This window comes from Phocoena phocoena, chromosome 16 (genome assembly GCF_963924675.1).
Source record: "Phocoena phocoena chromosome 16, mPhoPho1.1, whole genome shotgun sequence".
Taxonomy (NCBI): domain Eukaryota; kingdom Metazoa; phylum Chordata; class Mammalia; order Artiodactyla; family Phocoenidae; genus Phocoena; species Phocoena phocoena.
The window spans coordinates 77345685-77489863 of NC_089234.1; the positions used below are offsets into that span (position 1 = coordinate 77345685).

The 144179-nt window shown below is 45.9% G+C and overlaps 1 protein-coding gene and 1 pseudogene across 1 annotated transcript; one reads left to right on the forward strand and one right to left on the reverse strand.

The window, feature by feature from the left end:
• Positions 1-3838: 3838 nt before the first annotated feature.
• On the forward strand, positions 3839-97311 carry NID1 (nidogen 1). Its single transcript, XM_065894201.1, has 20 exons — positions 3839-4063; positions 26343-26642; positions 28789-29015; positions 32394-32767; positions 35320-35469; positions 39221-39472; positions 42111-42311; positions 44381-44626; positions 46276-46419; positions 52873-52998; positions 59185-59334; positions 60734-60856; positions 78672-78890; positions 81592-81764; positions 86538-86664; positions 90297-90468; positions 92607-92764; positions 95266-95389; positions 96072-96184; positions 97190-97311. The coding sequence occupies exons 1-20, from the start codon at positions 3839-3841 to the stop codon at positions 97309-97311; spliced, it is 3726 nt and encodes a 1241-aa protein (XP_065750273.1).
• Positions 10299-10857, reverse strand: LOC136136550 (charged multivesicular body protein 1B2-like; annotated as a pseudogene).
• Positions 97312-144179: the final 46868 nt, after the last annotated feature.

Consider the following 144179-nt stretch of genomic DNA (forward strand, 5'->3'; position numbering starts at 1 on the left):
ATCACAGCAGTCAATGAAAGAGTACATGTCTCAAAAGTAGGGTTTAACTTAAAGAAAAAAGCACAAACAACTGGCATAGTTATTTAGTTGTGGGTGCATATTGCTACTGCAGATATCAAATGTTTTTGTTTTTTTTTTTTGCTGCGTCGGGTCTTAGTTGTGGCACTTGGGATCTTCGTTGCTATGTGTTGGCTTCTCTCTAGTTGTGGCGTGCGGGTTTTCTCTTTCCTGGTTGTGGCGCACGAGCTCCAGAGCGTGTGGGCTCTGTAGTTTGCTGCATGCGGGCTCTCTAGTTGAGATGCGCGGGCTCAGTAGTTGTGGCACGCAGGCTTAGTTGCCCTGTGGCATCTTAGTTTCCCAACCAGGGATCTAACCCGCACCCTCTGCATTGGAAGGTGAAGTCTTAACCACTGGACCGCCAGGGAAGTCCCTCAAATGATTCTTAAAAATACTATTGAATTCTCAAACTGTTGACTTTTATTAACGTGCATGCAGCATCGTGGTAAGCTCTGTGAACTTTGGAAAAGAAACAGAATAACTGATCCTCGCCCCAAAGAGCTTATATCTGGGGAAAAAAAACCCCTCAAAAAACAACTAGAGAAAAACATCTAGGTATTAAACACACTTAGAAAATGACCAGAGCAAAATATGAAATTAACTATTCTATGATGAAGATTATGATTACACACTAAATGTTGAAACTATAAATTCTAAAGGAGTGGCTGGCACCTGGCCCACATTGTCCTAACGGGAGGCACAGCATAGATGTCATGTCCCCTGAGCACCAGGCCACGTGTGGTGAGTGCAGGGCTATAAATAGGAAATGACAGATAGTTTACAGTATATACCAAACTAACTTAAGCAAGACTATACTAATGAAATTAGGGAACAGAAGCATACATAAACAGAGCGTGAACATTGTGTATAAACAAGGGAGCAAATATGTTTTGTGGATGGAAATTGAGGGAGAAAGCTCTCCTTCTACAGAAAGGCAGGAGGGTGTGGTAGAAAGAGTATCAACTTTGGTTTCAGATACACTGGGGTTCAAATCCTGGCTCTTCCACTGTGTGAAACTGGGCGCATTAACTTTTGCAGATCTCATTTTCCCTACATCTACTATAAAGCTACTAGCTTGTGCAATTGTTATTAGTATTAAATTCGATGCTCCATAAAGCATCTAGCAGAAGCAGCCATTCAACAAGGAGCATCCGCTGTTGTTCTCTGTGTCTCTGTTAAACATCCCACTGTGTTAATGTTGTGTCTGTCTTTCCCAATAGACTATGAGCTGCTTACAAAAGGGATTATGAGTTAATGGTCTTCGTATTTCGAATTCCTACTACAGTATTTGACACAAAGCGGATTCTTATTAATTGTGGAAATAATAAGAGTCATGAAAAACATACATTTAGATAATAATGATGGCTTAATATTAACTGAGTACTTCCTTTATGCTCCGATTCTGTGCTAGAAGCATTTCATGGATCATCTTATTTCATTTCCATAACAATTCTTTGTTTGTGGGAATGAACATCCCATGCAAATGAGGAGGATATAGAAACCTGCCCAAGTTCATAGGGCTAGTAAATGGCAGAGCCCAGGCCTCAGCCAGACTGGACTCCAAGCTACCCGCTGAGTGGAGAACAGCTCTTGCTCTGTATTAGCCGAGGAAAATTCCACCGACCAATAGGAGTTTCAGAAGCTGTCTGAGTACTAAAAAGGCAGAGAATTCGGGAGAGGGGGTGAGAGCATTCCAGGGACAGGCAGCGGCTTCAGAGCCAGCTCTGATGTGAGACAGAAGGTGGGATGGGGGTTTGGAAGGGGGTGAGTCTGAGGGACGGGCCGGATGGGGCTGGCTGAGCACACACTGGGAAAACTGGGGCCTGTGCAGGTGAGCACAGAGGAAGAAAGAAGAGCCTCTGTATGGAGTTCTCTCCGTTGGAAGGGGCAGAGCTGGGGCCCAGAAGCCCAGAGACGGGCGGTGCAGCAGCTGAGGCTACGGATGGCATGGGGTAGAGCAGGAAGTCCTTCTGGGGCAGGACGGAGGCTTCAGGCTCCGGGCGCTGCAATTCTGGGAGGGAACTGAAAGAAAAGCCGCTGGATCTGGCAGCAGACTGCAGGCAGGCAGCGTTAGGTGCTCTTTAACATCAAGAGAAACAAATGTAGCAATAATGACTCTACTTGGTGTAGTGGTGAAGGGGGAACCAGACCACCCTGGGTCCCGGGCAGGCTTGCAGCTGTGTGACCTTAGCAAAGTGATTTAAACCTCTCTGGGTCCCTGTCTCTCTTCTGTAAAGTGGGGATGGTTTCTGTCTCCTAGGGGTATTGTGATTGCAAAACGATGGTGTATTTCGTTGGCTTTTTCTTCATATTTTCTACTGGACTCATGCTCCTTAAACATTATACAGAACTTGCTGTTTATTGGGAGAATTCTCCCAAACTGGGTGCCAGGTCCTTAATTTTAGTGGGCAACAGGCAATGGGGGATACCCTGTTGACCCCTCCAGGTTAACAGGTCTGACATCAAACACATACCCAACTCCCAACTTCCCAGCTCCCATTTCCTGATTTCAAAAGGCAACACATGTTTTGCAATCCTCCAGGCTCAAAACCTTCCACCCAATTTAAACTCTTCTCCTCTCCCCCCATCCCCCATATCAAATTTATAATCAGGTCTTATTCCTTCTTTCACTGTAATGCCTTTTAGATTCATTTCTTCTCGGTTTCCACTTTTCTTTCCTCATCCCTATGTTTTTTTTCTTTCAGCGATCCTCTGATGACCTCTGTGTCTCTTCTTTCAAACTAGTGCCAAATTAATGACCAACGGATTATTTCGGATACCACTTATGTCGCTTATCTCCCTTTGTCAAGAACTCTCAATAGTTCTCCTGTGAGGGTTAGAGCGAGTTCAAATTCCTAGGTTTAGTATTAAACTTACTTCGAACTGGAATTCGGGAATTCCTTTCCCGAATTCTCCACCGGGGGATGGCACCTTGAATCCACCCACAGCTCAGCCCTCCAGCTTCTAGAAAGTTCCTCCTGCAGCCCCCTGGTGAAATTCTATGCCTTCCGGAAGACCTGGTTTCATTTCCATATCCCCAAAGATGCTGTCCTTGACCAGCTATTCCATTCCCGATGTCCTTTATCACTTGGGGACTCCACCCCGCCTAACACTGTTATACACTCATGACTTTGGGGGTTGGACCCGACTTCTGGCCGAAGTTCCCATTACCAAGCATAGGCTCCCACACTCAATAACGCTGAAAGAATGGAGGGATGAGTAAATGGCCATGCTCCTGGCCCGATCCCTTCTTGCTGATCCTCAGCACCTACTCCTCCCTCTTCCTACCAGTCTGACCATGTCCGACCTCCGGACGCCACCAAGCAGCGTTGGGGTGGACTGTGTCCCCGAATCCAGGGCATTTCCGCGTCGCCCGATCTCCACGACTTAGCCCTGGGCCGAGGATAATGGTGCAGAGCCCGGCCATCTGCTCTTACTCCCGGAGGGGCCGTTCGGTGGGAACTGGGCTGGTTTCGGGAATAGCGGCCACCAGCGCCCATCACCCCGCGGGGAAGGAGGGCTACCCGGGCAGAACGGCTGGGGGATTAGGTGTCGCCCCTCGCCCTCCCCCTCGCGGCCATTGGGCAGCCTCCGCGGCGCGCCCTGTGGACGGGGCGGGGCCCTCCCCATCTTCCCTCGGTTCCCTCCCCTGTTTCCCGGGGTGGGAACCTCGGGAGGCGGGATACGCTGAGGGGCTGCCGAGGGGCGTCCGGTTACATCTCCGCCTTCCTCAGCCTCCGGCCGCAGAGCCCCTCGGTTTGCGGGACGGCAGTCCGGGAACATGTTGGCCGCGGTCCGCCGGAGCGGAGCTGCGTGGACGCGGGCGCTGCTGCTGCAGCTGCTGCTGGCGGGGCCCGGGGGCTGCCTGAGCCGCCAGGAGCTCTTTCCCTTCGGCCCCGGGCAGGGGGACCTGGAGCTGGAGGCCGGGGACGACCGCGTCTCCCCAGCCCTGGAGCTGAGCACTGCGCTCCGCTTCTTCGACAAATCCGACCTCAACTCGGTCTACGTGAGTGCGACCCCGGGCGGGAGATGGGGGCAGTTGTCTGGGAGGGCGCGGGGGGCTGACGCGGCGTCGGAAGGAAGGCCCGGGCGGGCCGGGGGCGCCCGCGGAGCCGGACGGACGTGAGCGTCGTGGGCGGGGACCTAGACCCGCAGGCCACCGGGGCGCGGGGTGCGGCGCTCGGTCTCCAAGCCCAAGGGGGCTCCCGCCTCCGCCCGGCCCGCCGACACCTCCTCGCCGCCTGGTCACTGTCGTCCGAGGTGCACTCGGGTCTGGGGAGCTCGTCCCGTCTGCGCCGCCCTGCGCGCGCTCTGCCCGACTCCGGGACACCGCGACCCCGGACCCCGGGACCCGGGCGGCGTTTCCACCCCGGCGGCTGTGGACCGCATCACCTCCGAGAAGTCGGTCCGCGTCTCGCCATTGTCCCCTGCCTTTTGGGGACAGGACCCGGTGCGGTTGCGACCAGGCGCGGGCGCGGGGCAAAGGCCAGAGCTGGGTTGCAGCCGGCGCGCGGGCCCTGCGACTGCCGTAGGTGCCGGGGCAGGAAAAGACCGCCAAACCGGGCTCGCCGCCCCGGGAATGTAGCCGACAGCCCCTGCATTTGTGTGTGTGGACTCCGGATATGCCTTGGCAATGATTCTGCTCTCAGTCCAGAGTTAAGGGCTGGGAAAGGGCGCCCCGGTGATCCAATTTCCTGTAGCCGAGCACTGTCACCATGGGGGGCGGGGGGAGGGCGGCCAGATGGGGAGCGGGACAGGGACCTTTCGCTCTCTGGATCCTTCTCTGAACTGGCCGGGCTCGGGGACGCTGTCAACTTGGTAAAGTCCTTTCGTGCCGCCGCCTGCCGCCGCCGCGCACCATGTGGATTTCATATAAAGCTGTGTGCATTCCAGAAGTGGAGGGAACAACGCCATCAGCGGCTGGAGCTTGTCCTGCCGGTGAAATGGCTGTGCTCGTCTTCTGGCCGGGGCAGATCTCGCCCGGGACAGCACCCACGTGGAGCTTGTCGGCTTTGCCCAAAAAGAATGAGTCCTCGAAGTCTCCACCGACAGAGGGTGTCCCCTTGTTGGTTGACTGCCCTGACCTCCTTGCACGGTCTGCTGTAGCCTGTAAAACCCTGTCTTAGGTTTTTAAATGCATAAGATGAAATCCACAGGATTTCCAAGGAGATCAATTCTGTTGAAAAATGCGTTTAAATATTTTTTTTAAATTGTATTAAGTAATATATGCGGTTTTTTCCTTCTAAACCGTATTAAATAGCAAGGTGTAACAGTGGATCCAGTGTACGATCAGCTAATGCCGGAACTTTCAAGGTCATGGGGACTGTAAACAATATTCAGAGACACCTACTGTGACTATAATGTGATAGGAGAATATCTGTGACTTCTGTTAGTGGCAAGGTCATTAAGTGCTAACACTACTGTGTTTTGTTGCCTACATTTATAATGGAAGGAAATGCTAAATACCAGTTACGGGTTACTGAAAATTAAAATGAAATTTCTTTTTCTCTCTAGCTTAACAGACCCACTGAATTCTATTCATGAACCCCTATGTTAAATTAGGGCCCTCCGCCCTTCTTTACTCGTGGCATCAGACTAACCACATTACGTTCTAAAGACCTAGAAAATCGATTGCTAAAAAGTGATTCCTGGGGCTTCCCTGGTGGCGCAGTGGTTGAGAGTCCGCCTGCCGATGCAGGGGACACGGGTTCGTGCCCCGGTCCGGGAAGATCCCACATGCCGTGGAGTGGCTGGGCCCGTGAGCCATGGCCGCTGAGCCTGCGCGTCTGGAGCCTGTGCTCCGCAACGGGAGAGGCCACAGCAGTGAGAGGCCCGCGTACCGCAAAAAAAAAAAAAAAAAAGTGATTCCTGTCAGTCCACACCTTCTGAGCCAATCCGGGTTTTTAATCTGCATTTCAGTGAGAAAGACTCCCAGAGCTCTCTTTGCATCTTATTTCTGTGCTTCAGGTTGGGTTCCCAGGAAGGACTCTGAGATGGAGATTAGCAGGTAGGTTATTTCATTAGGGTGAGCTTCGCAGATCCACAATTGTAGAAGGGAGGGCAGTGAAGAAAGATTGAGCGGAGTAGTGGAGCTGCAGTGCATGCAGGCCAGCAAGGGCATCCAGCCAGTCCCCTGGGAGCTCTGGGGGTGGGATGGCCTTTCAGAGCTCTCTCAAGTCTCCTGAGAGGGATGGACCTCCATGTCCTTACAGTGATCAGTGATTCCATAAGGGCTGCCCTGGACCCGGGTGTGACCCTCGGGTGAGGCAGTTTTTTCCACGGAGGCAGTTATCGAAGAGGAGGGCCGAGGACTGCATTCCCAGGAGCTGAATGAGGATCTGGTGCCACATCACAGCACCCACCACTATTTGTAGTTTTGTAGATGCTGTTTTGAGCTGATGGAAACCCTCACATGGCCCTGAGTGAAAGGGTGAATTGACAGGAAGTGTGAGCATGAACTAGATGGTCTGTACTGTTCTGGGCATTAGATTAAGAAAATCAAAGGAAACCCACTGAGAAGGAAAGTGATTATTGGATGAGTATATCTACATGTGTCAGGAACTTGCTAGTTTTATATTATTTAATCCTCAAAACAACGTGCCCCCTTTTCTTCAGATGAAGAAATAATAACAATAATTAGTAATTACCCAAGGCCATCGCATCAGTTAAAAATACCCAAACTAGGGCTTCCCTGGTGGCGCAGTGGTTGAGAGTCCTCCTGCCGATGCAGGGGACACGGGTTCGTACCCCGGTCCGGGAGGATCCCACATGCCACGGAGCGGCTGGGCCCGTGAGCCATGGCCGCTGAGCCTGCGCGTCCGGAGCCTGTGCTCCGCAACGGGAGAGGCCACAACAGTGAGAGGCCCGCGTACCGCAAAAAAAAACCCCCAAAAACCAAAAAAAGACCAAAGTAGGATTTCAGCCCAAATCTGTGTCTGACTCATAATGCTTTCAAGCATCAGACCTAAACATGTGATGGACCCAAGGGAGTGCTGTGAGTTAGAGTAATGAGGAAAGATTTTACAGAGGAGGTTACATTTAAGACTTGAAAGACAGGTCCATTTTCAGTAGGCGGAGGGGGAAATGGAGAGGCCATTCATGGTGGGAGGTACTGCAGGGGTAAATGCATGAGGATGGGAACAAGCTTGGCATATGCTGGGAAAGTGAGGAATATGACCCCACTGGAGCAGAGTGTTTTTGTGGGCATAGGAGGGTTCAGTCTGGGATAGGCAGTGGGGTCAGGGGATAAATGTATCAGTTAGCTCTTGCTGTGTAACAAACAGCCACAAAAACGTCAGTGGCATATAACTATAAGCACTTGTTGCTCATGTATCTGGAATCTGCAGGTGGTGGGCTGATTTAAGGTGGCTTCAGCAGGAGCAACTGGGATGATCTGGTTCTGCTCTGGGAGGTGGTGGGGGAGGGAGGTGTCTCAACCTCCACAGCTGTTTTGCCTAATACGGTTATTAGCCATGTATAGCTATTTTAAATTAATTAAAATGAAATAATATTAAAATTTCAGCTTTTGAGTCACACTAGCCACATTTCAAATGTTCAACACCCTCACTAGTGGCTAGTGGCCACTAGATTGGACAACGCTGCTGTTGAATGTATCCATCACCACTAAAAATTCTATTGGATGGTGCTGCTTCAGAGGGCCAGCTTAAGCATGTCCTTTTTCATGGAGATGTCAGAAGCATAAAAGAGTAAGTGGAAATGCATAGTGCTTTTCCAAGCCTTCCCTTGGGTCATGCCTCCTAACATCTCAGGGACTAAAGCAAGTCTCATGGCTGAGCCCAGGGTCAATGGGTGAGGCAAGGTCATTCCCCCCCCCCCCCCCCCGCGCTGTGGTGGTAACAGGCATGGATACAGGGAGAGCTGAAGATGTGGAGCCAAACGATGCAATACATTACATGGAGGGTCATGAAAGACGGCTCCTGGAAGGTTAGTGGTTGCTGGGTTATACTGTCTGTAGCTGGTCACAAGGCATGCCCGTCTTTAGTAAGATAAGTCTGGCAGTGGTTTGCAAGACAGCATGAACAAATGGACAAGAAGAGTTTGGGAGCAGGAAAACCAGTCCCATAAGTTACTGATTTATCAGATATGCAGGAATTAGAGCGTACAGGAATGGGGCAAGGAGAGGAGCCGGTGAACCTGAGTTGATCTAAGATGGTTGCATCAGCAAGATTTCTGACCAGTCACACATGGAATGCGGAGGAGAAGGCAGGGAGGGAGAGGTTCTTGATCTTGAGGCGGGAGCGAATGATGAGATGGTTGGCAGAGCTGACTTGAGTGAAAAGGCATTAGTCCAGGTTTGACTCGGTGGTGTAGAGACCAACAAGGGGACCAGAACATGGAGATGCCCTGGAGCTTGTAGACCTTCAAAAGAGCAGTTAGGTTGGAAGGTGAATGGAAGCCTTGACACTGGTTTACGAGGGGAAGTAGGAAAGCAGGGAACAAGCTGAGAGCTGGGTTTGGAGCCCTTGGAAAGGGTACGATTAGTGATGACCCAACTCATCAGTTTTAACAGTGCGGTCTGGGGACTCCTGGGCGTCCTGGAGACTTTTTCAAGAAATTCACAAGGTCAAAACTCTTTTCCTGGTAATAGGAAAACGTTGTTTGCTTTTTATACTCCCATGCTCTCATGTGTATATAGTGGAGCTCACTAGAGGCTACAGGATATATGATATCTACGTGTGTTGTGATATTTATCACAACAGATTGAGTGTAGAAGGTAGGAGAATCCAGCTATCTTCCATTAAGCCAGACATCAAATTGATTTGCACAAATGTACAACAACGACACTTCTCTCCCTAGGTACTTTTGGGTTTTATTTTCTTTAAAATTATGTTAACATGTAATGAGTTCATTATTATTTAAGTATTATAAATATTTAAATTTTTCTCAATTTTAATTTCTGGTATGATAAGTATTGATCAATATAACCTATATAAACATGAGATTCTAGGGGTTCTTTAATAATTTTTAAGAATATAAAGGGATCCTGAGACCAAAATGTTCAAGAGCTGCTGATTTGATGGTATCTAGACATCGTATGCCTCTGCCTTAATTTGAGAGCAGAGGGTATTGCTGGGGAATATTCCATGGTGGAACGAGGGGCCATCTTGGTTTCCTAACTTGATCCTGTGGGCCATTGCATGATAAGATCTGATTCTCCACGTGGAGTAATCTCTTTATTTGTAAATCAGCACAGTCCCAGCGATGAAACCAGTCATTCTTTGGACCCCATCCTGAGTAACGAGAGGAGAGTGGGCCAGTGTTTAAATCTAGTACATGATTTGATTACATATGATGTTATTCATGTCTTGATTCATAAACATGGAGAAATGAATTAGTTATTGTTTAATAAGTTCAGTTTGGGAAATAAAATTCTTTATGGCTATGAAAAAATAATAAAAGGATATCCTTGGAAGCAAAAAGATTGTATACTGCTCTCCTGATGCATCTCCTCATCTCCCTTCCTCATGACTGTCTGTCTGTCTGTCTCTCTCTCTCACACACACACACACCACATACATCTTCCACAAACTGATTTTCATTATACCACTTACATATAGGAATCTTTCCTTAAGTAAGGTAAATTTAACTCTTAAGATCTTCTAATGTTCTTCCTATTTTTACCCTACCTTCTCTGCCAATACAGGCCACTGACTTTCTTCAAAACTTGCTTCAGGGACTTCCCTGGTGGTCCAGTGGTTAAGGCTCAACATTTCCATTGCAGGTGGTATAGGTTCAATCCCTGATCGGGAAGGCGCGGCAAAAAAAAGAAAGAAAGAAAGAAAGAAAATGTTGCTTTATTCCACCAACCTTACCAAGGAATTCTTTTTTAAAAAATTATTTATTTATTAAGGCCGCACTACGTGGCATGTGGGATCTTATTTCCCTGACCAGGGATCGAACCTGCACCCCCTGCATTGGAAGGCGAAGTCTTAACCACTAGACCGCCAGGGAAGTCCCTCGTGCTAGATTTTTTTTTTTTTTTTTTTTGTGGTACGCAGGCTTCTCACTGTTGTGGCCTCTCCCGTTGCGGAGCACAGGCTCCGGATGCGCAGGCTCAGCAGCCATGGTTCACGGGCCCAGCCGATCTGCCGCATGTGGGATCTTCCCGGACCGGGGCACGAACCCGCGTCCCCTGCATCGGCAGGCGGACTCTCAATCACTGCGCCACCAGGGAAGCCCTGTAACTTACTCTTTCTTGATCATGCAGACAAGCAGGTCTCTTAGAGTTCATCCTGTTCCATTGAAGCAACACTTGTGCCTATAGAACCTACTGACCCCGTGGTAGTTGCATTTGACATCAAGGCCAGTTTCATCTGCCATTTCTAGAAGCAACATATCCACTTGGTTTTGTGGTATATTGTTAGGGTTGTGGAGTGACTCATCGTGTCTTCCCTTTGTTGCGTTTGAACTATCAGCATTTCCAGTTGGTGTTTACACGTGTCCATCAGGACAAACATCTTTTCATGGAGGTTCATACCCCTCCATGTAGCATCCGCAGAGCCAACCAACGGCCGTGAACTTTGTCACCTTGCCCGTAGTCTGAACTCCTGCTGCCACAGCAGGAGCCCCAGCGCTCACACTCCAGAAATTAATTGCTTGTTTCCTCTGGTGGATTGCATTTTCAATGTGTGTTCTTGCCACTTCTGGATTGCTCTTCTAAACGGCCTTTTTAATCTTGGCCTTTCCAGCCTTTTCTTCTCTCTCATATTTCTTGGCATTGTTGTTAAGTTCTCTGACAGCAAACTACAAGTTAAATAGGTGTTTCTCCATATTCGACATGGTCCCGTGACTTTTTTGGGGAGGCGCAGGTTTGATGGGAGGGTACATGCAGCCCCGTCCTAGTCTTGAGCTGCAGGCCGGCCTGGCTCCCTGAGATTGTGTCGTATTCCTCTTGACATCACTCGTGGACCTGCCACACTTACTGGCACATAGGAAGTTTATCGTTAAGTCCAGGGCCACCACCCATGGTTATGCAGGTGGTTTGCAGCACAAGGCTCTGACTGAGGGGACAAACCGGCTAAAGTCCAGCCCTCAGGCCACTCACCAAGCCCTGAACCTCAGCATGGGCCTGGGGCCATTCAGAGGAAGGGGTACTTGCTTCTAATTTGCCCAAAGGTGCCCTGTGGTCTAACAGTGGCCCTGGCTGAGTCACAGAATACTTGATAGAGTATTAATTTCTAATGGGGGCTAAAGTGAAATTGATGAATCAGGTTGATTAACCAACTTATAATTGAGGTCCAGTCACTTCATATCTCACCCTCTTATTATTCCAGACCTCTCTTATTATAAAACAAAGAGGTTTGATAAGATTATCTCTAAGGTTCGTTTTGTGGTGGATCTTTGGTATTCTCTGATCAAGTGACCAGGTGTTGAATATATACCTTTACTATGTACAGGACACTGGCTGTTATTTCTCATATAATGCAGTGCAATGTTGAGGTACATCATCTAGTCATTCAACAAATATTTAATTTGTTGCCTAACATGCCAGGACCAGTGCTAGGCTTTGGAGATAGAAACCAGAGCAGTGTTGTTTCTGCTCTTTACAGTCTAGTGAGGAAGACAGACATTAAACTAGTAACGACACTGTGATAAGTGCAATGAGGAAGAAGATCATATATTGTGGTGAAACTGAGCTAGACCTTCTCCACCTGGAACTAAAGCATGGGTAGGGGGTTAGCCATGTGAAAAGGGCAGAATGGTGCCTCGTTACTGAGTGTGAGACCAGGAGCTTGTAGAGAGGAGGAGCTTGGCATGTCTTCAGGACAGAATGAAAGCCAGCGTGAGTGAGGGCGGTGGTGCAAGAACTGGAGGAGCTAAGTCAGACCCGGACACTGCAGCTCAGAGCCCTCCAGGTGTTTCCCTTTGCACTTAACGACATCCAGCTTCTCACCACGTGTGGTGACGGTACAGTCACGCTGGCTCTCCACCGTCATCCCTTATTACCCTGGCTGTCCTCACGTGTTGGGCTCCAGCCTCACTAGCCACTTTCTATTCCTCGGCCACAGCCAGCTTGTCCCACCCAGGTGTAGACACTCCTCTCCCCTCTGCACCGTCCCGTCACACAGGTCTCTGCTCACATGCAGACGCCCGTGCGTGTTGTTTTGTTGCATTCTGTCTTGATTTCATCTAGCATGTATAGCCACCTAAAACTAGTTTATTTGTTTACTTGTGTGTTGCTCATCTTTCCCGTTAGAGTCTGAACCCTTTGAGGGCAGCGTCTGACCTGCCTTATTCACCGCTGTGTCCCAGGTACACACCAGGAGTAGGGTCTGGGGCACATGGTGGGTGCTCTGTTATGGTCTGTTGAATGAATGAAGGTATGAATGAACGCTAGGTATTCATTACTTTATTCTGTGAAGCAGTGGGATGCCATTAGAGATTCAAGCTAGATGAGTGACATGATTTTTTTTTAATTTTTATTTTATACTGTAATATAGTTGATTTACAATGTTGCGTTCGTTTCAGGTGTACAGCAAAGTGATTCAGTTATATATATACATGTATCTATTCTTTTTCAAATTCTTTTCCCATTTTAGGTTATTACAGAATATTGAGTAGAGTTCCCTGAGCTATACAATAGGTCCTTGTGGGTTATCTATTCTAAATACAGTAGTGTGTATATGTCAATCCCAAACTCCTGATTTATCCCCCCCCCACATGATTTATTTGTAAAAGATTTCCATTTCCTCAAAAAATAAATGGCATGGGAGAAAAAGGAGGGAGAACTGCATAGATTAAAAGAGGCTTAAGAGACAAGCTAACCAAATGTAAGGTAAGGATTTTGTTGGATCCTGATGGAAACATGGAAACAAAGTGGCCGTAAAACACATCTTGGAGACAAACTGCTTTTCTAGGAGAGATACATATGGAAATATGGACAGGTGAAATAATTTGATGCCTGGGATTTCATTTAAAATACTTCAAAAAAGAAAAAATAAATATGCACATGTGTGGAAGGAATAGATAAAGCAAGAACTAGAGTGTGTGGATAATTTTGGTGATTCTTCTGTGTGTGTTTGAAAATTCTCCCTTAAATTCTCCCTTAAAAGTAGTCTAATTAGGGCTTCCGTGGTGGCGCAGTGGTTGAGAGTCCGCCTGCCGATGCAGGGGACACGGGTTCGTGCCCCGGTCCAGGAAGATACCACATGCTGCGGAGCAGCTGGGCCCGTGAGCCATGGCCACTGAGCCTGCGCGTCCGGAGCCTGTGCTCTGCAACGGGAGAGGCCACAGCAGTGAGAGGCCCGCGTACCGGGAAAAAAAAAAAAAAAAGTAGACTAATTATAAAAAGGTTTTAAAAAATGATGCTGCCTGTGGGTAAAGGACTTTTAGGGGAGGTGTGGAGGAGGAAGAGTGAATTCCACAGCTAGAGACCTGTTGCCAGGGTCCAGGGGAGGGTGACGGTGGTGTGTGGACACGGGTTGTGGGTTCTAGAGCTATTTGCAGGTGAGTGCAATGAGGCTTGCTCATGTGTTATCTCATCTGAGACACGCAGCAGCCCTGTGAGGTCGCTCAGGCAGGTGATAGGATGAGCCCCCTATTAGAGAGAACACTGACACATGCAGCTAAGGGCCTTGTCAAAATACACTCAGCTCGGGTCGAGGTAGACCTTGAACTCAGATCTTCCCACCCCTAGTTCTGCGGTCTTTATACTATGCCACCTTGGATACCGACTCCTTCCCCTCCTTCATTCATTTATTCATTTGACAGTCTCTCAGCACTGTAATGTACAGACTTTGGGGCCAGGTGTGTGAGGCTGCGTCACACAATGAGTGATATCACACATGATCCCTGTTCTCACGGGACTCACACTGCATCACATCACTCCCCATTGCATTGCTTGTGAAAAAAGTTGGTTCTTATCCCTTAAGGAGCAGGTTTCTTAAGTGCTTTGTCCTCAGGTAAATTTTTTTCTTAAATTTTTTTTTTTTTGGCCATGCTGCACGTGGGATCTTAATTCCTCAACCAGGGATCACACCCGTGCCCCCTGCAGTGGAAGTGCGGAGTCCTAACCACTGGACAACCAGGGAAGTCCCTTTAATTTTTAATTAGAAATGTTTTCACACACACACACACAAAAGGGGAGAAATTAGTATCATGAACACCCATAGACACATTACATAAAGGTAACTGTTGTTAGCATTTTCCCTATTTGTTTAATTTCTCTTTAGTCATGTATCCAAAGTAACAATAAATTACAGTCATCATGACATTTCATCACTAAATATTTTACTATGCATTCCTAAGACAGTAACAGCATTTCCCTACCTAACCAGCATACTATTATCAAACTAAACAAAATCAATAATAATTTCCTGTTATCAGTTTATGCCCAGTACATATCAAATCTCTCCAATATCCCCAAAGCTGTCCTTTATAGCTAGACTCATTCAGACTGGGGCCCAAAGGATGACAAGCATTACATTTGGCTCTTTAGTCTCTTTTAATTTTTTATTTTATTTATTTATTTGGTTGCACTGGGCCTCCTTAGTTGCGGCTCGTCGGCTCCTTAGTTGTAGCATGTGGGCTCCTTAGTTGCAGCACGCCAACTCTTAGTTGCGCCATGCATGTGGGATCTAGTTTCCTGACCAGGGATCGAACCCAGGCCCCCTGCATTGGGAGCACAGAGTCTTATCCACTGCACCACCAGGGAAGTCGCTAGTCTCTTAATTTTGACCAATACGCTCCCCCTTTTTATTTCTCACTTTATTTAAGAGTCACAGCTTAATGTCCTGTAGAATGTCCCACCTTCTGCATTTGACTGTTTCTTTGTAATGTAGTCTAGCCTGTTATTCCATCTCTGTATTTTCTGAAAACTGGTAATTTTGAAAATATTCAGGTTAAACATTGTTTTCTTTAGAAAACACGTAGAATTTTATTTTTAAATTAATTTGGGGGATAGTAAGACAATGCAAATGGTTAACAAAACTTGTAAAAACAGTGTTAAGGGAAGTTTCCTTCCTACCCTGGCCTCCAGGCCCATCATTGTTCTCTCCCCAGAGACAATCACTATTCATGAATTTTTTATCTCTTTGCAGAGAGAGTCTCAAATGTACAAACATATGTATGTACACATTCCCCTTTGTTTTCTACACCTCCTCGATTTTCTAAATAACAGTGTTATGAGATATAATTTACCTACCCTAAAATTCACCCCTTTAAAGTGTACAGTTCAGTGTTTTTTGTATACCCAGGGACTTGTGCAACCATCACCACTGTCTAACTCCAGAATATTTTGCTCACCCCCTAAACAAACCCAGTATCCTTCAGCAGTCCTTCCCCATCTCCCCCACCTCCCCACTGCCCCGGTCCCTGGAAACCACTAATCTCTACTGTCTGTCTCTATGGACTTGTCTGCTCTGGACGTTTCACGTAAATAGAATCATACAACATGTGACCTTTTGTGACTGGCTTCTTTCACTGAGCATGACATTTTCAAGCCTCCTCCACTTTGCAGTACTTAGCAGTTCCTAGTTCTTCTATGACTGAATAATATTCCATGGTTTTATTTTTCCTTGCATGAGTTCATGGATATTCAGGTTGTTTCTCCTTTCTGGCTATTATGAATAATGCTGCTATGAATGTCCGTGTCCCAGTTTTCATGTGGACATCAGCTTTCAGGTCTCTTGGGTATATACCTAGGAGTGGAATTGCTAGGTCATATGGTAACTCTATGTTTAACATTTTGAGGAACTATCAAATCGTTTTTCAAAGGGACTGCACCATTTTACATTCCCACCAGCAATGTATGAGGGTTTCGATTTCTCCACGTCATCATCAGCACTTGTTATTATCTGACTTTTTGATTTTAGCCATCCTGGTGGGTGTGAAGGGGTATCTCATTGTGGTTTTGATTTGCATTTCCCTGATGATAGTGATGTTGAGCATCTTTTCATGCTTATTGGCTATTTGCATATCTTCTTTGGAGAAATGTATGTTCACATCCTTTGCTTATTTTTAAATTGGGTTATCTGTATTTTTATTGTTGAGTAGGTTAAACATTATTTAACAAGAATACTTCATGAATGAAGCCATATATGTCATAGTGTATAATATCAGGAGGCAAGTGATGTCTGGTTGTTCCTCTGCTAGCTGCTCATGTTAAGGTGATGACAGCTAGATCATGTCTGTCGTGTTACATTTTCCCCCTTGTAAGCAGAGAGCAGGCTATGGGGTGTTACTTTGTTTGGCCTTATGCAGCTGTCCCCTTGCCCACCAACCTTTCACTTAATGTCTATAGCAACCATTGACGATCTTTGCCTGAATCAATTATTAAATTAACGGTTGCCAAATTGTGTCTTATTTTGTCTTGTTGTTTACTTGTTGGTTCCTAGCATTCTTTCTACATTTATTAGCTGGCATACTTCTGTAAAGAAGAGCTTTCCCTCATCAACTGGGGCTTTTGGGTTACACTGACATGGTTTGTTCTGGAAAGGCAGATAAGTGCTTAATTCTTTCCCTATAATTTCTGATGTTCCAGTTAAGGGGCTGGTGTTGAAATTAAGGGATTGGTATAATCCAAATTCAGGGAGTCCTGGTGCCCTAGTCAGCACAGGTGAACTTCTGATATCTCTATCCAAGGTGTTAAGGAGGGGCACACTTCTCCCCAGAGACTGAGGGTTTGGACAAGGCCCTTCTCTTGCCTTTCCTGATCACCTGCTGTTCTGGAATGCTGAAGGACACTTCCACCTCTTCTTTTTTTTTTTTTTTTGCGGTACACGGGCCTCTCACTGTTGTGGCCTCTCCCGTTGCAGAGCACAGGCTCCAGACGCGCAGGCTCAGCGGCCATGGCTCACGGGCCCAGCCGCTCTGTGGCACGTGGGATCCTCCCGGACCAGGGCACGAACCCGTGTCCCCTGCATCGGCAGGCGAACTCTCAACCACTGCACCACCAGGGAAGCCCACTCCCAACCATTTTTAAATGTTGGCAGATAATCTCAGGTAGAAATTTCCTGCAGAAGAGATGGGTAACTTATCCTGAGTCTCTCATTAGACCTTAACTGGATTAAGTTTAAAACACTGACTCATCTTTTAACTATTACTACCAGGTTGCCCCTTGTTTTTATCTGCTAATCCTTTTGCTTCTATTTCTAATTCAAGCCAGAGTCATTTCTCTGGTTCTGTGGAGTTAATAGAAAATATTTGCAATTTAGACTCAAGAGTTTCGTTCTCGCATTTCTGGTGTATGATCTTAGGCAAGTCCTATAAACGGAAACTCATTTTTTTCTCAAATGAAGAAGATGATATTAATGCATGCTTTACTAGGTTCGCTACAATAACTGGAGTAAAAATGCTTTGTAAACTGTCAAGTACCACTCAAGTGGGGCAGGCCCCGGGTCCCCTCTGGGCTCTAGGCTGGAATCAGTTAACCTCCACCTTGATTGTGTCATTAGTTCAGGCTATTTCAGGGACTTCTTTCTCAAGTTTTTCTTTTCTTAGGCCCTTTTCATTTTCTAGGTTTTTCTAGCTGCCCAGTCTCTATCTGTGGAGCCATCCCATGAAGCTTTGCAACTTCCAGGACTTTTGCTCCCTATTTCTCTAAACTAGGTGGCTGAGTATAACAGAAAGAGCACCGGTAATGGGTTCAAATGTTAGTCCCATCACTTGCTGGCCCTGTGACATGAAGCTAAATTAAGTCTCTTGTCATTTCCTTGTCTGTTTCATACACGTGAAAAGAGGGGTGGTTGTATTAAATTAAAAAAAATGCAAACAGCTTTAGTAAAGGGCCTCAAACCTACCAGTAAGTGTTTGCCTCCCTTTCCTTCTTTGGCCTAAATTATTTTACCTTAGGTTCCTGCTTCTTCCCACCCATGGAGTTTGCTTTTGCAACTGCAAGCAATTTCATTGTCTTCCCAGTACTGCTCTTTGCATTTCTAAAAGGAGCCCATTTGTTTCTTATTTGTGCTTACCTCAAGTATTCTTAACCACATCTGTTTTAAAGAAGGCTTTCCCCTCAGGGTTGCAGGGGAAAAGCATTCTGCCCTGGGGCCTGCTACCAGGCTCATTGAAGTCAAAAAAGATGGCTGTTGTTTCACTTCCTCAGCATTTGCTTGAATGTAAGGAATCTAACACATAATTTTAATGTATGGAGTATCTGCATTTAGACTTTCTCCAGGGCTTCATTTGCCTGTGAGTTCACTTTAAAGATGCACAGGAGATTGGAAGTGCTTTTTTTTTAAGTGGGGGCCACTTCCTCATCATGAGTTAGTGCTCTGTCACCTCTTCTTACTGTCAGCTGAGTTGAAACAATTGTAAGTGAGTGGCTCCAACTGTTAGCCCTGTGAGGCTTGCATTTTCACCCAGGGGCGTTTTGTGATGTAATTGATGGTGCAGCTGGTTGAAGAGCCTGTTGTTTGGTGTGTTCCTTGGGGTGAGTGAATAGGTGTGTTCTGTACAGGGCTGTTAAGTTGCGCTAGTAACATGCTGAGCTGAGCATTAACTTTGCTGAAGGAGCTTCTTTTTCCCAGTGTGAACTGTCAGCAAGATTCAGGGCGGTATTTACGTTGGTCAGTGTGCTGGAGGTAGCTGTTTTTCAATAAAGAAGCGATGTATTATTACGCTACCAAAAACCTCAGCGAGGCAATTTTTTGTTAGAGTTACCTTAAGACAATAATATAACATCATCATCATCATCATCATTATTACTTTAGCCCTCAATAATACAGACAGGCTTTCTCAGGAATGCATTCAATTCATAGGAGTTTTGGAACTTCCCTGGCGGTGCAGTTGTTAGGACTCTGGGCTTCCATTGCAGGGGGCGTGGGTTCGCTCTCTGGTTGGGAAACTAAGACCCTGCAAGCCGTGCAGTGTGGCCAAAAAAAAAAAAAAAAATTCACAAGAGTTTTGCCATGTTATAGTTACCAAGTCCAAGCTCATACTGCTCGCTGAATGACAGGCCAATAAATCGAGAGAGGTGTTGGGACAAGGAATAGTGACTTTATTTGGAAAGCCAGCCGACTGAGAAGATGGGGGACTAGCATCCCAAAGAACCATCTTCCCTGAGTTAGGGTTCGGGCTTCTTTTATACCAAAAGGCAAGGGGGTGTGGTTGGTTGGTGCCCACTTCTTGGTGCCAGAATCCTTTGTTCTTGCAGCTGTCCATGTAGGTCTGGTGACAATGTTCCTATAAACGTCCAACAGGACAAATGTTATTCTCTGTTCTGCAACTTTTTATCTCTATATGAATGGAGAAGTGTTATACCTTTAAAGTTCAAAGCCTTGAGAATGGGCTGTCCTGTATATTTCAGGCTACAGGCAACATTCTTTTTTGTTTTGTTTTTATTTATTTATTTATTTTTGAGGTACGCGGGCCTCTCACTGTTGCGGCCTCTCCCGTTGTGGAGCACAGGCTCCGGACGCGCAGGCTCAGCGGCCATGGCTCACGGGCTCAGCTGCTCCGCAGCATGTGGGATCTTCCCGGACCGGGGCACGAACCCGTGTCCCCTGCATTGGCAGGCGGACTCTCAACCACTGCGCCACCAGGGAAGCCCCTTGTTTTGTTTTTTAATAATAGATCTTTATTGGAGTATAATTGCTTCAAGGTTAAAATGAAAGAAACAGATCCAATATAGAGTTAGATTTGTTCTTCCCTATTACATAATTTACAGCAAGGAATGTGCTGGTGCCACTGGGACTCAGGGCTCCTAAGTCAGGACTCCAAGGTGCTAATTGCGAACTGTTAAAAGATAAACTGGGGCGTATTAAAATTTTTAAGCATTTATTTGAGCAAAAATCGATTTGAATTGGGCAGCATCCAATCTAGCAGATAGAAAGGAGCTCCGAGGAGCTATGCAAAATGAAAGACTTTTATAGGCAGGAGGGAGTGGGAACAGGGAAGTTATCTGGCCAAAAAAAGCAGGTCCTAGTATTGCAAAGTTACTTTTCTTTAGGGGAGGGCAGGGGTCTACCCAGCAGATGACCTCACTAGTGCTGATCAGGTGGTTTCTGATTGACTGGTTTAAGATTCCATATAGAGTGGAAACTAATTAAGTCTCAGTTTGGTGATGTGGGGCTTAGCATAAGCGACTCCATTTTGGGCCTGTAAATGGCCCAAAGATAGAGAGAGGTGCAGATGTAAAGGAGCTGGTGCTAAAATAAACCCTGCTTGGGGAGGGCAGGAGGGCTTCACAGGGAGAAATGGGACTTTGCCACAGACAGGAGCTGAGTGAGTGAGGGTCTTCAAGGCCGAGGGGACCCTAAACGCAAAAGCACGCAGTGTTAAGTAGGTGAAACACCATGGTGAGTTTGGAGAAGTGTAAACAATTAAAAAAAAAAACTCCAGCGCATCTATTTCTATTCTAGACTTTTCCTCACCAACATTCATATCAAAACTAAAACCTGGTCCTATAATCCACGTAATTTTTCAGCTGGCACGAGTGGTGAACAGAAAATAATACTGGTGACTGCTGTATAATACTTATGTTTAATAATCGTTTCTTTCTGGACTCCGGGCCCTGCACCTGGTGCCTCAAGCGTCTGCAACTTTGGGTTCCTGTTAATTACTAAACCTGCTTTCACCAGCACCTTCTACTCATTAACACAATCTAGCGTGCCCAGTGCAACTAACATTCCTGAAAATCTCCGGTAGAGGAGAGGCAGGGGTTGTGAGGGAAGGGGTGGACCTGGGGAAGTCTGGGGAAGGAGGAATTCAGACAATGAACAAGGGCCCTCCTTCTCGCGGAGAGCATTCATGTGGGCTTAGCTATAAAAGTTAACTGCCTTTCTTTAGAGACTTTAAACTTTAGATTCATCACTTCATTATCTATTTTTTAAAGTTCATTTTGAAAATTTTAAACATATGCACAAATAGAATATTATGATGCAGTCTCATGAATCACTCAGCTTCAACATGTATCCATTTATGGTGTGTCTAGTTTCACCTATATCCCCACCTATTCTTAATATTCTCCCCTCTTACCTAAACTGAATTGTTTTTAAACAAATCCTAAACATTTTATTTCATTGTAAATATTTCAGAATGTATCTCTAAAAAAGTGACTTTTTAAAAACAAAACGGGGACTTCCCTGGTGGTGCAGTGGTTAAGACTACACCTACCAATGCAGGGGATATGGGTTCGAGCCCTGGTCCGGGAAGATCCCACATTGCCACGGAGCAACGAAGCCCCTGTGCCACAACTACTGAGCCCACGTGCCACAACTACTGAAGCCCGCGTGTCTAGAGCCTGGTGCTCCGCAACAAGAGAAGCTACCGCAATGAGAAGCCCGCGCACCGCAGCGAAGAGGAGACCCCGCTCGCGGCAGCTAGAGAAAGCCCGCGCGCAGCATAAAGACCCAACGCAGCCAAAAATAAAAACAGAAACAAAAAAACCCTGCAAAATCATGATCACACCTAAAAAGTTAACAGTATTTCCTTAATGTCATCCAATATCACATAGGTTCATAAAATATTTTATTTGGCCTCTCAGTTGACTGGTTTAAATCAGGATCCAGGTGAAGACCACACATCACATCTAGTCGATAGGTACCTCACGACTTCTGAAATCTACAGGTTCCCCTCACCTTTTTTCCATGCATTTATTTATTTATTTATTTTTTAAAATTTATTATTTATTTTATTTATTTATTTTTGGCTGCATTGCATTCCCGTTGCTGCGCGCGGGCTTTCTCCAGCTGCGGCTCGTGGGCTGTAGGCACGCAGGCTTCAGTAGTTGTGGCGCACGGGCTTCGTTGCTCCGTGGCATGTGGGATCTTCCCGGACCAGGGCTTGAACCCGTGTCCCCCGCATTAGCAGGCGGATTCCCAACCACTGCGCCACCAGGGAAGCCCTCCATGCATTTATTAAAGAAACTGGGTGTTTGTCCTTCAGGATGTCCCATATTCTGGATGTTGCTGGTCACATCCCTATGCTATCCTCTAAGTGTGCTTCTGTCCCCCGTATTTCCTGTAAAGTGGTAGTTACATCTAGAGACTTGCTCAGACTTGAGTTATCGGTTCACATTTATGCAAAGTGTTTTAGTAAATAGTGTCGCACTCTAGCGGAAGAACCGCGGACACATAATGCTGTGGCCCTTCTCGAAGCTCACGGGGCAGTATTTCTCAAACAGCCTTGGGGGCTTCCCTGGTGGCGCAGTGGTTGAGAGTCCGCCTGCCGATGCAGGGGACACGGGTTCGTGCCCCGGTCCGGGAAGATCCCACATGCCGCGGAGCGGCTGGGCCCGTGAGCCATGGCCGCTGAGCCTGCGCGTCCGGAGCCTGTGCTCCGCAACGGGAGAGGCCACAACAGTGAGAGGTCCGCGTACCGCAAAAACAAAAACACAGTCTTGGTGGGAGGCTTTATCCCTATGGACCTCCCCTGTGCACTTCCTGGAGGTAGTCGGGGAGGGAGGGAGCTCAGTGTGCCAGGCAGGGGATAAGCTCTGTAGCTATGGCACAGACTAAGACGGACCTGGTCCTGGACCGCAAGGGATGTACTGTGGCGGTGGGGAGAGCGTCCAGAGCTGGCAGATGAGTCAGTGAGATCTCTACAATCTGTGGTCTGTGCCCGGAAGGACACAAATAGGAGGCGGAGATATAAATGGGGGCCAGGCGTGAGGGAAGGGAGGAGGAGGGGCCAGCCAGGGGAGCCTACACTGCATGGATGGAGGAGGCTCCCTTAGAAGGTGTTAATTACTTCAGCTGAGCCCTGGAAGAGGCGAGAAAGAGCCCGTTATATGGGTGCAAGAAGTGGGGAAGAGGGATGTTGGTGGTCGCAGGGATGGAGAAAGTGCCGTATACTTTGGAGGCCGGACACACAGGACATGGGATGAGAAGGAGCAAGGAATCAAGGCCGCGTGCCAGGTTTCCTGGCTTAAGCAACTGGGTGAAGAGCTGTTATGGCGACAGCCCTGGGCAGCTGGACAGGCGGCTGCGTGACTTTCTCTGTGGTGCCCAGCCTAGTCCCTTTGGAGATGGTGTTACCGACCTGGGTCCTTCGATTCTTTTTTTTTTTTTGCGGTACGCGGGCCTCTCACTGTTGTGGCCTCTCCCGTTGCGGAGCACAGCCTCCGGACGCGCAGGCTCAGCGGCCATGGCTCACGGGCCCAGCCCCTCCGCGGCATGTGGGATCTTCCCGGACCGGGGCACGAACCCTTGTCCCCAGCATCAACAGGCGGACTCCCAACCACTGCGCCACCAGGGAAGCCCGGTCCTTGGATTCTTTAATCAATAGAAATTGATAAGAAACCAGACAAGAAACTCAGGCAAGGCTTTACTGGGACTTGTGCTGCAGCTTGAGGGGTAAAAACAAGAAACAGGCGCCCTTGCTTGTTCTCCTAGGGGGACGCGGTGAGCTGGTCCCTTAAAGGGGGTGAGGGAGGGAGCGGATTGGTGGGTCGGGCCTGAGGGGTGGCTTAGGTGGCCTACCCACCCCCTTGGTGGTGCTGTGTGCAGGGGGCATGCGCAATAGCCTGCTTTTGCTCCAGGGGCCTCAGAAGTGGCGATTGGTTTGTGGCCTTTTTGTATCGTATTGTTCATAATTTGTCCCAACTGCGCATGCACACAGTTATTTTTAGTCCCCTATAGTGCCTTTGTATTCTCTTGCTGGAGGAGACGTCTGTCCAGGTCCAAGTGCAAGCCCCCCGGTAGAGGGTCCCAGGTCCTAGCCTGTCTCAGTGGTACCCAGGTCTGTCCTCCTGGCCTCCTAAGTGCCTTTTAGACCCCTCCCTTTGTGCGCCTGCCCTTCTATTGAATTGCTCGACTTGAAGAAGACGGAGAAAAGGAACTAGGCCAGTAGGAGTATCAAGAGCTGGACAGATTTGTGAAATAAGCCTGGCACCCGAATGTAAAGGAATATCGTTCATCAAGTTGGCCATTAATTGTTACATTTGGAGAAAAACAAAAACAAAACTGAAAACGTTTACTAAGAAGTTTAGGAATCAAATGAAACTTCCGGGTGTTCTGTATATGACATCTTTCTTCATTATCATAGACAAGTGAGTTGAATGTGCCATAAAACTGCCTGAAAAATAATTTTCCTACTAATACTAAGGAGGGTTATCTGGACTTCGTCCAAAGCATTTGCAGGCAGGGCATCATGCTTCTTGTCTAAAAACTCAATTCCTTAAAGCATTCCTTGTGAAAATAGAAATTCCTGTGCCCAGATTCTCAATAATGTAAGGCACCGGGAACATGTTCAAAATTGTTGGCCTGATTTAAATTTCACTGGAAAACAGCTTTTTAAAACCAAGTTGTCTGTATGTGGCTTCCATGTGATCACTTCCCACTGGCAACTGGTAACTGCCAACTTCTGGTGGCTTGAGAAAGTGAGCCGTTTCCCACGCTCCCACACGGCAGCCCAATCAGGATGTTTGTGCTGGGAGATGTTTGGATGGGGTGGAGGCGAAGAGGGCAGGAGACCAGCTGGACGAGGCTCTTTCCCTGACTCCCTTCTCTGCGGCCTGTCCGTGCATTCTAGAAAATCATTGCTGGTGCCAGGTGATGATGGAAAATACGTCACCTGAACAGTTAACAGACAGTGACACTTGGTAAAAAGGAAGGATCTTGCTAGGTACACACTTAACTCTCAAACCTGTTCCTTTCCCTTCTCGGGGCCCAAATTGGCTCCATCACATCGAAGCTTTTTACCTGGTTCTTGGCATGTTGTAGAGTTTGGTCTTAAGTTCCTTTCCTTCTTGTCGGCCGCTGCCCCCTTCTCTAGGAATGAGGTCTGAAGTGACTGAAGGATAAGGCCGTGGGAAGGATAAGTAAGTGACCTGGAAAACCCACAGGCCTTCTCATGAACTCCTGAACAATTATAACTCCCTTTGCTGCTGTGTTCTTCCAGTCTGTAGCCTCTTGAAGCTCAAACTAGGGCCATAGGCAAAGTCGCTCCCATTGGATTAGGGATTTTTTTGTTTTTAATTCATAGACTCCAGAAGTAAAAAGATCACTGGCGTGGTGTTCTCTGTCACCAGTGAACTGTGCACTAACAAGGATGTGGGAAGGGCTCAAAGCCTCATTCTAAGCATGGCTTTGCAGGAGGCCCAAGCACGCCCACTGCTAGGGAGCTGTAGTCCCTTCCCCATTTTCCTAGGGAATGTGGGTTTTAACTGGATAAGAACAGTGAAATCTTTTCATAGACTATAAACTGGTTTCAAGAAGTGATAACTGGTTTCAAGAAGGCTGTACATGTAGTGATCAAGAGGGCCGACTTTGAAGTCGGGCTCCTTGGGTTCAAATCCCGGTGAGGCCTCTTACTGGTAACTTTGGACAAATTGATTAACTTACCTCATTTTCCACCTCAGAAAAATGTGGATAATAGTAATAGCTAGTTTTATGGGGTTCTTCTGAGGATTAGATGTTAATAAGAGGTCTGGGACATGGTAAACGTTCAATAAATGTTAGCTATTGATCTAATTCATTAATCTGTTCAAAATAACGCCACCATCGTGGCCCATTCACGTTTACTTCTTGACACTTGTTTGCTTATTGTCTTATCATCTGTTTGTGTAAGTCCATCTCCATGTCTTTCTGGATTGTGGGTGCCTTGAAGGCAGAGCCTGGGTTCTACTTATTTGTGGACCCACAGTGCTTAGCACAGCCCTGGTTTGTAATGATTACTCTGTTGAGTAAATGAACACAGTCTTTGATGATGACTTATGTTTGAATGGTCCTTCGTGTGCCACAAACCACACACATGGGAAGCCTGAGATGTGAAGTTTAAGACCCTTGCCCAAGGTCTGCTGACTATGCCAGAGTCAGGTCCTGTGATTCTTGCCCCTGTTCCTTCTACCAGGCCGTCCTCCCTAGGAAAAGAATGCTGAGTTTTACAGTCCTGGATCATGTCTTTCTCCAATTTTTTTGTATTTGACACACTGTCATGTTTGATACACTATGACAGCATTCTGTGAACGGGAGCTCAGTCTCCCTGAAGAAGATGTCGTTTCTGCACATCTTTTTTTTTTTTTTTTCCTTTCCTTTCTTTTTTCAAGGAAAAAAGAGCTGAGATAATTTTATCTTTACGTACTCTACAAGTGCAACTATTGTGTACATTTGAGATTAATTGCAGTTAACGGAACTACACTGTTTTCCTCTTGAATCTCACATAAGTGAAATCATATACTGTGTCTGGATTCTTTTGCTTGGCTTAATATTTGTGAGATTCACTCGTGTTGTTTTGTGTATTTAAAAAAATTACTGTTTAGTATTCTATTGTATGAAATGGCCAGAATTTATTTATCTGTTCTCTTGCTGATGGGTATTTGGGTTGCTCCCAATTTTTGATTGTGAGTTTCTACACTCCTTTTAATGATGTTTGGTTTTGTACAGATTACCACAAACGGCATTATTGCCATGAGTGAGCCCCCAGCCGAAGAATCCCATCCTGGGCTATTCCCACCGACCTTCGGAGCAGTCGCCCCTTTCCTGGCGGACTTGGACACGACAGATGGCCTTGGGAAGGTTTACTATCGGGAAGACTTATCTCCCTCTGTCACTCAGTTGGCAGCCGAGTGTGTCCAGAGAGGGTTCCCGGAAGTCTCTTTCAAGCCCAGTAGCGTGGTGGTTGTCACTTGGGAATCCGTGGCTCCCTACCAAGGGCCCAGCAAGGACCCTGCCCAGGAAGGCAAGGTAAGCACCTACCCAGGCACAAGGGCAAATAGCCTAATATGTTGGCTTTGTACACTTTGGTCTTCTGGTTTGTGCTACTCTGATGTACACCACGCCCATGCGATTGATAAAGATTGGACAGACATCCAAAGCAAAATCTAGTAAGCTGTTTATTGCAGGTCTGAAACTTCCAAAACCTTATCTGCAGGGCTACTTAAATCTATGCTGTAATGACGATTAGATGTAAAGAAAGCCAATTCCTGAGAAGATTGCCACATGGCAAGAACAGGGCTGATAAATTACAGCCCTAGCTGCTCTTACGTTGGGTGGTGGATAGTGGGAGGTGGCTTCTAGATAAATAGAGAATTTATTAATATGAAGTGATAGGTTAAACTAATAAAGCAGTCTCAAGAGATGTGAAGAAATAAAGACCAGACCCAGACTCTAGTTGGGGGGACAAAACCCATTTGTACCATGTGGGTGGTTCAGGAAACAAGTTTCATCATAACCAGGGATGGGAGTCTCTGTGGATGCAGTGGTTGGGAAAGGTGTTAGGGTGTGTAGAGCTTGGACTTGCCCTTGAAGGAAGGGGGGAATATTTGAAGAAGCCATCTCTAGATCTGAGGTGACTCTTTAGGACATGCTTTGATTTCTCCTTGGAAAAATAAATTTGCTCCGCCATTGTTTAATTTTTATAGCATTACAGGGTAGAGAGCAACTTGAAAGGTCCAAAAGCACTCCCTTTAGATGGGGGATATTCCCAGCTGGTGGTTCCCAAAGTGTGTACCACAGAACACTGGTCCCACAGACATTCCTTGAGGAAGAGGACTCCTCAGACCAAATAAGTTTGGGAAGCGCTAAAACTATATCTCCCTCGTGGTGACTCACTCTGGAAAGTCCTATAGTACAGAAACCTGCTTAATTTTGTTTAATTTAGTCATCCCCAAACCTTTTGGCCATACCCTTTTCCCTCCCAAATAAGACACATTGCATCCCATAGAGCACCCTTTGGAGAAGTCTGTCTGACACGTTTTGCTTTGCCACCTGTACCTGCCTGAGTGCTGTACTTGAAAACTGTTTAAAACCTTCAATTTCTGCAGTGTGCATCCTTTTCACTTGAGTGATACCTGCCCAGCCCCTTGTACAGAGCTCTTGCCTGCTTCACGGGCCAAATCTCCCCTCACTCTTACTTCTCTGCACCCTCTTGCAGCAGCTGTATCAGATTATTTGCAATTCCCTGCTGAGGCTTTTTGCTTGTTTGTTTTACCCACAGTCTCTTGCACTAGCTGTGCTCTCTGCTTGCGATGGCCTCTCCCTGACCCTCACTACACGTGTCTAGCTCCTGCTTGTTCTTTCCGCCTCCTCTGCCCCCACTCCTCCCAGCATCGGGCACTTCGCCTGCACACAACTCCATTACAGAATCTATCCTCCAGTTTGGCAATGTTTTGTTCACATGTCAGTTTTCCCACCTAGACTATAAATTCTCAAGTGCGGCGATCACGTACTTTTATTCGTCTTCACAGTGCTCAGGACAATGCCTGGTGTGTAGGAGAGGTACTAACATTAGGAATATGTTCTCTGTGCCTGGCCCTTCCTATGCTAGCTCACGTAGTCCTCCTAACATTTCTGTGCCATAGGTGGCTTTATCTCCATCTTACAGATTCACAGATCAAGGTTCAGAGAGGTTAGGTAACATGCCCAAGGTCACACAGTCAGTGAGGAGTAGAGCAGGATTTGGATCCAGATTTGTTTTCTCTCAAAGCTCATTTTCTTTCTTACTGCATGGTGCTTGGGCTCAGTCAGCTAAATAATGAATGTGGTTGAATATGTTTAATGGCTGTGGAAACAAATTCTGTGGGTAAGAATTTGCTAAGTTGCATGAGATTTAGGCCACTACCTGGAGGTGCCATCTATAGTTTTTCATTAACCTTAGGGTCATGGTTATGCAGAAAGTATTCATTGATTAATTAGAAAATTTCATGTTGACATAGCTTTAGAGATATTTAAGTGGAATTATCCTGGAATACTTGGTCCTACAAAAGTATTTCTTTAGAATAAGGTGTAAATACTGCCATCTCTGTATTTTTTAGATACGATCTGGTGAAGAGCACATCTTAAGATCTGTAGATATTTTCCTGAGTAACTGAATTTTAACTCATCTTCACAGAGAAACACATTCCAAGCTGTTCTGGCCTCCTCTGATTCCAGCACCTACGCCATTTTCCTTTATCCTGAAGATGGTCTGCAGTTCTATACGACATTCTCAAAGAAGGATGAGAACCAAGTTCCCGCAGTGGTTGCTTTCAGCCAAGGTTTAGTAGGATTCATATGGAAGAGTGACGGAGCTTATAATGTATTTGCTAATGACAGAGAATCAATTGGAAACTTGGCCAAGTATGCTTTTTTTGTTGTTCTTCAGTAGATTCTCCCCTTAATAAGACTATCATTAGTCTATAAGTCTATAAGACTATTTAAAACAGTCTATAACTATTTAAAACAGTCTATAAGACTGTTTTATTAAGAATAACGTAATGGGCAATATAGAACATTACCTGAAAATGTTCCCATGGATTTAAATTTTGTATATAATTTTAATATTATGGAGTACTTTGTTTTTCTGATGAACTCAAGGGAATATACTCTTAGAATGAACAGGTATCCAAGTTTTTAGATATCATTCTCATTTGAGATAGTTTTACCATCTCTTCTATACGTATAAAGTTAGAAATACAAGTTATTCAAAACTATGTCCTGCTATGACCCCAAGGCTGAGAAAACCCCTCCCCATTTCATATTGCCAGTTGAGTCTAAAACTCCTCTACACTTTTTTTTTTTTTTTTTTTTTTTGCGGTACGCGGGCCTCTCACTGCTGTGGCCTCTCCCGTTGCGGAGCACAGGCTCCGGACGCGCAGGCTCAGCAGCCATGGCTCACGGGCCCAGATGCTCCGCGGCATGTGGGATCCTCCCAGACCGGGGCACGAACCCATGTTCCCTGCATCGGCAGGCGGACTCTCAACCACTGCGCCACCAGGGAAGCCCTCCTCTACACTTTAATGGTGTGCTGGTAAATGCTTAGCAACTGGCTTTAGGTGGGTTGGGGAAGCCTTCATTTATAGCATTTGCCTATTTCCGTGGTGTAAATACTCCTACCATGGCCCGTTTACAGCTGCTCACATCATGTCGCTCAACCTGGGGTTGAGAAAACGTGAACCATTATATAGTATTCTCACCATAGAGGTGCAGTAGATTCAAATAACTTGAAGAACATAGCTAATATGAGTTTCAAGTATTTATTCCCTCTGCTTTTATTTCTTTTAATTTTTATTGTAGTTGATTTACAATGTTGTGTTAGTTTCTGCTGTACAGCAGAGTGAATCAATTATACATATATATATCCACTCTTTTTTAGATTCTATTCCCATATAGGTCATTACAGAGTATTGAGTAGAGTTCCCTGTGCTATATAGTAGGTTCTTATTAGTTATCTCTTTTATATATAGTAGTGTGTATATGTCAATCCCAATCTCCCAATTTATCCCTGCCCTTCCCCCTTGGTAACCATAAGTTTGTTTTCTACCTCTGTGACTCTATTTCTGTTTTGCAAGTAGGTTTATTTATTACTATTTTTTTTTTAGATTCCACATATAAGCGATATCACATGATATTTGTCTTTCTCTGACTTACTTACTTCACTCAGTATGACAATCTCTAGGTCCATCCATGTCACTGCAAATGGTGGTATTTCGTTCTTTTTTATGACTGAGTAATATTCCATTGTATATATGTAGCACGTCTTCTTTATCCATTCATCTGTCGATGGACATTTAGGTTGCTTCCATGTCCTGGCTATTGTAAACAGTGCTGCAATGAACACTGGGGTATATGTATCTTTTTGATTGCCTCTCATTTTAATATAGATCATTTAATTGTAAGTTTATATACTTTAATTTTTTACCAGCTGGTTCAAGCAAGCTCCTGCATAGCACTGCCTTTATTTGAGTCCCAAGCAGACAGATTGATTAGACGTCCAATTTCTGCAGGACTTTCTTGACTCCTCATTCCCTGTCTAACCCCAGTCTTTTGCTCAGTATTCTCTACTAAGTAGTGTATGTCCCTTCTTTCCATTGTACGAGCTGGTCATTTTACATAATTTCTTATAGGAACACTTCCAATCACACACAGAAGAACAGTAAAAATGGTGGTGCAAGAAGTAGAGATTAGGGTTATTCTATTGTATTTTATAACTATAAAATGCCTTTAGATTCTCAATATCATTTGTATTTCACTACACACTTTTAACATAAAAAGGTAAACTGAGACCTGTCCAAGGTTCCACAGCTAACAGTGTTGGGATTTCTAATAAACCAACTCTGTACTATTTTCACTCATAACTCTTCTGACACCAAATTTGTGGGGTTTTTCCCCCAACCAATTCTCCAACTCTTCAGACACCAGCTAGGTGTCCTGTAATTCGATTCAGTTCTGACACTAACTGCTTGGAGTCAGCACATACCTCACAGGTTAAGGGCTCAGTCCCACAAAACTGCCCCCACTTCAGACATCCCTACAAGTCCTGGGTTGCCACCTGCACTTCTGATCAACCAGCTATAAATCGGGGATCTCCATGAACCCCTGCTCAAGTTCGATAATTTGCTAGAATGGCTCACAGAACGCAGGAAAGCACTTTCCTTACTATGACCAGTGTGTTATAAAGGATACACTCAGGAACAGACAAATAGAAGAGATGCATAGGGCAAGGTATGGGAGGAAGAGTGGGTGAGGGGCTTCCGTGTCTCCTCTGGGCTCACCACCCTCCTAGCCCCTTGATGTGTTCACCAGCCCCAAAGTTCTGTCAATCTCATCACTTAGGAATTTTTATTACATAGGCATGATTGAGTAAACCACTGGCCATTGGTGATTAACCTATTCTCCAACCCCACTCCTCACCCCCATCCCTGGAAGTCAGGGCGTGGGGAAGAAAATTCCAGCCCTGTAATCAAGCCTTATTCTTTTTTTTTTTTTGCGGTATGCGGGCCTCTCACTATCGCGGCCTCTCTTGTTGCGGAGCACAGGCTCCAGACACGCAGGCTCAGTAATTGTGGCTCACGGGCCCAGTTGCTCCGCGGCATGTGGGATCTTCCCAGACCAGGGCATGAACCTGTGTCCCCTGCATCGGCAGGCGGACTCTCAACCACTGCGCCACCAGGGAAGCCCCAAGCCTTATTCTTCCTAGTGACCAGCCCCCATCCTGAAGCTACCCAGGGTCCCCAGCCACCAGCCATCTCATTAGCATACAAAAAGACACTCTTATCACTCCAGAGATAACAGGGATTGTATGCCGGAACCAGAGACAAGGACCAAATACATATTTCTTATCATATCACACCATGCCCTGGAAAGAGAATAACTGAGAAAATGGATGACTCTGGTCAACAGGTTGCTTATATGGTAAAGCACATGACCAGTGATTCCTATAAATTGCATTTTAAGGCCTGAAAATGTCCCTGAAGCGTGCCTCTCGAGTGGCCAAGACTAAGCCTTTGCTAGGGTTGTGCCCATTGGATACAGCCTCACCATATCCCCCTGGATGGTCTCAGCTCAGTGATGACGAGGCAGGACTGCATCTGCTCTCTCATCCTCTACCGAGGCTGTGGGCAGAAGCAGGCGTTGGGTTTCAGATTGACACGGATCCCCAGGGCTCCTTCTGCTTGGTTGCTGGGGGCTGTTTGTGGGTTGCTGGCCTGTTTCCAAGAAGCCTGTCCTTCGCCCTAGGAGCAGCAACTCTGGGCAGCAGGGCATCTGGGTGTTTGAGATTGGGAGTCCGGCCACGGCCAGTGGCGTGGTGCCCTCAGACGTGAACCTGGGATTGGACGATGGAGCAGAGTATGATGAAGAGGATTATGACTCGGTGACACCTCTGAGCCTGGAGGACACGGGCACCACATCCTTCCCCTATGAGGCCCGGAGAAGGGGAGACACTGGCACATACAACGTACCCAGTGACCTGCCCCCCCGCCGCCTGGCTACTGAGAGACCCCCTGGACCTCCCACGGAGAGGACCAGATCTTTCCAGCTGCCAGCAGAGAGGTTTCCCCAGCAGCAACCACAGGTCATAGATGTGGATGAAGTTGAGGAAACCGGAGTTGGTAAGGCCATTTATGTTGCAGGTGGTACCTTCTTGGATACTTGGGTTTCCAGACAGGGGAGCATTGCTGGCAGGGTGTCAGCTGTGCGCATTATTTGGTGGTTTGTAAGGATGAGCGCCTGGGGAAGGAGGGGTGGAACTTACAGCTGCAGAGCATCGGTCGATGGGCCCGAAGGCTTCAGAGACCCCAAGGGATCTGGCCATTAGGGCTGGGGTTATGGAGACTGTAGAACATGTCCTCTTTCAAGTCTTCTATTATTCTTTCTTTTTTTTTTTTTTTTCTGTTTTAAAGAGAAAAGTGCTTTCGAATTATTTTGATAGTCAGATTTCCTTCCTTATTTGTGACTTCTGAGATCAGTAGTATATTCACCCACCTGAAAAAACATTTTAGAAGCTCTTTTGGCTATTGACACGGTTTATCTTTGAAATTTATTTCCTCTTGGTTTTGGAAGGAGGATGGTTGATGATTTTTCCTCCCGGGCCCTCTCAGTATCAGAGTTAGTTTGTGAACGTTTAAAACCACAAAATAAGCAGATCCCCTTTTTGAGGATGGTTTTAAAGTACAATATCCTGTAATCAACTGTATTATATCAGATTTTTGCTACATTCTCAGGGAAAACCACTGGAACCCCAGCATGCTTTGATTTGTCTTATAAAAAACATTTGAACTAGGCTATGTTCATTATTTTTTTGCCCTTCAGGTTGACCTATAATCCATTAAGATTCCTATCAAGGGGACGGTCCAAGCCTTTAAATGATGTTTACTGTGACACACAACTGCTTCAGCTATGAAGTTATCATAAGGCCCTCAAAACATCTACTCAGTTCCACATTATTCACCATTTTTATTTCTCCTTACTTGTGATTTGTCTCGTAGCAATAGTCGGATGTTCTTACCGAGTATCCCAAAGCATGGACAGTATCTGGTGGCCGGGGGTAGTGTGCTTACTTACCTCTGAGGCACAGAAACGGAGAAGCTGCCCTTAGTGACATGATGAGTACGTAGTTCATGTCTCAGGGCTCCCTTTATACACATGGCACCCTGGATTTCCTGGGGTGATGCTGACACCTAGCACGTCGCACTCAGCTCTTATAGCTGGGCCTCAGAGTGGTCGCCCCAAGATGGATTGCATATGTTTACCGGCACATATGTTTACCTTCAGGGCGAGTTCTGAGTCTCATCCTGCTTTCACCCCACATACATGTCTCTGAAATTCTCATTTGTGAAGTCATCACTTGAATGAGAGCATAGCTAGCCCCAGCAACTTATGGTTGTATATTCCTTGGTACTAGTAAAAAGAAAAGCCTGGATTTGAACCCCAACTGTGTTTAAAAGAGATGTTTTTCTGCCCTCGATCCCAGTTATTTCACTGTTTTTATTAGAAAGGTCAGTCTTCTGTAGCCAGCAGTGCATTCCTGGTGTGATTTGAATAGTCACCCAAAGATACGTCGACCATAACAGACCCACTGGGAGCTGGGCTTAAGCAATCAGTATTTTCAGCTCCAAACGCCATCTTTATAAATACAGGAAATTCCCTTCTGGGTATGTAGGACTCATGGAATCTTCCTGGAGTTAAACTTTACTTTTCTCTTCACTCATAACAGTCATTTATAAAGTGGGTCATTATCCCCTATAAAAGTTCATCCCCTTTTGTGTTTTTGAACTTCATCCCAAATTAATTTGCCCTGGATTTTTGAGTTTAATGAGCTAGTTCATCATCCAATAAAATGAACCTGGGAGGGAGACATTTAAAATAGGGAGGAATTCTTCTTGTTTCTTGGGTCAGAGGCTTCTAGACCGGGTATGACTGAGGAATTATTTCTAACTAGCTTTTGACTCAAGAGCTTAGGATTTATCCCCTGGTGAGAAGAAAGGGTCAATTTTTTTTTTTTTTTTTTTTTTTTTTGCGGTACGCGGGCCTCTCACTGCTGTGGCCTCTCCCGTTGCGGAGCACAGGCTCCGGATGCGCAGGCTTAGCGGCCATGGCTCACGGGCGCAGCCGCTCCACGGCACGTGGGATCTTCCCGGACCGGGGCACGAACCCGCGTCCCCTGCATCGGCAGGCGGACTCTCAACCACTGCACCACCAGGGAAGCCCAAGGGTCAAAATTTTTAAAAAATACTTTAAGCTTGTTAAAATGGCACTTTATGTTATAGATATTTTACCACAATAAAAGATAATTTAAAAAAATTTTAAGGTCCCTCCTGCCCAAAATGTGAAGCGGATCTGACGACATTAGATGGATGCCATATTAAGATTGACATTGGGTGGCAGTCACCTAATATTGATTCCATGATACTGAGGACATTGGATTATAGCATTTTTAAAGAATTCACCCTTCTGATTTCTCAAACTCCCTTTAGACCCATTTGCTTTGGTGGTTTGAATAATAGAACCACTATACTGTTTAAGTGGCTACAGGTAGAGAGCCCTGGGTCTGAATTGCCTGAGCAGATGTCAAGTCTTGCACAGCTGAGGGCGTAGGGTCAGAAAGCCTCCTGGTCCAGAGCCTGTGAAGCGCTTACAGGTGTGCTGTGTTCTCTCCAAGCAGTTTTCAGCTACAACACAGATTCCCGCCAGACGTGTGCCAACAACAGACACCAGTGCTCTGTGCATGCAGAGTGCAGGGACTTTGCCACCGGCTTCTGTTGCAGCTGTGTTTCCGGCTACACGGGGAACGGCCGGCAGTGTGTTGCAGAAGGTACTTTGCTTCTGTCTGTTCCCTTTGAAGGGGGAGAAAGGGGGAGGAGTGGAGTTTTTGTTTTGGTGCTTGTTTTTTTGGTTGTTTTTTTTTTGTGGTACTCGGGCTTCTTACTGTCGTGGCCTCTCCCTTATGCGGAGCACAGGCTCTGGACGCGCAGGCTCAGCGGCCATGGCTCACGGGCCCAGCCGCTCCGCGGCATGTGGGATCTTCCCAGACCGGGGCACGAACCCATGTCCCCTGTATCGGCAGGCGGACTCTCAACCACTGCGCCACCAGGGAAGCCCCTTGGTGCTTGTTTTGAAATCTTTCCTTTACCTAGATCTCTAAACGGGGGTGGTATTTTCAGTCGGGAAATTATAGTTGATCTCTCATTCCCCGTTCTTGCCTGTATTTTTCTACTGGGGGTGTGGTCCTGGGGAGTGTCCTTTATTTCTAATAAGGGGAGGTCTCTTTCTTTCCTGTGCTGTTTCTCCATCTCTGAAATGACGGCCATTGGGAGCCCATCTTCACAACTGTCCCTATAGCGTGAGACAAAGGCTGAAGTGTTGAAATTATGCAGCCTGGACCACGAATTGTCAGTGCCCCCCATTTTCCTCCACTTCTTTCAAACCTTTTCTTTTGGCATCACTCAGACCATCCTTATGGTGGTTCAACTCCAGCAAGGCCACAGTGGGCTGGTGGAAACCAAAGTATGTAGCGGGTAAAGACCTGTCCTCATACCCCTGGAATCCCAACGTGGTGATAGAGGAGCATAACAGGTGCATCACAGCTAACTCTGGAGCCCAGACCCATTGTGGGCCCACTCCAAAAGGGACTCAGCTGGCGTCAGTGGGCTGGCATCAGTTCTGAGCTCTGCCCCCGGAAAAGGACCAACCAGTCTTGACATTCTCAGAGGGTCAGAAGAATCTTCTCTGCAAAAGTCTAGAGGGTCCGGATAAGAGTTTACTTCGAGAGGGAGACCTATGGGAACCTGAGGCCATAAACCAGAATTAAAACAAAACCCAAACCGACCATACTGAACATTTGTTCCTTCAGATGCCAAGTCACCTCACTTGTCATCTGTCATTTTCCTCGTGTGTTTAATGAGGAACCTCAACTGCTTCACACAATACAACTGAATAAAACTCAGTTGGAGGAATGCTTTTCTGTTTTTTCAGATCCCCTGCCATAGCTAAAGTGAAATCAGTTATTTTAATTTGCTAAAATAAAAAAGTTCCCTCCTAGGTCACAGTTAGATGGTTAAATGCTATCTGCAGCAACGAAAGAAAATTTTAGATACGTTGCGTATCAATTTGGGGGGATGTTTTTAACGTTTATAAATGTGTTGTCTGTTTGCTTCCAAAGCCCACCGCCCCAGGGATGGTGTACCTTTGCTGCTTTGTTTTAGGCTTGGCTTTTATATTTCTCTCACCCTAGGAGCAGCTTCCACAATCTACAGTGAACCTTTCTTCTCAAAGAGCAAAAATCTTATTAGCTCTTTCTGTGCCGGATATCAGACTGAAAATGCCGATAGGTTGCATTTGGCAGGAAGCTCAGATGTGACAGATTGCTCGGCTACGTTTTTTCACCTTCTGTACACGCCCCGTCATAGTTTTGTGGTTTAAATATTCTTTGGAGTCTTGCTACTTTTGAAATAGTTTTCTAGCTCCAAGTTTGGTGGAAAAAAAATTTGGTTTCCTTCCCCCTGGCTTTCCTGCTTGTTTCTGTAATTGTTTGGGGGAGGCATTTTTTGATATTAGTCTTCTAACTTCACAGCATCCCCCAGTGTAATGACATAGTTTGTTTGCAGAAATACTCTGTGTCAAGTCTGCCTTGGCTTGTCAGTGAACCTGTTTATTTTATATTTTATTTGATTTTATTTTATTTTTGGGGGCCTCACCGCACGGCATGCAGACTCTTAGTTCCCCGGCCAGGGATGGAACCCATGCCCGCTGCAGTGGGAGCGTGGAGTCTTAACTTCTGGACCGCTAGGGAAGTCCCTCAGTGACCCCGTTTAGCAGCTAAGGCATACTGAACACAGCAGAAAGTCTTCAGAACACTGGTGACCATGCTCAGATGAGGGCTCGTTTGTCTCAGGTTATTCTACAAACTTTACTGAGAACTTAACTGTGCACAGAAACCTCTGCTAAGACGGAGCCAGGGAGTTGGGTGGGAAAGTCTTGTCTCTAGACATTTATAATCTAGGAAGAGAAACACGATATGTACAATCAGTAAGTGATAGAATTTCTACATCAAACCTGAACAGTCCAAGGTGACTTACTTACCTCTTGTTTCAGTTTTTTTTTTTTTTTAAAGATGTAAGTAACACAGTCACTTAAAGTATACCATTTGGTTCTTTTTAGTATATTAACTAAGTGGTGCAACTACTGCCTCTAATTTTAGAGCATTTTCATCGCTCCAGAAGGAAACCCTGGATCTCTTAGCAGTCACCCTCAATTTATCCTCATCCCCAGTCTCTGTCAACAACTAATCTACTGTCTGTCAACACGGGTTTTCCTGTTCTGGATATTTCATATAAATGGAATCTTGCAATGTGGGACCTTTGTGTTTGGCTTCTTTCACTTAGCATGATGTTTCCAAGGTGCATCCATGTTTTAGCATGTATCGGGTACCTCATTCCTTTTTTCTAGCGAAATAATATGCATTTCATGGATATACCACATTCTGTTTATCCATTCATCAATTGATGAACATTTGGGTGCTTTCCCTTTTTGGCTGTCGTGAATAATGCTGCTAAGAACATCCGTGTACAAGTTTTTGTGTGGACATATGTTTTCTGTTCTCCTGGTATATACCTAGGAGCTGGAATTGCTGGGCCATGTGGTAACCTTCAATTTTCTTATTCAAATACAAGAACAACTTAATTTCTTGAGAGCTTATCTTTTCCTGATTAAACAGTAATATATGCAAGTTATAAATATTTGAACATTATAGAGATATATAGTATAGAAAATGAAAGTTCACCATATGGCCCTGAGTTAGCCACTGGTAGCAGTTTTGTGTACATCTCTTCAGATATTTGCCCCTAAGTGTATGCTAACTTTTATCATTAATGTGATTTTCAAAAATGGTGTCCTATACATATACTATTTAGCAATTTATGAAGAAAGCTTTTAAATATGCCATAGTAAGTTTCACATTTTTCCCAGTTGGCTAAATGGAGCAATCAACAATAGACACACCCCAGCCCACAAGCTGGTTCTGGGTCAGAGGGCGTGTTTGTGTGGCCTTCGATATTCGCTGTGGCCACTTCTGTCTGGCTTGGCTTGAGTGAAGGTCCAGGACTCAGACTGGCAGTCCTGTGTTTGAGCCGGAGATGCTCTTTAAGATGTGTTACAGATCAGGCAACCAAATGTCCCATCCAGTTTAGCCCTACTGTCCCAGTGAAATGACTAATTCTGTCCCTGATACTCTCAAAAGTGAGACATTTGTGTCACCTAGTTCTAGACCACCCATGATACTGTTATGAGATCGTTTTATTTGCCTCAGACCTTCCTCCATCAAACAATGGGTCTCACTTTTCTGCTGTCCATTATCCATCAGCGTGGAAGAGAGGAAGAAAATTGGAATTTGTAAGGCTCATAGACACAGCCATAGGAACTGCCTTTTTGGGAGGAAGAGCTGCTTTCACTTACCCCAAAGCCCTTTACCCCAGCACTGTTTGGCTCTTTGCTTTTATAGGTACAGAGCCTACCAGACGTACTATTCTATTCTGAAGGGCTGCCTGCTTTCTTTGTTTCTCACTCAGGTACCCCCCAGAGAGTTAACGGCAAGGTGAAAGGGAAGGTCTTTGTGGGGAACAGCCAAGTTCCCATTGTCTTTGAGAACACCGACCTCCACTCCTACGTGGTAATGAACCATGGGCGCTCCTACACAGCCATCAGCACCATTCCTGAGACCATCGGGTACTCTCTGCTTCCTCTGGCCCCTATTGGAGGCATCATTGGATGGATGTTTGCCGTGGAGCAAGATGGATTCAAGAATGGGTTTAGCATCACAGGTAACTGACATCAGACCTTAAAATTAACGGGCTGGGGTGAATGGAAAGGGAACTCCATGTCTGCAAGTAACTTACCGATAAGCATTTTGTGGCTCTGGAAATAAGGTGTTGAGGTAAAATTATCAAGAAGTTTTTCAATTAATATACATTAACTAAGACTGTCTAGAATTGCATTTTGATCAGGGAGCGATTTCAGGGTGGAGATTTAGATTTAGGCAGAGCAAGTGATGTTTGCTCCTATATCCTCACAACCCAAAGTATGGGGGTTCTTGTATTTATCCAGCCTGCCTCCAAATTCCCAACTAATATGAAACTGACATTTGACATTTCCTCAGTATCTGCTTGGAGAAAAGGAACCTGTCATTTCTAGCTGGTAAAGTCAGCCTGATAAGCATAGTCCTCACGAGTCTTAGGAAAGCTGAGTTTCCTTGGAGCTGCTTAGAGACCGTGTCCCGTCGGGGAAAGTTCAGTCTTTAGGGGACATGTGGGCAGATTGTCGGTGGGTGGGAGCGGAGGAGATGCTTCCCTGGAGCAGTGGTGGCCTCTCCCATGCTGTGCTGAGGCTGGTCCCCCTGTGCTGGAGGCCCCTTCCTGAAACTGCTTGGCTGGAGGAGTCTGTATCCTTCATCTCTGGCCGCTCCCAGGACCTGGAGCCTGCTGTTCCTGGGGCACAGGTACATAGCCGCCGCCTCTGACTACCTAGACCTGCCTTCTCCAACACCCCTAGCCTCACTGTAGCTTCAGCCACGGCTTTACCGTGAAAACACAGCTGAGAGCAGCGTCTGTAGGCTTTGCACAGACACCCCTCCCAAAGTTACAGAACATAAATACCTAACTTCCTGAAGTGTGGACGTTTTAAGAAAGGAGAGGATATATATTTGAAAAGGGTATAAGATAGCTTATTTATGGCCCAATGTTTTTTCTCCCTCTCCCACAGGCGTGTGTACCCTGAGTATCATAACGATGTTCAGGCTCTCTTGCAAACACACGCTCTTCCCTTTGCAGACGTCGTCGAGCTTTGTGGCCAGATCCACAGATCCTACTGCTTGGCTGCATGGCATTTCATATTGGTGTTGCCTTGAATATGGGTTGACGTAAATGGATGGTCCTTTGTAACTTACATCAACTTCAGGGAGGCTGAGGGAGTCTTTACAAATTCCCTACAACAGCAAATCTTTGTTACTACAACGGTCCTTCTCAACTGCCCCTGTGTTATCAGCTGGAAATCTGCCTGGGACCTGGGGGCTATAATGCAGGAGTTGTCCAACTTTTTCTGCAAAGGGCCATTTAGTAAATATTTTAAGCTTTGCCTAAATGTTTTAGGCTATTCGGGCTGCGTTGCAGCTACAGTAAGTCCCCTACATACGAACCTTCAAGTTGCGAACTTTCAAAGATGCGAACCTACGTTTGCATGTCCAGTCACGTAAGTTAGTTCACATGTCTGGCGTACATTGTCACGTGAGTGCATCCTCTACAAGGGGTTGTGCTTTTGTGTACTTCACTGTACAGTACTGTATAGAGTACGGTAGTACAGTATCTTCATTTCAAGCCCAGGATGTCTGGAAGCAAGCGTAAAAGCAGCAGCGATGTAGCTGGTACTACTGTACTTTTAAAGGTACGGTACTGTAAGATTAAAAATGTTTTCTTTATTTTTGTGTTTGTTTGTTTTTTATGTATTATTTGTGTGAAAAGTATTGTAAACCTATTACAGCACAGTCCTAGATAGCGGATTGTGTTAGTTGGGTACCTAGGCTAACATTGTTGGACTTAACATATCGGACTTAACGCATGTGCTCTCGGAACAGAACTCATCCGTATGTAGCGGACTGTCTTCAACTTTGTCGTCGTCGAGCGAAAGCACCAAAGATAATATGCAAATGAATGATCATGTCTGTGTTGGAATGAAATTCTTCATGGGCACTGAAATGTAAATTTCACGTACTTTTCACATATCATGAAATAGCTGTCAGCTCTGCTATCAGGAGTCTGCAAAGGTGGCAAAGGGAGGAAGCTGGAAGAAGGGGGGGTATCTTTTCCTGCTTGTCGGGGGCTGCCTCCCTGCCCAGACCAAGGGGAGATCCTGAGCCAGCACCTTAGTATGTGCTCCTAGGATGGTTTCTGGGTCTGGTGATAGTTTGCCCTGAACAAGTGGCCCATCCTGACCAGGGCTTAGCTCTTACAGTAGTCATTCCCACAGCCGACGTCCTGGAGCGCACGATGTTTGGCAGAGAACGTTTTAACGTACTTATCTAATTTCCCCAAGACAGATTGTATCCCTTTTTCATCATCAGGAAATGGAGGCTCCCGTGAGGTTAAGTAACTTGTTCAGGCTCACCCAACCAGTACCCAGCACAGCTGGGAGTCCAACTCCTATCCCCTGCTTTTTCCAGCACAAGCCATGAGCCCACCCATCTCAGATGCTGGTTTGCAGCTGGCAAGCAGCTTCTGTTTCTTGCGCGTGACTCAGTTGGGCCATATGGATGTCCCAGCTCTGTCCTTGGTGTCAGCAGCCCCATTTCTACTAATCAAACTAAAGCATCTGCAGAGGAGGTGTGAGCCTGTCCCCAGCCGTGAGCCCAGGGTGGGCATGAGGGTGGCTTCCCTGACAGCAACGTGACAGACTGACCTTGCCTTGCAGGGGGCGAATTCACCCGCCAGGCTGAGGTGACCTTTGTGGGGCACCCGGACAAGTTGTTCATTAAGCAGCAGTTCAGCGGTATTGACGAGCACGGACACCTGACCATCGACACGGAGCTGGAGGGCCGAGTGCCGCAGATCACCTTCGGCTCCTCGGTGCACATCGAGCCCTACACGGAGCTCTACCACTACTCCCACCAGGGTGAGCCGCAGCGCCGCGTCCCGGGCCAGCGCCGTGTCCTGGGCCAGCGTCACCCACAGGCTCCAGCCCTGAGCTTATGCTATCTCCTGGCCTTCGGAGAGGGAAGTGCAGGGGGTACCTTATACAAATCACCTTTTCTCTAATAGATATCGTGTACACTCATTGGAGAGAATTGAGGGCAGAAAAGAAAATAAGCATAACTTACAGATGTAAAACCAGGATACAATTATTATTAGATTAAGTGTGTTTCCTTTCAGCCTTTTCCTTCCATGTAAAAAATATCCCAACATATGTATATATACCAACACAAATAATACCCCAACATAAAATCTCACCATATTATATAATTTCAAAACAGTATAATTTTATTATAATATACATCTGTATGTACTTTTTAAGTTTCAAATTTACAGAAAAGTTGAAAATAGCAGTTTCCACATATCATTTACCCAGCCTCGCCAGTTGTTAACATTTTGCTACATTTGTTTATCATTCTCTCTCGCATACATACATATATATATATGGGGTTTTTTTGGAGAGTAAGTTGTAGGCACCGTGATCCATCATTCCCTAAATATTTCACGTGTTCTTCCTCAGGACAAGAACATCCTCTCCCACGGTCCCAGTACGCTCATCAAAATCAGGAAATTTAACATTGATGTAATACTACTGTATACTCTACAGTCAAGTATATAGTTTCTATTTACATAATTTCAGTCATACCGCATTATTGTATCTTCACTTTTCCAGTTAGCATCAAATTATGAATACTTGATAGTTTCATTCTAGGCTTTGCAAACACTTTTTAATGAATCTCTACCATTCTGTTGTATGGCTATCAATGTAAACCATTCTCTTTTCTAAAGCTTAGGTTATTTCCAATTTTTCCTTCTCAAAATGAGTTGAAATAATCACCTTCATCATAAATCTTGACCACATTTCTGATTCTTTTCTGACCGAATTCCTAGAAATAGAAGTGCCGAGTCAAACAATGGAGACTCTTTAAAGGCCCTTATTAAATGGCCATCCAGAATGGTCGTACCAATTCCCATGGCTCTGTGGCTTTCTCCGGCTCTCCTGGGGAAAACGAGTGGGTGAGTAGGAGGTGCAAGGAGCCGCAGCACCCCGGTCTGCAAGTCAGGCTACGACCAGATGGTGTTTCTGGCAGCCCAGCACGTGGGAGCTGGACAGGAGGCAGCTTACACTAATCTTTTATGTATCCTCTGGCTTTGATTATGAACTACCACAGAGCACACAGATATAAAGAGTCTTCTATACTTTTTTTTAAAATAGGAAGTTGAGATTTTCATTGTATGGGTGAAAAGCGAGCTGTCTTCTAAGTGGGGAAGACTTTCCCGTCTCTATTGAGATCTGCTCACGGCTCTTTAGTAATTTATAGAAATTGGCTACTGAAACCTATTAGTGTCTCATTTTTATATATCAGAGAACCGTTTAATCTAGGGTTATTTATAGCAGCCTCTATTTATTGAATCCTAAGTGAGATAACCCATAAAAAGCAGTTAGCACTCTGCTAGTCGCGTGGTAAATGCTCCGTAAACGGTGGTGTGTCTTAATAAGGGTATTAGCCTGCTTGATCCCAGAAATTTTACATACATTATCTCATCCTCACCCCAGCCCATGTCGGAAAGGAAACAGAGGGTAAAGAAGTTAGTAACTGGCCTATGATCACACACCTTGTGAGCGAAGGGGCAAGGTGTGAGTTCAGGTGTCTCTCCCTCCAAGCCCGTGCTCTTTCCATCAGAGCCTTAAACTCTGGGTTGGTTCTGGGTGACTTAGGAACTTATAGAGAAGCACTTGATGAGAAAAAGCAGTAACTATTTCTAATGCAAATAACATCAATAATAGTATGGGAAATCTAGGTGGCAGAATGAGTCCCAGTGCTGAAATAAATAGTTTTACGTATCCTGTTCCGTCCAATCTCTCATCTAGTAGCAGTATAGGCAGAGAATACTGCTGATGGTTTTAGAGCCCTTGACTAAGCCTCTTGTATCCTCAAGATCTCTCCTTTGTGTCCCTGCCTTGTCTCCCTGCTTCCCTCCCGCATCCAGTGATCACATCATCCTCCACCCGGGAGTACACAGTGACGGAACCCGAGCGGGATGGCGCTGCCCCTTCTCACGTCCACACTTACCAGTGGCGCCAGACCATCACCTTCCAGGAGTGCGTCCACGACGACTCGCGGCCGGCCCTGCCCAGCACCCAGCAGCTCTCAGTGGACAGCGTGTTTGTCCTGTACAACCAGGAGGAGAGGATCTTGCGCTATGCTCTGAGCAACTCTATTGGTCCTGTGAGGGGTAAGAGGTGGCAGCTCAGACTGGGCGTTGTGTGGGTCTGCCTGCACGGCTCTCTCGGTGCTTTTGACATGTTGTTTTTTGTCTCTTACTCTCAGTAAGAAGAAGAAAGTTATGCTGAAATAGCTCCCGGCAGAAATAAATGTCTTGTCATTTATGATTCTTAGAAAACCTACCTGTCTCTGTTCTGCTAACCTAAGGCCTCCTCATTATTCCATTTGGGGTAGAGAAGAATGATAATCCTTGAGTTACCTTGAAGAGTAGACCATCCAAGGGCTGCAGCTGCCTATGGCCGGGCATTTATTTTATTTTTTATTCTTTTCCATTATGATTTATTGCAGGATATTGACTATAGTTCCCTGTGCTATACAACAGGACCTTGTTCTTTATCCATTCTATATATAACAGTTTGCATCTTCTAACCCCAAACTCCCAATCCATCCCTGTCCTTCCCCCATACCCTTGGCAACCACAAGTCTGTTCTCTATGTCTGTGAGTCTATGTCTGTTTCCTAGATAAGTTCACTTGTTGTTGTTTCCATGTCATAGGTTGTTTCCATGTCTTGGCCATTGTGAATAGTCCTGCTAGGAGTGCATGTATCTTTTTGAATTTTCTGGATATATGCTCAGGAGTGGGATTGCTGGACCATATGGTAGTTCTATTTTTAGTTTTTTGAGGAGCCTCCATACTGTTCTCCATAGTGGCTGTATCAATTTACCTTCCCACCAACAGTGTAAGAGGGTTCCCTTTTCTCCACACTCTCTCCAGCATTTGTTTGTAGATATTTTGATGATGGCCATTCTGACCGGTGTGAGGTGATACCTCACTGTAGTTTTGATTTGCATTTCTCTAATAATTAGCGATGTTGAGCATCTTGTCATGTGCCTATGGATGGCCAGGCATTTAAAACACTCTGATACTCACTGTGTGCTCAGGGCCTGGGGAAATCCTAATCAAATCTGCTGAAAGTCAGGCACGGAGCCTACAACGAGCTTTCTGCCCATTGCGAGAGGCGGGGTCTAGTCTTGGGGTGCTTCTGGCTGCGTGGAAGGAGCTGCAGCTAGTGGGACAGCCCAGTGTCAGGTCTCACATCATCCAAATCTTTAAGCCCTAGGGGTTCTGTATATTTGGGGTCTAGGTGTGAAGGTCTTTCTCTTTTTCAGTTATTTTCGATTCTCCCTCTGTACCCAGGTCACTTCTCCAGCTAGTCGAGTTTGTCCTCAGCTCCATAAAGCAGAAGGAGGGCTTTATGGTGTCTGTCCCCTTCCTTTGAGGGCAGGTGTCTGTCCCCTTCCTTTGACAGCTGTAGCTCCAGGCATCAGGGGTTGGCGTATTTTTTTCTTAAAAGGCCAGACAGTATCAATAAATATTTCAGGCTTTGCCAGCCGTGCAGTCTCTCTCAGTTCTGTGACTGTAGCACAAAAGGACCGTATGCAAGTGAATGGGTGTGGCTGGTTTCCAGTAAAACTTTATTTACAAAAACAGACAAATGTCCAAAGGGATGTAGTTTGCTGAGCCCGCCTCAGGTGACCCCCAGGTGACTCAGGAGTCGGCGGGTTTTCTGGTCATCGGTCCTGCCTTACTTTCTGGGGTTTCTGGAGGAATAAGAGTTTCTGAATCGTCACTGGGTTTCAATGTCTCTGCCTTCACAGACGGCTCCCCTGATGTCCTTCAGAATCCTTGCTACATCGGCACTCATGGGTGTGACAGCAATGCAGCCTGTCGCCCCGGCCCCGGGACCCAGTTCACCTGCGAGTGTTCCATCGGCTTCCGGGGAGACGGACAGACCTGCTACGGTACAGTCGTCCACTCTGACTTGGTGGTGGTGGGCAGTGGGGTGGGGGGCTGCAGAAACAGATCCTGTACAGCAGAGGGGCGAGGAAGAGGCAGCACCGGTGAGATAAACACTGATGGTCACGCTCTGTGTTCCCTCCGTGATGTTAGGGGTCCTGGCCCTTCCTTCATCTGGTCAGATGCCCTGACTCTAAACAGCAGAGTAGAATTTATAAGGCCACACTCCACCTCACGTCGAGAATACATGGGCTTGAAGGAGGGGGAAGTCAGCGCTGTTTATAACACACGTGATATGACTCCAGCTGCGACGTACCCAGGCGTTGTTGTGTTAGGTGCTTCACAAACCCTAACTGATTTAATTCAGCAACGCTAATGAGATAGATTCTTTCATTTCTGTCTTTTAAACATTAGTTTTAATTGTGGTAAAATGCACATAACATAAAACTGATCATTCTGACTATTTTTAAGTGTACAGTTTAGCAGCATTAAGTACATTTACATTGTTGTGTGACCATCACCACCATCCATCTCCACAACTCTTTTCATGTGCAAAACGGAAACTCTATTCCCATTAAATAACAACTTCCCATCCCTCCCCTCCACCGCCAGCCCCTGGCAACCACTACAAATCTGATGATTCTAGGTAACTCGTGTAAGTGGAATCATACAGTATTTGTCCTTTGCTGTATCTGGCTTCTTTCACTTAGCATAGTGGCCCCAAGGTTCATCCATGTTGTAGCCTGGGTCAGAATTTCCCTTCTTTTGAAGGCTGCGAAATATTCCATGGCATACGCATACTCCTTTTTCTTTTCAATCCATTCATTGGTCTATAGGCACTTGGGTTGCTTCAATTCTTTTTTTTTTTTTTGCTTCAATTCTTTTTCTGTCATGAGTTATGCTGCTATGCACATGGGGTACAAATATCTGTTTGAGACCCTGCTTTCAACTCTTTTGGGGATATACCCAGAAGTGGAATTGCTGGGTCACATCAATTCTGTGTGTGATTTTTTTTCGAAGAACCGTCATATGTCTTCCCCAGCAGCTGCACCATTTTATATCCCATCGCCAGTGCACAAGGGCTGCAATTTCTCCGCATTCTTGCCAACACTTGTTTTGTTTTTTTGGATAGCGGCCATCCTAATGGCTGGGAGGTCTATTCCTATTTTTACAGATGAGCCAGGGACACTGGAACGTTGGACCTTGAGTCTCTGACTCCAGTGCGTATATTACACTGTCTTCGTTGTACTTATTTTATTGCTTATAATTTCACTTTAAATACTTTCACGTAGACAGATTGATATTTATGTTTGTTACTAAATTTTAATCCACCGCCAAAAGGCGGTTAGTTGACTCCTGACTCCATGAAGAGTCCATACAGCAGAGGCAACTAGGGTAAGAATGTCAGAGCTTCCTAAACCTGCCACAGGGGCTCACCAGCAAATGCAAGGAGTGCTAGAAGTAAGCTTCCCTAGTGAAATGGGGGGTGTGCACATGTCTCTTTGGCCAGAATGATGAGCAGCCCCCTTGAATGACTGGGGCATAAGAATCTGGGGAGCCCAGCAGCCTTGGGATTTGGGAACGATGCCTTGGGTCCGGAATCCGTTGAATTGAATCCATTGGATGCCTCCAGTGAATGGCAGGTTTAGTGTGCTGATTTCACGTGAAGGTTAGCAGATCCTGCTGCTGGGGTATTGCTGCAGTTACTTCAGAGTGAAATTTATGTGAGGTGCTCATTGGAACGTCTGAAAGGATGGAGAGCAGGGACTGGGCTTCCGGGAACAGCTTGTACCACTGTTTAGCCAGCTCGCTGAGGACTTGGTCCGTGTGGTAGAATTCAATCTGAGACTCGCTTCCCTTGTAACGTACCACTGGGCAGGGGACATAGTTCCTACTCACCTCTGATCATCAGAGTTGCCCCGGTGTTTCCCCAAAGAGCCCAACAGTCTTGAATGGCTAAATTGGCTCAGGCCATTTGAAACTGTGGTACTGTGTGTGTGTGAGCAGAGACCTCCCAGGCCATGGTGGTGGTGATGGTGATGGACACCACGAAGGGATGAGGTGCCCCCATTTCTCCAGCGGAAGCCTATACCTCCTTAGTCTTTATGTACCTGTGCTTCAGCTTCATAAGCCAACTGAATACAGCACGTCCCCTACATACAAGCCTTCAGGTTGCGAACCTTCAAAGCTGCAAATGTGCGTTCGCGTGTCCCGTCATGTAAGTTAGTTCACGTGTCTGGTGTACATTGTCACGTGCGTGCATCCTCTATAAGTGGTTGTGCTTTTGTGTACTTTACTGTACAGTACTGTATAGAGTATGGTAGTACAGTATCTTTATTTCAAGGCCAGATGTCCGGAAGCATGCGTAAAATCAGCGGTATATAGATGCTTTTGGTAGTTGCGTACCTAGGCTAAGTTTGTTGGACTTACGAACAAATTGGACTTACAAACGCACTCTTGGAATGGAACTCATTCGTATGTAGGGGAATTACTGTATTAGTAAAACGTGGAGCTACCCCAACCTGCTGACCCATAACCTCTGGCTAATTCTGCTTTTGGTGCCTGAGCTTGTGGTGGGACTGCTTGCTTCATTTTCCCAAGGCACAAGCAGCCCTGCTTTATGGATGGAATCCGTTGCTATCGTGGAAACCCCTCCGATGTGTTGGCCCAGGAAGACAGGTGTTTGTGCGCACTTCCTTTTGCCCTGGCAGATTTGCACCATGGAATGTGGGTATATTCCTAGTCAGGCTTCTTTCTGTTCTGGGTCACGAGAATAAGCCTCGTAGTGTTAATGCATTGAGACACTGGGCTGTTGATAGGAAATTGCATTAAGCAGATCACTTCACATATTATTTTGACCTGGAAAGTGCCTCTGAAGAGAATGAGGGTGAGCCTTTTTCATTCAGTGTGTGTAGCGTTGATATAATGATAGATGACATTCAAAGTAAGGCTGGGCTTGATTAGACACTGCAGAGTGACCCTGCGAGCTAATTTGGAGATTTCCAGTTGAATCACAAGAGCTCTGGTGCCTGACAGAATGGCTTCCCTATATTTCTCAGTTGGGAGGCTGTAAGAGAGGGTTTTGCACAGTCTCTCATTGAGTGCGCTCAAGGCATTTAACAAATAAATCCCGAGACTCTTCTCCAATGAGAGCCTGGTGTTTATGAAAAGGACACATTTTAGAGAAACTTAAGAGTTGTTGAAAAGTAGCCACTCTGAAAAAAAGTCAAAAAGGAAGCAGCGATTACAAGAATAATCCAGGATTTTCCTGTTGGGTTAGGGAATGATTTATGTGAAAGGAAACCTCTTCCCAGTGAAGACGTTGACCAGATCATGACTAATAAGAACAATAGTCTTCAAGCAGATATTGTGATCTTTTATAAGGAACAGTTATCACTAGTTCACTGTTTCCACTAAAGAACGGATTAGAGTCCTAGCCTCCAATTACAGAAGGGAGGGCTTAAATTAGGCATTAGGAAGAATTTCCAAACGGTAAGGACCGTGAAGTAATAGCAGGGAGATGGCTAGGGTTTTGCTCTAAAAGAAAAGGAGTGGCCTAGCTTGGATTTTATGTGTAGACCTGCGTGGAGGTGGGGGTAGTGCTAGGGGACCATCCCCTCCCTCATCCCACGGGCCCCCAGGTCCTGTTTGCCGTGGTTCTCCAGGTAGGGTGTGCAGAATGAGCGTCCTTCCAATCACCTAAGAAGCTTTCTAGAAACACGCAGTTTCCCTTTCCATAAACCTTCTAAGGGTGGAATGAAGCTTGGAAAATTTCCCCTGGTGATTGCGTTCTGTCCCTTTGATTGAAAACTGCTGCTCTGTGCTCTTGTGCTTTGGTAGTTGAGCCTCAGCCGTGGATCCCTGCAGTTTGCACAGCGTGTCCAGACATCTGGCCTGTAGTGTCCTCTGAGAGCTGTAGTGCAGAACACAGTGAATCAGAATGATCTTTTTCGCCCGTGTTGTTGAAGCAGCAGCTGGTGGATGGAGCTGGAAAGTCCACACTTGCTGAATATCCCTCCACCCCCATCCCAGCTCCAGCTCGTTAAGAGGCTGCCTTGGGAGGGGCTTTGTTCTGTAACCTTCCAGCTGTGCCTGGAGCTGCATTCTGGTCTGAGATCTTTTTTTTTAACTGCAGTATAGTTGATTTACAGTGTTGTGTTAAGTTCTGCTGTACAGCAAAGTGACTCAGTTATACACATATATACGTTCTTTTTTTATATTCTTTTTCATTATGGTTTATCGCAGGATACTGAATATAGTTCCCTGTGCTATACAGTAGGACCTTGTTGTTTATCCATTCTAAACGTAATAGTTTGCATCTACTAACCCCAAACTCCCAGTCCATCCCTCTCCTTCCCCCTCCCCCACTCCCCCTTGGCAACCACAATTCTGTTCTCTATGGCTGTGAGTCTGTTTCTGTTTTGTAGATAGGTTCATTTGTGCCAAATTTTAGATTCCACATATAAGTGATATGAGATCTTGTATCTTTTTAAAAATTAATTAATTATTGGCTGTGTTGGTTCTTCCTTGTTGCGTGTGGGCTTTTTTCTTGTTGCAGCGAGCAGGGGCTACTCTTTGTTGCGGTGCGTGGGCTTCTCACCGCGGTGGCTTCTCTTGTTGCAGAGCACGGACTCTAGGCACACAAGCTTCAGTAGTTGTGGCACATAGGCTCAGTACTTGTGGCTCACGGGCTTTGTTGCTCCGTGGCATGTGGGATCAGGAAGATCCAGGGCTCGAACCCATGTCCCCTGCATTGGCAGGCGGATTCTTAACCACTGCGCCACCAAGGAAGCCCCAAGATCTTGTATCTTAAACACGTCACAGAAACTTATATTGCAGTGTAGTTTCAAAAGCTGAATGCCATTTGGTTTGGGTTTTTTTCTGAGTATAGGTCCAGCTACGGGGCTGAAGTGGCAAAAATGCCTGTCTTGTGCAATGTAGTCCAAAAAGCCAGCAGGGCTTTTGCCTCACCAGTGAAGAGACCGGCTGGACTGGCCATCGGAGGTGGGGCATGAGGAAGATGCACATGATGGAATTGAGGAGGGGCAGCTGAGAGGGGGAGGGGGTTGTGTGGTCTCAGCCACTCTAAAATCTTCCTCACACGCATCTCCAAGAGTTCTAAAAATGCCAGAAGTACCGGTGCACTCTGAGAGTGAGGTTGGCACAGAAGGATCTTGTGTGACCGTATTTATTTCAATCCATCAGTGGACAGGTGACCCAGGTGATGACAGAGTAGCTTGATTTCTTATCTGGGCCAACCAGCCTTCCTGTAGTGGTAGCCACAGACTGGCCTCCAATGCCAGTGGCCATCTGAGGGCTATGTTCCTAGAATCGGAACACCCCTGTGGCTGGTAGTGTAGGATAATAATAATAGGTACATTTCTTTTTTTTTTTTTAATTTCTTCTTATTTTTTGGCCGCACCCCGTGGCATGCAGGAGCTTAGTTTCCCAACCAGGGATCAAACCCGTGCCCCCTGAATTGGGAGCACGGAGTCTTAACCGCCGGATGGCCCGGGAAGTCCCAATAGGTACATTTCTCAAGCAGGCTAGGCTTACATCCATTTTCTGTAATCTTCAGTAGAACCCCTCAAGAGGAATAGTAGCGTGAGTACTCACCAATGGGGAAACTGAGGCAGAGTAGTGAGGCAACTTGACCGGGACCACACAAGCTGCTAAGGAAAGGCGGCAGGATTTGAACCTAGCTGTGTCCAGCTCCGGAGCATACGTTCCTTTGTTCCAGTCACCCCACGCGATGGCCACAGTATTGTCCTGTGGGAGAGCATCGCTCACAATCTTATGAGTTAATGGTTTTCCTGTTAGTGCATTAAGCTCAGGATAACGTTCCAAGAGTCACAATTAGGCTTTAAACGGTCCCACTTTGCTTTGTCAGTATCGTTGGAGAAAGGAAATATTTTTGAACAAGAGCATATTTAATTACGTTTTGTAGTTTAGGAACCTTATTCAGGGTCTGGAGACTTGTCTGCACGTCTTTCTAACACGTATTTGCCCATCTGATGTTAGTGGGCACCAGGCTCAGCAACTAACTCCAAAAGGCAGGGCAGGTTGGGCGGGGAGCGGGGAGTACACATTTATTTAGGAGGCAGGCCTTGGGATCACTCTCAAGTTATGCACAGAAAAAAAGATTTCTTTGACATCATTTTTGGAATATAAAAAGGTGTGTTTTAAAGTGGATCCATTTGCATGCCAAAATGCTTTCTATTTTATTATGTTTAGTGGTGTTTGAAAAGGTGTTTTTTTTTTTTTTTTTAAGAGTCTGCATTCAAACAAAAATTTGGGAGGAATTCCCTGACAGTTCAGTGGTTAAGACTTGGTGCTTACACTGCAGGGGGCCTGGGTTCGATCCCTGGTCGGGGAGCTAAGATCCCCCAAGCTGAGTGGCGAGGCCAAAAATAAATAAATCAGTAAATAAGTCTTAAAAACATGTTTTTTTGCCGTAGATATTGACGAATGTTCAGAGCAGCCCTCGGTGTGTGGGAGCCACGCAATCTGCAATAACCACCCAGGAACTTTCCGATGCGAGTGTGTGGAGGGTTACCGGTTTTCAGAGGAGGGAACGTGTGTGGGTAAGTTCTGTGGGTGACTTTTCAACACGAGTAATTCACATGACGTATGTCAGCACCTGTGTGAATGGTATTGCCCCAGGTAGTTGTCCTGGCTGAGATGGAAGATTCCCTGTACTGTTGGGGAGGACAGTTTACAAAGGTGAATCAGACTTCATTCCTTCCCTCCGACTGCCTGGAGAGTCACAGGTACAAGGAATAAGCAGTGTTGCCTGTCTACGCTGGTAATACCTTTCCCTTCTTATAAAATTCCTTTTAATTCTTTCCATTATTCTTTTAATAGCTATTCAAACAATTAGACATGTTTCTCCTTATAATTAGTGGCCTTGGGATTCACGTGGAGGGAACACCTTATAGGCATTTGTGTCATTACTTGCCTTAGATTGAATTCCTGATTTACATCTAAAACTCCACTTGGAGCCTTTCTATTTACGTATTTCCATTTTACAAGCCATGGGTACTAGCATAACTTCATAGCCTATCAAAGTTAGAAGTTAAGCCTATTAATTAGGCTAATTATACTTTAGGTTGCTGATGATTTTGGTGATGATGGTGATGGGCCAACTCCAAAGAGCCAGATTGTTTAACTTTCCCCACTTTTTCCGACTGCTGCACTTTGACCTGTTGTTTCCAAGAATTTCAAGTTCAAAGATTCTTGGAGATTTCCAGGTCTGGAGGGCAGCATGCTAAAGGGGCCATCTGAACTCAACATTTCTTCCCAATTTAAAACAGATTCCTCTTTTACTGCATCAGTGAACCATCTCCTTTTCCTTTCCTTGCTGTTTACTAAACCCTAGCATGCTTTCTGTTTGCTCTGTCTTGAAATTCAGATGAGGCCGCCAAGGTCCTAGGGTGAGATGGTGTCTTGAGGGCGGAGGGAACAGGCCGTTCTCATATTTTGAGTATGACCCAAACATCTGTGAACTGAGAGACAGCCAGTCCCCTTTGCACAGAGCTGAGATTTCAGCTCTGCTAAAGTTACTTCTTTTTTTTTCCATAAAGAACAACAATTTCTGTGAATTTGGCCTGACTTCCTTCTCTGCTTTTTGAAATGAAGGAGATTCAAAGATCTATTTTTTGTGGCAGCACCATTTGCATTATATTTCGGCTCAAGCTTTGGTGGTGGATCCTTTACCCCTTGGGTGGTGACGTGGACAGTCCTGGGGCAGACGTGTGTGAGGCATGTTGTGTCCTCAGTTTCTGTCTCCAGCCATTCCTGGGATCCACCCTCACGGAAGGGCTAGGGTGGGGTGCAGGACAGGTGGTGGGCAAACGTCTACTCCTAGGCATTTGATTTTGAGGAAGACAACCTCTCTGGGCCTCAGTTCCTCACCTGTAAAATGAGGTGATTAGACTGCATCATGGGCTTCCTGTGTCCCGTGGAGCCCTTGGAGATGCCCCCGGATCTGCCAATGGGGAGGCAAGGACTATTTCACTTTCCTGTATATCAATTTCTGAGTAAGATTTTGTTTGAATAATGGATTCCCGCCTCTCAGAAGCAAGTGTGAAAACCACCTGAAGATCATTAAGTTCCACCAAGACCTGGCATCTAGGTTTCCTGATTCTCCCCCTGCCTGTGGCCCCCTGTGCAATTCCATCCCACTTGGCTTTTTGCCTCTTTTAATTGGCTCCTTTGAGACTTACCTCATAGAGAGATGGCTCACTGCGTGAAACCAAGTCTGCCTGAATGCATTCACACACAGAGTCTGGCTCCTCACTGGATAATTTACGGGTCAGTTTCACTCTCCCGGAATTCCTTGTTAAAGCTATGTCCTGGGTTGAAGCCCAGGCTGGGACCAATGTCTGTCAGGTCAGAGCAGGGAAGGATGAGGAAAGAATCTGGATGGTTTAGGAGGCCGGCTCTGTGTCCTGACAACTGTGAGGGGCTGGGCGCTCATGCAGGGTGTGTGGATGGCCAGAGGTGACTGTCTTTCCATGAGGATGGGTATCCATTAGGGGAGGGGCTGCTTTGTGGATTTCCATCTTTGTCATTTTCTGCAAGCCTGTGACTTTCTCTTTTCCACTGGGTGCAAACTTTTAGTTAATTGGAATGTGCAAAGTATGCTGACACAAAGGAAAAGAGCCTCAGCTGGCCTGCAAATCACCTTTATGTGTAGATACAGTTGCCCCCTGTGATACGTGGCCTGTACGGAGCATGGGCAGGTTGGGACCCCGAGTTGTACAGTACACGGCACCATGCACCTGCCCATCGGTCGGGGGAACAGGGCTGGGCTTAGGCTAAAGGCTGAGCCTGGCTCACCCAGCATTCCTGTTCTCCCCCTCCCTCTCTTGTCATGTTGCTAGGAAAAATTATTGTGAATCATTCATCTTTGTGATCTTTTTCTCAGAACTTAAAGTAACTAGAGGCTGTGAAACCACTCTCCTAAAGGCTCTTTATTCCCCGCCCTTTTCTCTCCTTGTAACACGTGGCTTCTTTCCCTCGTTTTGTCCTTCCTTCTTGGCATCACCTCCCTTCTCCGCGTTGTCTCATTTCCTGGCCCCAGCCAGCCTTGCAGGTGTCTCTCGGGGACCAATGTCACATTGGGTGGCAGCATCTCAGGGCAGTTCCTCGGCTCTGCCCATGCCAGGTCACAGTCCAGGGTTCTCTTCAGAAATGCAGGAGCTAGAAAAGTAAAACCCCCAACTGACCATGTAATTATAATTAATTTTTTAAAATTAACTTTTATGGGAGTATAGTTGCTTTACAATGTGTTTTTTGCTGTACAGCAAAGTGAATCAGCTATACGTATACATATATCCCCTCTTTTTTGGATTTCCTTCCCATTTAGGTCACCGCAGAGCACTGAGTAGAATTCCCTGTGCTATACAGTAGGTTTTCACTAGTTAATCTGTTTTATACATAGTAGTGTATATATGTCAATCCAGTCTCCCAATTCATCCCACCACCACCTCCACCCACCCCGCCACTTTCCCCCCTTGGTGTCCATATGTTTGTGCTCTACATCTGTGTCTCACTTTCTGCCCTGCAAACCGGTTCATCTGTACCATTTTTCTAGGTTCCACATATATGCGTTAATATACGTTATTTGTTTTTCTCTTTCTGACTTACTTCACTCTGTATGACAGTCTCTAGATCCATCCACGTCTCTACAAATGACCCAATTTCGTTCCTTTTTATGGCTGAGTAATATTCCATTGTATATATGTGCCACATCTTCTTTATCTATTCATCTATTGATGGGCACTTAGGTTGCTTCCATGACCTGGCTATTGTAAGTAGTGCTGCAATGAACATTGGGGTGCATGTCTCCTTTTGAATTATGGTTTTCTCTGGGTATATGCCCAGTAATGGGATTGCTGGGTCATGTGGGAATTCTATTTTTAGTTTTTTAAGGAACCTCCATACTGGTTTTAAATCCCATTTTGAGCCTGATTTTCTGTCCTCTCCAAAACTTTCCCCTCCCTCCCACCCTGTACCCCTGCTAGTTGACAGGCAGGGTGAGAATTGTAGGAGATTGCCAGCCTGCGGGGTTAGGAGCCTTTGAGGGAAGCACAGCTGGATGTGCTGGTGGCCGCTCTTGTGTAAATCAGTGAAAAGGTCTCCTTCGTGTTGTTGTATATTTTGCTTAAAAATATACACTGCCAAATGTAAAATAGATAGCTAATGGGAAGCAGCCGCATAGCACAGGGAGATCAGCTCGGTGCTTTGTGACCACCTAGAGGGGTGGGATAGGGAGGGTGGGAGGGAGACTCAAGAGGGAGGGGATATGGGGGTATATGTATACGTATAGCCGATTCACTTTGTTATACAGCAGAAACTAACACACCACTGTAAAGCAATTCTACTCCAATAAAGATGTTAAAAAAATAAAGAAAGAAAAAGAAAAAAAATGCTTTGTATACTTTGAAAATGAAAAAGGTAGAACTAAATTGTTTGGAGTTGTAAAGTTCTAAAGCTTCCCTCAGAAGAAAATTGCTCTGGCGTGAAAAATGGTCTTACATAAAGGAAAACGTGATTTAAAAAATTAAATTATAGGGGCATCCCTGCTGGCGCAGTGGTTAAGAATCCACCTGCCAATGCAGGGGACATGGGTTAGAACCCTGGTCCGGGAAGATCCCACATGCCACAGAGCAATTAAGCCCGTGCACCCCAACTACTAAGCCCGCGAGCCACAGCTATTGCAGCCCGCACACCTAGAGCCCGTGCTCCACAACAAGAGAAGACACCACAATGAGAAGCCCGCGCACCGCAACGAAGAGTAACCCCTGCTTACCGCAACTAGAGAAAGCCTAGGGAAAGCAATGAAGACCCAACGCAGCCAAAAATAAATAAATTAATAAATTTAAAAAAATTAAATTATAAACTACCCTTTTCTAGGAAGGGATTGAGGATTATAGAAGCATAGGTGTGGGAATTCCCTGGCGGTCCAGTGGTTAGGACTCTGCACTTTCACTGCCGTGGGCCCGGGGCTCAGTTCCTGGTCGGGGAACTGAGATCCTGTAAGCCAAGCGGCTTGGCCAAAAAAAAGAAGCAAAGGTGAAGGTGATGGCAGGGCAGGGGACATTAGGACCTACCCATGTTGCAGCAAGGTCCTCCCCTGTTACCAAGGGTGGGGCACAGTGAGGCTGGAGCGAACACAATGTGTAAAATGGTCACTTATGCACTCTAATGACATGAATATTTTATGGAAGAGAAGTGAGACTCCTTTCCTGGTTGTTCTGTCTGGGTATATTTCCCCTACATTTTTTTTGGTCCCAGTTCTCCGAGAGTGTCCCTTTCACACTTTGCGAGCCGAAGGAGTTGGGGGAAAGAGAACCCTGGAGAGACGAAGAATGTTAGAAACGATGAAAAGTGAGAGAAGACAGGAGTGGCCCAAGGAAACAGTGTGTCCTTGGTTTGGTTCAGTGTAATCTGGGCTACTGTTGTGTGGAAAGAAATTTGGACCACTTGTAGCAATTTAAAATCCAGTAACCCTTTGGCCCACAGACTTGGTTCCATGGTCCCTGTCCCATGGGAGTTAGTTAACAGTCCAACTTCAGGAGTCTAAACAGCTGAGTCCACAGGCTGGGCCTCCATCCACCAATACGGTACTTTGCTAACCTCTCATGGGCGCAGACCTTTGAAGAGGATCCTCTTCTTTACCTGTCCCCTGACAGTGCTTGGCGCTCTCTCTGCCGAAGCACTTGAGGCAGGATGAACTGGAATTAATCTTGGGAGGACTCATTGAGGATAAAGTTGAGGAGTCCTCCTGTATCCAGGATAATCTAAACCCTGAGGACCTCCTTGCAGGAAGAAAGTGTTCTGTTCTGGCATCGTGAGGGCCAGGACTCTGACCTGGGCCTTAGAGCTTTAAGACCAGAAGTTAAAGTGCCTTACAAACCCCAGAGTATCTGAACCGGCTGTTGGAAATCACCCCCTAGACCTTAGTCCTTGACTTTCATCTTGAGGCAACAGCACAAGATGGGGTATGATTTTCTAGCCTCTATGTCACATGCCTACTTCCTACAATCTCATTCTCTGAGTCTTGTCATCAGGACCCTTTAGAAAATAATAGTCCCATCTACTGGGCCTCCCCATGCTTGGCAAGCTGGAAGTCATTCCTGTTCTACAGAGGAAGAAATTGTGGCTCCGAGAAGTTATATGATTTACCCAAAGCCATAAGGGCTGCCCACCCCAGAGGCCCACAGTCATTCTACCATACCCGTCTCACTTCCCTGGGAAAGTTTATTTCACCTTCCTTGGTGGGACGTGGGTGACTTTGGCATTCGTAGTGAATATTCCACCCGCCCAGTGAGCCGAGGGCAAAGATACCGTGGAAGTCTCAGATCCTCAGCTCCAAACGCTCCACCAACAGAGGTGCCGCGGGAAGCGTGTCTACCTGCAGATTCCACCTCCACATCCAGATGAAGGGAAAGTTGGGTTTCGGGGACCAGGTGTGGAGAGTGGCCTGAGACAGAGCCCTGGGGCGAAGCTGAGGTCGAGAGCCAGGCCGGTTGACCCCCTGCAGTGGCAGGCTGTGAAGACTTATCAGAGGTGGGATCCAGGTGGGAGGAAACAGGAGGAGAGCCAGGGGTACCATCCAGCGGGGAGCAGGGATGAACCTGAAGAGATATCTGGAGGTCTGGGGTCCAGGCATGGTCCACCTTAGTGGACTACACTGCTTGGAAGGGCCCTGGGACTGCTCAGGGGACTCTTCCAAACATTGCGTGTCAACCTTTTGTCTGAAGCTGTCGTGGACCAGCGCCCCATCAACTACTGTGAGACTGGCCTTCATGACTGTGACATCTCTCAGCGGGCCCAGTGCATCTATTTGGGAGGCTCCTCCTACACCTGCTCCTGTCTGCCAGGCTTCTCTGGGGATGGCAGAGCCTGCCAAGGTACGTGGTCACTCTGACTTTCCTCCCTGTGTAACCTGAAAAAATTCCCTGGGTGATACTTACCACATGCTAATTACTGACTCAACTCCAAATTCAAGAGAATTCTTCTCGGGCTTCCCTGGTGGCGCCGTGGTTAAGAATCTGCCTGCCAATGCAGGGGATACGTGTTCGATCCCTGGTCCGGGAAGATCCCACATGCTGCAGAGCAACTAAGCCCGTGCGCCACAACTACTGAGCCTGTGCTCTAGAGCCCGTGAGCCACAACTACTGAGCCCATGTGCCACAACTAGTGAGCCCCGCGCCTAGAGCCCGTGCTCCGCAACAAGAGAAGCCACCGTGATGAGAAGCCCGTGCACTGCAACGAAGAGTAGCCCCCACTCGCCCCAACTAGAGAAAGCCCGCGCACAGCAACAAAGACCCAACACAGCCAAAAATAAATAATAAAATAAAATTTTTTAAAAAAAGAGAGAATTCTTCTCTCAACTCTGTTGAGTAGATGGGCTGTATTTTGTATCTCTAGTAATTTGAATTATGTGTTTTCTTTGGGGGGCTGTTCTCATTGGGGAAGACACTTGTCCTCCCTGTACCATTTTGTTCCATGTCACTTGCTCGTTCAGGCAATAATTAAACACCTGCTGTCTGCTAGGGACTGAGGAGATTGTTTGTCTTTCATGAAAAGACAAACAATCCTTACACACATGGAGCTTAAAGTCCAGCCTTTTATTTAATAAGATACATACAGTCATTCACCTGGCCTGCTCTAATCTTGTGTTCCAAAAATGTGAAGTCCCCTTTTTGAATAAATGACTTCAGATGCAGAGAATAAATGGTTCCACAAAATTCAGACCTCAGATCAGTCCATTGTTGGCAGCCAGGGTGCTCTTAGAGATAATTTTAAGTGAAATAACTCTGAACACCGTTCCCCGGTCCCCTGGTTTGCAAAATTACTTAACGTTATACCATGGAGTATTTCTGGGAAGTCCAAGCTTCTCTAAGAGATTATAATTTCTGAAATACTTTCTCTTTGTTACTGAACATGTGAATTTTCTCTGGTCTTTGAGATTTTTCTGTCAAGCAGTTAGTCATCTGTCTCCAAACTCAGACATTTCTGAAGCTCTCGTTTATGATGAGAAGGAAATAATGAAAAAAAATCCTCTCGTTTTTCCTTTTGCATGCTTGATTTTTCATGAAAACATCAAAGTGAAACACATTTGTAAATACACTGGATAGAAATTGAGGAGTTAGTGTTTTGATGATTAATGTTTGATGAGTTCCTAAATCACTGTTCCCAGATCAGAAACTGAGTCCCCAAAAGTTGAGCGAGTGGCTTATATTATTCTGGAAACTAGGAATTCTAGAAGGAATCTCACTATCCCTGGGCTTGGTGGCTGTCTTGCAGATGTGGATGAATGCCAACTAAGCCGATGTCACCCTGATGCCGTCTGCTACAACACTCCAGGGTCCTTCACGTGCCAGTGCAAACCTGGTTATCAGGGAGACGGCTTCCATTGCGTGCCTGGAGGTAAGGTGTCGGGGACGTTTGGAGTTGGTGGGTCATTGCCTTGTCCATGAGTACTGAGTACATGGCCTTGGGAGAGAAGGCGAGGTGGGGACGTGGGAGGCTCCGTGGAGAGTTGAGGTGGGCTATCAGAGTACAGCTGCAGTATTCAGAATGCGGGTTGCACACTGCACAACTCTGGGGGTCCCACACCTGGATCAGAACTGTGCTGGCAGCCTGGAGGCTGGTCATCCCTGTGACTTGAGCAATACAGGGTAAGAACTATCTGTATTAGGGTTCTGCAGAGAAACAGAACTAATGGATGTGTGTGTGTGTGTGTGTGTGTGTGTGTGTGTGTGTGTGTGTGTATATATATATATATATATAGCGAGAGAGAGAGAAATATATTTATATATAAAGAGATTTATCAGAAGGAATTGTCCCACACAACTATAGACGTTGGCAAGTCCCAGGGGTTGTAGTTGGCAAGCTGGAGACCCAGCCAGTGTCTGAATCCAAAGGCAGGAGGAAGCTCATGTTCCATCCATAAGTCATCAGGAAGGGAGAATTCCTTCTTACTCGGGGAAGGGTCCACCTTTGTGTTCAATTCTGGCCCTCCACTGATTGGATGAGGCCCACCCACCTAAGGGAAGGCCATCTGCTTTACTCAGTCTACAGAGTGAAAGGTTAATCTCAGCCAGAAACACCCTCAGAGAAACACCCAGATATCTGGGCACCCTGTGGCCCAGTCAAGTTGACACCTAAAATTAACCATCACAGATTCCTAAGAGTCACGGGGAATGGTGCTGGGGTGGGGTGGAGGAGGTGAAGGGCCACCAGTTGTGGGAAGAGGCAGGCTGAGGACTCCACAGAATTGGGTGTACCACCTATTACACCTGGACTGTGGAGCTTCTAAAGTTGAGAATTTTTTTTTTTTTTTAGATGTTGGGGGTAGGAGTTTATTAATTAACTTATTTATTTTTGCTGTGTTGGGTCTTCGTTTCTATGCGAGGGCTTTCTCTAGTTGTGGCAAGCGGGGGCCATTCTTCATCACGGTGTGTGGGCCTCTCACTATCGTGGCCTCTCTTGTTGCGGAGCACAAGCTCCAGACGCGCAGGCTCAGTAGTTGTGGCTCACGGGCCTAGTTGCTCCGCGGCATGTGGGATCCTCCCAGACCAGGGCTCGAACCCGTGTCCCCTGCATCGGCAGGCGGACTCTCAACCACTGTGCTACCGGGGAAGCCCTAAAGTTGAGACTTTCGTGGTATCTCATTAGATCATGAGGATAATGATAGCCCTAGTTCAGTACCTGGAATGATCCTGGAACTTAGGAGGCACTCAACAAATGCTGTTGAATGAATACGTATAATTAGCTGCCATTTGCGTGAAGCCTACTGTGTGCTGGGTGCTTTACCTACACTATTTCATGTAATGTTCGTAATCATCTCTTTAAAGTAAGTACCATTACTATTTCCATTTACATAGAGGATGCTAAAACGCAGAGATAAAAGCACAATCAAGGTCCCAGGGGTAGTAAGTCCTAGAACTAAGTCTCAAACCCAGGTCAGCCCGATGGACTCCAGCCTGGATTCAGTTCCTGAAATCACATGGTACCCTGTCATGAGATTAAGGATGTATCTGACGCCTCCAACTGCAGTTAGCCAGTTGAGTTGTTACTTATTTTAATTGCTGCTGCTGTTGCTGGCAAAATATATTTATGCCACTGTCAATGTTTCAATAAGAGATACATGGAAATTTCCATTTCATCACTTTTTTGAGCAATTACAAGCTATTTCAATGTCTGCCTCCCTTCACTAGCCTTGAGTGCCTTGAGCATAGGGTGCCTGTGTACTTTATTTTCATGTCCCCAGTATGCTGTGGAGTACGTGGCCGCTGTTGGGGCTCATAGCTCTTTATAGTTGTTGAGGATATAAATGGATGCACCTCTCCTACCGGCAGTGTATAATAGTATTGATAATTATTTATTGGCACTCTCAACAGGACTGGGTGTGACCAGTTTTTAGGATAATTGACCATCTAAAAGGAGAAGAATATCAGATTAAAGTTTAAATTTCTATATACAATACTACATATTGCTGGTCTAAATTGTTTTCTTCTGCTTAGGACTGGACTCAACAAACTATGACTTGCAGGTCAAATCTGGCCCACTGCCTGTTTTTGTAAATAAAGTTTTATTGGAACACTCATGCTCTAGTTTATGAATAGCCTATGGCTGTTTTCATTCTGCAAAGACAGAGGTCAGTAGTTGTGGTAGAGACTGTAAAGCCTGAAATATTTACTACCTGGCCCTTGACAGAAAAAATTTGCTGATCCCCAGCCTAGATGAACCCAGGCAGGATCAACCTTTTGTTCCTGAAATTATGGGTAAAAGACACGGCTCTCCCCACAGATTCTGATAGGCAGGTTACACAGAGAAAAGTTCATGATAATTTGAGTTAAGACATTCCAGCAGCTATTAAAAATGACTAAGGCATTATCTCCTTAGGCTTCCTTCACATCTCCAGTTCAAAAGGAAGCAGATGTTTCATTTTTTATTTTTGTTCTTTTAACCCGACACCTCGCCCCATTCTCGAGGCTCTATTGACTAAACAGAAACAAATCCAGACCTGTAGTCTGGGATACAAAAATGGGACAAGGATAAAACCAATCAGAGTTCTTTGCTAGGATTATTTAGGTATTTAACCCAGTTTTCTTAAGAAATTCAACATCTATTTATATGCTCGAGAGAGAATGTACACTAGAAATACATGTGTCCGTCAAGTATTGTTCATAACAGAAAAAAAAATCTAAGTGACTACCAGCAGGAGGAATGGACAAATGAGTCTGGGTACAATTCATACCATGAAATAATATACAGGAGTTAAAATGAGTGAACTAGAGGGAATCGCCTAGCGGTCCATGGTTAGGACTCCGCGCTTTCACTGCCAAGGGCCCTGGTTGAGTCCCTGGTTGCGGAACTAAGATTATGCGAGCCGCGAGGTGCAGAAAATAAATAAATGAATGAATGAACACATTAAATAATAAATAAGTAAATAAATAAATCTGAGTGAACTAGAGTTAATGGATAAATCTCCACAGCAGGTTGGGCATAAAAAAGTCATAAAAGACTCTCACTTTCTGAGATGGCTCACACTCTGTCTACGGAGTGTGTCTCTCTCTCAATAAATTTACTTCTTACGTATTAAAAAAAATAGTCATAAAAGGATATATGCAGTATGATCCCATTTATATGAAATATAAGCCTGTATGAAAAGAAACCTGCATATGTATAAACATATACAATAAAACTATAAAACGCATGCATGGGAACGAGAAACAAAAACTTCAGGATAAAGGTTACTTCTACGGTAGGAGAGGGAATTCGGGTTGGGAAGGGCTGCACAAGGTCTGCATTTGTATTTCTAATGTTTTTTTTTTTTTCCGGCTGGAATATGAACACAGGTTTTCATCATATTTTTCTAAATTTTGTGTGACTAAATAGTTAATGAAATATTAATGAAAAATTAAGTATAGTGTTATCTGGACTCCTATTACCAAACATAATGAAGTGTAGGGATTAGACATTGAGCAGTTTTGGGTACCTACTCTATACAGAGGGGCTAGTTTAAAAAAATAAAAAACTAAACTAGCTTTAGGGGTGTGTCAGTTAAGGTCATGGCTACTGCAGTATCAGCCAATGATAAACAAAACCAAAAAAATGATGATTTGTTCCCCACTGTCCTTCTGCACTCTTTGCCCAAAATGCATGTGTGGATTGTGAAATTAGCTCAGTGGGGCACTATTACCATTTTCTTTAAAATGGAATGGAACGAAAAAGAAAACAATAATCAGGAAAATAGAGTATGCCGAATATATGCAGTACGAATAAGTATTGTTTCATGAAATAATAGTTGTGAATGCTTGTCTAGTGCATGGCTGAGTGTGTGCATGTGTGTGTATGTGTAAGCATGCGTGTGTGTCCTGAATTGCAGAGTGGAAAGCATTTCTATGGGTTGTGGTCAGGAAGTTTGAAAGCTGCCATGTTAGCTATCTATTTCTGTGTAACAAATTATCCCCCAAAGTTAGCAGCTTAAAGCAGTAAATGTATATTATCTCACAGTTTCTGTGGGGCAGGGATTTCAGGGGCTTAGCTGGGTGATCTGGGTTCAAGGTATCTCAAGGGGTTGTTGTCAAGACCTTAGCCGGGCTACCATCTTCTCTGAGATTCATCTGGGGCTGAAGGATCCCTATGGTGGTTGGCAGGCCTTATGGGCTGTTGGACGGAGGACCTCAGTTCCTCATAGCACGGGTCTCCCCACGGAGCTGCCTAAGTGTGCTTAAGACCTGGGCTGGCTCCCTCCAGAGCAAGTAAGGAAGGGGAGTGTGCCCAAGATGGAAGCCACAGTCTTTTTCAAAAAAAAATTTTTTAAGATTTTTTTCTGTTTTTGCATTTTTAAATTGAAGTATAGTTAATTTACAATGTTGTTAGTTTCAAGTGTAGAGCAAAGTGATTCAGTTATATATATGTATATGTATATATTCTTTTTCAGATTCTTTCCTATTATAGGTTATTACAGGTTACTGAATATATTTCCCTGTGCTATACAGTAGTCCTTATTGTTTCCCTATTTTATATATAGTGGTCTGTATCTGTTAATCCCAAACTCCTAATTTATCCCTCCCCCACCCCTTTCCCCTTTGGTAACCATAAATTTGTTTTCTATGTCTGTGAGTCTGTTTTGTAAATAAGTTCATTTGTATCATTTTTTTTTAGATTCCACATATAAGTGATATATGTTTGTCTTTCTCTGACTTATTTCACTTAGTATGATAATCTCTAGGTCCATCCATGTTGCCACAAATGGCATGATTTCATTCTTTTTTTTATGGAAGCCACAGTCTTTTGTAACCTAACCTTGGAAATGACAATGCTGTCACTTCTGCTGATACTGTTAGTCACAGGCCAACCCTCCTACAGTATGAAAGGGAACTACCTAAGTGTGGGAATATGAGTAGGTGACAGGTCTGGGGGAATGGAACTGGGTAGAGGTTTGGAATATAGGAGAGCTTATTAGAGGATGAAAGAGGAGTATGAAGAATCCTGGGCTAGAGATGTAAAGCCCGAATTTTTAAGGACAAGTACCAAACCTGGGGATGCTTGATCACTTTTCTTTACACTTGGCACCAGGCACGCTTACCAGCTTACTGCTTCCAGATCCATAGCCATTTATAGACAGAAAGGTAATTAAAGAGTTCAGAAAGTAAGGCTGCATGGAAAGAGGAAAACATTTAAGATAATACAATTGTAAAGGGAGGAAAACTGAGGAAGAATTTAACATGTACCTTTTGTTTGCTCTGTGTCTGTTGTTTGTGTTACAGTTTGCACTTTGTTTCAAGCAAACCCACTGTTAGAAAACTTGAATTTCCCACTGAGAGCTGGAAAGGGCTCCAGAAATTCTGTAATTCATCTCCTTTATTTTGTAAATAAGGAACATGAGGTCTGAATAATTTCTTAGTTTACAAAAGGTTTCTTGAACTCTTTATAGAAAAGAATTTTCTAAAGCAACTTTTCTCAAAATTGCGTAAGACCCTTTTTGAAAGAAAAACATTTTTAAGATCTCCAGGGTTGGCTTAGATTATTATGGAGAAATCTAGGTATCAACTTCTTTTATAACTATAAAAGCAAAACACATTTGCATATTAAATACTAACCAAATGTCAAATCATATATTTCCAATCAACATTAATTTAATGTGCCAGATTATTGTTTGTCTGAGATGAAATTGCCATTCCTGCGGTAGCCTCCCCCATCCTGGATGGTTATTCTTTCCATTTCTACTGGATAATTCCAATCAGCCTGCAGAGAAGCCATTTCTCATCTAAAAGACACAAATGAGGGGCTTCCCTGGTGGCGCAGTGGTTGAGAGTCCGCCTGCCGATGCAGGGGACGCGGGTTCGTGCCCCGGTCCGGGAGGATCCCACATGCCGCGGAGCGGCTGGGCCAGTGAGCTGTGGCCGCTGAGCCTGCGCGTCCGGAGCCTGTGCTCTGCAACGGGAGAGGCCACAACAGTGAGAGGCCCGTGTACCGCAAAAAAAAAAAAAAAAAAAAAAAAAAGACACAAATGAGGACTTCCCTTGAGCCTCCACCCCTCCCCAACTGCCGTCCCATTCCTCCTCCCTTTTATAGTGTTTAATTCCTCATGAGGGTTGTCTGGAGTTCTACTTCCACTTCCTCTTCTCCCATTTTCTCTCCTTTTTTCTACCGTTTTATTGTAAGATAAAACATAGATGCAGAAAGTCGTATAGAACAGATGGATAGCTCAAGGATGGATAGCTAAGGTGAACCCCCATGTGACTACCACTCAGGTCAAGAAGTAGAACTTTACCAGCAGCCCCAGAAGCTGCTGCAGGTGCTCTGTTCCAGTCATTGCCTTCTCCTTCTCTCCAAAAGTAACCACCAACATCACCTTCACAGAAATCACTTCCTTGCATTTCTTGTTTCATCGTACATGTACATTCCTAGACACTATAGATTTAGAGTTGCTCGTTTTTCTATCTCTAGTTCTCCCTGCCATCCCTTTCTTGTCCTTGAAGTTTATCTGTTGAAGAGCCCAAGACTTTTGAGCTGTAGTTTCCCACAGTCTGGGGCAGTTCAACACGCTCCTCTGTTCTCCATATCGTCTGCAAACTGGCAGCTGAGTCCAGAGGCTTGATCAGACTTGGGTTCAGTCCTTTTGGCAAGACAATTGGTGGTCTTACCTTACATCAGAAGCGCATAAAGTCTGCTTGTCTCACTCCAGGTGATGTTAGGAGCCATTAATGATTATGTCCTAGATCCATTAATTTCCAGGGAGTGGCAAATGGTAAGATGTTAATTCTATCATTTCTTTCTCCTTTATTAGTTGGAATTGATGCTCATTGCTTAGGTCCATTAATGTTTAGTGGGTAACAAAATGGCAGTAGTCTAATTCTATCATCATGGTGGGGTTTTTTTTTTCATTTATTAGTTGGACTACTTATAAAGAAATGCTTACCCTCATCTACCCTTTGGATGCCCAGTGGTACATCTCATAAAGAAAAGGCAGGATAAATGCTTGGATCTTTCCCTTTTTTTTTTCTTACTGGTTGACAAGATAACAGATTGATTCCTTATTAGCCAATGAAGTTTGCTAATTAATTGTTAGTTTTTTAATAGCATTATAGACTCATGGGTATCGATTGGTTGTAATCATTATTCTCATTGTGATTCAGAGTCCCATCTTTGGCCCATGGGAACCTCTTCAATTTGGCCTCTGGTCCTTTTGACATGATCCTAGTATAGTCAACCCTCTGTATCCACGGGGGTCTGGTTGCAGAACCCCTGAGGATAGTAAAATCCACAGATGCTCAAATATCTTGTATAAAATGGTGTAGTATTTTCATATAACCTATCCACATCCTCCCCGATACTTTAAATCATCTCTAGATTACTTACAATACCTAATGCAATGTAAATGGTATGTAAATAATTATAAATACAATGTAAATGCTATGTAAAAAATTGTAAAAATAATGTAAATGATATGTAAATAGTTGTAAATACAACGAAAATGCTATGTAAATTGTGTGGCAAATTCAAATTTTGCTTTTTGGAACTTTCTGGGATTTTTTTTCTAATATATTCGATCTGTAGTTGGTTGAATCCAAGGATGTGGAACCTTGCAGATACAGAGGGTCTGCTGTGGTCTTTAATATATTCCTTGCTCTCTGAACTAGAACCAGCCTTTTTTCCATGAAGCTCTTCTTTTAGTGGGAAATAGCATTGCAGGACCACAATCTAAGTAGTAGAAATGTTCAGACAGAGCTAGGAATTCATGAGTCCGTGTTGATAGTTCCAATTCAGATACATGACCACAGCGTTTTTCCTTTACCCCGTCTAGATTATATCCATATCTCCTTTCTTCCACACTGAGAATTCTGGTTCTCAAGGGCACAGTGGATGTAAGAATTAGAATAGACCATAAGTCCGTATTTACTTTATTTCACTACACACATAACAGGCTGAGAATTCAAATACTACATACCACCAATACAATTTCTTAGAACAATTAAAATTTTTTGCACGTGCCCTCCTATTTTTGTAGTTATATCTACATTGCCTGGGCATGTACGTGTAACCAACACCTACTATATTCTCTCACTTTGTTTGTTTTTGTTTTTTGGCTGTGCTCTGCAGCACGTGGGATCTTAGTTAACCAACCAGGGATCAAACCCACACCCCCTGCACTAGAAGCATGGAGTCTTAACCACTGGACCGACAGGGAAGTCCCTATGTTCTCTCACTTCGAACGCTCATTGGGTCTTAGTTCAGCAAGTCACTCTTTATTGCTTGTTACCAGTCCTTACGTCAATGCCTCTCTAGTTATTTGGTTGTCAGAAGCTTGTTCTCTAGTAAATTTCTTGGGAAGGGCTCATGAAAACAGTATTCCTTGGTTCATTTTCTTTCTCTGACTATCTCAAATATTCCTCTGACATAAAGCATGGCTGTCCAAAGGGCAAATGATCATCGGAAGATAATTTCCCCCTTCTTACCTGGACGCCCAAAGGATTTTTTTTTCTTTCTCTTGCATAGTTCCCTTCAAAAGTTCAACAGGTTTACTAGAATATGACTTGGTGTTGGTTTTTCTGGGTCTTAGTTACACGGTGTGCTTTTTCAGTTTGTCATTTCGCATCTTTTAATTTCAGGAAAGTTTTCTGGAATTTTAGTTTTAGTATTTGTTCTCTTTCCTTTTGCTTTGGGTTATTTTTTAGGGACTTCATTTTGCGTATTGAACCTTCTTTGCCTGTCTCCAGTATTCGCCCGAATCTCCTAAATTTGTTTGATATCCTTTCTTTTTTTCTTTAAACATTTTCCTCGCTTCCACCTTCTGTTTCTCCTAAGGCATACTCTGTTCTGTTTATTCACTTTGTGTTCCGTCTAGTTGAGTCTTCATTCCTGAAATGATTCTTTGTTAAAAGTTTCTACTTCTTTCCTGAATTCTGTTGCCTCATTTTTGAGTTTTTCAAATGCTGATTCATTTTTTTCTTTCCTGTTTTTTTAATCATTTTCTACTGTCTTTTCGCTTAACTTGAAATATTGGGCGGGCCAAAGGTTCTTTTGGGTTTTTTCATAATATCTTACAGAAAAACCCTAACGAACTTTTTGGCCAACCCAATAGACGATTACAGTTTTGATCCGTTAGCACATTGTTTTGGCAAGCTTTCACTCTCTGTAGGGTTGTTGTACTCCTGACTATCCTTTTATATCCTTTTTCCTTGTAGTAACTTTGTGTTGAATTTGCCTTCCATACTTTTCTGTTGTTCATTTTTATGAGAGTTTTAGTTTTCCTGAACTTTCTGAAAGAAGCTTGGTGCAGATAACTTTTTCTAGTGACACAGAGCTTCCTCTTCTGCTCTTTTGGTGAAGTGTTTAAAAATATTTCAGCTTACATTACAATTTCCTGGCTCTGCTCCCCTCCCCCGCCGGACCTTCTCTTTCCTTGTACGTGTCATCTTCATCCTCCTTAGTTTTGATTCCATTCCCAGCACTTTCTCCCCAGTAGGGGCTAGATCTTCCAGCTGCTGTTGGCTTTACATTCCACCTTGGAGTAGAAAAATCCCTCCAAAGTTACAGCTGCCATTTTCAAATTGGCCCGCTTTCCAGCTGAGCACCTGTTAGCTCTTTGGGTTCTCCTGTTCCCAGAACTGTTAGATGCCCTGCCACTTCCCTCTCCTTTCTCTACACAGACACTGACACCAGGGGGGCTTTGTGACCCCTGCTTGTGTTTGGGGGTTTATAGGACAACCTGGTCACCTCGTTTCATTGTAAATGTTGCCCATGGCTTTTGTAGCTATTCTGTCTGTAATTAGATTCTAAAACTAGGCTGTTACCTTCTTCCCAGAGCCTCCCATTCCCTCTTGAACTACTGAAGCCAAATCCAGCCTCTGTACCCCGATACCCAATTATATCTCGGAGACAGAGTTTTGGGTGAAGTAGAAAAGAAGAGCTTTATTGCTTTGCCAGGCAAAGGGGGACACAGCGGGCTAATGCCCTCAATACTGTGTGTCCTGACCTGGAGGGAGTAGTGAGGAGTTTTATAGCAATGGTTCAAAGAGGGTGTGATCAGCTCGTGGACCTTCCTCTGATTGGTTGGTGGTGAGGTAAGCGGGAGTCTGCATCATCAACCTTCTGGTTCCAACCAGTCTGGAGTCTATGTGCTTGTGGGCAGCCAACAGTTAACTTCTTCCATCTGGTGAGGGTTTCAGTGTCTGCAAAACAGCTAAAAGATACTGTTCTGTGTATCCCTTGAGGGGGAACCCGGACCCTGCCCCAAGGCTGCGCTATTGTTTCTTGACTGCTCCTCTCTTGTCTCTGCATCCCCTCCCTTCCCTGATTAGCAATGGTCTGAACCTGCCCCTTGGAACTCAGGGAAGGTCTTGGAGGCTGAATGAAGCCTATTTCCTGTAATTAAGAAATGGGGGGACACAGGAAGGCTTTTGTGCCCAGGAGCCACACAGGGTCCTGCTCGGTTTCACCACTGCAGCCAGCTTTGCCCTACCGTCCCCCAACCGCCCTCCCCACCCTGGAACTGCTCCTGTAAAAGTCAGCAATGACCTTCACTTTGTTAGATCTTAGCCCCGCCCCCGTTTCTTAGCAGCGCTTGGTACAGTTGACCTCACCTTCCCGCCTAAAACACTTTCTTCTTTTGGTGTCCAGGATATCACACCTCTTAGTTTTCTCCATCACTGGCTGGTATGTGTCATTGGGGGTACGATTAACCTCATTGAATGGATGAGGGTTTAGAGAGGCTACCTAACTTGCCCAAGGCACCTGGCTAACTAGCCAAGATCAACTGCTAAATATTTCTTAAGCATCTGTGATGTGCCTTTCACTGTACTCGGCACATAAACGGTGATGTCTGCGCTCGGGAGGAGCTCACACTGTCCCTGGGCAGGAAAAGAGAGCACTTGAAACTATAGCGGGTCTGTAAGTGGCAACTAGTGGCTGGGAGGGGAGATCCAGGTGGGCTAGGGAAGTGAGGGAAAGCGTGAGAAGTAGGATTTGGCCTTGGAAGATGGGTAGGATTTGAACAGGAGATGGGGAGGAACAGTGGGGACAAGATTCTGTTAAGCAGCGTCAGGTGAGGTCAGGGCGTAGAGGACCCCGAAAACCAGGCGCCCAGAGGCTGGAGAACTCCTATGGTCTTGAGGCCCGTGGCCCCCTCTGGCCACCACCTCCCTGCCTTGTAGCCTCACACAGCCTCATTTCCAAGTCAGCTTCTCCATCCCTTCTTTTTCTCGAAGTCCTCTCACCGTAACCCCAAGAAGCATCATGTCACCACCCTCACCAATATCCTGAACTTCTTGGCTTCTTTATCCTCCTCCATGCACGGCCTGAAAACCTCCAGCTTGAGGTGAGTCCTACACCCAGGCCACTGGGTTCAACCACGCAGAGTATTAGGGGTGTAGATTGATTGCCCTCGGTGTCAGGTGACCCCTTGACCGAGGTGCTCCTCCTCTCGGCTCCCAAGCAGCCTGTTCGACCACTACCAGCCACTTCTCACAATGCGTTACCCTGGTGGGGTCCTGTGAACTCCCAGGGCCCTCGTATCTAGCGACGATGCCCACAGCCTGCAGGGCACCTGGCTCGCAGAGGTTTCAGTAAATGCTTATAACAAATACATAAATGATTCAAGGGTCTGTGGGGTTCCTGATCTGACAGATACACCAATTTAAAAAGCCCACACTAGGGAATTTCCTGGCAGCCCAGTTTTTAGGACTCTGCTCTTCCGCTGCGGGGGATACGGGTTCGATCCCCGGTCGGGGAACTAAGATCCTGCAAACCACACAATGGGCCCCCCCAAAAAAAAAAGGGGCCTACACTAATGGGGTATCAGGAGAGGAAGGATGCAGGGAGTGGGCCGAGGAGACAGGAGTAAAACCCAAAGACGCAGTTTCACACGATGAGATGGCACACAGGCTAGAGGTGCATTTCCTCTTCCTGATGCTTTATGACCTTTCTGCCTTCCCCTCCCCTTTTGCCCTTTGCCAATTGCTAGTTTATTTCCCCCTTTCTGGGCATTCTCCTTCCTCACCAGTCCTGTAAGGATTGGGGGCAAATGTTGGGAAGGGACCTGAAGAGAGTTCATAAGTAGAGATTTTTTTTACCACCATCATCATCGTCATCGGTGGTGCAGATTGTGGTGGTGTCCTTAGTAAACCTCACATCAGATGGGTATTGTTCTTTTACTTGTAAATTCCCATTCTTGGAAACTTGGCAATCTTGGACTAACAAGGGTCCACTTGGCAGCGAATGAGATGAGGCTAGGAGCCCAAAATCTCAAACCCAACAGAGACCAGGCATGGTTTCACCACACCCACGTTAGCTCATCCCAAGATGCGTGTGTGTGGCAGTGCCACCGGGAGCAGGTGGCCCCTTACGGAGGGGGCTGGACTGTGCAGGAAGAGGTTGAATAAACAGAACCCCGCCCCCCCCCCCCCCCCCCCCCCCCCCGCCAGCAAGTTCCTCCATCCCACTGAGTATATCAGAGGCTACAAGAGTTATTTATTTGAATTAACACCTAGGAAGAAGTTTAATCAGGCAATGGAATGGGATGCAAATCAAGAGACAAAAACTGTGCTTTTCTTCTTCTCCATCTATTTCCTTTTCCTCTCATTCTCTTTGTCCCCAATTTGAGAAGAGTCACCCCAGACTCCCTGCTGTTCCCTGGGTAAGTATCAGGTCTCGAATGCTTCCTCTCCGGAGCAGATTAAACTAGGTGAACAAAGAGAATCTTGCCTCAGTTATTTTATCAACCAGAAGCAAGGCCGACGTGTCTTTATTAGCCCTTCCCCACCCCACCCACAGTGAGACATTCCCTGTGGGAGCCTGGAGCCTTGAGCAGGAGGCACCCACAGGGGCTGCTGTGGGCCAGGCTGAGAAGCCATCCCAGGGAACACAGTGATATCACAGCTCTCCATAGACACACTTGGGGAATTTCCCTGGCGGGCCAGTGGTTAGGACTCGGTGCTTTCACTGCCGAGGGCGCAGGTTCAATCCCTGGTCGGGGAGCTGAGATCCCACAAGCCACGCAGCACAGCCAAAAAACAAAAACCAAAACAAACACACACTTGAAATTCTGTTTCCTGAGTCACAACTGAGGTCTCCCCCACCTTAATATAAGTTCAAGATACAGCACTTAAGATACAGTTGAGATACAGCTCCACTGGAAATCCTAGATCACTTGAGATTTTGTGTATTGGCCAACCCAAAACTGTCAGCCACGTACAAGGGAGGTACCCCTTCCTCCCTTAAAAGTTTCATTTGGTTGACAGTACACAGAATACCAAGCCTGTTTTCTAGCTGGAAAGGCGGCACCATATACATATGTTGATGGAAGGGAAACAAGTCTGTGGGCCACAGACAATTTTGGGGTGCGTGTTAAGCTAACTTGTGTGTGTCCCCGTTGCCATAACACGTTCAGTGTGTGGGGGGTGTCCTAGGCACTGGGCATGTGGGTGCAGAGGGCCCAGGGCTGGGCTAGGAATCCAGAGACCCGGGTTCTAGCTTGATCTGAGCCACTCGCTAGTGCTGTGGCCTGCGGAAGCCAGTCTGAGCTTCCGTTCTCTCATTGGACGTCAAAACCGTAGCTGCCTGTTGCATAGGATTATGGTGAGAATTAAGTGAACGATGTGTGAGCATAGACAGCTTGTACAGAAACTAAAGCCCTGTACAAATGTAAGATACTGAGGAAGTAAACAAGCCCTACATCCAAGAGTGAAGAAAACCAACATTTTTATCATCAACCAGATGGCTTATTGGTATCTTTGTTTGGCTCTTCCTACATCAAATACGTTTTGTTGTTGTTGTTTTTAATTTTACTTTTTTAATTGAAGTGTAGTTGATTTACAATGTGTTCATTTCTGCTGTACAGCAAAGTGGCTCAGTTACACACATATACACATTCTTTTTCATATTCTTTTCCATTATGGTTTAGCACGGGATATTGTATATAGTCCCCTGTGCTATACAGTAGGGCCTTTTGTTTTTGTTTTTTATATTAGCCTCTGGGACAAAAGAGAAAGCAGACCCAGTTTCCCCTCCCAGGTTCAACACACACTTTTCTGGCAGGCTCACTGTTTCTAATCGAGGGGCCAGCCACGTTCAGCAGGCTGACATGAGAATTGGCAGCACAAAGGCACTTTAAACATTCATCGGAAACACATCACCGAATGCACTGTGAAGGCCTGGTGTAGATACAGTCACAGATGAACACACTCTCATTCACTTACTATATGTATTAAACTTGGATGCTGTCATGCCACATCCACAGAGTTGAGTTGTGACAGAGACCATATGGCCCACATAAGCAAAAATATTTATTCTCTGCCCCTTAGCGGGAAAAGTCAGTGGAGCCGTGCCCTCGATTGTATAACCACAAACTTCCAGTAAAGATCAGAAAAAGCACTCCAGCACGCCTTTGCTCTCCAAGCCCTACAGAGAGGATCTCTTGTGTGATACAGTCACAGATGAACGCTAGAACCCGGGTCTCTGGATTCCTAACCCAGCCCCGGGCCCTGTGCACCCACATGCCCAGTGCCTAGGACGGCCCCTGCTCACTGACGTGTTATGGCAACGGTGACACACGTTAGCTTAACTCACTCCCCGAAATTATCTGTGGCCCACAGACTTGTTTTCCGTCTGTCATCTGGTGTAGATACAGTCACAGATGAATGCTGGAGTGCAAGACTTAAAATTCCAGCCGTTCACATTGTCTCATCACATTCTACTCACGTCTCAAGTAATACCGTGGGATTAGTTACTCCTGCCGTCGCTGGTCAACCAGCATTGCTGACAGGGCCAGAAGTGGTGGAACTGAGGATCAAAAACATTTTTCAGACACGAAATTCTGTGAAATATGTAATATATTATTATATACTCTATTATTACAATATATATATTATGAACGCAGTAATATATTAATACACATTAATATATTACTTAGAGTATTTATATAAGATTTCTCCCTAACATAACTAGCAATGCCCTAGAGCAGGGGTTGACAGCTACAGACCCACAGGCCAAATCTGGCCCGCTGTTTGTAAATAAAGTTTTATTGGCACACTCATTCATTTACAATATGTATTAAACTTGAATGCTTTCATGCCACATCCACAGAGTTGAGTTGTGACAGAGACCATATGGCCCATATAACCAAAAATAATTATTCTCTGCTCCTTAGCAGGAAAAGTCAGTGGAGCCCTGCCCTCGATTATATAACCACAATCTTCCGGTAAAGATCAAAAAAACGCACTCCAGCACGCCTTTGCTCTCCAAGCCCTACAGAGAGGACCTCTTGTGTGTACGTGCTGTGTCCTGGGCTCTTGTGTCAAGACACTGACTCATTGGATTGTTACTGTGTGTTTGCTTGTTCCCTTCCATCCAGACTGGGAGCTCCTTGAGGGCAGGGCCTGGGGTTTATTCCCATGAGTAACAGATGGGTAACAACACCCCCACTCCAGCCCAGGAGGGGCTTCCTAAGTCAAGGTTAAGGGGATGCAGTCCCTCATTACCTTCTCAGAGGCTAGAATCTGCTCAGGGAGACAGACCAGGAACAGCCTTAGAGTCTCAGCATCAGTGTGATGAGAGTCACAGGGCGGGCGAGCCCAGATCATCCTGGGAGCTCTTGGAGGGCCCGAGAAGCACATGGCTGAGCTGATTCTTGAAGGATTCACCGGGCAGGAGGCGGGGCTGGGCGGGGAGTCACACAATGAACGGCGCATGGAAAGGCCCACAGGAGAGGGGCAGCAGACGTGGTTCAGTTTGACTGAAGAGTGGCTCTCGGCAGTGTCTGGGCATCGCTTTGGGTGGCGGTTGCCGCACAGATGATGGCAGCGCTGGCCTGGCTGGATGCTGTGGTGGCTGGAGTCTAGCCAGGGTGGAAGCAGCTGCAACTCTGCCACTTACAACTCTATAAACATGGGAGTTTACTCCAGTTCATAGCTTCTCATCAGCAATTTCCCAAAGATAGAGCAGTATTTCCCAGCCTTGGGATCTGAGTTACACAGTCAAAAGGCCATGTTTCATGCCAAACATTAGCACGTCATTAAAAGGAAACATACAAATGTTGGTAAATGTGCCCTGTGATCTTTGGTCCCCCAAATCTTTGACCCAGACTCGGTGTGGGTAATCAAGAAGCTGGTGATGATAAAGAGGACAAATTTAAGAAACACTTGAAATTTCTTAAAACAAATGTCAGTGCTGTCCATCGAGTGGTGACTGGATAAACAAAATGTGCTGTAGCCGTGCAATAGTATATTATTCAGCCACAAAAAAGAACAAAGTACTGGGACTTCCCTGGCGGTCCCAGTGGCTAAGACTCTGGGCTTCCACTGCAGGGGCCGCGGGTTCGATCTCTGGTCGGGGAACTAAGACCCCACATGCCGCGTGGTGCAGCCAAGAAAATAAATAAATAAAATATCTTAGGGCTTCCCTGGTGGCTCAGTGGTTGAGAGTATGCCTGCCGATGCAGGGGACGCGGGTTCGTGCCCCGGTCCGGGAGGATTCCGTGTGCCGCTGAGCGGCTGGGCCCGTGGGCCGTGGCCGCTGGGCCTGCGCGTCCGGAGCCTGTGCTCCGCAGCGGGAGAGGCCACAACAGTGAGAGGCCTGCGTACCGCACGCCCACAAAAAAATCTTAAAAAAAAAAAATAATGAAGTACTATTACATGGCTACAACATGGATGAACCTTGAAAACATTCTGCTGAGTGAACGCAGCCGGACCCAAGAGGTCGCATATTGTATGATTCCATCTATGTGAAATAGAATAGGTAAATCCATAGAGACAGATGCAGACTGGTGGTTGCCAGGGGCCGGGATGAAGGAGGAAGTGGAGACAACCATTTAATAGGTCTGGGGTTTCCTTTTGAGGTGAGGAAATGCGTTGGTGCCAGAGGGAGGAGGCGGTCACTCAGCGTTGTGACTGTACTAATGCCACTGCATTGTTCACTGTAAAGTGGTTGATTTGGGGACTTCGCTGGCGGTCCAGTGGTTAGGACCCGGTGCTTTCACTGCTGAGGGCCTGGGGTCGATCCCTGGTTGGGGAACTAAGATCCCACAAGCCGCGGGGTGCTGCCAGAAAAAAAAAAAAAAAAAAGAGTTGATTTTATTGTTATGTCAGTTTGCCTCAGTTTTTCAAAACTGAAAAAAAAACATGGCCTAGGAAGGAAAAGAAAATGTAGATATACTCTTCTTGACCGTTAAATTCACTAAATAATAATGATGTTTAAATTTTTTTAAATTAATAAAACATTTGGGATTAATATATACACACTACTATATATAAAATAGACCATCAACAAGGACCTACTGTATAGCACAGGGAACTCTGCTCAATACTCTGTATTAACCTATATGGGAAAAGAATCTGAAGAATGGACATATGTATATGTATAATTGAATTACTTAGCTGTACACCTGAAACTAACAACATTGTAAATCAACTATTCTCCGATATAAAATAAAAATTAAATTAAAAAAATCTTTTTAAATAAGCTATAAGGATATATTGCATAGCATAGGGAGTATAGCCAATATTTTATAATAACTTTAAATGGAGTATAATCTATAAAAATTTTGAATCACTGTGTTGTACACCTGAAACTAATATAACATTGTAAATCAACTATACTTCAATAAAAATAAATTAAACATTTTTTTAAATTAATGAAACAAAACTCAGTAGTGAAGAGGCAGCTCCTGAGGTTCTGAGTTGGATATGGGGACTTGAGCTGATGACCCCCCTTTTGCTCGCCTCTCTAACAGAAGTGGAGAAAACCCGATGCCAGCATGAACGAGAACACATCCTCGGGGCGGTGGACCCCCAGCGCCCCCGGCCTCCGGGACTGTTTGTTCCCGAGTGTGATGAGCACGGATACTACGCGCCCACCCAGTGCCACGGCAGCACTGGCTACTGCTGGTGTGTGGACCGCGACGGCCGCGAGGTGGAGGGCACCAGGACCACGCCCGGGATGAGGCCACCGTGTAAGTCAGAGGACAGTGCTGGAGACAGGAAGTCTCAGCACCTGCGAGCATCGCTGGGGACCCTTGCTGGGGACCCTTGCCAAAGGTGCACTTGGCACTTTCTGCCTGCCCTAAATCCTGACCTGCACCACTGGCTCGAAGCCCGTCCCCCTTCCCTTTCTCCCTTCTGCAGCCCCCTTTTCCATCTCCCCACCATTGCCCACCCCCACCATCTCTCTCCCCACTTTCCCTCTCCTCCCTCTTAGCCTTTCCTCCTCTTGTTTTGTGCAAACCTGTTCTGTGCAAATGATGGGCAGGACCCGCTGCATTGAGGCTGCAATTGGTAGCAGAGAGGATGTGTGCTCAGGGGTCCCCGAGGTAAACCTTGCAGTGGGTGGCCCAGCATTCCAGCGGCTCTGCGCTGGCACACAGCGCAGGGATGGGAGAGACCAATTGGAGCCCCTCCCCAGGCATGGAGGGGCTTACTCAGGCGTGGAACTGTTCTCTTCCTGGTACACTTGCCTCTTTCACAGTTGCTCCTGGACCTTTAGGTATTCGGTCCATTTAGAACTCCGGGAGCAAACAGCCGCAAAGGGTTCTGCAAGATAGTTCTGCGACAGTCCATGACGGAAGGCGCCGAGCTGGGGGCCAGGCTGTGTGACACTGGACAGATACTTGCCTGAGTCTCAGCATCCTCGGCCTCAACATCGGATTCAAGCAAAATAATCTCTAGGATGATTCTCAGCTCTGAAATTCTGTCACAGGCGTAGAAAATGGTAATTGTCACAAATTACCAAAATCTAATACAATCAATCCTTGCCTCTCCAATCTCCATTTAGCTAGTAATCATAAACTGATCCCCTACCAGATAGTTTCCCAAAGCTGCTAAGAGGCTGCTGAGTAAGCAGTGATATCTCACAGGGACTTCCCTGGCGGTCCAGTGGTTAAGACTCCACGCTTCCAATGCAGGGGGGCGTGGGTTCAATCCCTGGTCAGGGAACTAAGATCCCACATGCTGCGAGGGGCGGCCAGAAAAAAGGAAGTGACAAGTGATCACTCACAATCTTCATTACGCCAGTCAGCCAGCATTAACTGAGTGTCAGATTGGTGTGGTCAGTGCTGGCAGCCCACAGAGGGAAGCCCCAGTGCCAGCCCCAGAACCTCAGAGGACAGGTAAACAGGTGCAGGGAAGGGAAAGGAACCTTAAGAGAGAGTAGGTGGGCCAGGAAGCACAGTGGCTTGGGGGGGTCTCGGGCTAGCCCAGGAAGCACAGTGGCTTGGGGGGGTCTCGGGCTAGCCCAGGAAGCACAGTGGCTTGGGGGGGTCTCGGGCTAGCCCAGGAAGCACAGTGGCTTGGGGGGGTCTCGGGCTAGCCCAGGAAGCACAGTGGCTTGGGGGGGTCTCGGGCTAGCCCAGGAAGGCTTTGCAGAGCAGTACTGTGAGAACCAAGGTTTAGAGCAGGGTCAGAGTCAGCTGCGCTGGGGAGAAGGGGTTGAGGAGACCCGTGGTCCAGGCAGCAGGAACAGGCGGAGAGGCAGGAAAGAAACCCCCAGGGGTCTGTGTCCTGTGGAAGGGGAGCAGAATGGAGGTAAGGACATCAGGTGCCCCGCTGAGGGGTCTGGATTGGTCCTGAGGGAGCCCAGGAAGGGTTTCGAGCAGGCGCTGATGTGACCAGGTTTCAGTTTTAGAAGAGCTGAAAGGGAGGAGTGAGGCCCTGGTGGTGGAGAGGCGGGTGCAATTAATTAATTGCAGTATTTCTAATTAATCCAGGTGAGAAATGGCGAGGGTCTGACCTGAGATGCTGGCAGTGAGTTTGGGGGGATAGATTCCAGAGATATTAAAAAGGTCCACCAGATTGGCTTATATCATTGATTGGGTATAACAGGCAAGATGGACAAGAGAAAAGCAAGGAAAATGAGCTCGGTGATGACCTGGTCCCGTTCTCTCACTTCAGAGAGCAGGAGACGAGCCCAGGAAGGTCCACGACGTGTCCCCACAGCGAGTGTCAGGGCCAGGTCTGGGGCCCAGGTTTCCCGACAGCCACTGCATGTTCCTTACCTGCAGTACAGGCTGCCTGTCCCCTCCTGGGACGTTCTCTTGTCAGGTGAGCCAGGAGCTGTGCTGGGTCACCAGGTCAGCAGGTAGGAGGCAAGGCCGAGTCTGAGGGAGGATTAGCCCTGCCCATCACTTTGTTCTGGAAAGCCCAGAAGGCCTGTGTTCCCGTTTGTGGCGTCTGAGACCCTCCCACCCCCGTGGGATGGGGTGAGTTGGGCTAGTCCGCTCAGATGGTCTCCTCGAGCATGAAAATACTCAGCAGCTTCCTGCTGGGGTGCGAGCTCCCTGTGGCCAGGGTTTCAGGGCTGCCACTGTTGCATTGTTTTTGTTCACTGCTGCAGCCCGTGTACAGAGCGGGGCACCGATAGCCAGGTTAGTTCCATTAAGGGGGAGACTGAGCCATTGTTTTTTTCCAATCGACCTTTAATGTTAAGCTCTGGCCCTGCATCATCTTCATCGCAAATGCCCTTTGATTGACTGAGGTCTTTCTGCTCCTTGTGCTTTCGGATATTAAACGTGCACGTGTAACGGTGCAGTTTGTGGTGCCATGAGGCGACGTGACCCGGTGTGGGTGCAGGTGTGTGAGTCCGTGCACGTGCCCGCACGTGTGCATTTGTGCATTCCTACTGCACGGGGGCCTTACTCATTGCCATCTCCCACCACCCAGGTCTGAGTACAGTGGCTCCCCCGGTTCACCACAGACCCTCAGTTCCTACCGCCGTGATCCCCCTGCCACCTGGGACCCACCTACTCTTCGCCCAGACCGGGAAGATAGAGCACCTCCCCCTGGAGGGAAACACCATGATCAAGACGGAAGCCAAGGCGCTGCTTCATGCCCCGGTGAGTGCTGGCCGATGGCACTTGGTGACAATTTCTGCTTCAATGGCCTGGAGCAACGAGTGGGGTGCAGTCAACCCAGGGACCAGGGCTGGACCCCTGGACCCAGGACGTCTTCATTCTGTGTGACCCTGGGTGTCCACCGCTAAATGGGGCCACTGTATTCCTAAGCACCCCCGTGAGGCTCAAGGGTGGGAGCAGAAACAGGAGGACTTCCAGAGAGACCCCTTTGGTATCTGACCCCTCAGGTGGGCGCATCATGTGAGTTTGCTCTCTTGTCTGCGAGCATCTGCCAGGTTTGATGTTGCCATCCCTGCTAAATTAGCAACGTGACTCATCTTTCGGCAGCCACTCAGCTCAAGATGCGCCTGTCTGCCCAGAGGCAGTAAGTAACCAGAGCTTTTCAAAGCTTCAAAGATGCATTTTGTGAGTCGGGGAATTTTTGTCCATTAGTTAGAGGTCAGACACTTCTGAGGAGCTTTTCTGTCTGGGATCCTGACCTCCTGCCAGGAAAACAAACCTGAGACCTGGTGGAGGTTTCTGGCTGTGGACTCAGGGTTGCCAGGGCAGTGGGGGCCGTCAGGGTCCTCTAAGGAGTGAAGAAGTAGCAGTGAGTGGGCTACCAGCTCTTAGAGATGAAAGTCCAGCAGGAATCCTCATTACCCCTCAGTGCTGGTTGCAGAGCCTGCGTAAAGATTCCGGGTAGAAATGTTACTTTCTTCTCATCTTCCTTTCCCTACTCCCCTGTCTTTCCCACCTGCCCTATTTTCTCTTCCTGCATGGATCTCTGCATACTGCCATACCCCCTCTTCTTTTTGACCAGGGAGGAAACATGATCAAAAAAAGTCTGCAAAATAAAAATGCTTGTTTTTAAAAAAATTTATGTTATTGAAGTATAGTTGATTTACAATGTTGTGTTAATTTCTGCTCTACAGCAAAGTGATTCAGTTATACATATAAATATATATATACATTCTTTTTCATGTTCTTTTCCATTATGTTTTATCATAGGATATTGAACATAGTTCCCTGGGCTCTACAGTAGGACCTTGTTTATCCATTGTTGTTTATCCTTTTTGTTTATCCATGTAATTGTTTATGTCTGCTCATCCCAAACTCTCATTCCTTCACCCCCATCACCTCCCCCTTGGCAATCACAAGTCTGTTCTCTGTCTGTGAGTCTGTTTCTGTTTCATAGATAAGCTCATTTGTGTCATATTTTAGATTCCACATATAAATGATGTCATATGGTATTTGTCTTTCTCTTTCTGACTAACTTACTAGAGATGATAATCTCTAGGTCCATCCATGGTAAAAATGCTTTTCAAAAACCTCCTGCAAAGCAGCCGTGATTGGATTCATGTTCTTCGCCAACACAAAACCCTCTGATGAGTTCCCTTCACCCAGAAAAAAATCCAGTTCTTTCCGTGGCCTCCGGCTACCTCTCCCACCCCGTTCCCTACCACTGCCCCCTCACTCACCGGCTGCAGCCTTCTGGCCTTCTAGCTGGTCCTCAACTCACCATGCACACTCCCACCTCAGGGCCTTTGCACTTGCTGTCCCCCTGCCGAGAGTTCTCTCATTCCAGACACTTGCACGGTTCACTGCCACATGTCACTTGAATTTCTGCTGGCACACCAGCTCTTAGAGAAACCTGTCCTGGCTGCCCTATCCAGACTGCAGCCTCCACCTACCCTGCTTTGTCTTTCATCAGGCACCCAGCACTACTCAAAACATTGTATATCAGGGTACATGTTCTATGTCTGATGTATCTCTTCCCACGAAGAATATAAGCACAGCAAGATCAGAAATTGTCCGTCTGTTTCATGGAGGTGTTTGTTTCACAGGGGTATTTGCAGATCCCAAACAGTGCTTGGCACTTGAAAAATATTTGCTGAACAAATGTGTAAGTGATCTTTGTGATTTCCTGTTGCCTCACTGAAGCACAAATCCCTCAAGGGGTAATCATCATTCTTCCTCATATCCACTAGCACACACTCCCGGGTAAGTGGGAGTGGGTTAAATTCCGTGTGAAAGTCGTTTTCCCCCAAGACCAAGGGGAGAGGCTTAAATGCCAAATGAGGCTATGAAAAGCAGGAAATTGAGATGGGATCAGTGGAGGGAGAGTGCTGAAACAACCTTATAAATATTCACTGTGTCCTTCCTATCTATGTGTCATCTATCTGTCTGTTCTTCTATGTATGTATGTATGTATGTATCTATCTTTACCATTTAGCTATTTTAACTGTAGCTAATGGCACTGTAGCATTAAGTACAACCATCATCACCATCTATCTCCGGAACCTTTTTCATCGTCCCAAACTGAAACTCTGGATCCATTCAATAAAAACTCCCTCCTCCCCTGCCAGCCCTTTGCATCCCCTTCTACTTTCTTTTTTTTTTTTTAACATCTTTATTGGAGTATAATTGCTTTACAATGGTGTGTTAGTTTCTGCTTTATAACAAAGTGAATCGGTTATACATATATATATGTTCCCATATCTCTTCCCTCTTGCGTCTCCCTCCCTCCCACTCTCCCTATCCCACCCCTCCAGGAGGTCACAAAGCACTGAGCCGATATCCCTGTGCCATGCGGCTGCTTCCCACTAGCTATCTACCTTACGTTTGTTAGTGTATATCCCCTTCTACTTTCTATCTCTATGAATTTGCCTGTTCTAGGGACCTCCTATACGTGGAATCATACAGTATTTGCCCTTTTGTAACTGGTTTACTTTATTTAGTATAATATCTTCAAATTTCATCCATGTTCATCATAGCATGTGTCAGAATTTCCTTCCCTTTTAAGGCTGAATTATATTCCATTATATGGATGTATCACATTTTGTTTATCCATTCATCCATCAGTGGAGAACTTGGGCTGCTTCCACCTTTTGGCTATTGTGAATAGTGTTGCTATGTACATGGATTTACAAACATCTGTTCAAGTCCTTGCTTTCACTTCTTTTGTATATAAACAAGACCTGGAATTACATGATAATTCCATTTTTAATTTTTTGAGGAACCACTATACGGTTTTCCTTAGTACTGCACCATTTTGCATTCCCACCACCAGAGCACAAAGGTTCCAATTTCCCTTCTACCTTGTCAACACTTATTATTTTCTGTTTCTTAATTGTAGCCATCCTAATATATGTAAAGTGGTATCTCATTGTGGTTTTGATTTGCATTTCTCTAATGATTAGTGATGTTAGCATCTTGTCATATACTTATGGACAATTTATATATCTTTGGAAAAATGTCTATTCATATCTTTTGCCCATTTTGTAATTGGGTTGTTTTGTTCTTATTGTTACTGAGTTGTAGGAGTTCTTTATATATTCTATCAACCCCTTATCAGTTACATGATTTGCAAATATTTTATCACCTTCCATGGATTGGTTGCCTTTTCACTTTGTTGACTGTGTCTTTTACTGAACAAAAGCTTTTAATTTTGATAAGATCCAATTTATCTATTTTTGCTTTTGATGTCATATCCAAGAAATCATTGCCAAATCCAATGTTATGAGGCTTTCAACTATGTTTTCTTCTAAGAGTTTTGTATTTTTAGCTCTTACATTTAGACTTTTGCTTCATTTGGAGCTAATTTTTGTATATGGTGTATGGTAAGGATCTCTGTTCCTTTATGACATGACTTTTGGAGGGCAGGTGTCTGCTGATAACCCTGATTCTCCCAGTAAAAGAGCATCCTGGTCTTACACTTCTATGGTCCCCAGGGCCTCACTTTGCATTTCCATATACATTTTAGAGTAAGCTTATAAGTTTCTACCAAAAAGAAAAGAAAAGGAAAGGAAAGGAAAGGAAAGAAAAGAAAAGAAAAGCCTGCTGGGATTTTGATATAGATAGTACTGGATCTTTAACTCTATTTAGGGATATCCTAAACTCTATTTTGGATATCTTAGCAATATTAAATCTTATGATCCATTAAACTAACATCTCTTCATTTATTTGGGTCTTACTTTAATTTCACTCTACAATGTTTTATAGTATTCAGTATAGAATCTTGCACATTTTAAAATACTTATTCTTAAATATTTTGCTGCTATTATAAACATTATTATTTTAAAATTCTACTTTTTGCTGGTATGTGGAAATACAATTTTACATTGACCTTGGATCCTGCAACCTTGCTAGATTCAATTTTTAGTTAAAATATTACTATAGATTTCCCAGGAGTTTCTATATAAATAATCATAGTCTTAAAATAGAGTGATTTTACCTCTTCCTTTCCAATATTTATGTCTTTTATTTAATTTTTATGATTTTCAGTTGGGCAAAGATTTCTTAGATGATATACAAAAAGCATTAGCCATAAAGAAAAATAAAATTGCACTTAATACAAATTTAAAACTTTTGCTCTCCAAAAACACCAAGAAAATGAAAAAGTGCTATTTACTAAGAAAAAATATACATATACATACATACATATATATGTGTATGACAACAGATTTTTATCTGAAATATATAAAGAACTCCTTCAACTCAATAATTTAATTTTTAAAATGGACAAAAGAGGGACTTCCCTGGTGGTCCAGTGGTTAGGACTCTGCACTTCCTCTGCAGGGGGCATGGGTTTGATCCCTAGTCGGGGAACTAAGATCTTGTATGCTGCATGGCACAGCCAAAATAAAAAAAAGACAAAGACTTGAAGACAATTCATTTCAAAAGGTATCTAAATGCCTCTAAGCACAGGAAAGAGTCCCACCATCATCACTCACTAGTAGGTGGACCACTCTCACCACTGGTCTGCACTTCCAGGATAAAGTCATCATTGGACTGGCCTTCGACTGTGTGGACAAGATGGTTTACTGGACCGACATCAGTCAGCCTTCCATTGGGAGAGCCAGTCTGCATGGTGGAGAGCCAAGCACCATCATTCGACAAGGTGGGCAAGCAAATGTCAGTCTTCCTTTTCGGGTTTTGCTTCTAGCAGCCCACGTGGCTCTTGGGAGAGTGGAGGGGTGCGGTGTATGGTTGGTTACAGGATATGGTAATCTGAGAGGGGCTGGGTTCTCAACCTCAAACATCGCCCTTTCCAGCCTTCTCTGAAGAGTCCTCTGAGGACTCATCACTAAATCATGAACACCTTAGCTGGGATTTGTTGCTAGCCTAAGGAAAGTAAAATTAAAACAGGGTAAATGTCCATGCCTGTCTCTGAAAGCTTCGGTAGCCAGTTTTAAGGAATAATAAAGGCCAAACTCAACCATCCAGTTTGGATATACATTTCACCCTCTGGCTGCTGAGGCTAGAACCGATTCTCAGACTGTCTGCCCCGGCGGGGGGGGGGGGTGGTCCATCAGGCATTAAGCAGATAGATCGTAAAGATGGAAGGATCACGAGCATACTGGCAAATATTGTCCCTGAGAAGTGAGTCTGTTCGCAAGACAGTTTTCCAGTTGAAGGGTTGTCACTTCAACCTGTAATCTCATGGTGGGGTGGGTCTCCTCTCTTCTACCGCACCCCCACTGGACCTTGCTCAGATCGCCAGAAGAGTACAGAAAATCAGGCTGAACTCTTACAGACATTTCTGTTTTTGTTGCATCACTGATGATTAAGCACATGGCACTTTGGCACAGCTTACCCCTCAACACTTAACCTCAATTCCTTAACTTATGGATGCTGATTTAAGCCGAGGACTCTATTATGTTAATGCCTACCTTCAACAAGCCAAGGCTATTTTAGGTAGATATGTTTTATCAAGATTCAAGTCCATTATGACAAAAATCCAAGGGCCTGTAAAAATTCTCCTGTACTGAAAAGGTCAAATATTACACATTACTAAGTCTGTGACTCATGAGCTGACTTGCAGATATTTTCAGTCAAAAGACATTGTCATGCCAATGATATTTGCTGTGTGAAATCACCTTGTTTCCTCTGCAAAACACTCAAGTCAAAGATACATCCTTAAAATATATGAGCCTCTTTGGTATTTCTTTTTACTTGGGGCCAAGTGTAGATTTTCTAATTTCCAATTTAACATTTCCCTAGAAATTGGTACTCTGGAAGGGTCCCTGTGCCTGCGGAGTAGCCCCTGGGGCATGTTTTTCCTTCCTTGGCTCCTTCAGAAGAGATGATGTAGCAGGAATTAAACTGAGGTTGAGTTAAATATGTCCGACTTTGGACAGAGACCTCAAATCCTTTTCTGGAATCCAGTCGGCTATTTAAATAATGTCTGCTAGTTTTCATGGCTTGCTTTAATGAACAGAAGTTTGAAAATGCCTTTTTGCATCTTATCACTGTTAAAAATATTGTTGCTATTATCTGTGATTTAACTTCAAAACCCAGTGGAAGAGGGGAGTAGGTCATCGTTTGCTATTTCCTGTTGCTTTTGGAACTGATAATCCAAGAAAGCTTTAAGCTCAGTAAGAAACATTCCAGACAAAAGCCCACTGTGAAAACACAGAATTAAATCAGAATGTGATCTTTGTAGAAGAAAGATCCCTAGGGATACATTTTTTTTTTAATTTCACAAAGAGAGAAAGAAACTTCCACTTACATCTTCATCATGGTATGTGTTGGTACATTCCTAGTGAGTGAAAATGGCAGTGTGTATCTTTTCTTTTTCTTTTCTTCTTAATTTCATAACGTCTGAATCCTGGGTTTCTCTGTCTTTCCTTGGGTTAAAGTCCTAGCCAACTATCGTTGATAAGTATCGTCATCTGTTTCCTTTCAACATAATCAGTGTGGAATATATTGCCCTGACGTCTTCCCATCTTGCCCTGACTCACAGCAAAGGATGAGGTTTTCCAGGCCTTTCCTTTGGCTCCTTATCCCATAAAGTATTTTCCTGGTTGGGGAAGGAGGTATGGTTGCTCTTGGGTTTGACGTCAAGAGCAGGGCTGTTTATAAAGAGACAACGTGACATGGAGTTCCTTCCTGGAACTTGTAAAGAGACGCTCATTGAACAGCCTTCCCTGGTCCCACTGTTCTGTGTGTGTTGAATAGCTCATGCCTCTCAGACAGGATGTACTCATTCCAAATATACCCCAGAATGATTTCTTCTGATATTGTCTGAAAGTTGAAAGGGGCCTTTGGAGTTCAGTCTCACCATCTCTTTGCCTCTAGGGACATGGAAAATATTTTAATACTTTATACATCTTTACTTTTGGTTAGAACAATGAAGAACTTGTTTAAAATTAGAAACTGCTGTTTTTAATTCTTAATAAACTTCCTCTGGTGGGGGTCCTTTGAGGGGGCTTAGACATTGCCGGCATTCACAGTCATGATTGTATTAGGGGTCTAGTGAAAGCCGATGTGGAGGGGGCTGAAGGTCGGGATTGCTTCTCTACTGATGAAAGAACACAGTGCTGCACCTGCCACAACTAAGGAGCCTGCGAGCCACAACTAAGGAGCCCGCCTGCCACAACTAAGACCCGATGCAACCAAATAAAGAAAGAAAGAAGAAAAAAAACAGTGCTGGGTTGGTTTCCTCGTTCCAGGCCCCTGGGGCAGGTTAGCTCCATCCTCGGCTCTCCCCCTTCCTGTTTCCACCTCCAGCTGTACTAGATGACCTTCGATTCTATAATCAGCAGAGGGGAAAGAATCCCAGATGACACCAGTAAAACCCGGGTGGGGTTTTAGCTTTTAACTTGATTGTATTTCTAGTCAGGAAACCATTGCAATCTTGAACTCCTGATTCGGTTAGGTGGGTCCTGAAGGTTCCCATTGCAGTCAGCTGAGGCTGTGGCAACCCCTGGTTTGGAAATCAGTTGCTTATAGCCTAGTAGGACTTCTGGGTGCTATTCACAATTCCTGACACCCCTTCTTTGTAATCCTAATACTTGTATAAAAGTAATAACAGCTGTGATTTCTTGCATATATTATTTCTCTGAAATGACCTTTTTTCCCCATTGATGAATAAGGTAAATCTGTCCTGTTCCCAACCTCAGATCTTCTTGTGCCTCCCCTTTGCATAAGGGATAAGCTCTAAGCTCATTAACACGGGCATCCTAACTTCATCTCTGGCCACCCACCACCCTCGGGGTCTCCAGCCATGCAAAATGACATACGGTTTACTTCAGGCCATGTCTATTCTTCCTTTAGACCTATGTGCTGGTCCCACTACCTGGAAAACCTTTATCCAGGATCTTTGCCTGCCAAAGTCCTGTTGTTTCTGCAGGAGCCAGCTTTAGGAGGTGTTATCTTCCCGAGGAATCCTTCCCTGGTCTCCCCACGCTGAGTCCAGTGCCCCTCCTTCATGTTCCCACAGAACCTGGAACTCAGTCTGAACTGTGATTGGCTGTGGGCTTCTTCTTGAAGGCAGGGCCACAGCTTCAGCATCTTTATGGGCCTGTCTCCCAATGTAGTGCACAGGGTGGATGTCCATCGAGGGAATGAGTAGCATTTTTCAATTTGTCACTAAGTGTTACTTATCTTAAACAACAAGCATTTAACACTCCCATTTGTTTTTTCAAGGTGCAAGGATTGGATGCCAGGTGAAATAGCACTGAGTAATCAGAAAAACCTCCTCTTACTTGCTTTAAAAAAAAATCAGGAATGTTTGGTGTTTGCTTCTAGATCTTGGAAGCCCAGAAGGCATTGCTCTTGACCATCTTGGCCGCAACATCTTCTGGACGGATTCTCACCTGGATCGGATAGAAGTTGCAAAGCTGGATGGGACCCAGCGCCGGGTGCTGTTTGAGACTGATTTGGTGAATCCCAGAGGCATCGTGACGGATTCCGTGAGAGGGTATCTTTGTGTAAATCCGTGTGTGCGTCTCTTCTATTTGCATCTGCCCTTGTGGATTTTCTCAAACGTTAGGCTGTAACTCCAGCCTTGCTCTCCTGAAATGAATGGGTTTAGGATGAGTTAGTCTACAGTCGGTGGCTCACAGATATCCATGGCGAAATGGCAGTATGTTTACGTGTGATCATGGACTTGATACTGTGTTCCACTTTCCAACCTTTTACCAAGAGCCTTTGTAAGTTGACAGCTCAGAAATTGGATATTTCCACTTGGGTTGAATGTGAATCAACACCTGACTTGTATCGATCCCAGAAGAGTATCAAGGTAGCATAAATGTCCCCCTGGGGCTCCTTCCTGGGGGCCAACCCAGCATGAACACCTTGGAGTCCCTCCCTATGGGTTTTATCAGTGCTTTTTCTCCCTTTCCCTTACTGCAAGCTCTAAATCTTACAGGCCCGTGTCTCCTTGACGCTTTGACTCCTTCCCTTTGAGACCACACCTCTTGTTCTGTGGCCACTCAGCCGCCTGCCTGACAGCAGGTGCCCTGACCACTGCCTCTGCCAGCCTTGCTCCTGGGCTTCATCCCCTGGGTCTGCTGTGCCTTCCTGTGTGGTGACAGCATATGGGAATTATTCCCATGTGTTTATGTCAGTTATGGTGTTCTGGGGTTTTTTGTTTTTGTTGTTGTTTGTATTTGCGGTACGCGGGCCTCTCACTGTTGTGGCCTCTCCCGTTGCGGAGCGCAGGCTCCGGACGCGCAGGCTCAGCGGCCATGGCTCACGGGCCCAGCCGCTCCACGGCGTGTGGGATCTTCCCGGACCGGGGCACGAACCCGTGTCCCCTGCATCGGCAGGCGGACTCTCAACCACTGCGCCACCAGGGAAGCCCGTTCTGGGGTTTTTAAAACAGTTTTACTGAGATATAATGTATCTGAGATATAATATGTAACTTATATTATATATAAGTTACATATAATAAGTTACATATAATATGTAACTTATAATATGTAACTGAGATATAATATGTAACTTATGTTTAAGGGGAGTGAAATCGTGAGTAACAGAGATTCAAGTGAAGAGCCGAATCCAAGGGTCTTTGCAAAGGAAAATGTCTTGATGCCTGCAGATCCTTTTTAGCCATTCTGTGTCTCAGTGTCTGCTAATGTCTTCACCGTGGGTTCTTTATAAGTGTTTTTTTTCCGTAATGATTTATTTTTTAAATTTTATTTTAAGTTTTTGGGCTGCGCCTGGCAGCTTGCAGGATCTTAGTTCCCCAACCAGGGATGGAACCCAGGCCCTCAGCAGTGAAAGCACGGAGTCCTAACCCCTGGACCGCCAAGGAATTCCCCTTTTAAAGTTTTTTTTTTTAATTTTTTTTTGTTGTTGTTATTTTTTTAACTTTCTATTTTATATTAGAGTCGAGTTGATTTACAGTGTTGTGTCAGTTTCAGGTGTACAGCAAAGTGATTCAGTTATACATATACATGTATCTATTCTTTTTCAAATTCTTTTCCCATTTAGGTTGTTACATAATATTGAACAGAGTTCCCTCTGCCATATAGTAGGTTTTGCTGGTTATCCATTGTTTTAAAATTAATTAATTATTATTATTTTTTTTTTGGCCGCGTTGCGTTTTCACTGCTGCGCCCAGGCTTTCTCTAGTTGCGTCAAGCGGGGGCTATTCTTTGTTGCGGTGCGCGGGCTTCTCATTGTGGTGGCTTCTCTTGTTGCAGAGCATGGGCTGCAAGCACCTGGGCTTCAGTAGTTGTGGCATGCAGGCTCAGTAGTTGTGGTGCATGGGCTCTAGAGCACAGGCTCAGTAGTTGTGGCTCGCGGGCACTAGAGCACAGGCTCAGTAGTTGTGGCACACGGGCTTAGATGCTCTGTGGCATGTGGGATCCTCCAGGACCAGGGCTCGAACCCGTGTCCCCTGCATTGGCAGGCGGATTCTTAACCACTGCGCCACCAGTAGCGTGTACATGTCAATCCCAAACTCCCTAACTATCCCTCCCCTCAACCCTTCCCCTCTGGTAACCATAAGTTCATTCTCCAAGTCTGTGAGTCTTAAGTGTTTTCTAAGTGAACTTTTTCTCATGCATCTTCATATTTTTCTTCCTCTTTCTCCTCCTTTTCCTCCTCCAGGAATCTTTATTGGACAGACTGGAACAGAGATAGCCCCAAAATCGAAACTTCCTACATGGATGGCACAAACCGGAGGATCCTTGTGCAGGATGACCTGGGTTTGCCCAACGGGCTGACCTTTGACGCCTACTCATCTCAACTCTGCTGGGTGGATGCAGGTGATGGAAAGCCCCAGGCCTGGCTCCTGGGGTTGGAACAGTGCCTTGTTTTTTACCAAACAATTATTGTTACCCCCTTTACTATCAAGATTATCTGTTATGGGGAAGAGAGCTTAAGATAACTGCTTTTTTCCTGCACAAACAATAGCTGCATATCTTTGCTCTGAAATTTATTGTTTCTCTAGGCTTGACACAGTCTAGGGAGAGCTCTTAATCTTCCAGGTCAGGGGTCAGCAAACTACAGCCTTGGGACAAATCCAACCTCCTTGGTATAACCCAGGAGCTATAAACAGTTTTCACATTTTTAAAAAAATTAATTTGTTTATTTGTTTTTATTTTTGACCGTGTTGGGTCTTCATTGCTGCGCACAGGTTTTCTCTAGTTGCGGCGGCTCTTCGCTGCGGTGCGTGGGCTTCTCGTTGCGGTGGCTTCTCTTGTTGCAGAGCACGGGCTCTAGGCGCGCGGGCTTCGGTGGTTGTGGCTTCAGTAGTTGTGGCTCATGGGCTCTAGAGCGCAGGATCAGTAGTTTTGGTACACAGGCTTAGTTGCTCCGCAGCATGTGGGATCTTGCCAGACCAGGGCTCGAACCCGTGTCCCCTGCATCGGCAGCCAGATTCTTAACCACGGCACCACCAGGGAAGCCCCGGTTTTCACATTTTTAAATGTTACATTTTAAAAGGTTATATACAGCACGTGGAAAGGAGGGCCTCTGGAGTGTGGAGTTCTGGAGTTTGGAGAGAGAAAAATGTAGGTGGAGCTTCAGCTTCCTATTTGCCACCAACAAAATTATCAGCATCTTGCATCAACCATGCCCTATCGATCCCTCCCTCTCTCCTACTCATTTCCCTCAAGCATTTTAAGAAGCCCCAGTGAAGAGCCTTAAAGAAGCAGCCCAGGATCATGCATTCTCATTGCCTCTTGGAAAACAGGGAGGCCTCCATGGCAAGTTCCCACCTCACATAGGAAGAGAAGGGCCAAATAAAGGGAAAAGAACTTTCAAAGATATAAAGAAGGTGTCTCATTCCTCCACATCCAATAGTACTTGTGTACAATGCTTTAAAAGATGGAAGCAAAGTTTGATGGGCCTGCCTGCAGTTACCAGTGCCATCGTGTGCTCTGGACTCTACCCATATTTACTGAGTATATAATCTACACGGTCATTTCTAACTGAGTACTACGCCGTAATACGATGTCACCGAGGCCTCCAAAACACTGTGTATTTTAATTTTCATTTTTATAAGACTGTTTAGGCAAGCTCAAGTGGTAATGCAAAATTTCTTATTATAGGATGCTTCAGAGTTTCAGATTTAAGACAATGACAACTTAATTCAGTTGTCATTAGAGCTATCTAAAAGTTTTTTCAATCCATAGACTTTTTTGCAGACAGACTAGTTGGCTCAGATTTATTAGTCTCACACTCCTGCTTAGGCTCATTTTATATCTCACACGCAAGAATCTGAACATCTCAGAAATGTAGTACAAATCACACATTCAGCCTAGTCATATTCATTTTCACAGTACAGTCAAGTCTTCTCCCAAAGACCAAATAATTTGCTATAAATACTCCCACCTTTCAGACTGGGGACAAACTAAACCTTGGCATTTTCAGTAAAATATTTGTTTACATTAATAAAATAGATTGATACTGTAAAATAAATAAATAAAAGGTTATATAAATGCTTATATAATGTCCTGGGTTTTTGCCTCTTGGCTCACAAAACCTAAACTAGTTCCTAACTGGCCCTTTAAGAAAAAGTTTGCTGACCCCCAGAGCCTGTCCTTTGTCCTGATACCTATTAAGCAAGTCACAACTTAACATTCTTGTGGCTCCCGCTTGTCCCCAGGGGCTTAGGCAGGACTTGAGGCCAAGGAAGATAAAGTAATGCAGCCCTGATGTGTGCTCCTGCCTGGGCAGATTTGGGGTGTCCCTCAGGCGAGGGATGTGGGCAAGATGCTCGGTCGGGGAGGAATGTCAGTCATCCATCAAGTCTCTCTTGTGTTCCTGCTTTGTTCTAGACACTGTCGGGTGCCACGGGGGATGCAGGGAGTAAAGCGTGCACAGTTAAGTGAAAGCCCAAGCCTTAAGTTGGTCATGATGCGGGTATTGATGCGAGGCTGTGCAGCTCGGCAATTCTAAGGGCTCTGAATGCAGGGAGGGGAGGTTTGGAGAGGCTTCAAGGAGGAGGGGCTTGAGCAGGAGCTGGAAGATGGCGTCGTTCCTAAGTCTCCGGGAACTGGTGGGACGGGGTGCTCTTCCTCTGCTCCAGCTTCTGTCTCCCCATCAGAACCAGGTATGGGTACTGGATGGAGGGGGTGTTGATCAATGAGGGGCCAGGGAGGATGAACAGACAACTTTCCAGTTTAGAAGAGCAACTCTTGTGTTCTCTAGGATAGGAGCCTGTAGCGCTCCCTCTCACCCTTGCCCTCATTACTCTCGTTTTTGGACACAAAGGGCCCATTTCTTGTGTGAACAATGGACGATTTGTGTTTGCCCCACACAGGCACCCATCGGGCCGAATGCCTGAAGCCCGATCAGCCCAGCAGACGCAAGGTTCTTGAAGGGCTCCAGTATCCTTTCGCCGTTACAAGCTTCGGGAAGAATCTCTATTACACAGACTGGAAGACGTACGTCAGCAGCTGGAGCGTGGGGGCCGGGGGGCCTGCCCTGCCGCCCTCTCTGGAGGCCACGCCCTTCCCAAGTGGCCTCTTGGCTTGACCTTCCTGCCTCCAGAGGTGCCCCCTCTGCCTCGCCCTTTGGTTGTCAGAGAGGAGGGCAAGGAATGGGAGGCGGGGCTTCTAGGGAAGCAGGGGATGCCATGTATCATCTGGATGCTCCTTGATGGGCAGCTTCAAGTGCAGACTTGGACTCCCTGAGCATGTCTATTCTCTCCCCAGGAGCCGATCTCGGTCACTTGGCTGGTGGGCTCCATGCCCCTATTTTATTTTAATTCTTAAACTGCAGTATTCCCAAAGCCGCTTCTTGACCAGCTCTTCCTGCAGGAAGGTGGGGTTAAACCAAGCAAGCAGATGTGGCAAGGGCATTTGTATAGAAAGTCGATTTCCCAGCTTGGAATTTAGAGCCGGAGGGAAGAGCTAGCTGACCTTTTCCAATTTTTTTTTTTTTAAGAAGCCAGAGAACTGCACGCTTGTCTCATCCTAGGAAGAGGGAGGGATGGCTAGGAAGCAAGGCCAGTGAATCTGTTTATGGCCTCCAAATTATCCCCCAAACAACAAAAGAGGCTGCCCCCTAGAGAAAAGTTCAAGACCTTAGATGTATTTTAACCTCCCATCTTTTGGTGCTCTGTAGGAATTCCGTGGTCGCTGTGGATCTTGCTATTTCCAGAGAGACGGATTCCTTCCATCCCCACAAACAGACCCGGCTGTATGGCATCACCACGGCCCTGTCTCAGTGTCCTGAAGGTAACTCACCTGTGCTGTAGCTGGTCAGGGGGCTGGAAGCACTCTGGGGCTCAGAGCCCACACTCCGGCTGCTACCTGTGTGGCCTCTCATAGCCCTTATCACGTGGCAGGTGAGACACAGTCCCTTCCGTCATGGGTCTTCATTATTGAGTAGGTGAGCCAAGATGAATCAATAGAAAATGTTAAAGAATGAAGTGGATAGAGGTTAAGGGTGAGGAAAAGTATCGACCCTTGGGGCTGGGTCTAAAAGTAGGCGGTCTTCAGGTTCCAAGGAGGAACATCAGTGTTAGGATCTCTGCTGCTTTAAAATCCATCCATTTGGCCTGAGAGCAACAACAGTAATTCATAATAATAATAATTACCAGGCAAACATGGATGTGATACTTACTGTGAGCTAGGTATATCACATATATTAAGTCACTTAGCATACTAAGTGCTTTGTATCCACTCGTTCACTTAATCCTTGTAGCAACCCTATGAGGTAGGTACTATGATTATGCTCACCTTATAAATAAGGAAACTGAAAGCCACTTGCCCAGAGTCACACGGTCACTTATCATGCTCACGATGGCAGAACCAGGGATGAGCTATGCAGCCTGGCTTGAGTCTATGCTAGGCTGCCTCTCCAAATTCTCTCCCCTAACCCAACCTCCTTCCTGGTTTCCCTCCTGTCCCCCAGTCAAGTGGCCAAGCTAGATAAAGAACACATTGTGCTTTAAAATTCCAACCCCATGTTCTGTTCAGAGCTGGAAAACCCTCCCTGAGATCTGTTTAATAGCTTCAATGGTAAATCTGCATAGCCCCCAGATCAGGAATCAAGGTTTTTGCACATCTGGCAAATCCTTAATGATGAGGAAACAGCCGATACATAAGCTGAGCTGAGTGCCCTGTGCAGCCTTCCCTGTTCCCCAGGAGCCCCTACAAGCTTGGCCTCCCAGAGACCGAAAAGGGGTCTAGTATGGAGGCCACTCTCTTAGCTGTTGAGCTGACTTCTGCCTTTTCCAGGTCACAACTACTGCTCAGTGAACAATGGTGGCTGCACCCACCTCTGCTTGGCCACCCCAGGAAGCAGGACCTGCCGTTGCCCTGACAATACCCTGGGCGTTGACTGTATCGAGCGGAAATGAAGACAAGAGTGCCTCATTCGCTCTCTAAAGTATTTCACAGCAACACCCTACTTGAAAGGGTCCAGACTGAAAACTGTCTGACCTGGTGGCTAAGTGGCCACCAGGTCCAGGGCCAACCCAGCCTGAGCCCCAACAGCATTGCCCTCACTGTTCCCCAAAACATATGCCCTGCACTTCTGGAATGGGAAAGCCTCTACTCCTACGCAAAGACAGAAAACCTCCCTGACCCCAACCCGCAGACAAGTTTATACAGCCCTGAGTGAAGATTATATGCCCCATCCTGGTGCTGGAAACTTTCCCCAACCTTAACACCCCAGTGGTGAGCAGAACCTCCCCAGGCCTGAACTGCCCCTTCCCTGTGGCCTTACGAGCTCAGCCTCACCCTGAGATACCCATCATCCCGTCAGCTGCTGAACACACCAGCCAGGATTGTCCAGGCAAGGCTGTAAGCAAAGGAGGGAGTTAGCCCTCCCACACTTTCGTCTTGGTGCTCTGATTTCCCTCTTTATACTCCTGGCTTTTAACCCCAGAGTTCTGTACCACCTGCATCCTGCCCAAGGCCCACATTATAGAGAGCAAGCCCTGCTTTTTGGTCAAAACCCACCCTGTTCGAAGGATACATGGGTATTTGGTGGATGATACTGAGAAGCCTCTCCCAGCTAAATTATTGGCATTTCAGCAGTAGTCTTTGGTAGTCAAATGCTCAAATCAAAGGAGTGTCCTGTAGTAGGAATTTCAATGTGTAGAGTCAGATGTTTGAGGATGGGGATTCTATAGATGTGCCTTAAATTATACCAAAGATTACCAGAGCACTTGGATCCTAGCATCTGGTCTCTGGGGTGGCACAGCCCCACAGCTGGCACCTGTGTCCAGCCTCCTAATGGAGACCCATCTGAGACACAGGCTGGGGCTGGTACCAGTGATGACACCCCCTATAGTCCCTCACCTCTGGCCTCCACCCATGAGATCCAATCTACAATCAACCATAAGCTTTCTTCTCCTTTGTTTCTCCCTCTATCCATGGCCCTTGCTGGCTGTATTCTCATGCAAAATCACAATCCAGGAGGGCCAAACTGAATATTTATACTAGTGATCCAGACCATTTATTGCTCATTGGTGTAATTAAAAGGACCATTGCCACATTTCATGTGTATGTTTCTACAGTTTGTTTAGAAAACCTCTCCTGACTATATATAGCTAGTGGGTTTTTTCCTTTGTTTGCTTGTTTTTTTTGTCAACTGCTTCCCAGAGTCCTAAAATGATAGAAATTTTGGATTGAAAGCTGAGATTAAGGAATTTGAGTCAGTAAAGATTGGGGTAAGGGAGTAGAGAAGACTCAGAAGTATCTCTAAGAGATTGACCAAGAGCAGGAATGGAAAGCCCAAGAGAAAGGGTGGAGGAGGGGATTTAACAATAGCAATGAGAAAAACTCTTAGAAAAAAATGGTATGTCCTTGCCAGAGAACACTTATACAGTTGACATGGAAGAATATGCCTGTTTTTCTCCTTAAGGAAGAGACCCCTCTTCTTATCTGCAAACCTCAGGACACTCAGCCCCTCCCACCCCCTTTTCTGCAGTACATGAGACCTGAATCAAGAGAGCCTTTCCTTGAATAATTGGAGTTTGTTTTGAGAGGGACATATCCCCAAGAATCACAAGGTTTGGGGAACACATGGGTCTTTTATATAGCCCAACCCCATAAATTAGTTTAATTTTATATTTATCATTCCATATTGAGCCCTCTATATCAAATGTTTTGTCATGACTTTGTATAATGTTTATAACTATCTTATTCATTTTACTAAACTCATTCTAAAATTTTGTAAATGATAAATTCTTAAACTGTGGAAACCATTGAAGGTGCTTATTAACTGTTCCCCAGATTTGTACAAGTATTGGATGATTATTTGAGTTTACAGCTGTATAAATATTAGTGCAGAAAATAAATTTTTTTTTTTGTTAAAAAAATCTCCCTCTATCTTGTATGAATGAAGATATTTAATCTTGGGAGGCGGATTCACAATGGAAAGATAGCCGTTTAATAATCTGCAAAACCTATTTAGTCCCCAGTGTTATAAGGGATGGTTTGTTTCCCAAGTGAGTCCCTGAACTTAGGGGCTGATATTTGACTTAAAAATTAATTCTATTGTGGATATCAAGTCACCCTTTTAAACATTGTTTTCTTTTTTCTTTTTTTTTTTTTTTGCGGTTCGCGGGCCTCTCACTGTTGTGGCCTCTCCCGTTGCGGAGCACAGGCTCCAGACGCGCAGGCTCAGTGGCCATGGCTCACGGGCCCAGCCGCTCCGCGGCATGTGGGATCTTCCCGGCCGGGGCACAAACCCGTGTCCCCTGCATCGGCAGGCAGACTCCCAAACACTGCGCCACCAGGGAAGCCCAAACATTGTTTTCATTTTTAGAAAAATTTTAGCTACAGGCAATAGGGTTTCCTGATTCAGTTCTGAAGATGAGCTGTGTTTTTCTCCCCTCCTCATGTCCAGAAAGAACAAAGATACCTTCCTGACCTTGGCCACGGAGTGAGACCCCCGTTCTGTTCTAAGCTGCCACCAATGGCAAGTGCCACCCGTGCTGACCCCTGGGGGGATGAGAATGGACCGTTGACTTGGACAGAGTGTAGGGGGCTCAGAAATAGCAGGAACAAGGTGCTCAGAGCTGAAGTTGTTGTAGAGAAGGGACCTGGTACGTCAGGGCCTGCTTGTAAAATGGCACCATAGTGGAATCAGTTACAGCCTGCCAGTGTGGATTTATTGACAGGTACAACTTATGTTAGGGCTAAAACTTCCAGTGTTTTATTCTGGTCATAAAATCGTAAAGGTGATGTCAGGGAAGATGGTGGAGTAGGAAGGTTTAGGAATCTATCCATCTGTCAAAACAGCAGTTGAACTGGCAGGAGCCTTCTGAATAAAGTACTTCGGAACTCTGTGTCTATAGTAGAATGCTTGCAGCAGCCAGGAGAGAGCTTGATGAAAGGCTGATACATTTTGGTCAATTTCCTCTTAATAGTGGCAACCATCACCCACCCCTCAGCCCCAAGACACTCAGCTGTGGGGACAGCAGCCCACGTTCCTAGTGCAGCTTGTTAGGGACAGGGTGAGCAATAAGAACAACACTGCTCTCCAAAAGTCAGATTTGTGGGTTCTGATTGCTGCTTTTAATTGTTTGGAGGCCAGCACAGAGGGAAAAGTCTTCCTGATGTTGGATTTGGCAATGATTTCTTGTATATGACACCAAATGCACAAGCAACAAGAGAAAAAGATGAATTGGTCTTCATCAAAATTCAAAACTTTTGTGCATCAAAGGAGTGAAATGAGGGACTTCCCTGGTGGTCCACTGGCTAGGACTCTGTGCTCCCAATGCAGGGGGCCCAGGTTCCATCACTGGTCAGGGAACTAGATCCCACGTGCCACAACTAAGAGTTCGCATGCTGCAACTAAAAAGATCTTGCACGCGGCAACAAAGATCCCGCGTGCCGCGACTAAGAACTGACACAGCCAAATAAATAAATAAACAAATATTTTTTTAAAAAAGAAGTGAAATGATAACCAACCCATGAAAGGGTAGAAAGTATTTGTGAATCCTATATCTGATAAGGGTTAATATCCACAATATGTAAAGAACTATAACTCAACAATAACAATAGCAAAAACAACCCAATCAAAAACGGACAAAGGATTTGAATAAACATTTTTTCAAAGAAGATATACAAATGGCCAATAAGCACATGAAAAGATGGTCAACATCATTAACCTTTAGGGGAAAGCCAATCAAAACCACAATTAGATATCACTTCACACACATTAGGGTGGCAGATGGCTATCAAAAACAAAAACAGAAAATAACAGTGTTGAGGAAGATGTGGAGAATTGGAACCCTTGTGCATTTCCAGTGGGAACGTAAAATGGTGCAGCCACCAAGGAAGTCCATTTTGCAGTTCCTCAAAAATTTGAACACGGGCTTCCCTGGTAGCGCAGTGGTTGAGAGTCCGCCTGACGATGCAGCAGACATGGGTTCGTGCCCCGGTCCGGGAAGATCCCACATGCCGCGGAGCGGCTGGGCCCATGAGCCATGGCCGCTGAGCCTGCGCATCCGGAGCCTGTGTTTCGCAACGGGAGAGGCCACAACAGTGAGAGGCCCGCGTACCGCAAAAAAAAAAAAAAAAAAAAAAAAAAAAGTTGAACACAATTACCATATGATCCAGCAATTCCACTCCTAGGTATACACCCAAAGAAACTGAAAGCAGGAGCTCGAACGGATACTTGTACACCAATGTTCATAGCAGCATTATTCACAATAGCCAAAACATGAAAATAACCCAAGATTCCATCACTAGATGAAAGGATAAACAAAATCTAGTGTACACATACAAGGGAATAATATCCAGCCATAAAAAGTAATGGAGTTCTGACACATGCTACAACATGGATGAACCTTGGAGTCACTGTGCTAAATGAAATAAGCCAGACACAAAGGAACAAATATTATATGATGCTACTTATGTGAGGTACCTAGAATAGACAAATTCATAGAGACTCAAAGTAGATTAGAGTTTACCAGGTGCTAGGGGCAAGGGGAATGGGGGTTACTGCTTTATGGTTTCAGAGTTTTTACTTAGGGTAATGAAAAAGTTTTGGATATAAATAGTGGTGATGGTTATACAACATTGTGAGTGTACTTAATGACACATGTACACTTAAAAATGGCAAATTTTATGTAATATATATTCTACCATGATTTTTTAAATTACTAATGTAATATACCAAGAAAAATTGAATGTACACTTTACATGGGTGAATTGTATGGCATATGAATTACAATCTCAATAAACCTGCTTTCTAAAAGTACACTGTAATTTAAAGAAAGGCGAGTTACCTAAGATTGGCAAAATGCTGATCATTGTTGTGGTTGGCTGAATTCTAAAGATTCCAAGATTCTGATCTAGGTGCTTTGCAGATGGAATTAAGATTATTGGTTAGCTGGACCCTAAGAGGCCAGTCCATCTAAGGATGATATCTGTGTCTCCCTTGCCCCCTGGTTTCCTAGCGGGGAGGGAGGGAGAGGGGAGAGTGAATCTAAATGTTTATTTCCCTCTCCCTGCCGACTTGCTGAAGGTTATCTCTACCCCTTGACCACCGAAGGTCACCGCCCCTCTCCAGGTGTCCCCCTTCCCACGCTGTCTGCTAGGGTCCCAGGAACCACTCTCTTCCCTGGTCTCTGGACCTCAGGGAGGTAACAGCCTCCTGACACTTTCCCCTAGGACTGCTCCGTTCCCTCTGAGGTTCCTCACACCCCAGCCATAACTTTAAACTTCCCTCATATTATCCTAACATGGGTACATCTGGCTTTTGAGACTACGACTGAAAAAAAATTGCACAGCCTAAAAGCTGAGAATTATGTACTATTCAGCAGACTTAACTGAGGACTTCACAGCCTCTCAGATCACTCTGAGGCTCGGCTCCAAAGAGGCAAGGGAGGAGCCGGATAGTTTTTGCAAAAACAAAAAGCAAACAAAAAAACCCCCAGGGAGCTGGAACATCAAAAGATTACTGTTAATTAAAGAACTAAAGAAAACCAGACATCGCAAGTTAATGAATTCAGCGCTTTTCCATGTATGGAAAGATGCAAGAATCTGGGCTTCTTGAAATTTTTCATTTGATATGCACTTTAGTATTTAGGGCCAGTGTTCTGGTTTTCTCCGTCCTGAATCCCCTCAGGGTGCATGGTCCAGGGTGGCTGCAGTGACTGATGGCAGCAAAACCCTTTGTTTACTGATATGGCAGGTGACATTCTTCGAGCACAAACCCTAACTGACACGTAAGTTCATAACTCTATGATCTCCTTTTGAGTATGTTTTTAAATGTTTGTAGTTTAGTTTAAAAAAAAAATTAAAAAGCTTTTTTATAACCACACCTCACATGTACTTGTGTCCAGTTAGGATACATGTTAGTTACAGTGTAACTAGCAGGTATGAATTATACAGATGTACAGAAAAACGTACCCAAAAGTCCTATTTATTTTGTAGCTCATTTTGACTTTCAGGTGCAGAGCCTGCAACGGCAGAAAACTTAATTTCCTCACTCCGGGGAATTCTAGTTCACTACAGTAATTGCTCAGCCACTCTGGGGTCAAACTCAGTTATATTAAGGAGCATCGTTGCCCCATCCTTCCTCAGGTTCTCCCCCAGACCCAAATCTAAGCTCCCTGTGAAACTGAGCAGGACCCCATGGGGTCCTCTTGGGCACAAAAACCTTTTTGTCCCCAGTTTCTTATTTACAGGATAAAGACTTCAGCCGCCTAGACCTTCCCGAGTACCACAGGGCAGATTCAAACAATTACTAATCAGGGAAGGGAAGGAATGCAAAAACAGAAGAGGACCAGTCAAGAAACTATAGTGTAGCCATTAAAGCAGGATCCTGGTTCCTCCTCAAGGGATATACATAATATCTTTGAGTTCTGCGGGAATTAAGGCCCTCATCCAGGTGGAGGATGGTAACTTCAGGCTGAGCACAAGATTCCTGGAACATTACCCTGTTACCTCACCACCAACCAATCAGAAGAAAGAACACACACCCTGCAGCCCTCACCCCAAATTTTGCTTGTTTTAAAAACTTCACCCCCAAAACCATCGGGGAGTTCGGGGTTCTTGAGCACAAGACATTTGTTCTCCTTGGCCCTTCACTAAACCTTTCTCTGCTCCAAACTCCTGAAACCTCACAACTCAGATGGGATTCTAACCCACTGTCTTTTAATTGAGATCGCACACCTGGTGTCAGGACTTAATGAAGCTCAGGTTCTTTATGTCTCAGCTCAGAAGGAATTCAGCAAGAGGCAAAGTGAGACGTAAGAAGTGGATTTATTTAGAGAGATACACATTCCATAGACAGAACGCGATCCATCTCAAAAGACGAGGGCGGCTCCGAAATATGGAGTGGTTTGTTTTTATGGGCTGGGTAATTTCATAGGCTAACAAGTGGGAGGATTATTCCAATTGTTTTGGAAAAGGGGCAGGGATTTCCGGGAATTGGGCCACTGCCCACTTTTTGGCCTTTTATGGTCAGCCTCGGAACTATCATGGCGCGCGCGCGCGTGATTATCATATGCTAATATATTACAATGAGTGCATAATGAGGCTCGAGGTCTACCGGAAGTCGAATCTTCCACCATCTTGGGCCTAATCGGTTCTAACCAGTTTTTGTCGTGTCCTCAATGGCTATGTCGTCCTTTTAAAGGTTGTGCCCTGCCCCCTTCCCAACTGTTTCACTTCAAGGGTTTGGTTTATTTAGCCTCACTATGCATGGGGCACACGAACTTGTGTTTGGTAACACCTGGAGCTTGTGGATGTGCTACTTTAGGATGCCTCCAGCCTTTCCCTCCGAGTGGCCCTCCGGGGGTGCTGCTGTGCTCTGAGGCTCTCTTGCCCCAGGGTCTCCCTCCGTGGGTGTCTTTGGTCCCCTGATCCTCGGGGGTCACTCTGCAGCCTCCTCATGCCGACTGCCTGGACCGCTGCGGCTCCCCGGCCCTTCTGCAGACCGGGTAAGTTGCGCTGTTCTCCCCTCCCCGAGGGAGACGAGGCAGTCGGTGGGCTGCCCTCCTCCCTCACTGCCCTTTCTCGGGGGCCACTCCCCTACTCCCGCCGGGCCCTGACCTCCCTTCCCCCAGCCTCTGCTCTGAGTTCTTCTGGGGGCGGTGAGAGTGGGGACTCCTCTGCCCTCAGGCATGGCCTTGCCAGTCTTTTCGGTCTCACACCTTGTTCACCATCATTCCAACAACAGCCCTCCTGGGACCAATGTAGTCCCAGTGGTGTAGTCCTAGAGGGTCAGGGTGTAGAGAGAAAGGACACCCCATACCTTGATGCTTCCAATGATTGATTTACCTGCGTGTGTGCGCTCGCGCACAGACACACACACACACACACACACACACACACACACACACAGTTTAAGAGGCCAATAAAAATGGGACTTCCCTGGCGGTCCAGTGGTTAAGACTGTGCTTCCACTGCAGGGGGGCACGGGTTCATTCCCTGGTCGGGGAACTGAGGTCCCACATGCAGCACGGTGTGGCCAGAAAAAAAAAAAAAGAAATAATAAGGGTAAAACTGATCCAGAAAGGCTTTTCATTGGGAATAAGATGTTGGGTCTTAAAAGACAGACACACTGTGCAAATATAGTTGCTTTGATCAGCAATCTCAAAGCCAATTGAATCTCCTTCTCTATTAAGCCATTTCATTTTAATACGTATAGCAGCTAACTCTTCTTACCTGAGGAATAAATGTTGGGGGTCTGATTACTAAGCCCAAGAGGACTTCCACTATTTCATTTATCCACTCATGGCTTTAGTTTAAAAACTACCACCACGCATTGAGTATCTGTTATGTGCACATATGGTGTTGGGCCTCAGATAATAGAAATGTTAACATTGAGAATTTCTTTTTTTTTTTTTCTGGCCGCGCCTTGTGGCATACGGAACCTTAGTTACCTGACCAGGGATCGAACTCGTGCCCCCTGCACTGGAAGCACAGAGTCTAACCACTGGACCAGCAAGGGAAATCCCAACATTTAGAATTTCTGACACTACAGAAGGCATGAAATGAATGGTCTCGTAACAGAAGTAGGTGAGGGGCTTTCAGGCACATTCCCTCAGGAGCTGATCTCTCTCTGGCCAGGGATTGTACTGGGAAGGGGCCTATACCTCCTGCCTCTGGCATTTCCAGCTGTCTTAGGTCTTTTGCCCTCCAGCTGCTGAGCCTGTGGGTCTGTGTTCCTCTCTGCTCCGTGGGGACCTCTGCTGTCCTTGGCGCTGATGCCCATGTGCCCCCTGCAGCCTCCCAGGCTCATTACTGCCGTCTTCCTTCTCAAAGGCCTCCGAGGAGAGGGCAGTGCACGGAGCAGACCCCGCCTCCCCATACCCCTCAGCTCCTTCCACAGTACTGCCCCAGCTACTGCGCTGAGGGTGACAGACCCTCCGGAAGCAAGCAAGGGAATTGAGGACAATAGAAAATAGTCCGAGGAGGATGCAGCCCTGCACATCTCTCAGCCTTGCTCCTTGGCCCTGGAGCCCTGTCTGCTCCCTGCTGTGTGGGTCCGCACCACCTGACAGGCTGCCCTGCCCCTCCCCCTGGGGTGCCTCACTCCGGCATCCTTTCCCTTCCCTCTGGTCTGGGTTATTCAGTTCAAGGTAGTCAATAAAAGACTTTCCAGGACAAACACACATCACATGACAATAACATTTTATGGGAATGGGAAGGACGTTCTAAAGGGCTTACAGCTCTTTTCAGCAGCTGATGGTAGAATGGAAATGCTCTTGTATTGGGGTTCACTGGGTACATTTGTAGAGTGGTTGTAACAGTTTTATTTTTTTAAATACCAACATGGACAATACACCTGAAGTTATATCTCTCTATAACTGAGCGAACCTATGATGAAAAATGTTCTGAATAAAAATATAAGAGGAAACATGGTTTTGCAAAATTCTTTTCTCAGATCCTGGAGCAAGCAGGTTGAGGAGGGCTAGAAGGAGGTGGAGGCAGGGCCCCAGCCCCCCTGGCGGAGCGGTCACTGCCCAGCTATGGCTCTGAGGTCCAGCACTGCCGGCTCCCTTACCTCTTGAGCCAGGATGCCTAAAGCAGGGCCCCTTACTTTGGAGAAGAACCCTTACAAGGGGCCCTTGTTCAAACAAGACGCAATTAAGAGATGGAAGGGCCAAAAAGCCTTGAAAAACAGGCTCTGAGAATGACGCCCTGGTTGCTTGAAGCACAGGCGAAGGTAGACGGGCCCAGACGACAGCGTGAGAGCTCTCCAGCCCCATTGCGTCAAGGTTTCTCCTTGGAGGCAATTCCAGAAGAGACCACTAGAGGGCAGGATACACCTCTCAATGCCTGCTGGGCATGGGGGCGGGGTGTTGAGGTTCCCAGGCCTGGCCGCTCACGTAACTTCCCCCGAAAGAAGAGGGGTTCAAGCTTTCCCACCGTCCTGCTAACGAACTTTCTTAAAAGTCAGTTGCCTAACCTGCTACCAAAGGAAGTCTAAATGTTAGTGTCCCAAATGTGTTCAAGCCTCTACATTTTATTGCAAATTTCCCCCAAACAGCCCAGCATTTCCTCCCAGTCTTTTTTTTTTAATTGAAGTAGAGTTGATTTACAATGTTGTGCTAATTTCTGCTGTACAGCAAAGTGACTCAGTTATATACATATAGACATCCTTTTTTTCATATTCTTTTCCATTATGGTTTATCCCAGGAGATTGGATATTGTTCCTTGTGCTCTACAGTAGGACCTTGTTATCTATCCATCCTATATATAATAGTTTGCATCTACTAATCCCAAACCTCCAGTCCATCCCTCTCCCTCCCCCCCCCACCCCCCCCCCGCCTCTTGGCAACCACAAGTCTGTTCTCTCTGTCTGTGAGTCTGTCATCTCTCTTCAGTAAGCATTTATAGACATCTATACATGACATGAGGAATACACAGTGACGAGGAACACACAGAAGTATTCCTAAGTGTGCCTCTGTGTACACGTGAGTGTACCCTTCTCTTCAGGGACCAGGTTCCCGGTGTACCTCAGTGGAGAATGACACAGAATACAAGGCAAATTCCAGACAAAACAGGCCCCTCGCAAACAAGACGTTGTCCTCACCCACAAGTGTGTCTCGTTGCTTAGTCAACATGGGTACCAAGTGGTGCTGAGTGATGAGTTCCAACATTCAGGCCTTTAAGAGATGAAAGAAGGGAGAGCGCTCAGCAGGGATCCTGGAGTGAGAAGATTTCCTTTACTGAATGTAATGGGAAATGGGGTCCCTCCTCATTAGAACCTTGTGAAGTAGAATTTACTGCTCCCATTGGTCATCTCGGGAAACTGAGGCCCAAAGTGAAGTAAACGTGGCAAAGACCATGCACTTTGTATCAGAGCAGAGTCCTGCTCCAGATCTGGTTTGCTCTAAAGGCCATGCTTTCACATCCTTCCCACCTTTCCCTTACAAAATATTTTAAGTGGAAATTTATTTTTACTTTATTTTACTTTATTATTTCTTCGTATTTAATGCATTTGCATTTAGAAAACTGGAAAATAAACATAAGGTACAAGAAAAAGAAATCACCAGAAATCTCATTATTCAGCAATCATCTCATTCATACATTGGTATCTTATCCCAGAAATGTTCTAAAAATTGTTATATATATTTTGTAAAAATTACGTAAGAAAAGTGGGATCCTGCTAAATATACTTTTAGATATTTTCGTTTTCCACTTAAATGTGCACATAAACAGCACTATTTTTTAAACCTTTTTTTAATTGAAGTATAGTTGATTTACAATGTTGTATTAGTTTCAGGTGTACCAAAGTGTCCTTATTCATTTCGCTAGGATAAATTCCAACTCACTATTATTTGAAGTTTTATGGCTTTTAATAAATACTGCCCAGCTGCCCCTCAGAAAGTTTGTACCAACTTACACCCACCAGCAGGAGTGTTTGGAAGGGCCCATTCCCTATGTTTTTGCCTTTGGGTGGTTCTTTTTTTTTCCTTCTCTTTTTTTTTTTAATCTTTGACAATTAGAAGATACCCACGGGGGTGTTGTTTATTAAAACCTAATTCTTTTAGTTGAGTTGAACTATTTAAATGTATACTCCTATTTTCATTTCTTTTGTAAATTGAGTCTTCAAGTCCTTAGTTTTTAAAAATAGTGGGACAATCTTACTGATTTATAAGGGCCCTATACATTTTAAAGTTAATTAGCCTTTTGTCATAGATATTGCAAATAATATATCCCAGGGATTTTGGGGTTTTGTTTTTGTGGTTTCTTTACCATATAGAAGGGTTTGATCTATAGGTAGTCAATTTTACTACCCCACATACCTCCCAAAGCAGCATGAACTAGAGTTAAAGCACTGACCTAGAAATCATGAGGCCAAGCGTGTCCAGGTTCTACCCTGTAGATAATATTTTCTGAGACGGCCTCGGCACCATCTCCCATCCCACGTGTTCTTAAAGAGTTGTGTTGATGTGATGTTGTGTTGATGTGATGTTGTGTTGATGTGATGTTGACATTCCTCCCTTTGAGAAGCAGGACCACGTTGCCTGTCTGAATTGGGGGGACGGGGGGGTCTGTGACTACAGAGGGACTACGGTGTGATTTCTGAGGCCAGGCCTGCAAGGTGGAACAGCTTCTATCTGGTCCTCTTGGATTCTCTCTCTAGGAACCCAGCCTCCACGATGCGAGGAAGCTCAGGCTACACAGGGTGGCCACATGTCTGGGCTGGCAGCCCATCCTGAGGTCCCAGCCGACAGCAGGCATCAGCTACCAGGCATGCAGGTAAGAAGACCCCCCCAGACGAGTGCAGCCCAAGCCACTGGCTGACAGCAATCCCACAAGCACAGCCCAGGTGACCCCAGTCCACACCTATGACCATGAGAGATAATAATAAAATGATTATTGTTTTCAGCCCAGTGTTGGGGAGAACTCGTTACAGAGCAATGGATAACTGACATTTGCTGGGGATGACTGATAGTAAAAGCCCTGAAACCATGCACTGCCCTGGCCCTTACCCAGTTTTGTTATTTGGAAAATGTGAATTGTCACAAAGCAAGCAGGATCCCGTTCTCTGGGCAGCACATCACAGCCGCAGAACTTGAACCCTTGATTGACCCTGCCGTGCATGGCTGACACACAGAGTGGATCTTCAACACAACCTGTAAGCAACAGGCAGGCTCTCCTCTCTCGAGAAACAACTGGTTCCTTCCACTCAAAGGGAAAAACAAGAAGAGGAAGAGCGGCTGCCTGGTCTCTGCCAGTCATGGAATACATCTTAGCAAATGATCAGATTTGAAACTGCTTTGTGTCCTGGTTCACTTGGTCCTACCGGGAAATAACCTGATTTGAGTGGGAAACACCCCTGTGCCATTGAGATGCAAGTGGGATCCTTCGGGAGAGGAAAAACATAACCTGATTATGAAGTTTGAGATAAACAGCAGCGTTTAGTGCGTTTAAACGTTCACTGGGGTTTCGGGTTTGGGCTTGAATAATTCATAAGTGAGGGATGGTTTGCTGGCCCTTCGGCTATAACCAGTTGGAGATGAGCTCTTTGGGGTCCTTGTTTCCGGATATGCCCCTTCCTGCGGTACATCAAGCAGATGTGCGTTCCAGGAGTGGGAGGGGTCTGGGTGAAGCCTGGGTCCGCCACGTGTTGGGACAAGTCCCTGCACCTGTCTGAAATTAGGGTATGAATACCCATCTCATAGTCACAGTGGGGCTCCCTGGGGTAGGAGGTGAGAGTGCCTGGTGTGCAACAAGAACACAGGAAGTGTTGGTTATTTCTGACCTTGGCAAAGCACTTTAAAAATTCACGTAATGCTTTCGCCTTAGCTAAACTGTGGGAAATGCAGTGTAAATACTTGTTTCCTGTGTGATTACACTGAGGCACAGGAAGGTTAAGTCTCTTGTTTAAGGTCTCACCATTAGTGCATTTCAGGTATGACATGCAAATGGACCTCTCTCCAGTGCCAGAACCCATGTTGTCTCTATAATCCAACCGTCTTGCCTGAAAGTTCATTCATCCTGTGCATTCCTTGAGCACCTACTTTGTGCCAGATGTTGGGGATAGAAGCAGGATTCAGAGATAAACAGGAGGATTGGGAGGGCCAGACCTGAGCTGCGTCTTGAAGGGAAAGAGGAGTTTGTGAAGCAGATAAAGGAAGAGAGGGCATTCCAGACAACAAGAAGAGGATGTGCAAAGGTCAGGGGACTCTGAGGAATCTCAGACAGGGTTGTCAACAACGGGCCACTCTTTAAGGGGGACAGGAAAGCGTGGGACTCCTAGAACTCCATCCCTGAGGCCTTGAATGAGCATTAATTATGAACTATACCCCTGCCTACCCTGCAGGAAGGCTAGAGGGCAGGACTGGCCCATGATTTCCTCCCAGAATGACTGGTACCCACTCACGGCTCTCATCCTGCCCTCTCCTGCCCTCGGAGGGCACAGCTCTGAGACATTCTCCGCATGGAGCTAGTAGCCTCTCTTGGCTTTCTTGAGTTCCTCCCCTCCTTTCCTCGTCCCCATGCCCAGGTGTGTAGTCTGGCCCCTGCCTCAAGGGTCCAGGAGAAAAAACAACAAAAGTAAAACTGAAGTAACAGGCAGGTTCTGACATGTATCATCACCCCCATTACCATCAATGATACCAGAGCCTTTTTGAAAACTGAAAAAAGAGACAAAGAATTCTAAGTCCTGTTTCCATAGATAATCTGAAATCTACATGCTAGCAAGGATTCGTGGAAAGCAAAATAAAACACATTCGTTTTCTTAAGTCATTGTAAATCTTGGACTATGAAATCATATCAGCCAATTGGAGTAGAAAGATTTAGACAGGCTTACCTCAGAGATATTGTGGGTTCGGTTCCAGACCACCCCAATAAAGCGAATATCTCACTAAAGCAATTTTTTGGTTTCCTAGTGCATATGAAGTCTTGTTTACACTATGCTGTAGTCTATCAAGTGTGCAATCATATTATGTCTAAAAACAATGTACATACCTTAGTTAAAAAATACTTTACTGGGCTTCCCTGCACCCAACTGGTGCAGTTGTTAAGGGTCCGCCTGCCAATGCAGGGGACACGGGTTCGATCCCTGGTCCGGGAAGATCCCACGTGCCACGGAGCATCTAAGCCCGTGGGCCACAACTACTGAAGCCTGCGGTCCTAGAGCCCATGCGCTGCAGGAAGAGAAGCCACCGCAATGAGATGGCCACGCTCCTCAACGAAGAGTAGCCCCCGCTCACCACAGCTAGAGAAAGCCCACGCGCAGCAACAAAGACCCAATGCAGCCAAAATAAATAAATTAAAAAAAAACCAAAAACCTTTACTGCTAAAAAATGCTACGCATCATCTGAGCCTTCAGTGAGTTATAGCAACATCAAAGATCACTAATCACAGATCATAACAAATATAATAATAATGAAAAAATTTGAAATACTGTGAGAACTACCAAAATGTGACGCAGAGACTCAAAGAACAAATGCTGTTGGAAAAATGGCACCGATAGACTCGCTTGATGCAGAGTTGCCCCACACCTTCAGTTTGTAAAAAAACCACAACAAGACAGTATCTTTGAAGTGCAGTAAAACGAAGGACAGTAAAAGGTGTGTCTGTGTATCATTAGATAATAAAGTAAAACCTTTCCCCTGATTTTCAAATATGTGCCACATCTGTGACAAGCTGTGGACAGAGGTGGCAATGGGCATTTCCATCTAGGATAAGTTATTCCAATTTTTAATACAAGTTATTTCATGATATTACAGAACACTTGAAGAATAGACACAAGAAAAAAGTTACCACTAACCCTGGTATTCTAAAATAATGACCATCCTCTGGTCTTCAGTGGTAATCATGGTTTATCTGTCTTTATAAAGTTGTTTTTTAAGTAAACGTTCTCTCGAGGAATCACATATGTACCAAAAATGTGCAGATCACAGGGTCCAGCTCAGTGAGTTTTTCCCAGTTGAAGACGATTGCGGTGTTCACTTTTGACAGTGAACAAGAATTGTGCGGAGGAAACAGTTTGTTAGCAGTGAAGTTACGTCTAAATCATCGGGCTTTTCCGCGTGTGATTAACCAGGGCAGCAGTGTCCACCGGACCCTCCACGAAGCCGTCACTGAGGGGCTCAAAGGACCCAACTCCACAGGAGTCTTTGGGGACGCAGCACCAGACACACTTGGTAGCATCAGATAACTACAACTTTGCTTTTAGGGTGGGCCTTAATCCAGTATGAGCAGGTGTCTTTATTAAAAAGAGAAATTTGGACACAGAGATAGACACACATACAGGGAGAACCCCACGTGAAAGGGAGGCCAACACTGAAGTGAGGTATCTACTGAGGTGATACATCTGCAAGAAAATACCATAGATGACCCTCAAGGCACCAGAAGCTAGAAGCAGATTCCTCCTCTGCCCTCAGAAGGAACCAACCCTGTCGACACCCTGACCGTGGACTTCTGGCCTCCAGAACTGTGAGACCATAAATCCCATTTAGTTTGTTGCAGCAGCCCTAGGAAACTAATACATGTGTGAGATGCGCCACCTCGATTCCTACCAGTGGGAGAGTTCCTGGGAATCAAAGGGCACGTGGGGTCCAGAAAGGCCACCGACACCAGCTGCAAATCCGCAGGGCCCCCAGCTAGGAGCCTCCACATCCCTCAGCTCTTTCAGAACTCAGTGATTCCAATTTGCAGGGTGAGGGAAAAAAAAAGCCCTGATGGGATTTTGATGGGGATGGAGTTGCATCTGTAGATCAATTTGGAAAGAATTGCTTAATTCTTTTTTTTTTTTTTTTTTTTGGTTCCTCCATGCAGCTTTCAGGGGACTAGTTACCTGACCAGGGACTGAACCCGGGCCCTTGGCAGTGAAAGCGTGGAGTCCCAACCACTGGACCGCCAGGGAATTCCCGAGAATTGCTTAATTCTTAACAGCATTGAGGCTTCCAATCTATCAACATGGGATGTCTCTCCATGTATTTAAGAAGAGCTACAATTCTTTTATTTATTTATTTTTGGCTGCGTTGGGTCTTCGTTGCTGCGCGTGGACTTTCTCTAGTTGCGGCGAGCGGGGGTTCTCTTCGTTTTGGTGCGCGGGCTTCTCGTTGCGGTGGCTTGTTGCGGAGCACGGGCTCTAGGGCGCGCGGGCCCTAGGGCACATGGGCTTCAGTAGTTGTGGCTCGCGGGCTTCATTGCTCCACGGCCTATGGGATCTTCCTGGACCAGGGCTTGAGCCCGTGTCCCCTGCATTGGCAGGTGGATTCTCAACCACTGTGCCACCAGGGAAGCCCCGAGAAGAGCTACAATTCTTGAGCAACTATTACACTCTGACCCTTAGCCTAAATCAAGCGTAATCTGCATTTTATTGCTGTGGCATGGGAGCCCAGAGAGGTAAAGAAATCTACAAAGTTGACACAGCATGCCTGCTGGAATTTCCGGCTGGATCTGTCTAATGCTCTTTCCACTTCACTCTGTGGGCTCTTCTTGCTACTAAGGTGGCTGACAGTCCCCAGCCAGTTCTACTTTACGGCCTTTCATTGGCATAGCACTTGCCTTAAAAAACAGACAAGGGATTGATAAAAACAAACGGTGAATCAGGCTATCAGTAGTAACACGGGAAAATGTCCAAAATGTAGAGATAAGTGAATAAGGAGCTCACAGAACACTCCGTATCTGACTGCCTGTTTCCCTGCAACTAGAGACGTGTGTTTTGCACTTAGGGAAGGTCTGAAAGGAGACGAGAAATTGATAACCATGGTCCTCTCTGGGGCGAGTGATGTGGTGGGCTAGTGAGAATGGTTTTAACTTTTCAGCATAGACTGTGCTCTGCTGTCACTGAATGTTTTACCAGAAGCATGCATTGCCTTTACAACTAAAAGAACTGCTAGTTGAGAGAAAGATGGGGAAAGATTTCCCCCGTATTGCTGATTGCAGAACCTTGCAAATGGGAAGTTCCTTGGTTCCCCTTCACAACTGTACTAACTGTGCGGTAATTTCACCCTCCTGAGGATCGCCTTGTGGGGAGGGGGTGGGGGAGGAAGATGCGCTCACCTGAGGGAACGCACCTGTCCCTCCCTGCCCCAGGGTCCTCTGCTCGACTGACCATGAGGGTAGCCATAGCTGCTGCCCTAAAGCTTGAGCTATCGGTTGTCCGCCCTGGGGTGTGAAAGCCCCTTACCCATCTCCAGGGCAGCTTCACCCGCAGCTACTCAGGGCTTTGAAGCAGTTCCTGTTTGGGGACCACGTGAAAGTGACAAAGAGGAAGCTGCGGCAGTGACAGTGAGAGTGCAGGGTGGAGAGGCCTGCTGTTTGCCCTTTGGGGATGGAAAGCTCCTGGAAGCGCCCGCAAAAGGCTCAGCTGGCAGGGGATGCTCCCTCATGCTGCCCTGGGGGTCCCTGGAGACAGCAGAGTAGGCGAGACCTTCACCCTGATTCTCCTTCTCCCTCTGTCATTGCCGTCCCCCAACAGCCTTCTCCACCTCCACTGCACCCACCTTTCCCTCTATGGGGCACTTCTCATCCTGCACTGAAGTGACCTATTTCTTTGTCCACTTTCCAGACCAGCCTGTGTGGTTTTTGAAGGCGAGGGCTCTGTTTTTCTCATCTTTGCTTTCCTAATGCCTAGAATCATGCAGGGTATAAAACAGGCACACCTTACATATCAGGTGGATGGCAGATGGATGGACAGAGCGAGTGCAGTGGAATCTGACATACTCCCACCCAAAATACATGTTCCTCCAGCCCAAACTCTCTCCCACTGCCTAGATGTGGCCCCATACATCAGCCTGCTGTCCAGTGAGTGTGGGCACACACAGTGCACCCTGGAGATACTGGGTGTCTGTCCTCATTGGCCCTCCTGAACGTCTGAAAGGAGAGCAGACTCACAAGAATGAGAAGACAAGTCACAGACTGGGAGAAGATATTTGCAAAACACGTATCTGATAAAGGACTAGTATCTGAAATACACAGAGAACTCTTAAAACTCAACAGCAAGAAAGTGAATGATCTAAACAGTTACCTCACCAAAGAAGATATGCAGGTGGCAAACATCATGTGAAAAGATGCTCAGCAGTATATATAATTAGGGAATTATTAATTTAAAACAAGATGAGACACCACTATATATCTGTTAGAATGGCCAAAATCCAGAACATGGACAGCACCAAATGGTGGCAAAGAGGTGGAAACAGGAACTATTACTAATTGCTGTGGGAATGCAAAAATGGAACAGATACCTTGGAAGACAGCTTGGTCATTTCTTACACAACTAAATATACTCTTACCATACGATCCAGCAGTCATGCTCCTTGGTATTTATCCAAAGAAGTTGAAAACTTATGTCCACCCAAAAACCTGCACATGAATATTTATAGCAGCTTTATTTATAACTGACAAAACTTGGGAACAATGAAGATGTCCTTCAGTGCGTGAATGGATCAATAACTTTGGTATATCCAGACAATGGAATATTAGTGCTAAAAAGATAAGAGCTATCGAGCCAGGAAAAGACATGAAGGAAACTTAAATGCATGTTACTAAGTAAAAGAAGCTCATCTGACAGGCTACATACTATACGACTCCAGCTATATGACATTCTGGAAAAGGAAAAAATGTGGAGCAGTAGAAAGATGAGTGGTTTCAGGGTGGGGAGGGAGGGAAGGCTGACTAGGTAGAGTGCAGAGGGGTTTTAGAGCTATGAAACTATTGTGTATGATATTGTGTTGGTGAATACCTGTCTTATACACTGGACAAAACCCATAGAATGTACAGCACCAAGAGTGAACGTTAACGTAAATTATGGACTTTATTTAAGAACAGTGTGTCAATATTGGCTCATCCATTGTAACAAGTGTACCACACTTACGAATGCAAGATGTTAATAACAGGGGAAACTGTGTGTGTGTGTGTGTGTGTGTGTGTGTGTGTGTGTGAAGGGTATATGAGAATTATGCACTTTCTACTCAGTTTTTCCTGTAAATGCAAAATAACTAAAAAAATAAAGTCTGTTTAAAAAAAAGAGCAAGAGAGCTTCCCTGGTGGTGCAGTGGTTAAGAATCCACCTGCCAATGCAGGGGACACGGGTTCGATCCCTGGTCCGGCAAGATCCCACGTGCTGCGGAGTAACTAAGCCCGTGTGCCACAACTACTGAGCCTGCACTCTAGAGCTGGAGAGCCACAACTACTGAAGCCCGCGAGCCACAACTACTGAAGCCCGCGCACCTAGAGCCTGTGCTCCGCAACAAGAGAAGCCACTGCAACGAGAAGCCCGCGCACCGCAACGAAGAGTAGCCCCCGCTCGCCGCAACTGGAGAAAGCCCGCGCACAGCAACGAAGACCCAACGCAGCCAAAAATAAAAAAATTTATATTAAAAAAAAAGAGCAAGAGCAGCCCCTGCCAACTAATTACTAGACACATAGAAGCGTCAGGTAACTTCTCCCTGCAACAACCATTAGCGTCAGATATTTACAAGTCAAGGGTCTTCTCTGAGCCAGGGACCGCGCTGGGGGAGGGGCACAGAGGTGCTGGTAGGACAGATGGTCACGATCTCCAGTCTGGCCAGCTCAGGGTCTGCTCTGGGTCCTGTCCTTGCTCTGTGACAGGAGCCACAGGAGCTCTGGGGACTGAGCGTCCCCTTCTGAAGCGCCTGACTCCCATTAGCAAGCCAGCAGACTATTTACGGCAGTCCTGCTTCCGCACAAAGACATCTCCTTTCGCCTTCTCTGGCATTTTCCAAGGGATGCTCTCAGCGAGGGAACTCCTGGAGCAGAGAACAAGTCAGCACTCTGCTCAGACATGCCGGCCCCCGACAGCTAATTACTGGAACGATCAGAGCCCTTTGACTCTGGGCAGTGGAACAGATCTGGGAAGGCAAGAGGCCAGGAGCCTCTGCCTTTTAATAGAAAACTATTTTTACGAACTTTTAAAACTGCACGTTACAGTCGTCCCAAAATGTTTAAAATAAAATAAAATAAAACACAAAAGCAAAGGTTTCATTTTGGGACCAGAGATTAAAGGGCTGGAATTGAAGTGGTTGCAGATGTGGGACTGTGCTGGTTTTAGGGCCCCTGGGCCAGGCAGAGGACCCTACCGGCTGTGTCAGTGTCCTGGGGCTGCCAGAGCAGAGCACACAGAATGGCTGGTTTAAACAACAGACATTTATTGTCTCACAGTTCTGGAGTCTAGAAGTCTGAGATGGAGGGGTGTGGGCAGGGCTGGTCCCTCCTGAGGGCTTTGGGGAAGAGTCCATTCCAGGCCTCCCTCTCTGGCTTGTAGATGGCCGTCTCCACGTTCACATGGCATTCTTTCTGTGTGTGTGTCCACATTCCCCCTTTTTATAAGGACACCAGTCAAACTGGATTAGGATCCACCCTAATGACCTCATTTTGACTTGATGGCCTCTATGAAGACTGTACCTTCAAATAAGGTCCCATTCTGAGGGTTAGGACTTCAGCGGACGATTTTAGGGGGACACAATTCAGCCCTTAACACCAGAGCATCCAACAGCTACGGAGGAGGTTCTTACAGTAATGAATTTCCAGGTCCCCAGTGTCCTGGGAGATGCAGAGGACACAGAGATGCTTCAGTCTCCTCAGGACAATGGCTACCAGCGCAGGTGCTCAAGGGAAGCTGGGTCAGCAGTGCCCAGAGCGGATGGGCTTAGAAAGCCCTTGGCTCTCCGCCAAGCTTGCTCTGTCTGCTGCCCCCTGGCTCTCCCTTCTCCTCTCTTACAGCTGCTGCTGTGGCTCCCACTCGGTTGCTTTCCCCATCATTTCTGTCTTATTCCCTTGGGCCAGCTGTCCCCCACCCCTGCTCTGATCAGAATGGCTGGGGTCGGGAACGAAATATGGCAGCTCTGGGCACCGAGGCCATGACAGGTGGCTGGACGATCTGCTGGCGTGGCCTTGTCCCTGACAGCCCTCTGAAGCTTCTCCCGGTGGTAGCTCTGGGGAGTCCGGTAATCGGTGTGACCACTGTAAGTGAGTTGTTGGAAGTAGTTAACTGAGTTGTACGTGGGTGGGACTTGTTGGAGCATTTGAACGCACAGATTTAATTCTTTAGATGAGTGGAATAGGTGCAAGTGTCCCTCTCTGGAACCACACCTGCCACCCAAGGGCATCGTAAGAGAGGCCACTTTGCCTTTGTAGGGCCAGGAGCAGGTTTCTAAGAAGACCCCTGTCCCTGCCTCTGCAGTGGGTGCTGACTATGCAAACCCGGAGGGAACGGCCTGCCCAGTCCTGCCAAGGGCCGGTTTGCGGATGCAGGGTGGAGGCTGGACCACTGCCGTGAGCGCTATTGGCTGCTGTGCTGGTAGCGTGGGTGTCACTAAATGGAAAACACATGGGCCACAGGTCTAGGCAGAATCCGACTTGTGCGGTTGATCCACCGTGTTGCCGACAGCCTCCTGGACCACATCCAGTCTTCACCTAACAGAGCTAGAGAGTCAATGCAACAGGAGACCTAAAAGCAAGCCTGGGGAGACCCTTGGCAGTTGAGAACTTTCTTCTGGTGACTGGACCTAGTGAGGGAACAGCGTGTTGTTCACAGAGGGGGTTATTTTTCTTGGCAGAGACCGTGGCCCTACGTGTAAACAGGTAGGCGTGCCTGTCTGCACGTGAGGCTTTCTGCCCAGAGGTAGGTCTACTTATGTTATTTTAGGACAAATAATTCTATTTAGGGAATATAAATATTTTATACCTCACCTTATTCCAAAAAGGATTTGAGACAGCTGCCCTTATCTTAAGGGAAATTGGTATTTTGTATGGTGTGAGTTCTGCTCTGGAATTCACTGAAAGGCTTTGTAACAGGTTTCATATTGGGTTCCCTTGACTCTGACCTGAAAGGGAAAGTGGAAAATGAAACAAAGTAGGCTTGAACAAAGCAAACTGTCTCAGGGAGGACTCTGGGGTGTCTGAGGACTTGGGGAGGAAGGGGCCACCTTGGGCCTCGCTCACGGCTCACCAGCAGCCCTGTGGCTCTGCAGAGAAGGTCAGATCATTGACTTGCCCCCTTCAAAGGCCAGTAGCTGCCCTCCAGTTTAAGTCCGTATTTTAGTAGTTTTCACCTGGGTTTTACGGTCATCCCAGCTCTGAGCTTAGTCCTTTAATATTTTGATTTCCTAAGCTTTACCTGCTGCTGATAGGCTCCAGTGTTAAACTGAGGAATAATTCCTCTTTTGAAAAGCTAGAGGTTGTTGGTCACTCATTTAGTTTTTAAAGAATTTACTTTCTCATCCAGAGTTTCAGCAGAGATGAAACTGACCTCTTGCCCTGGGGCAATGTATTACCAGCTCATTATAACAAGTCCTTAGAAAATGTAAAGGATTTAGGAATTTTAGCAGGGGTTTTATTAGTGATTAGACTCCCTTTGCCGTATTATTTTCTTCATTTACTGCTCAAAGATCCACCCAGTGCTTGTATATTATTACTGACAAGACTTAAGAGCTATTTTTAAAAATTTTTATTGAGATATAATCGACATATAACATTGTATTGGTTTCAGATGTACAACATGATGATTCAGTGTTTGCATATATTGCGAAACGCTCACCACAGTAAGTCTAGTTAACATCTGTCGCCACACGTTGTTACAAATTTTGTTTCCTCTTGTGAAGAGGACTTTTAAGGTCTACTTGGCAACTTTCAAATACACAATACAGTATTATTAACTGTAGTCGCTATGCCGTATGTTAGAGTCCCAGGACTTATTTATCTTATAACTGGTAGTTTGTACCTTTTGACCCCCTTCACCCCTTCACAGTAAAGGTACTGTCACAATAAAATGTGTTGTTTGCTTCACAAGGATATAAGAAGGTATCTGCCTGGCTGTGCTGAGTGGGAGGAACCCAACACCTGTGATCTTACTCGCTCTGCACGGAGCCTCAGTGGGAACCTCAGCTGGCATCAATCACCCCTAATCCAGGAACACAACATGAGCGGGAGGGTTGCTCACGAGGCTGGATCACACAGGCCACGCAGCTTCCAGGACCGAGTAAACCCATCGCAGGGGCCATTTTTCTTCTCCAGGATTGAATTCCAGTGAAGCAGTTTGTCCAGGAACCGTGCTCGTCATTTATAACCGGGGCTTTATGGCAGGGTAAAAGGAACACAGACCTGGAGCCACAAGACACAAGCTGGAGCCCTGGCTTGCCCTCTTGGTGGCCGTGTCGCTCCATCTTTCCGAGCCTCAGTCTCCTCCTGACAGGCCCTGAGGGACCTGCCCATGGTGGCATGACGGCTTGCGGTGTGTCCACTTGTCACACATGAGGTTAATGCTGCAAAGGAGCTGCTCGGCTTCGTGTGCAGTGCCCTTCGGTTTGGGAGGTGCTCTCTGTAGCCCTTTCCAGGTCCTAGAAGGCAGCAGTGGCCCACCTATTCCAAGTTCCAGACCGTCCAAGAAGACTACAGTGGCTGCAGGGAAACAGACGAGCCAGGCCCATTCAGCTGAGGGCTGGGCCTCGGTTCCTGCAATTACCTGGGTTCACCAGATGATCCATCAAGACGGAGGTGCCAAGCCCAGGGGAAGAGAAGGAGTTGCGGGTAGCAGGACTTGGTCTTAACCTGGACTTAGAAGGCGTGGGGTCCCCAGCCTGGTCACGTTGCAAGGACATCTTGTGCAAGACACCCCGGGTATAAGATTATGCAGAATGTTTCCCTGAATGAAAAGCTTCGTCCACAAACAGTAAGTGAGACCAAACCTAGCGTCACTTAGGGTGCAAGTCCAGCCCACAAAACCCCCCTCGATGCACCTCTAGATCCCGCCAGATATGCCCTGCCCTGCCCTGCCCACAAGGCAACCTGACGGCTGGGTCTGAGTCCAGACTGTCAGCAAAGTTCACAGGCGTGGGACCATCTCTGGTCTCATCAGTGACCCTTCTGTACTCAACACAAATGATCATTTTTGTAAGCAGACCTCAAGCATGATCAGCTCTCAGGCCCAATTTCCAATTTGTGATTCTTTTCATTTAGCCTCGGCTCAGTTTTTTTGTTTTTTGTTTTTTTCTAACATCTTTATTGGAGTGTAATTGCTTTACAATGGTGTGTTAGTTTCTGCTGTATAACAAAGTCAATCAGCTATACATATACATATATCCCCATATCTCCTCCCTCTTGCGTCTCCCTCCCTCCCACCGTCTCTATCCCACCCCTCTAGGTGGTCACAAAGCACCGAGCTGATCTCCCCGTGCTATGCTGCTGCTTCCCACTAGCTATCTATTTTACGTTTGGTAGTGTATATATGTCCATGCCACTCTCTCACTTTGTCCTAGCTTACCCTTCCCCCTCCCCGTGTCCTCAAGTCCATTCTCTAGTAGGTCTGAGTCTTTATTCCCATACTGCCCCTAGGTTTTTCATGACCTTTTTTTTTTTTAGATTCTATATATATGTGTTAGCATACGGTATTTGTTTTTCTCTTTCTGACTTACCTCACTTTGTATGACAGACACTAGGTCCATCCACCTCACTACAAATAGCCCAAATTTGTTTCCTTTTATGGCTGAGTAATATTCCATTGTATATATGTGCCACATCTTCTTTATCCATTCATCTGTTGATGGACACTTAGGTTGCTTCCATGTCCTGGCTATTGTAAATAGTGCTGCAGTGAACATTGTGGTACATGACTCTTTTTTTTTTTTTTTTTTGTGGATATTAACTGTTTATTTAAATTGCAAGTATTTCCTCTCAAACTTTGGCTTGTATTTTTTTTATATTATTATTATTTTTTTAACATCTTTATTGGGGTATAATTGCTTTACAATGATGTGTTAGTTTCTGCTTTATAACAAAGTGAATCAGTTATACATATACATATGTTCCCATATGTCTTCCCTCTTGCGTCTCCCTCCCTCCCACTCTCCCTATCCCACCCCTCCAGGCTGTCACAAAGCACCGAGCTAATATTCCTGTGCCATGCGGCTGCTTCCCACTAGCTATCTACCTTACTACGTTTGTTAGTGTGTATATGTCCATGACTCTCTCTCGCCCTGTCAAAGCTCACCCTTCCCCCTCCCCATATCCTCAAGTCCGTTCTCCAGTAGGTCTGCGTCTTTATTCCTGTCTTACCCCTAGGTTCTTCATGACATTTTTTTTTCTTAAATTCCATATATATGTGTTAGCAGACGGTATTTGTCTTTTTCTTTCTGACTTACTTCACTCTGTATGACAGACTCTAGGTCTATCCATCTCATTACAAATAGCTCAATTTCGTTTCTTTTTAAGGCTGAGTAATATTCCATTGTATATATGTGCCACATCTTCTTTATCCATTCATCCGATGATGGGCACTTAGGTTGTTTCCATCTCCGGTCTATTGTAAATAGAGCTGCAATGAACATTTTGGTACATGACTCTTTTTTAATTTTGGTTTTCTCAGGGTATATGCCCAGTAGTGGGATTGCTGGGTCATATAGTAATTCTATTTGTAGTTTTTTAAGGAACCTCCATACTGTTCTCCATAGTGGCTGAACCAATTCACATTCCCACCAGCAGTACAAGAGTGTTCCCTTTTCTCCACACCCTCTCCAGCATCTAGATTTTTTGATGATGGCCATTCTGACTGGTGTGAGATGATATCTCATTGTAGTTTTGATTTGCATTTCTCTAATGATTAATGATGTTGAGCATTCTTTCATGTGTTTGTTGGCAATCTGTATATCTTCTTTGGAGAAATGTCTATTTAGGTCTTCTGCCCATTTTTGGATTGGGTTGTTTGTTTTTTTGTTATTGAGCTGCATGAGCTGCTTGTAAATTTTGGAGATTAATCCTTTGTCAGTTGCTTCATTTGCAAATATTTTCTCCCATTCTGAGGGTTGTCTTTTGGTCTTGTTTATGGTTTTCTTTGCTGTGCAAAAGCTTTGAAGTTTCATTAGGTCCCATTTGTTTATTTTTGTTTTTATTTCCATTACTCTAGGAGGTGGTCAGAAAGGATCTTGCTGTGATTTATGTCATAGAGTGTTCTGCCTATGTTTTCCTCTAAGAGTTTGATAGTGTCTGGCCTTACATTTAGGTTTTTAATCCATTTTGAATTTATTTTTGTGTATAGTGTTAGGGAGTGTTCTAATTTCATTCTTTTACATGTAGCTGTCCAGTTTTCCCAGAACCACTTATTGAAGAGGCTGTCTTTTCTCCATTGTATATTCTTGCCTCCTTTATCAAAAATAATGTGACCATATATGTGTGGGTTTATCTCTGGGCTTTCTATCCTGTCCCATTGATCTATCTTTCTGTTTTTGTGCCAGTACCATACTGTCTTGATTACTGTAGCTTTGTAATATAGTCTGAAGTCCAGGAGTCTGATTCCTCCAGCTCCATTTTTCTTTCTCAAGATTGCTTTGGCTATTCGGGGTCTTTTGTGTTTCCATACAAATTGTGAAATTTTTTGTTCTAGTTCTGTGAAAAATGCCATTGGTAGTTTGATTGGGATTGCATTGAATCTGTAGATTGCTTTGGGTAGTAAAGTCATTTTCACAGTGTTGATTCTTCCAATCCAAGAACGTGGTATATCTCTCCACCTATCTGTATCATGTTTAATTTCTTTCATCAGTGTCTTATAGTTTTCTGCATACAGGTCTTTTGTCTCCTTAGGTAGGTTTATTCCTAGGTGTTTTATTCTTTTTGTTGCAATGGTAAATGGGAGTGTTTCCTTAATTTCTCTTTCAGATTTTGTCATCATTAAGGTATAGGAATGCAAGAGATTACTGTGCATTAATTTTGTATCCTGCTACTTTACCAAATTCATTGATTAGCTCTAGGAGTTTTCTGGTAGCATCTTTAGGATTCTCTATGTATAGTATCATGTCATCTGTAAACAGTGACAGCTTTACTTCTTCTTTTCTGACTTGGATTCCATTTATTTCTTTTTCTTCTCTAATTGCTGTGGCTAAAAATTCCAAAACTATGTAGAATAATAGTGGTGAGAGTGGACAACCTTGTCTTGTTCCTGACCTTAGAGGAAATGCTTTTAATTTTTCACCACTGAGAACGATGTTGGCTGTGAGTTTGTCATATAGGGCCTTTATTATGTTGAGGTAAGTTCCTTCTATGCCTACTTTCTGGAGGGTTTTTATCATAAATGGGTGTTGAATTTTGTCAAAAACTTTTTCTGCATCTATTGAGATGATCATATGGTTTTTCTCCTTCAATTTCTTTTTTTTTTTTTTTGCAGTACGTGGGCCTGTCACTGTTGTGGCCTCTCCCGTTGCGGAGCACAGGCTCCGGACGCGCAGGCTCAGCGGCCATAGCTCACGGGCCCAGCCGCTCCGTGGCATGTGGGATCTTCCCAGACCGGGGCATGAACTCGTATCCCCTGCATCGGCAGGTGGACTCTTATCCACTGTGCCACCAGGGAAGCCCTCTCCTTCAACTTCTTAACATGGTGTATCACAGTGATTGTTTTGCATATACTGAAGAATCCTTGCATTCCTGGGATAAACCCCACTTGAACATGGTGTATGATCCTTTTAATGTGCTGTTGGATTCTGTTTGCTAGTGAGGATTTTTGCATCTATGTTCATCAGTGATATTGGCCTGCAGTTTTCTTTCTTTGTGACATCTTTGTCTGGTTTGGGTATCAGGGCGATGGTGGCCTCATAGAATGAGTTTAGGAGTGTTTCTCCCTCTGCTATATTTGGAAGAGTTTGAGAAGGATAGGTGTTAGCTCTTCTCTAAATGTTTGATAGAATTCTCCTGTGAAGCCATCTGGTCCTAGGCTTTTGTTTGTTGGAAGATTTTTAATCACAGTCTCAATTTCAGTGCTTGTGACTGGTTTGTTTATAGCTTCTATTTCTTCCTGGTTCAGTCTCAGAAGGTTGTGATTTTCTAAGAATTTGTCCATTTCTTCCAGGTTGTCCATTTTATTGGCATAGAGTTGCTTGTAGTAATCTCTCATGATCCTTTCTACTTCTGCACTGTCAGTTGTTACTTCTCCTTTTTCATTTCTATCTGTTGGTTTTGAGTCTTCTCCCTTTTTTTCTTGATGAGTCTGGCTAATGGTTTATCAATTTTGTTTATCTTCTCAAAGAACCAGCTTTTAGTCTTACTGATATTTGCTATAATTTCCTTCATTTGTTTTTCATTTATTTTCTGATCTGATCTTTATGATTTCTTTCCTTTGGCTAACTTTGGGGGTTCTTTTATTCTTCTTTCCCTAATTGCTTTAGGTGTAAGGTTAGGTTGTTTACTTGAGATGTTTCTTGTTTCTTGAAGTAGGATTGTTTTGCTATAAACTTCCCTATTAGAACTGCTTTTGCTACATCCCATAGGTTTTGGGTCATCGTGTTTTCATTGTCATTTGTTTCTACGTATTTTTTGATTTCCTCTTTGATATCTTCAGTAATCTCTTGGTTATTTAGTAGTGTATTGTCTAGCCTCCATGTGTTTGTATTTTTTACAGATTTTTCCGTGTAATTGATATCTAGTATCATAGCATTGAGGTCGGAAAAGATACTTGATATGATTTCAATTTTCTGAAATTTACCAAGCCTTGATTTGTGACATGATATGATCTATCCTGGAGAGTGTTCCATGAGCACTTGAGAAGAAAGTGTATTCTGTTGTTTTTGGATGGAATGTCCTATAAATATCAATTAAGTCCATCTTGTTTAATGTATCATTTAAAGCTTGTGTTTCCTTATTTATTTTCATTTTGGATGATCTGCCCATTGGTGAAAGTGGTGTGTTAAAGTCCCTGTCTATGATTGTGTTAGTGTCGATTTCCCCTTTTATGGCTGTTAGCATTTGCCTTATGTATTGAAGTGCTCCTATGTTGGGTGCATAAATATTTACAATTGTTATATCTTCTTCTTGGATCGATCCCTTGATCATTATGTAGTGTCCTTCTTTGTCTCTTGTAATAGTCTTTATTTTAAAGTCTATTTTGTCTGATATGAGAATTGCTACTCCAGCTTTCTTTTGATTTCCATATGCATGGAATATCTTTTTCCATCCCCTCACTTTCAGTCTGTATGTGTCCCTAGGTCTGAAGTGGGTCTCTTGTGGACAGTATATATACAGATCTTGTTTTTGTATCCATTCAGCGAGTCGGTGTCTTTTGGTGGGAGCATTTAATCCATTTACATTTAAGATAATTATCAGTATGTATGTTCCTATTACCATTTTCTTAATTGTTTGGAATTTGTTATTGTAGGTCTTTTCCTTCTCTTGTCCTGCCTACAGAAGTTCCTTTAACAATTTGTTGTAAAGCTGGCTTGGTGGTGCTGAATTCTCTTAGCTTTTGCTTGTCTGTAAAGGTTTTAAGTTCTCTGTCGAATCTGAATGAGATCCTTGCTGGGTAGAGTAATCTTGGTTGTAGGTTTTTCCTTTTCATCACTTTAAATATGTCCTGCCACTCTCTTCTGGCTTGCAGAGTTTCTGCTGAAAGATCAGCTCTTCATCTTATGGGGATTCCCTTGTATGTTATTTGTTGTTTTTCCCTTGCTGCTTTTAATATTTTTTCTTTGTATTTAATTTTTAATAGTTTGATTAATATGTGTCTTGACATGTTTCTCCTTGGATTTATCCTGTAGGGGACTCTCTGTGCTTCCTGGACTTGACTGACTCTTTCCTTTCCCATATTAAGGAAGTTTTCAACTTTAATCTCTTCAAATGTTTTCTCAGTCCCTTTCTTTTTCTCTTCTTCTTCTGGGAATCCTATAATTCTAATGTTGGTGTGTTTAATATTGTCCCAGAGGTCTCTGAGACTGTCCTCAATTCTTTCCATTCTTTTTTCTTTATTATGCTCTGCAGTAATTTCTACTATTTTATCTTCCAGGTCACTTATCCATTCTTTTGCCTCAGTTATTCTGCTATTGATCCCTTCTAGAAAATTGTTTCATATATTGTGCTGTTCATCATTGTTTGATCTTTAGTTCTTCTAGGTCCTTGTTAAACGTTTCTTGTATTTTCTCCATTTTATTTCCAAGATTTTGGATCATTTTTACTATCATTATTCTGAATTTTTTTTCAGGTAGACAGCCTATTTCCTCTTCATTTTTTGGTCTGGTGGGTTTTTACCTTGCTCCTTCATCTGCTGTGTGTTTCTCTGTCTTCTCATTTTGCTTATCTTACTGTGTTTGGGGTCTCCTTTTCGCAGGCTGCAGGTTCGTAGTTCCTGCTGTTTTTGGTGTCTGCCCCTAGTGGCCACGGTTGGTTCAGTGGGTTGTGTAGGCTTCCTGGTGGAGGGGACTAGTGCCTGTGTTCTGGTGGATGAGGCTGGATCTTGTCTTCTGTGGGGCAGGACTGCATCCGGTGCTGTGTTTTGGGGTGTCTCTGACCTTATTATGATTTTAGGCAGCCTCTCTGCTAATGGGTGGGGTTGTATTCCTGTCTTGCTAGTTGTTTGGCATAGGGTGTCCAGCACTGTAGCTTGCTGGTCGTTGAGTGAAGCTGGGCCTTAGCGTTAAGATGGAGATCTCTGGGAGAGCTTTTGCCATTTGACATTATGTGGAGCTGGGAGGTCTCTGGTGAACCAGTGTCCTGAAGTTGGCTCTCCCACCTAAGAGGCACAGCACTGACACCCGGCTGGAGCACCAAGACCCTGCCAGCCACACAGCTGAGAAGAAAAGGGAGAAAAAAAGAAAGAAGAAAGAAAAAATAATAAAAAGAAATAAAGTTGTAAAAAAGTTAAAAATTATTAAAAATAAAAATATTAAAAAGTAATTTTAAAAAAGAGAAAGAAAAAAAGGGAGCAACAAGACCAAAAAATTAATCCACCAATGATAACAAGAGCTAAAAACTATATTAAAAAAAAAAAGGGCAGACAGAACCCTAGGAAAAATGGTAAAAGCAACGCTATACAGACAAAATCACACAAATAAGCATACATATACACACTCACAAAAAGAAAAAGGAAAAAAATATATATATATATTAAAAAAAAGGAAGAGAGCAACCAAATCAGTAAACAAATCTACCAGTGATAATAAGCTCTAAATATTAAACTAAGATAAACATAAAACCAGAAACAAATTAGATGCAGAAAGCAAACCTCAAGTCTACAGTTGCTCCCAGAGCCCACCACCTCAGTTTTGGGATGATTCATTGTGTATTCACGTGTTCCAGAGATGCAGGGTACATCAAGTTGATTGTGGAGATTTAATGCGCTGCTCCTGAGGCTGCTGGGAGAGATTTCCCTTTCTCTTCTTTGTTTGCACAGCTCCTGGGGCTCAGCTTTGGATTTGGATCCGCCTCTGTGTGTAGGTCGCCGGAGGGCATCTGTTCTTCGCTCAGACAGGACGGGGTTAAAGGAGCAGCTGATTCGGGGGCTCTGGCTCACTCAGCCCTGGCGGGGGAGGGGTGTAGATGCGGGGTGAGCCTGCGGCGGCAGAGGCCAGCGAGACGTTGCACCAGCCTGAGGCGCGCCGTGTGTTCTCCCGGGGAAGTTGTCCCTGGATCCCGGGACCCTGGCAGAGGCGGGCTGCACAGTCTCCCGGGAGGGGAGGTGTGGATAGTGATCTGTGCTCGCACACAGGCTTCTTGGTGGCTGTAGCAGCAGCCTTAGTGTTTCATGTCCATCTCTTGTGTCTGCACTGATAGCCGCGGCTCGCACCCGTCTCTAGTGCTCATTTAGGTGGTACTCTGAATCCCCTCTCCTCGCGCATCCCGAAACAATGGTCTCTTGCCTCTTCGGCAGCTCCAGACTTTCCCGGACTCCCTCCTGGCTAGCTGGGGTGCAGTAGCCACCTTCAGGCTGTGTACATGCCGCCAACCCCGGTCCTCTCCCTGGGATCCAACCTCCAAAGGCAGAGCCTCAGCTCCCAGCCCCGCCCACCCCGGCGGGTGAGCAAAGCCTCTCGGGCTGGTGAGTGCCGGTCGGCACGGATCCTCTGTGCGGGAATCTCTCCGCTTTGCCCTCCGCGTCCCTGTTAATGTGCTCTCCTCCACGGCTCCGAAGCTTCCCCCCTCCGCCACCCACAGTCTCCGCCCGCAAAGGGGCTTCCTAGTGTGTGGAAACCTTTCCTCCTTCACGGCTCCCTCCCACTGGTGCAGGTCCCGTCCCTATTCTTTTGTCTCTGTTTATTCTTTTTTCTTTTGCCCTACCCAGGTACGTGGGGAGTTTCTTGCCTTTTGGGAGGTCTGAGGTCTTCTGCCAGCGTCCAGTAGGTGTTCTGTAGGAGTTGTTCCACGTGTAGATGTATTTCTGATGTATCTGTGGGGAGGAAGGTGATCTCCGTGTCTTACTCCTCTGCCATCTTGAAGGTCTCCCCCTTGCTTTGTTTTAATATTTATTTATTTGGTTGAGCCGGGTCTTAGTTGCAGCAGGTGGGCTCCTTAGTTGTGGCTTGAAGACTCCTTAGTTGTGGCATGTGAACTCTTAGTTGCAGCATGCATGTGGGATCTCGTCCCCTGACAAGTGATCATGCCCAGGCCCCCTGCGTTGGGAGCACAGAGTCTTAACCGCGGCTCCCCCAGGGAAGCCTCTGGGTTTTGCTTTTACTGGCCTCAGCTGTGCAGCAGTCCGTTCCCACCCACTCTGTCCCTCTGTGCTTTCCTCCTGCTCCGCACCAGCCTCCCCTGCCCGGCTGCCCTGTCCTGCTTCCTGACTCTCTGCTCCCCTTGGCGTCTCCACCAGCCCCGGAGCGTGAGGACATGTGTGTGCGTGTACACGCGTGTATACAAAGCTGCACTGATGTAAACTCTGGTAGATAGAACAAGAATCCATTCATTCACTCAACAAATATTGACTCGGCTCTTCTTATATGTAAAAACTAAGCATAGAGCAGTGCAGACAGACAAGACGTCTGTCCTCGTGGGGCGCAGCCTGGCCATGCACTGCTCAGGCGACCAGGGTGATGGTGTTAGGGGACCAGGCAGGGCGGCCTCGGGGCGGCCAGGCTTCCCTGCTCACACCAGTCCCGTGGGGGGCCCTGCTTCTGCTCAGTGCCCACGTGCCCCAGGCCTCACCTCTGGAAACACTAGGGAAACCTTGTTTCTCCCCCAGGCTTTTGCACTGTGAGCATCAAGGCCTTGGGAGTCTCAACATTGCCTGCAGGAGGTTTTTCTGTTCGGGGACGTTGTGCGGGGAGAGGCTGTGTTTTCTCAGGCCATCACAGGTCTTGAACTTAGGCCTGGCCTCTTTCCTTCAGGAGCCAAGCTGGTTCCAACAATGGTGTCAACCCGTGGAACAGTTGTGATGCCCCGCCAGCCACTGCCTTGGAAAGAGAAGGAAGGCAGGGCTCAGTGTTGGACAGGGGATGGGAGGTGGGGGAGAGCCCCAAGGTATCGTAACAGGTAGAGCGGTGAGGGAGGCTGGCAACGTTGGTTAAGGTGGGAAGAGCAGGTCATAGGTCATAGGACCCCCAGAAAGTGAGTGACCTCCACTGAGAACTGACAGCAGGCCAGGTACTTGTCACTGTGGTAGCCCAGGTGGAGTAGTGGGGACCACACAGTGAGGGAGCCCTGGTGCAACTCCTCCTCTGGCTCACCTCCAGCTGTGTGTCCCTTGGTTAGTTACTTAACCTCTCTGGCCCTCATTTCACTCATCTCGAAAATATGTTTAATGACACCTATTTTAGAGGGTTGTTGTAGAGTTAATGTTTGCACAGGGCTGGGCACACTGAAGGCGTTTCATAAATACGACCCATCATAATGACCACACTTAATGCTTAGTCTGGGAGGTTTATTCCCTAGCAGGAATTTTAAAGATCGCCCAGTTCAGTGGTTCTCAAACCTTGGCTTGCACCAGAACTGCCCAAAGGACGTGTTAAAACTCAGACTTCTGGGCTCCACCCACCCGAAGGCTCTGATGAGTAGGTCCAGATGGGGCCTGAGAGTGTGCGTTCCTAGCAAGTTCCCAGTGGTCCTGATGTTGCTGGTCTTGGGGCCACGCTTTGAGGACTGCTGTGCTAGCGTAAACGCTGATTTTGGAGATGAGAATCCTGAGGTTCCGAATGTTTGCTCCTTGCCGTGCTCATCGGAGTCTGGGCCTCCCAGCTCCTGGTGCAGGCCAAGGTCAGGACAAGAGAGCACGTTGCCAGGCACCAGGGAGGGTCAGTATGCAGGAAGTCAGAGTCCGGGCAAAGGGCCCGGGATGAGAGGAGTGAGCTTGATGGAGAGCAAAGCCCACTATTCGAGGAAGGGAACTGGCCTCGGTGTGGGCCTGAGCTACGCAGCCTGAGTCTCTGGCCTCAGGCAGCGTGTGTGAGTGTGTGAAGGGAGCGGAGTTGTGTAGATGGTGTGGGGTTGGGAGGTGAGGATTCGTGAGTGTGTCTGTGCAGATGGTGGGTAAGTGTGCGGGTCTGCGTGAGCCTGTGTACACGTGTGTGAGTGATTTTTGTATGAGAGTGTGTGTGTGTGTGTGTGTGTGTGAATTTGTGGGAACGGTGTGGTAGTCTGCTCAGGCTGCCATAACACAGCACCACAGACTGAGCAGCTTAAACAGCCAACATCTGTTGTCTCACAGATTTGGAGGCTGGAAGTTCGAGATCAAGGTGTCGACAGGGTTGGCTTCTCCTGAGGCCTCTCTCCTTGGCTTGTAGACGGCCGTCTTCCCGCTGTGTCCACATGGTTTCCCTCTGTCTGTCTGTGTAATGACACCAGTCATACTGGATTAGGGCCCAGCCTAATGACCTCATTTTGCCTAAATCATCTCTTTAAAGGCCCTGTCTCCAAATACAGTCACATTCTGAGGTTCTGGGGGTGAGGACTTCAACACATGAGTATCGGGGGACCCAGCTCAGCCCACAACAGTGTGTGTGTGTGTGTGTGTGTGTGTGTGTGTGTGTGTGTGTGTGTCCACATGCATACAGAAAGCCCACAGTTCTGGAGGACACCCTGCTCAGCCACCCTCCCTGTAAGAGTGCTGGTGAATGAGAAGTGTGACTTTCTTTCCTGCCTCATCCTAGGTTCATGAGTTTATGGGGAGGCCAAGGTGGCCCCCACCCCATCACAGGGAACATGGTTCTTTCGGTCTCAGGATTGGAGATGAATTCCTCCTCAGTTGGTGTAGCGTTTCGCCTCCACCCAAGCAATCCCTTCCTCTGAGCCCCGTGCAGCGGCAGCTTGGCCTTCCCGAGCCTACCCTCCCAGACGTTCCCTGCAGTTGGAAGTTTGGGAACGGTGGTTTCCCACCCGGGACGAGGGCCCCTCTGGCTCATCCCCACTCCTTGGAGCTCCCCTCACACAGTGTCATCTTTTGTCTCCCTGAGGCTAGAGTCCCTGTTTTCTTTAAAGCTAGAAAAGACATTTTGGAGACTCCCTGTAGTTGGTCAACCTCGTTGTTTCAGAGGGAGAGGACTGTGGGCTTGAAGAGGGATGAGGCAAGAGTTCATTTCAGGCCTTACAGAAGGCATGTTTTCCACTTGGGATGGATTGTTACCTAATAGGCTGTCCTTTATAGAAACAGAACAGAGGCCTGCTGACACAATCTCAACTGTGGGTTTTCTCGGGGCAGCTGGACAATTCTGTTTCTGCAGCTCACACAAAAGAAGGGGCCTGGGTGCACCTGGACTCCTAGTTGGGAGCTGGATAAGTCCTGAATAACAAGCCACTGATCCAGGGTCTCGAGGGAGCGGTGGGGCTGCAGGCAGTCAACCCCCACACACACACCCGGCACTGAGCGCAGGGCCCAGCCGGGGGCCCGCTCTGCAGTCGGCACTTGTGTTTGTTGACTAAATGACTGATTGAAGGAATAAAAATAAGATTCAAAGGGAGGGAATTCCCTGGCGGTCCAGTGGTTAGGACTCTGCGCTTTCACTGTGGAGGACCTGGGTTCCATCCCTGGTGAGGGAACTGAGATCCCACAAGCTGGAAAAAAAAAAAAAAGATTTAAAGGGAAAAAGTGGGTTTGAGGTAGGAAAGAGAAGGCTGGAAGTGATGAGAGATGTTCTCACTAGCTTCCTTCTGGAAGAGTCACGCCAGGGTGACACTGCCTCTGAGAAAAGCTTTTACTCAAGATACGTGCCAGTCTGCCTCAAATGACTTATTAAGCACCCATCCTGTGCAGAGCAGTGGGAAGCAAATCAAAGACATCTCAGGAATTTTGACTTTGCTTACATATTGGGTTGGCCACAAAAGTTCATTCGGGTTTTTCTGTAAGATGTTGTGGAAAAATCCAAACAAACTTTTTGGGCCAACCCAATATTATATTTAAGAAAATGACAACTGCAATGATAGACATGTATCAGTCAGAGGTCTCCAGAGAAAAAGAATTGATAGGATGTGTATAGATATATGGAAAGAGATTTTCCTCCAGCTTTATTGAGATATAAGTGACATATGACATCGTTTAAGTTGTACAACGTGTTGATTTGAGGAAGAGATTTATTATGAGGGATTGGCTCCTGGGATTATGGATGCTGAGAAGTCCCGCAGTCTGCCATCTGCAAGGCCTGGAAAGGCTGGTGGTGTGGTTCAGTCCAAATCTGAGGGCCTGAGAACCAGGGAGGGTCAATGGTGTAAGCCTCAGCCTGAGTCTGAAGGCCTGATGTCCAAGGGCAGAAGGTGATGTCCCAGCTCAAGGGGAGAGAGAGAGAGAGAGACAGAGAGAGAGAGAATTCACCCTTCCTGTGCCTTCTTGTTCTATCAAGGTTGGTCCTCAATGGATTGGATGATGCCCTCCGGCGAGGGTGAGAAAGATCTTTACTCAGTCTACTGACTTAAATGTTAATCTCCTTCAAAACACACTCACAGACTCACCCAGGGTAATGTTTCACCAGTTCATCCCTTGGCCCTGTCACGACGATGCCTAAAACTAACCATCACAAGACATAAGGGAGAAGACTGGAAGGGAAAGTGAAAAATAAGAGTAATTGACTGGGGCTTCCCTGGTGACGCAGTAGTTAAGAATCCACCTGCCAATGCAGGGGACATGAGTTCGAGCCCTGGTCCGGGAATATCCCACATGCCACGGAGCAACTAAGCCCTGTGCACCACAACTACTGAGCCTGCGCTCTAGAGCCTGCGAGCCACAACTACTGAGCCCACGTGCCATAACTACTGAAGCCTGCGCGCCTAGAGCCCATGCTCCACAACAAGAGAAGCCACCGCAGTGAGAAGCCCGCCCACTGCAACAAAGATCCAACGCAGCCAAAAGTAAATAAGTAAGAATAAATTTTAAAAAAAATTTAAAAGAGTGATTGTATTGAGGTCATGGGATTATGGCTAAATTTATTTTTTCTTTCTGATTTACTGTGTTATGTTTGGGCTTTTAGCATCAAAATATCTTCTTAAAGTATGTTAGACCTCCACTGTTGTGATCACTGAAGTTAGCTTGGGGCCGGAGATACCCCTCCTGGACCCCTAATCCCAGCCTTAGAGAATGGAGGTGTCAGTAACAGAGGGGGTGGCCCCAGCAAGGCAAACCCGAGCCTTTTGTGGTACCACATCTGTCCATGGTGTCTTCTACTCATTTAACCCCAATAACCTGAAAATCTGCCTTCGTTTCTTTACCCCTCTCTCATACTCCTCCACTTATTCATTCATTCACCAGACATTTATTAAGCAGTTTTCTGTGAACCGTGATCCACATCAGGCCCTGGGCAGAACAGAATGAGAATCAGCCCTGGGTTCCCAGCTCTGCCTTGTAGAGGTAGATATTTAAACAAATGGGGACAGGGACTTCCCTTGTGGTCCAGTGGTTAAGACTCTGTGCTTCCACTGCAGGGGGCATGGGTTCAATCTCTGGTAAGGGAACTAAGATCCTGCATGTGTGCACAGCGAGGCCAAAAAAGGAAAAGCAAAAAACAAACAAACAAACAAAAAATAAATGGGAACAGAATAGGCCCAACGATGTGCTATTGGAGCTCAGGGCCAGGAACCTGAGCATCAAGCAAGGGAGGCTTCCTGGAGGAGGTGATGCATTTGAGGTGAGTTTCAAAGAAAAGTTAGAAGACAATCAAAGACTAGCTACAAAATAAGGTACTATGCCAGAAAGGCATGGAGGATTCAGAGAGTTGTGCAGGGCGTTGCATGTGGTTTACAGGAAGGGGCTGTAAGGACATCAGCCTGGGGCCAAGGGTACAGGAGGGAAGAGGCCATAAAGTAGGTGTGGTCAGACTATGCAGGGGCTGGTCTGCCCTGCAAAGGAGTGTGGCCTTATCCTACAGACAGTGGGTTCCTTGGGTCTTAAAGCAGAGTGAGGACATGGTAGCATTGGCTTTTTTTTTTTTTTTTTTTTTGCGGTACGCGGGCCTCTCACTGTTGTGGCCTCTCCCGTTGCGGAGCACAGGCTCCGGACGCGCAGGCTCAGCGGCCATGGCTCACGGGCCCAGCCGCTCCGTGGCACGTGGGATCTTCCTGGACCGAGGCATGAACCTGTGTCCGCAGCATCGGCAGGCAGACTGTCAACCACTGCGCCACCAGGGAAGCCCAGCATTGGCTTTTTAGCAAGAGAATTCTGGGGCCCATTAGAAGGGGCCAGAGCAGCAGTGAGAGGACCAGGAGCAGGTGGGGTGATAAAAGTCTGATCTAAGGACCCAGCCGTGGCCGTCGACGGGATGCTGCCTTACTGTGACTTGCAGATCAGTGGGTGGGAGGGTAGAGGATGGAGAAGCCGATGGGTCCAGGCAGCTCTGAGCAACGTCTCTCCTCATCTTCCCTCTGTCTGCCGGCACCGAGTTCTGGGTGCGCATCAACCCCCTGGCTCCTGCCTCTTTGCCTTCTCTCTCGGTATTTCCTAGTGTGAACAAATCCCAGTGCCAGGATACTCCCTTATATCCTCATGACCCCTCCATTTCTGCAGCTGACACTGTCCTCACGGGGTCCCCAGGGCTGCGCTCCTCCAAGGCTCAGCGCCAGGCTCACCTCCCCCAGGGAGCCTCCCCACTGGGCTTCCTCGAAGAGCGCTCTCCCTCTTCTGATTCCCACGGCGGTGATTTCCACGCTCCACCATCCTGGATTTGCACTGATATTTACATGTTTTGAACATCTGTCACATCTCTGCAAATACAGAGTAAGCTCCTTGTGGAAAAGGTGATATGACTTAAACCCTTTTCTGTGCCTCGCAGAAGTCGGCACAGTGCTGCCTGTGCAGTAGGAATTGATAGAGAATTGATCACTGGATCCCCTGTCAATCTGCCCGTCAGGAGACTTATCCACAGCCCCTGTCACTGGTCTGTCCTTGCTGTTACTGGGTGGTGTGCAGTAGGGAGAAAGGGCCCTGGACTTGAAGTCAGAAGCCTCGGCCATTTCCTGTAACTCACAACCTTAGGCCAGCCACTTAACCGCTCTGGACTTTCATTTCCTCATCCGTGAAATGGCAAAGACTAATCCATGGTTGTTAATTACCTTTTATCGACATTGGAACCCCTTTGGAATGTGGACCTGTTAACCTGCGACAGAGAGAAGTGACCCTGCTATGAACCAAACTCTCATCTTTCTCCTCTTCCCCCTCCCCCATTCTCCTCCCCTCCCTTCCCTTCCATCCATAGTAGACTTAGAAAAAATTTTGATTTTCTTTTTTTTCTTTCTTTTTTATTGAAGTAAAGTCGATTTACAATGTTGTGTTAATTTCTGCTGTACAGCAAAGTGATTCAGTTATACGTATATATTCTTTTTCATATTCTTTTCCATTATGGTTTATCACAGGGTATTGAATATAGTTCCCTGTGCTCTACAGTAGGACCTTGTTCTTTATCCATTCTATATATAATAGTTTGTATCTGCTAACCCCAAACTCCCAATCCAGCCCCCCCACCCCAACTTAGAAAAAAATTTGAGAACCCCCCAGACTGGGTGGTTCCTTCCAAGACTCAAACACATCCATGGCTATAGGATGGCAAAGATGACCAGTGTGATGTCCCCAGCCTGTGTACTGCTCATGTCTACACATGCTAGGCGGGGTCTGGGTGACGGCTTTGGTCAAACCCATGCTCACTAATTATAGAGAAGTAGTTACTGCAAATTTCCCGAGGAAACAAAAGCCATGGTTTGGTTTTCACTTAGATTGAGCAACTTCCTTCCAGGCACTCAGCCCCCTCAACAAAACATTCTCTTTCAACACAGGCAGGTCAATAACACACAAGGGTTGTTATTGTACGTTTCATATAAATATATAATGGCACCTTCGGAAGGTGGGCCTGCGGTTACTCACTCTGGTCGGGATGTTTATATGAGTTTGTCCACCTTAATGATCTTAAGAACTTGGGCTGGGTTGAGGTCACAGTTAATGGGCAGTGTGGAGGCAAAGGACAGCAAGGATATAATGTGAGATTTAAACTAAAGAGAATTACATCAAGTCCCAGAGGACATTTAACATTTCACTGGCAGCCACCTAAAAATAATTTAAACCTTCTTTTAAACCGTGGACTGGGAGTTTGGGGTTAGTAGATACAAACTATTACATGTAGAATGAATAAACAACAGGGTCCTACTGTGTAGCACAGGGAACTATATTCAATTTCCTGGGATAAACCATAATGGAAAAGAACATGAAAAAGAATACATCTGTGTAACTGAGTCATTTTGCTGTATAGCAGAAATTAACACAACATTGTAAATAACTATACTTCAATAAAAAAACAGAGAGAGAGAAATATTTAAACCTGCATTCATGTGCTTCGAAACTTTCATCACCTGAAGCCTCCCTTCCAAAATTTTGTCGTCTCTGCAGGATATATGAGCCCCTTTGCTCCCCCCCAGCCAGGCCCATCCAGCTTGGCCCCTGTGCTGTACCAGCAGGCTGGGTAGGAAACTCACCGCCTTCAGCCTTGCCAGGCTCCAAGGGGAAACAGGAACCAGTTCCAGTTAGCTAAGTCGGTTGCCTCCAAAAGGCCCAAATTCCTGAGTTCATTTCCTTTGACCTGTTCCTCATCATGTTTGGACTAGTTTTGGTTGATGGGCCACAAGAAACTGTTTTCAGATTTTCCAACTCTTTCCTCTTTCAAGGTGTGGATATCTTGATCTAATTTCCCCAGCCGCGAGCTATTGGTCATCACTTTCGCCAAGCTTTGACTTCCAGATTGCTAATTCACTTTTGGGTTGTTAATATTCTCTCTCTATAAATAACCTCCAACTTAAGCTTTTTCTATCCCTCAAGGAACAACTGTGGTCAAAGATAGCCCTTTGAGCCTATCCGCCTTGAAACAGCAGAGTTCCTGTTCTCACCTCTGGGGTGGTTGTCACAGGGACTTGTGGGAACTGTATCATTCCCAACAGAAGAGCTTCTCAGGGTAGCGGGTGGTTAGCGTGTGAGGCAGAGAGCACCGTGCTGTTATATCCGTGCCTATGGGGATTCAGACCAGGAGAACCCTGGATGATGTGACGGTGTGACGGTGTGATGGGGTGTGTGTGTGTGTGTGTGTGTGTGTGTGGAGAGAGAGAGACAGACAGACAGACAGGCAGAGTCAAGCACTCTTACCTCTCACCCAGTGGCTTCTGTCAGTACAGACAGGACCCGAAAGTGAATGAGCCATCTATTTTGCTTGTTGGATAATTGTCTCCCTTTGGGATTCCATGTCGGTGATGGTTCTGGCTGTGGATATTTACTGTGAAATCCAGGAAAGGACCTAGAAATGGAAGGAGGTTAGAAGAACTCCAGAATGTTCTGTAGTGGTTTCTGGTCTTCCTAGGGCATGTGCATGGCGCTCTGTGTGGGTTTTGCACTTAATGACTTCCCTGCCCCAAACCTGCTTTCTCTTCTGTAGTCATTCATTTCTGTTTAATTGCTCTCAGCCACCTACACAGTTAGTGGATTTTAAGAGCAACCACCTTATGGGTTCTACAAGATACTATGTTTTTTTCCCTCTATTATTAGCTTTTTTATTCTTTATTATTGTTACTTTTTTACTTTTTAGCACTGATAGGAAGAGCAAAAGACAAAAACATAAGCCAATTTCACTCTTAATGTTTTGGTGTATTTTTCTTTTTTTTTTAAGTTACTACAAAATAATGGTTGTATTTCCCTATACTGTACAATATACCCTTGTTGCTTATCTATTTTATACATAGTAGTTTATATCCCTTAATCCCCTACCTCTATCTTGCCCCTCCCCACTTCCCTCTCCCCACTGGTAACCACTAGTTTGTTTTCTCCATCTGTAAGTCTGATTTTGTTATAATTATTCATTTGTTTTATTTTTTAGTTTCCATATATGTGATAACATAGAGTATTTGTCTTTCTCTGTCTGACTTAAGCATAATACCCTCTAGTTTCATCCATCTTGTTGCAAATGGCACAGATCCACTGATTGTTAATATTTTGCCACATTTGCTTTATCTTTTTGTTTCTCTCTATCTGTACATGCTATCATTATTGTTATTGTTCCTAAATTATCTGAGAGTTAAATCGTATTAGTTTGCCCTTTGCCTCTGAGAACAAGGACATTCTCTTATACAACCACAATACAATCGTCGCAGTCAGGAAATTTATCATTAATACAATATAGGATCTAATGTACACACCATATTCAGATTTCACCAACTGACCCAGTAATGGCCTTTAGAGAAATTGCTCTTCCCTGTTCCAGAATCCAGCGATGCTTGCGGTGGCCGGGTCACCTTACAGCTGCTCAGCCTGGCTCTGTCTCTCCTGTCATTTCCTGCAGAGTTTGCAGAGTGCCCCTCATCTGGGCCTGTCTCACTTGTTCCTCATGATGAGGTTCAGATGATGTGTTTTGGCAGAAATGCTTCATAACCGTATCTTAGTGCGTCACACCAAGAAGCACATGATGTTAGTCTTAATCTGTGGGGAGATAATACGAAACTATAGATATCCTGTTCCTCTCAAACTTGCACCCAGGAACGGAGGGGTAGGGTTATCTCAGCTGAATGCACCCGATGTCCGAAAAGAACGGGGAAGGGAGATTTTGTTGCCAAGTACAAAGACGTGAATGCACTTTGCCCTCCTCCTTGCATGCCAGAGCCAGGGCTCTCTGGGCGGGGCTAGGCCTTTCTGGGCGGGGCTAGGACCCTCTGGGCGGTCTGTGCTTCACCCTCTGCCACTTCAGGGGAACAGCAGGGGCAATCCTGCTGGCAGGAGGAGGTGGGCAAGCACGAGGCAGGGATACGTGACGTTTAGGCAAAGGGCTTAACCTCGCTAAAGCTCGGTTTCCCCTTCTGTGAAATGGAAATGTTAACAGTAATCACTTCAGAAGGTGGTGGTGAGGATTCCATGAGACAATGCACAGAAAGCCCTCATGGCAAGGCCTAGACCACCAGGCATTCTGGGAAGTTCTTAGTTACCAGCCTCCTTCTCTTTTGCTACCCTGAAATGATTGCCAAACTAGCTTAGTTTCAGAACATCTCTCTGTGTGTTTGGAACACAGCTGATATAAGACGGGCTGGGTTCCAGTCATTTCTGCCAAATGATGCCTGCAGCTTTCACTTTCTAAACACCTTCCCAGTCAGCTCCCAGGATCAGGGGCTGGAGATCACTCTTGTACAAACTCCAGCTGGGCGTGTCCCTGTGCAAGAACCAGAGGAAAGCCAGCCCTGCCCTGTTGATCTCCTCTCTGCAAAGCTATTGAATTGCTCATGTTTATTTTTCAAAGCACTGTGCTCAGCACTGCCTCCTCTTTCTAGAAATTGGGGATGGAATCACTTAAGTGCTTGGGTCAAAGCACCGGGGAGAGGGCGTGCGGATGCCAGTGTGCGTGTGAGTGCGTGTCATCTTGTTCTAGGTGGCGGCTGAGTTCTCGCCTCCACTTTTCATTTTACGGGTCCTGCACACGATGCTCAGCCCAGACCGAGTAGGTTGGCCGATGTTCATGCCTGATGCTGGCAGGAATTGTGAGCGCTGTTTTGAATTCTGTCCTTATCAGATGGCACCGGGTTGCAGTGTGGCCATAGTTACAGGTCAACCTAGAGTTTCACCGGGACAAAGGGTGGGGCTGCTCTTTGTGGCTGAGATTACAGAGCTGTGCAAACTGTTCCACCCTCAGTGTGGTGGGGAACAGAGGACAGAGGGGGACCCTGGGACTTTGGGGTGGCAGCTGTGAGTCCCAGCCTGCTGTGCTTCTTCCCTCAAAAGCACAACTCAGCAAGTACAACACTCGGGGTTGACCCCTCAGAGGTCTGCAGGAGATGCTAGATTTGAACTCCTTGTGGTCAGGGACTGTGCCTAATTCATCCTGTTCTCCCAGAAGCTGGCACAGGACTTGTTTCAGATTAGCTGTTCAGTAAGTGTTGGCAAAATCGAAACAAGGGTGGAAGGAATATGATTGAAGCTTAAAACAAAAAGTAGCTCTCACATCTTTTTGTAGTGCAGCCGGCTGAAATGAATACCAGCTCTTATGCACATAACAGGATCTCATTGCCACCTTGTTGGCTTCTGATCTTTTTTTTTCACTTTAGAAATGCAAACCGCAGGGTCCCCCTGGATGTTATTCACACCAACATTCTTGTCACCTTAGCGGTATATTCCTGTTTGCATCCGGGTAGCATTTCTGCACCTGCAAAATGCCTCTGACGATTCATTCTCTGCTTCACTGTCCCAGGCAAGGCCCTGGGGCGTCTCAGTCTCCGCTGCAGGTGCCAGGTGGGAACAGGGTGGGAGGGGAGGAGGTGCTGTTAACCAGGGAGGAGACACCTGCGGGGCCAGCCTGTCTTTAACCTGCTGAGTCAACCCCCCTGACGCTTCCAGAAACAAGAAACAAAGTTTCCTTCTGCGTGCTGGCATTTTGCATCTGGTCTTCCCCATCATTCCAAGGCGTGTGGTTCTTCCAAGGAGCTGCTGACAAGCTGCAATCCATTTTAGGCAGACACGAGTTGCAGGAACCCATTGTGCTGAGCTGGTGTCCTCAGCGAACTTTTTTTTTTTTTTTTTTATAAAGCGTTGCGGTGAACGGGCTTCTCGTTGGGTGGCTTCTCTTGTTGCGGAGCACAGGCTCTAGGCGCTCCGGCTTCAGTAGCTGTGGCGCGTGGGTTCAGGAGTTGTGGCTCGTGGGCTCTAGAGCGCAGGCTCAGTAGTTGTGGCGCACGGGCTTTGTTGCTCCGCGGCATGTGGGATCTTCCCGGACCGGGGCTCGAACCTGTGTCCCCTGCATTGGCAGGTGGATTCTTAACTGTGCCACCAGGGACGTCCCATACACAGAAAATTTCCCTCGAAGATTCCTTCAGCCTTCTTAGCCTGTTTGGAGCCAAAGAAGTTCTCTGTCTCTGGATAAACTTCATCTATCAGAGAAAGTTGGTCTTCTTGTAGTCATTGTCTTATGTACAACAGTAACAGAGTTGATATTCTTCTTTTTCTCCTTCAGCAAATCAATCTCGGTTCTGAAAAGATCTGGTTGAAAAGCCTGTATTCCAATTCAGATCAGGAAGGTCAACCTGATCAGAAAAAGGACAGGTTTTCACTTTATTACCAGTCAAGTTCTGCTTTAAGAAGAGTACCGCGACAGCTGTCCCCATTGCTAGGCATCGGAAGAGGAGATTTAGAATCGTAAAACGTAGTGGTCTCTTGACAAACGAAGGCCGTTTTCTGGTTTCCCATGTCTTGGGTTACGATCAGTTAAGAAGCGGTAGAAAGAACTGAAATGCCACCTGCTCTGCTGTTACCATCTGTGTTTCCTTAGCAAAATCCAGAACTTCTTGGCACTTTTGCAGTGGCAGACGGCCCAGCTGAACGGTTCAGGCCCTAGCTCCATGCCAGGGTACCTGGGTCCAAATCCTGACCCTGTGTTTTCTTTTTGAGCGACTCTGGGCAAATTACTTAATATACCTTGACCTCAATGATCTCGGTTGTAAAATGAGTATAATACTTGTACTTATACGTAGAGTTGTTCTGAGGATGAAATGATTTAATTTATATACAGCTCATAGAATAATGCCAGGGACCATGGCAATCACTCAGGAAAAAAAAGGGCGGGGATAGTAGCTAATATTATTTGCAAAGTGGGGCTAATAATGCCCACTTTCTAGGAGAGTTGTGGGGAAGATTCAAAGAGCTAATATTTAAATATTGGGCACCAACTAGGTCCTCAGCTATGCTTCCATCCCTCCTCCTCCTAAGGCTGCTATACCTGGGATGTTGACTATCACACATGTACAGAAGCTTTGAAAGGGAAGAAAGCAGGAAGCAGATAATGTGGGTGAGGGTGTGGGAATTCCCTGGCAGTCCAGTGGTTAGGACTTGGTGCTTTCATTGCCACGGCCCCAGGTTCAATCCCTGGTCGGGGAACTAAGATCCTGAAAGCTGCACAGTGCACCAAAAAAACAAAAAAAGAAAAGAAAAAGTGCATGCAGCAACATGGATGGACCTAGAGATTATCATACTAAGTGAAGTAAGCCAGACAGAGAAAGACAAATACCATATGATATGACTTATACGTGGAATCTAATATATGGCACAAATGAATCTATCTATGAAAAAAAACCAGACTCACAGACATAGAGAAAAGACTTGTGGGAGGGGAAGAGGGAGAGGGATGGATTGGGAGTTTGGGATTAGCAGATGCAAACTATTATATAT

What these genes read in the sequence shown, in the direction of transcription:
- NID1 (XM_065894201.1), top strand. Translation starts at nt 3,839, where the DNA reads ATGTTGGCCGCGGTCCGCCGGAGCGGAGCTGCGTGGACGCGGGCGCTG. An exon ending in AAGCACCATCATTCGACAAG is followed by an intron (nt 86,665 to 90,296) that starts GTGGGCAAGCAA and finishes GTTTGCTTCTAG; the next exon opens with ATCTTGGAAGCCCAGAAGGC. An exon ending in ACTCTGCTGGGTGGATGCAG is followed by an intron (nt 92,765 to 95,265) that starts GTGATGGAAAGC and finishes TGCCCCACACAG; the next exon opens with GCACCCATCGGGCCGAATGC.